Source organism: Perissodus microlepis, chromosome 18 (genome assembly GCF_051167445.1).
Source record: "Perissodus microlepis isolate ML-2025 ecotype Zambia chromosome 18, ASM5116744v1, whole genome shotgun sequence".
NCBI classification, from domain to species: Eukaryota; Metazoa; Chordata; class Actinopteri; order Cichliformes; family Cichlidae; genus Perissodus; species Perissodus microlepis.
The window spans coordinates 19,236,339-19,369,709 of NC_140478.1; the positions used below are offsets into that span (position 1 = coordinate 19,236,339).

Here is a 133,371-nt window from a genome sequence, read left to right on the forward strand (position 1 = left end):
GCTGCCTTTTGTTCTGTTCTCTTTTAAAAATGATCCCACACTGCTTCAATAATGTTGAGGTCAGGGCTCTGGTAAGGCCTGGTAAGGTGTTCCATGGTGTGTTTTTCTATCCAGTTATGCTTTTAGTGCGTTGGCAGTGTGTTTGAGATCAGTGACTTGCTGAAAAATGACCTGTTGCCACTGAGTTTCAGTCCAGTTCTTGTGTATCTTGGCGTAACTCAGCCTTTCCTCTTTGTTTCCTGTCTCTAAGAATGGCTTGTTGAACATTTTTGATGAGGCTTCAGTGGACAATAGATGGATAAGTTAAAAGGCCAGGATCTCTGAGGTCCTATGTCAGATCTTTGCTGGATTTTTTTCCCACCGTATTTCTTAAGCATATCAGATTCTTCTCATCTGCTGTAGATGACTTCTTCTTTTGTCCTCCAGTTGTGCAGTTTCCTCTTTTTAAGGAAACATTGAACACCATGTTGAAATTGCCATATTTTCAGCCAGTACCTCTTTGGGAATCAACAAAGCAGTCATAGGTGACTTAAGACTTTTGCACACAACTGTATATTTCCTTTATGTGTGGAGTTTGGATTAGGGGTGGGTTTTTATAATCGATTTATCGATTAAAATCGATTCTGGCTTGGATAACGTGAAATCGATTCATTAAAATCCTGAATCGATTTTTTAATATAAATTTATTTTTCCCGAAATGCCAGAATCTCAGGTGAAACCTCACAAAATTTCAACAACCACCAAACATTTAAAACAGTAAATGAGAGCAGGAACACGGATTCAGCACAAAGACGTAAACAGAAAGCTTGGACCCACCGACGGATCCGAATCAGTGAGATGTCGCCTTTCTCACCCGACAGCACGGACACGGTCGGGGCCGAAAGCCGACAGCTCGCTGATTCTGATCCGTCGGTGGGTCCGCGCTTTGTGTTTACGCCCTTTTTGCGCTGATTCTAAAGCTGCAGGTTTTTTCTCTCTCCAAACAATATTGACCGAACCAGCAGCAAAAGAAGATCCAAACTACGCTTCACATAAACATCGTCATGAATTCACTCTGACTTTTACTGTTTTGCTTCCACCACAATAAAATCACACTTCATGCACAGCTCTCTCTCTCTCTCTCTCTCTCTCTCTCTCTCTGTACTTCAACAACAGTTTCCCGTCTAAAAATCTGTTTTCTTCATTATTCGCTTGCTTGTTACTCACAAGTCTACCGTTGTTTACAGCGCTGTCGGCCGCTGTTTGTTTCCTTTTACATACTTCCGAAAAGAAAACCTAATTTCTGCCGTTCAATACTGAACAAATTTAAACTTTTTAAAATTATGCAAAATGCAAAACGCTTAGCCGTGTCTCTAATAAAACCGCTGTAACTTCAGAGGTAATGTTCATATGTTGATTAATGGTTTTCTTTCGTTTTTGATGTACTGCAGAATATTTGTATAAAATCCCAGAACAGGAAAATCACCTTCATGTTTTTCTGTGTGTTATCTTCAGCGACTTTGACACAAAGGCATCTGCTGTGATGCTCACACCTTTGATAAAGTCTTGCGTGTGTCAGCTTCCTTTTTATAGATACAAAAATATGTAAATGTACTGATCTGAATTATAATATTTCTGACTGTCAAAATTTCCCAGATTCAAATCGAATCGAATCAAATCGAATCGTGGATCGAATCGATTCGGGACCTTGTGAATCGGAATCGAATCGATTCTAGAAATCAGTGACGATACCCAGCCCTAGTTTGGATGCTCTTCCCATTCCTGTGTGCCTTTCCTCCGGGTTCTTCTGGCTTCTTCCGCAGTCTAAAGATATGTTTGTCTGGTTAACTGGTGATTTTAAATGCTCTGAGGATGTGAGGTATATAAAGTGCTTAAAGTGCATTGAATAAAGCACTTTATAAATGTACGGCTAGTCCAAAGCACTTTGAGTGGTCAGTAAGACTAGAAAAGTGCGATATAAATGTCATTGCATTTCCATTATTCTTATAGCTACACTCATGATTTTCCCCACGCATGATCTGCTTCTGTTGTTCATGTTGTAGAATAAGAAATGCTCGTTTAGGGCATATTTCCTCTTCCTATTGTCCTTGTTGTGCTAATGTAAATGCATATTGACGTGTATGAGTTGTTCTTCAATAGCCAATGCTGCCTAAACCCTGTTAATACTTTGCCTGTGATTTTGTCGCATTGAATGAAAATAAGCAATACAATCCCGCGCTTCAAAGCATCCACTTGTTCCATTATCCAACTTGTTCAATGAAAAGGGAACAAGGACATGGATAAAAAGAGACCGTTCACCTTCAAAGTATACCTTGCATGCTTTTAAGCGTGTTGGCTGCAGTGGCAAATTTTAGGAGAACTAGACTAAATAAATAAAAAGGGAAGGGAAAAAAAGTGGTCCAGTGGGTGACTCTGATACACAAGGCTTCACTCAGTAGAAACTTTTTTTCAGGACAAATCTAAGTGGAATTGATCAAAGCCCACTGATTGGCTTAGCCACATCTTTTTGTCCAAACCCACAACACGAGTCTGCACTCACCTCAGAAATAATGATTTTTTTAAAAATCAATATTAGCGTAATGGGTCATCACGAGCATGGTTACAGATCTGATTCCTCATTATTTATTTCAGGCTTGCTGGATGACTAAGCGTCATTTTGCTCTTTTGATCCCAAATTGAAAGAAACCTGTTTATGTCCACACCTCCTGCCTATAATCACGTCATTTATAATTCTGTTTTAGCTCCTCAGACACTATTTGTGAAAATTACCTCATTTACTTAAATACACATCAGACTACAACTGAGCCAGATCAAGGGAGAAAATTACTTTAAGTATGCTTTTAGGTGATTTTTTTGGTGCTTTTTGTAACATTGGATACTGTTTGTGTTGTAATTGGTTTGAAGACCTGCGGCCGGACAACAGCACCTGGTGATGATGGCAGGTTTTATGTGATCCATGCGGCTTAGGCCCCTTTTATTTATTTATTTTTGCATTTCCTGTTGTGTTTCTGTACAAATCAAGGCACTGGACACTGGGCACAGGCAGCACAGGAATCATTCAATGACACCCTGTGGTGTAGTTCACAGCTTCTCCAGTTGAAGGGGGTTACGCAAGATCTGCAGCATCACACTTAAAGAGGAGAGTCATAAATCAAACAGCGCAGTCACAGCAACGCAGCAACTTTGTGTCTGAGTTGCTCTGAGTGTTCTTCATCTCCTCTGCTTCGTTTCCCCTCTGCTCGCTCTCTTTATCCAATCTGGAGGAGACACAGATAACAAATAAATAAATAACTTCATTGTTCTTTTTCTGAGAGTCTTTCAGTATTTGTGTGGTTAATGACAGCAATTCATGTGAAAATTTTCTTATCCTTTGTCATGTCCCCACCTCTTTCACACTTCTTTACTGCAGTGTCCTTTAGACCTGTAAATTATAGGCACACTTTTTTTTGCCTGAATTGCCACTTTTCTTGTCTCATCAACTTTCCTGAACAAAGAAGGAAGTCTGAGATTGTTTTTTGCTTACTGTTTCAGAACCAAGTTGCAGGATTTTGGCACGAGCATCTCTTGAACGTCTTCCAAAACTCCGAAAAAACAGAAGCTGATGCAACTTTTTTCACCCATAGTTGAATTTAACGTTTTCATTCAGGTAATTCAGTTGCAGTACGAAATTTGCTCTGATATGTTCGTTCTCTCTTGGGGTCTTCTGGGTTTTTTTGCTCTGTTTTTTATTCTACCTTGTACCCTACATTACTTCTTCTCACACACTCTTTTTGAACAGATTTATCTCTATTAAAGCCGTAAGTTTAATTAAGTTTTAGATTTCACTTCTGTTTTAAAATGACCGTCTTCCTCTTTTTTTCTGTCCGATAAATACTGTTTTAGAGGTGGATGCTCATATATAATAAACATGGTCATTCATTTAAAATGAATGAGGTCAGCGTATGTGTAAGAAATCCACATGAAAACAAAGCTCAGGCTTCAGATTGCTGTAAATAGAGATTCCAACAGTTTATTTCTACACCTGGTTTGTGATGAATTCACCAACACTAACATTATTTCTAATGTGGTCATGTCAGGCACACAGCGCAAGGCCTAGTTTGGAATAAGTAAAGGTTATTTTGAACTGTGAATCATACAAAACTACTCTGATGGACTCTATTGAATAAAAATACAGAGGTGCATAAAAGACCGATTTAAAATAAAATCCTAAAGAATCATAAAAAACCAAAAAAAACTGGTTACTACTAGGTATCTTCTGTTTTGGAGAAACACAAGTTTTATGCTCTTTGTGGATAAAAAATTTTGGACCACACCTCTTAATCTTTGTATTCAAATGGCCTCAGTGCTATTCCCACAGGTGTAGCTGTGCAGTCTGCCATACTAAAGAGTTCACTGAATTTGAGTGTCATAGTGTAATAAGATGCCACCACTGCTACAAGTAAGTGCATGGAATTTCTTCCCTCCTAGCTATTCCAACAACTGAATGTGGTATTTTGGCAAAATTTGAGCAAACTGGCAGACCATGTAAAGTTACAGAGCGAGGTCACCTAATGGTATAGTCAACATCCTGCTGACTCAATAACTGCTGAGCTCCAAACTTCCTCTGGCATTAACGTCGGCACAGTAACTGTGGGCCGGGAGCTTCGTGGCTTGGATTTTCATGACTGAGTGACTCCTGTAGGTGTAAGGTGGATGTGGCCCAGTACTTTTGTTCATATACTGTAAGTGAGTGGTGAGTGTAGGCATTATATTTTTAAGTGATTCCACCTGTCATCTATCCCATTATTGTGAACATGATATCTCAGGAACGTTGGAAGGGAATTTCTTCAGATTTGGCACAAATGTTTACTTGGACTGGAGCATGAACATCTAACATGGGAGGTCAAAGATGTCGCAACACATGCTTTCAGGCACAACTTGGAAAATTCATATTAGAAAATTAGTTTTTAATGATAAAGTAATAGTGATGATCTTTAATGTCCATAGGTCAAAGATCAGGTTTGATCAAATATAGCTAAAAAGTGCAATTTGACCAGTTGGCAGAGACAACAACCAGATGATGATTGTAGTTAAACTTTTATGTAAAAAAATATGTGGCCTCTCTAAAGAGCTTGTACTGCTTTGACCTTCCAGCACTCCCATAGAATCACATTATGTTCATAATAAACAGTTTAACACCTCGCTGAAGTACAGAGACCGGGGAGCATCCGGTATCCATGGCCATGGCTGGCATGTGATAGAAGAAGGAGGAGAATGGGACTCAGCCGCCGGATGTGTAGTCAGGAACCAGTCATCACTCTCTTCCTAATCTCCCTGTTCACCCCCCTGTTCACCACCATCTGGAGAGGATGCCAGGGACTGGCCTGGTGGCAGAATTAGACTCACGGGCTCGGAGCGCTGCCAGGCTTGAGAAGAAAATCCTAGAGGGAAAGGGCCTTTTTGCTGTTCACGCTTGTCTGTCCTGCGTCCTTGCTCTGTGGAATTGGACAGCAGCCTGTTGTGCTGACGTAGGCTGCCCGGCATCTCAACAAGACAACATCTAGCTCATCTGGCACCCAAAACATGCTCATAAGAGCAAAACCCTTGATTGTGGATTAGTCATTCTCTGCAAAGAAGCACGAGTTTAAGGTGTATTGAAATCAAGCTGCACACAAGATCACTGTAGCTATCTGTAATCAAAGCCTCTTTTATGCTTTTCCCGAACACTCCTTTTTAGCAACTGTCTAGTTCAAAGCAGTTGCAAGGTTAAATTTGTGGTAGAGGTGCCTATCGTTTCCTGAGCTCTACTCCCCTGGAGATCACCGAACTGTAGAAAGCTGTCTTTTGCCAAATAATGAGAGTTTTAGCAAAAATAATGAGTGCAAAGATGTACTGAGGATGTGTCCAGATGTTTCTGGTGTTTGCTGTACGTTCTATAAATAATGCTTTATTTTCTTTGAAAAATGGGGAGCCCACCAGATATCATCAATTCTGACCCTCTTGTCTTTTGAATCGGTGCAAGTTGGCTAATTGGTGATGTGAGCAGAGATGCAGAGTGAAGTAAACCCCTCTCCATGGTTACCCAGGTTTTATGCTTACAGCAGGCCACAATAAGGAACATTTTGTCTCTGTCAGCATGGTTAGTAAGCCAGATGGAATTCAGGCTGCATGGAGGAATAATTTTAGTTCACTCAGTGGACTGCCACTGCCAAAATGTCTGATTATCTCCTCTTTCTGCACCTCTTCTCCTTCATCGCTACCAGTCAAACTAGCTTTAATAACCTGGTGGTCACTGCTTTGCTTTCACCTTTCATATCCTGACAGCTCAGTGGTCTGCCGAGAGACGAGACGAGGACAGGAAGTTATAATAGGTCGTTTGAGGCAGGGGTACAGCGCCAATGTTTGTGTGTGTTCATAAATGAGCGGCCTTGACTATGAGCCACGAGAGGAGCTCATCCTCGCTGATGAACTGCCTCTGATAGATTCCCTCCCCCTGCAGTAATATGGGTCACAATCATGAGGGATCTTCAAATGATAATACAGATCAAGTCCAACATGATTCCCATTTCACTTAGACTGCTAGGATTTTGATGTAAGCGGTTTGTACTGTTTGTACTGATTTTGGAAATGCTGAAGTTTTGATTGCTGGCAGCAAAGACCCTAAACACTAAAAAAAGCTTAAATAGTTTTCATATCGGGGGATTTTTTTCTAAATGTCATTTTGTATTGAGGTCTTTTGTTACAATTTCTTTTAAACATGAGTGCGAGATCACTCTTTAGCCATCCCTAAAGGCACACTTCACTGTCCGGGGTCGACTGTCTGAGACAAATAAAGATCCACAGCACTACAGTATCACTGAGTCTAGGCAGGATTTGAACTTGAAGGTGTTCAGTCACAATCGTGCGCATGGTAGCTCAGCATTGTTTGCTCCTATCTGACCCGCAGTTCCTACTGTCGTGCATTGGTTAGGACTGGGTTTTAATCCACTACCTGGGTGGGGCCTTTTTGTGTAGTGTTTGTATATTTTGTGAGTTCTGTCATGCTAATTGGTTTAATTGTCGTAGTCCAAAGAAATGCATTTTAGGTTGGTTGGCAAATGAAAATTAATTTACTTGGACTCAATCATGAACCGATTTGCTCACTGTGACCTCACATCTCCAGAATGTATCTGCTAATTTTTAGAAAAATTTCACGCAAATGCTTAATAGTCTAAAATGACAATTTGATGACATTTTATATCTAAAAAGGTCAAAGGTCAAGACTGAACAGGCATGGATGTAAAGTGCAAGCTGACTCGATGGTGGAGGCACACTTTTAGTTTTTGATTAAGGTGATAATCAGCGCATGGCTCCTCCTCTAAACTAGAATGCAGTGTTGGGACTAACGCGTTATTAAGTAACGCGTTACAGTAACTACGTTATTATTGTGGTAACGAGCACGGTAACTAGTTATTATGCCAAAATCAGGAATGCGTTACTCGTTACTGGGATTTAGATAGGCTCGTTATTCGTTACTTCGTGTGGCGGCTATCGCGGAGCTTCCACAGATTCAGTAACATTAGCAAGTGGTGGAAGCCAGCAGGTGGATGAGAGAAAGGGGAGGCAGGAGGAGAGACCCGAAGCGGCCGCCCGTCCGAGTGTCAGGTGAACTGAACTTCAGGTAAGACGTTATGACTTGCAGTCTATCTGGGTCAGATATAAACCAAGTTTAGTTGGAGTTTATTTTCGTTGTGCTGACTTTTTCGTACTGCGTGCTAGCTAGCATGACGGAGTTTCTATACAGCTGGGTGGTGCTATGTTACTGATGTTGAACTTTATTTTGTTCATACGGTTAATTATTAGAGTTGCCAACCGTTCCCTAAAAAACGGAATCGTCTCATATTCAGAGAAAATATTACGCGTTTCGTATTTAGGTGAAAAGGAACAGTTTGTCCCGGACTTCAGCTACAATGAAAAAGACACAAAGCTGGAGTTATTCTGTGTCTTTGCTGCACAGCTGCCTCTTCTTCTCTCATTCTCTCCCCTCCCTCTCCTGTTGCTACTTTAATCATGAAACTGATCAATGATCAGCTGATCGGCTTTTCCCTCTTGTTTATTTATCGTCCGCTTTGCGCCAGAAAGAGGAAACCACCGGATGTCACGTTAAACAACAGCAGCAAGTTTGATCAGCTGTTGTTAGAATTTATTTAATATTACTTTCTAGTATCAGCTGATGTTTGCTGGAGCCACAGCTGTAAAGCTGCTGGTCATGATATCGGTTTGGATATCTGGTGAGAGGGAAACATGAAGATGAAACCAGGAGATGTCCTTACTGAATCATCAGAGCTGAACAGGTGATGGAGAAACAGGTTTACCTTTTAGGTGACATGAATGAGTTGAAGGGAAGTTATGAACTGTTTCTGAGAGACAAATAACATCAGGATCCTTTTCTATGTAGCTGACAGCTGGTAACTGTGCAGGGGCGGATCTAGCAAAGTTTTGCCAGGGGGGCAGGTAGGGCATTAACAGGGAAAGGGGGGCACAAAGAAATACTTTCTTATTCTCATTTCAAATGTCTAGCTTTTAATAAATAATTATCTGAGTCTTACAACAAACGATTGATAGATTGATACATATATACCATCAAGACAGTGTACATCACTGTCACAACAGTGTTTGTTTTCATTCAAAGGCTTTATGATTTTTGCTATAATGGTGGGCCGGTCTATAGTCAAAATGCCCGGGCTGATTTTTTGTCCCAGTCCAGCCCTGTATGCAGCTCATCTGCAGTCTGGTGTTGCCTACATCTTCCTATTCGGAAGGCAGAATTTCTGAGTTCTGAGTACAATCGAAAGCACCACGACTGCAGTTTTTGTGTTGGATGTAAAAAGCGCACATGACGCTGTAACGTAGGCTAGAATCATGCGGCGGTCAACGACGGTCCAGGCGTGGGATTTCTCTCGTGGAAATATGCACATTATTTTTTCCTTTGGTAGGTGGCACAGTGCACTTATGGCAAGTAAGCAAGCTAGAAGACTGGCACTCTTGCTGGGTATCCAGTTAGCAACACATTAACAAGAGAAGTCTGAGTAAAACCAAAGTTACTTTCCGTAGTAACTAGTTACTTTGAAAGTAACGAGTAACTTGAAGTAACTGAGTTACTTTTGATGGAAGTAACTAGTAATGTAACTAAGTTACTAATTTAAAGTAACTTACCCAACACTGCTAGAATGTAACCTTGCTGTTATCATCAGTAGCAGCTACAGTTCATGTCCCCATTTGCACCATCAGTCTAGTTTATGATCTTTTACGATTTTTAATATGGAAAATAAATAGCCTTGCATAACACGACCGCACTTTGTTTCCCCCGTTGCTGCTTCTTAATTATGAAAGCCGTGTTTCACAAACAGATTTCATAATCTTGCTGCAGTATTCTGAGTTTGAATTCTGTCTAGACAGAAAAGCAGCGTTTCTTGAACATTGATACGTTAGAAAAACATGGAAGCTGGAGTTGTTCGCTTTCCCCCCCGTGAAAATCAATGTTGTTCTGACCTGAGGGATAAACAGTACCTGAGTCTGTTGAAGTGGATTTCAAACAAAATGAGTTTCCTTTTTCCTTTAATTTAATTAACCAGAAAATTGCTGAAGTTCAGGAAGGACAAATGTGTTCCCCACTGTATATACATAAAAAAACCAAAAACAAAACATAAACATAACCTATTGGTGAACACATTTAGAGTTTGCGTATTTCCCTTCTGGCTCTATTCAGCCGCTCAAACGGGGCGATAGTAATCAAGGCCTGGCACGCCGCCTTCGATGTGTATAATATGCGAGCGTATTGTTTGTTCGTGTAGTCGTTTGTAAGAAAAACAGCATGGAGCAATATGGTTTGTCCTCCCATAATGTATTGTTAGTGTCTTACTGTGAAAGCAAGGTTTTCTCCTGTACTCCCTCCTACTCTCCCTCCCTCTCTAACTCTCTCTCTCTCGCACTCTGCAAGGTTGAACGTGGGCGGCTGTACAGAGCATGACAGCAGTGCTCTGTTGAATGTAGACTTGAAATGAGGAATAAAGAAATCCAGCACCCATGGAAACACTGAGACAGTCTTGATAATGGTGCTTGTTTGTCTTTAGGGCAGTGGATGTGCAATTGTTGAGCCGATAGTTGCAGCGCCATTTTGTGGTTTTTGTTTTGTAGTATGTCTACGTTTAGGGAAAAAGGTGGATTGCGAGACTTTCCATTCTATTTTATTTTATTTTAAAAAATTTGAATGTGAAGTTTGTTTTTTTTAATCAATGCTGTGTTTGTGTGCCAATTTCTAGTTTGAGTGTGTTCGTGATTTTCTCTGTCATGCTGTATATTTTGTTTGTTCATGCCAGGGGATGTTTGCATCCCATAAAGCCTTTGTTTCTATGTTCGCCTTTATGTAAGCATCCTTTTTCTTCCATCGTCTGCGCTCCTGCTGTGAATTGTTCAGCGAGGGGCTCAGCAACAGTGACACTGATGAGCACAGCATCGGCCTCCAGCAGTGTGTGTGTGTGTGTGTAGTTGGGGTTTTGTGTGTGGTTGTCTGTGCATGTGCCTCATAGTGAGTTTTTCTATTTGTGTCACGCCCCTCTTGACAGTGCGATGGCATTGATGAATGCAATTGCAGCTGGGCTGAGCTGAATGTTGCTTGTGATTGTGTATCTTTTCTGCCTGCTCTTTTGTTCTTTTGGTCTCACCCAAAGTCAAACAGCAGAAAGACGTTTTTCCAATTTCTTGACACACTTTAGTTTCTGATAGAGAGAGGGGAAATGGTGTTGATTAGTTGGATGGCTGCACAGCAGTCAAACTGGGTGTGGAGCAAAGGCTGCAGTGGGGAGCTAGTTGATGGGTGACTGTGCAGAAATCGCAGCAGAGTGGATTAAATGTGAATGGAAATTTAACCTAATACTCTTTTAATGTTCTTAGATTTTAGACATTAGAAGGTCATTTAAATGTAAATAGCTAGCCAGAGAATCTCATTTATCATGTGTACAAGTTTATGGAAAGCATTATACTGTAATTCCCCATTGCATTATGGTAAAACACTGGCAGCTAGATTTTCTGGTGTTAAACTGTTATTTTACTGTGCACCTATCTTAATCCAATACAGTACTGTGCTATTATCTTGGTTTCATACTGTTATTTACTGTTCTTGCTGTAATGTGAAAAAATAACAACAACAAAAAAAACTGTTTATTTTTATTGATGTACTAAAGTAATCTGCAACTATGCAAACACGGTGCCTCGGCTTTGTCCGAGTACCCTGAACTTGTGGGCGATGTAGCCTAAATATTATATCAAGATAGTTCATGTGCATTTTATTGATGCTTGCACCAGCATTTAAAAGTGTCAGTAAATGAAGAGTATTTTCCATCCTTCTTTTCCAGTTAGTTTCTGTCATTGATGATGCATCACATAATTTGAAGTGTGAATCTATTGAAACAAGATGCTAGCACGTGCAGCAGCAGCATTATTGTGTAATAGTAATGACACGGCATTATATTTAGTAGCTCCCATTTTAGGTATTAAATTTTAATGGCAGTGTAACGCAGCTCTTGCTCTCAGACATGCCCGGGCTTGTCTTGTTGTTGGAAGGGGAGTTAAACGTGTGGCATTGCTGTAGCAATGATATCTAGATATTTTTAGTTCATGTTAAAAATTAAGGCCGGTATTGTCACGACAATGAGCTTTTGGCTCCCTTGTTCTTTAACACGTAACCTTATGGGAGTGCTCCTGCATTCAACATGTGAACATTTGTACACCTGAGCCTGACATGATAAATTGGACTCTTTCTTGGTAACTCTTAACACAGTTCTTAGAAATCACGTCACACATCCAGAACAGTCACAGTTTAAATGCAACATTAAGACTGGAACTGAACCATTGTGATACTACTTTATATTTTTAGCTCATCATCTCCATCATCTGTCCATCAACAGTTGACAAGAAGTACTAATTACAAACTTGCACAGATTGTGTCAGGGTCACATTTAAACCAGGACATTCTGCTTCTGTGTGTGACTTAAGTCATTCAAATATGATGCAATGTGATTTTTCCCACATGAATTAGGAGCTGAAAGAATTGAACTGTGTTAACTGGGAATGGTAATGCCCAGAATTCCTTTATTTTATTTTATTTTTTACGGCAAGTTGTTAGAGTGTATAGTCTACAGCAAATTCTTGGTTTGAGTGATTTTATTTCCAATACTTAAGAGCTCAATAAGACGCCCTCTTTCAAAAGAAAAAAAATAAATAATCAGACTCCTGTTATGTAACTGCAATTATGCCAATATCTGCCTGCTTAGTTGTTTTTGTTTGATAATTGATTTTGATCATGACTTTGGCTGTGTTTCACTCCAGCTTCATTTTTGCACATATAATAATTGCTTTGATTGAAACAAGCACATAGTAATTGGAATTCAGATTATACTCATCCATCTGAGCTATTTGAAGATGATCTTAATCATTTTTTTTCGCTGCTCATGGCCTACTTTGTAAAGACTAAAGGCTGGAACTTTTTTTTAGTTCTTATCATCTCATGACTGATATAAGTCAGCATCTAATTGGCTGTTTCAAAACTTCTCTTCACTTTTATCAGGATGCTGTGGGGTTAAAGTCTGAGCACCAGGTTTTGCTTACAAAAAGCGACAGGCAGATGTGGAAATAAAATCATGAATGAACGGATGAATGAAAAATGAAGTGTTGTGCAAGTAAAATGTAAAACAAAATTTGTCTTGACACTTAAACAGGCACGAGGGCTTTGAGGTTGCCTAGGCAACTGGTTGCCTATGCGATGGATGGGCAAGTGGGCGTGGAGTCAATAGGGGTTTGTGGGCCGGCGAGAGCGGAGGCAGCCGATTGGCACACAGCACATGCAGCACGGGGGCTTAAAGCAGAGCTCATCATCTGACAGTGGTGTCTACCCGCATCCATCTGCAGCGAAATGAGGAGGGTCACGGCAGCACGGCATGCTGGGAGTCCACACCTTTGCCTTTGTATCCCACAACAGCTGTTTGTGAAAATGGCACAGTCATGGGGACTCCCTCCCCTCTTGATTTTTTTTTTTTTGATTGCCGCGTTCTCTGGATGCAGCTTTAAAAAGTCACGTACTGCGCCTCTTAACATCAGACTTTTTAGTCATGAGCTTGAGCTAGAAAATACAATAAGAAATGTGTATTTATTTTTTGATTACTGGTCCATATTCCAAACTAATGTCAAGATTATCCTGGCAATATTGAAACCTATTGATCTCCAATGAAGTCCTGTGATCTAAAACCTCTTCAGAGATGACATACAAAAGCATCAGATCATCACCTACTTGCAGCACAGGCAACACATTACACACATTTGGCAAAGCTAATGAGTCTTCTATTGTTTGAAAAGCTATGTAATCAGCTAATATTTGCAGCTCTGGTTTACTGTAAAGTGAGACAATGAAAACAACAAATCCTCACACTGGAGAATAATCAGCCTTGAATTGCCTTGCAGTAGTCTCACCACTTTCAGTGTTGACAACCTAGGCATGCAGCAGTGTTTCCAGCAAAAACCACTGAATAGAAATTCAAAGCTCCCTATTAAAGGTCAGAGGTCTTGTGGTTTGCACATTACTGTGCGCTCTAACTGCAGCGAGGACTCAACTGACCCCCACTCTGGTGTTTATTTACAGTTGTGTTGCAAAATGATACCCTTAGCTATAAGACAGGTAGTGGTTTAGCATGAAATAAACAGCTATTTTCACGGGTATATTTGTTATTCCAGTGCATAAGTGTTGTTTTTGTTTGCAGTAAGAGCCTAATTAGTATTCCCTCCTGATAGCATCTCGTCTGTATAAATACATTTAGCTTATGGGGATGTCAGCAGCCATTTCTCCTCAATCATACAGCCGCCCAGGTCATTTGCATTAAGTAGCCTCTTTTTAGGAGCTAATTATTCACATGAATTTCTAGCCTCTGCACTGTTTTTTCCCCCTCAGGCTGTCACCTCAGCCATTTTGTTCTTACTTTGAGTGAGAGGCTGATCAACAGTGAGAGATTCCACTGAGGATGCATTGTGCGTAGGCCACTACCCCACTGATGAGCTCCTTATGTAATATCCGTCTTCCAACCTCTCAGTGCACACTGGTGGTGGATTGTCCACAGTCAGCGCGACCTGGCAGATTTCACTCTTGTGTGGACACATGTAACATATCTCACCCATGCATGTGTAATATAGTAGCTGAAATATCTGCACAGGAATCTGGAATTTCTTTTAGGTAGATTCAGATGGGTTTACCCTAATACACACATGCAGTAAAAATTATGCCATGTGTGTCAGAGCTCATCTTTGTTTCTTTCTGTATTTCCTGTCACTCTGGGTTAAAAGGGCCTTTAAATATATATATATTTTTTATTATAGTCTGTCTAGTGTATTTGGTTTTTATATAGCAACAGTGGCCCCCTGTGGTGAGGCTCTGTCACCACATACACAACAACTGAGGCAGGTTTTGACCTTTGGTGTGAAAGCTCTCTTTTCACATTTCATCTCACAGAGAAATAAAGGACAAAGTGAAGCCAGACTGCAGCAGAATCACTGCAACAAGCAGTATTACCCACCGGGGGGGGGGGGGTTTGCAGAAAATGAGGGTGTCTGTTGTGTTGCGCCCCGCACTACATGGGCAGAGCTTATGCTGGGATTGACATCAATCTCTTTCGTTTATTGTGTCAAGGCTGCGCTCAGTCGTTGGCTAAAGTCAGATTAGCCATTTATTTACTCTGCAGCTGTCCCTTCTCCAGAGGCAGTGCAAAGGCATTATTGTGTTTGGGTTATTATCTCTGGATCTAGCAGCCGATGGAGTACCCTCCTCAAAAAAAAAAAGAAAAAAGAAGAGTCTGTTACAATAATTCCCTTTATCACTCGTCTGGCTAAATTGCCTTTTTTACCATGTAGGTTTGGTTGGTTGAATGAATGGGAACATCCTTTTCCAACCTTTTAATATTCTGGAATCTGGAATTTTCCGGATCCGGAAGTTTTTCAGCCATTTTCTCTGGTAATTCAGCATTTATGATAGGAGCTTTAAATGACTGTGCTGACTTTGCCTCAAGCCGCCCTGCATTTTGATGGCTGAGATGCTCATTGAGAAGTCAGAAGGCATATAGGCACAGACAGAGTGAAGAAATCAATTAAAACAACATTACATCTTCACAGCATTTCACGGCATTGCACCGCTGATGGTCTTCACAGCAGCTCTGAATCATGTGACCGTCTCCTCTGATGATAAGGCATAAAATAAGTCAGAGTATCCGAATCCTAACATGTATAAAGGCGCCTGACATGCAAGTAAAGTGAGGTTCATGAATACTTTGATAGATGGATAAGCCGTAGATGTGTTCTAGCATGAGTCATTGCCGGACCATTAGGAGATATGGACACACCGATAGGATTACAGTGCACTGAGCAGCTGTTTATATGTAAAGAGGATAATTAGCAGCGCTTCTCCCACATATTTTTATTAATAGAATAGACTTCGGAATAGTCAAGAGAGTTTATTTGCGGTCAGTGCCCCACAGGAAGGCCGGCAAGTACGGCCTCTGTGCAAGTAATGCATTCTCTGTGGTGTTTGTTTCATGCCGAATGTGCGTGTGTCATGACTTTTTCAGTGTGTGCTTTGAAAGCAAAGTCTACTTAGCACAGAGAAAGTGAAAGCCAGCACAAATGAGACTGAATCCCGAGAGCAGCTGCTTATCTGTCAAGTATTTCATGTGCAAACATGTATTTACCTCCTTAGACAGTTTACACAGGATAATGATGATTTGCCATTCGAGCGCCATAGAGATCGACGCCATATACAGTTTCTTGGTTCATGTAAATATTTTCTGTGCTGCTGATTCCCTCACACACAAACACACACACACATATACGCACCATTCTGATTTTCATTTACGTTAATTGCACTGTGTATCTTTGTTTTTTATAATTTCCACGCCGGACACCAAGATAATTCTTTGAATAGATGGAATTTAATTTGTGACTGCAGCGGACTGTGTCAGGGTGATTCATGAGAAAACTCATATCGGCCGCTTTGAACCCACAAGATCATCACTTCTTGAATTTATGCATAACAATAAAATCAATTTTAAATCTCTCTGATCACCCCGTGCCTTGGTGTAGCACATAAAAACGACCATCACTAAAATAATCATTCATTTTGACAGCAGCAGCGTGGAGATAATCACCCGATGGCAGTGCAAGATGAAAGCAGTGATGTCACCTGCATGCATGCATGTAGATGTTCACTGGGAGGTTGGATAATGATGAAATACGCTGAGGGCCGCGTGGTTCCTACCGATCATCAATGAAATGCACATCAGTTAATGGAAACCATCATTCTTCTCATTCACTTGCCACAACTGATATGAAAACGCACACTTTCAGCTTGTTTTCTATTAGAGCGTCAGCAGTTTTATTGGCTTTCAGGTGCTTTAATCATCTGTTTGATGGTGCTCTTTGCATTAGGTAGTCTGCGTCAGCGTGCCTGACTACATACCAACACAAAGGAAGAACATCAAAGGATGTGGACTTGTTTGTTACACACTCCTTGGGAAACCCAGTTTTTTGTGTTGTAGCTTATAATAATTTCAGTGGAGCTCATTTAATTTTGAGTATGTTTTCTTTCCTGTTGCATCATTTCCTCAAATGTCCTAAATTCCAAGACTGCATGCTTTTTAGTTTGCTTATGTCTTCGACAGGAATTTGCCTGAAAGAAAGAAAGAAACAGACTTTTTGCACTCAATTTATCCACAGTGGGTCACAGAATCTGTTACTGACTCAAACAATCAAGGCTTTCTATTCGAAAACTTGTACAAGCATATATCTTATACAAGAATCGTGGCCTAAAATTAAGTTTTTAACTTAATTAAGTTTTTAACTTAATTTTAGGCCACAATTTTAGGCTCAGATGTGATTGGCAGCATGGGGACAAACAGTTGTTGAGCTGGTCACAACTGCTGCACAGCAGCTGGTCACAAGGTTTTGCAATTAGCCATACCTTCTTTTTAAGTGGCCACAAGCCAAAGGGACAGGAAGTCAGTGACAACCCACCCAAAAAAGCATAGCATATGACTGAAGTAATGGTTAGCATTTAACAGTAAACCACACTGTTTTCGATATCTGTCACAATACACATCTACTCAGTAGTTCGCTGCCTTCTCTCCTTTTCTATTGTTATTCCTGACCAGCTTCACCAGCTCTCTGAACGTTACCCGCCCTGTGTCTTTACAACAAAACTGTAGATGAGGCAAAAGCGAGCGATATGCCAGCCATCCTGCAGCTGTCACTCTGAAGAGGCGCAAAACCTGACACTGCGGCAGTGCTCATCTCATTGGCATGCAGCAGCAGTGACCAGGCAGTCAGTTCAGACTCAGTACAGACAAAAGGGCCTATCAGAGAAAAGTGACAGCAGGCTTCACGCGCCTTACCTTTTGATCCCCAAGCACTGACCTTGACTCCCAACTGTTTAAACTGCCTTTGTTGCTGCAGAGGTAAGACAGGAAGGGAATGAGGCTTGGGATCTCTGTTATTTTTTTGCACCATGTGGTAGCTTTCCGTCATCGGCCCTGAAACAGTGGTGTGCTATGGCACCTTTCAGCAGGTTTCTCTCATACCTGATTCTTCCTGCTGGGAGCCCAGAAATAGTGCACTGCAGCAGTGTGCTTCTCTTAGGGGTGGGCCTCCATGTGACCTCAGAAACTACCTATGGAGATGCCTGAGTAAAAATAGCAGAGCCGTCATCTTCTGCTAGTACTGGAGATCAGGCTGTGTGTGTGTGTGGGGTGGTGTGGGGGGGCTTCCCCTGAATTTCATTAATCTCAGAGTGTCTGCAGTTATTTATCACGCAGGATTGCATAACAGAGAATCGCATTAAAGAGCTGCATCTTCCCAGAAGTGCGGATGAGGCTGATGCATCTTGGAGGGTTTGAGGTAGCAGGTATTTGTAATGGTCCAGTTAAAGAACAGGTCTCCCTTCTGCTAGGGACTCTGCTGATGCAGTGTTCAGCAAGCACAAGAGGGGGATGGAGGATTGTGGGCGGATAGGACTGAGTTAAGGATGAAGAGATGCAGAAGGAGAGAGGAGGAGGAGGAGGAGAAGAACCAGAAGGAGATCACATTCTTGTGTCATTTCTGCTGCTGAGGATAGTGTTCCTGTAGCCTAAACCTAAAATTCACAGCTCATTAGCCTGCTTATTTCACTTTGGAATACACAGAGGAAGATGTGGCATGCGTGTGGAGTGTGTATGTGTGGCAGTGTGTTTATCATATCGAAACACATTAAACCTTAGTGGCAAGGAAAAAAAAATCAATTGCTGAAAAGTTAGCATGGATTGGAGGTGTAGGAGGTTATGACACTTCAAATCTCAATGAGGCCATAGTGTTGAATAATAATGCACACTGTACATGCTCTGCATACAAGGTGCTTTCTGTTAAATGGATTCAAGAGGCCTCTGGAAAATGAAATGTTTAAAACGGGGTAGATCGGCATCTCAAGTGCAACATTGTTCACTCTTGCTCATTAAATGGCCATTTATTGCAATTTAGATGCAATTTTCTTGGCTTTTAATAATTTGTTACAGGTGAGAGGGCGCTAAAATTTTCAGCAAATGGCTCAGTTACTGATATTAGGGCAGGCTACGCCTAACGTCAGTAGCAGTCTGGCTCGGCGAAGAACACGACGTTGACGTCTCAGCAGTGAAAGCGGAGAGATGATGACTGCATCATTCCCATGGATGTTTCAAGGTCTCAGCTGTACTTCTGTGGCAGCTGTCTGCCTGGACACTCTCCACAGAACTGCAGAAGTTATTAAATTAATCTGTTTGGTACAGCAGCTACAGTATGTTCCTCCATTAAACTGACTAGATTGTGACACATCCAGAAGAGAGAAGTCCCCCATGTCTAATACAGACCACTTGTCAGCATTTTAAAGAATCCAATCTGTGGTTTGGATGTAAGCCCGAAGAAGTGTGATCAGTTAATATAAATTCCAAGTACATTTTATATTTTGCCCGCAGGTCTGTTCACATGATATCTCACAAGCCTTTTGCCCCTCTTAAAAAAAATCCCCAAAAAAATATCAAAGTAATAAAAAAACTGATCAGTGCTGCTTCTGTGCAGTTTCTGTTTTGCTGATTTGACTGTGATTTTTAAAAGGTCTCTCGTTCGAGCTTTTACGTGTTTTTGTTCCATCTCGTCTGTGTCAATACCCGACAAAGGCGCTGCGGTAAAATATCAGATGGAGGCACAGAAGCTTCGCATCGAGCTCTCTGCGGTCATGAGAATCGTCAGAAGTTGACAAACGGGGGGGAAAGTGCTGAGCTTATGTGTGTGCGACATATTACCGTTGTTTCTGTGATTAAGCAAAGCCGTTGTGCGTGTCCTAGCTAGTCCATTACTCTCCTGCCATTTTCAGATTTGGTTTACGTTGTAACAAAAGCCCTCCAGCAGGCCTCGGTTTTTTGGAGAGCCAAATTGCAGGAAACACTGTTTGGGCACCATTACTCAGTGTCTCCATGTCAAGTCTAATCAGGTCAGGTTTTGTGATTCATTTCGGCCTGCTGCTCGAGCCCACACCATGCTGGACAGAAGCAAATAGCACAGCGAAGTGTTTCCTCCTTCAGTGTACCTGTTGGGGACAGGATGATATGCCATTATGTTAAGGGCACCTAAAAATGTCACAAGGAGATGCACAGCAGCATATTGACTTGCACTAATAGAGCTGTCACGAAACTTCACCAAGTACGATACAGATGTTTTCACTGGTGTCCTCAACTTCTTTGTCATTCAGCCCCTATAGATAGCAGCTGAGCTGGAACTAAGCCTCTGTGTCTGGCTGTCTGGGTGAGGACGCGTTCTCCTCCGGAATACTGAATGTCTGTCATTTCTGATAGAGGTTCAAAACGTTTACTGTAAATGACTTTCAGGTTATTCAATTTCATGCTAAAGTGCCACTTTTGATACCTCGGAGAGACGCCGGGCCTGTGGAAGTTGCAGAATGGGAGTCATTATCTGTCAGTTCGGTGGGTTTTTTTTTTTTAATCTAGATATTGTAAGTGAATGTTTTCTGGAAAACCCTCAATCTGCCTTTGATGGATGTTAGTAAGCATGTTACAATGGCGTTCACTGGACTGAGTGCCATTAAACTGGAGCCGCTGGAGTGGGAATTAATTTTCAGTCACCTGTAGAAGTTTGTCTCCCATGGCTTTTCCACAGGCTGAAGATATGAGATTCTCATCAGTCACAGATATGCTACAACAATTAATCCCACACTGAATGCAGAAATCGACGGTGCGTCAGAATTCTGGAGCCATTATCTGTTGAAAACAAATTGCGTAACTGTATGCTGTAAGCCAGCAGCACCGAATCTATTCACATGCAGCTTTTATTTTGCAAACCTGGGGTTCATGAACTTAATTCAAAACAAATAAATGCCCCTATTAGCTGCTCCACAGGCGTGCATGAGGACGGGTCACTTGTAGGTATGACTGTATCCCTCCTGACTTCTTGGTTGTTGTTGGTTTTTTTTTTTAATTAATTATGTTTTTTAAAGGCGCTGTTGTCAGCTTCATAACGAAGCTCCCAGCTTATTGTTTCAGCATGCATGGGCGGCACAGGAACGGAGACAAAAGGCGTGGGAAATTACATGGGAGCTTGTGCCCGAATGTGTCGCTATTCTTGGCCCTCTTTTTGGAACAGCACAGGAAGAAAAACCTTGAAAAGGAGTGAAAAGACTCGACAGAATCAGACAATATACTGTAGATTCTGTGGTAACGCAGCAGAAAGAAATATGGCCCACTTACGTATTTTGCACAATTACTAGCTTGTGAAGATGGAAAGATAAAGAAAACGGTTATATTGCAATCGGAACTAAAGTAAAAGTCTCCTAATAGTTTCGAGTTGCTTTACTGTGCTTTAGCAAGATGACAGCTGCGATTGGCTGCTCCATTTATTTTTCCAACTGCAGGGTTGCTGCAACAGGATGCCAGTGAGATACAAGAATGAAGCTGAAAGCCAGATGGTGCATGACAAATTACATTTTGCTTCTAGTAGAAAAAGAAAAAAAAAACTGAGGGAAAAGATGATCCAGTGATGATCCAAATATAGTCCAACTCCAAGTTTAAAAAAAAGACCACACAGCTTGATTAAAAGGATTTCTTTCTGTTTAAATTGCTTCTCACAAACCGTGCCCTACCTCTGACCTCTTTTTTATTAAGCAACAGTTAAGCTCACACAGATGTCAGCGAATTATTGCACATCCTAGCAATCGCTGCTCGCTATTTTGAGTAGATTAATTCACTAAAAGCGAGCATATCTCTTATCAGCTTCGCGAAAAAGATCATTGAGGATCGCCTTTATGTAATAACACTCCAAATAATGCTTATATTGCTGCTGCTTGCACATTTCAATAAAGATTACACAAGATGTGCAATAGCACATCAAAGCTATTAGATAAAAGCGAGTTCGAAGGCAAGTATGAAAAGATGATACCAGAAGTAAGCGGGGGTTTGCAAACTAATGTGGAGAGGAGGACTGGGAGCCACCAGCCCACACAGATCTGCCTGTAAAAAAAAAAACAAAACAACAAAAAAACAACAAAAAATGTGCATCTCTCTACAGCTTCCTCCTACGTCCTCTTAGTGGTCATTTTGTCATCTTCTGCAAACCAGTATGTTGCCTCCGTGTTTCCCTGCTCATGCCCAGTTAGTGAATTCCAGGCTGACCTTTCCTGCACGCACTTGTTTCATTCTCTGCTGCCAAGTGTGCAAACCTCATCTTTTCTGCACAGTGAATTACTCCCTGTGGCATCACATGGCCAGTAGTATGTTAGCTGTCAGCGGCGGCTGTGATGATTACATGACACGAAACTCAAAAAGTCAAGTCTCCCGCCTATTCATGCCCCCATGCACATACAGTAGACTTGCAGATACAAAACATAAACACACAGCAAACAAACACTGATCCCTGGTACTGTTTTATTTTCTGTCAAAGGGAACAAGAAAATTAGCAGTGAGCAGCTTGGATGTCAAACATTTTAATTAGGGCTTATACAGCTTAGGTTACGCAACTAATACACACTCTTGTCACTGTCCCTCTCTCTCTCTCCCCCATTCAATCTCGTTGCATTCTCTGTCTCCGTCGTTCTCTCACACACGCGCTATACAAATGCACAAGCGCTCGCTCTCAAAACCTGAATTTTAGAGACAGAAGCGTCTGGAATTTTTTCACAGCCTCCCACAGACGTCCTCGAACCTATCATTTTCTCTGCAGTGGAGCAATGGTGACGTATGCTCGTCGCTAGTGCAGCTGAATTTTAAAAAGCTCTCCACCCACGCTCAATACCACTACTGCAAGCATAATTATCATAAACTTTCCTCGCTGTCTGTAGCCCCTTCTGTGTGTGATTCTTCTGACTTAATTCATTTGCAGATATTAATTCAGCGTCGATGTGGGGAAAAGAGGCGTGGTGGGGTGAAAGTGGTCTGGTAAATTTATGTCTTTTTCAAAATTGGCAGGTCATTGTGTAATTAGCAGCACTGTGTAATCACCTGGGCGAAGCGCTTGTTTGCATATATATATATATGTTTTTTTTCTTGTGCCCGGAGGTTTGTGTGTTTTTACGTGCACAGATCGGCTTATATCCCTCTCAAACTGTTTGTTTACATTGTGTCCGTGGCTGATTCTCGCTTGGGAATAAATACTGTTGCACAATATTTTTTTAGGGAAGGAACACGTTGTTTTAGTCCTCAGCTGTATGCAGTATTCACCTGTGTTTCTGCGTAGGTTTTATTAGATGTTCTGCAGATGTTTGTTGAGGATTTGATCTTATTTGTGGTTTTTGAGGGAAGCCACCGAGTGCTGAATGTGCCACACAGAGACCTGAATATTCACACTCCAGAATAATTCCCCCATCCTACAGACTCTTAAGGCAATAATTAATTCGATTTTTTTCATTAAATTTTTCGGTTTCGCTTACTTGTCCTTGTGCAAGAGTGGCATAATCAGTCAGGAAATACTTGGTTGTTGTGAAACATGAAGATCTGTTGTATTAAAAGAATCTGAGAGCATGCACCGAAGCAATCTTAAAAATAACAGTTACACTATGATTACTGGTTTTCATTTTCACTCATGCTTGAATAAATCCCCCCATACCTTCCCTGGATACTGATTCCTGTGATCTCAAGGCTGTATTATCTCCTGATTGCTTTCCAGATTATTTGATTGCTCTGTAAATCTCATATAGTAGCAGTGTTGGTCAAGTTACTTGAAAAAAGTAATCGGTAACTAATTACTGATTACTTCCCCAAAAAAGTAATCCCGTTACTTTACTGATTACTTATTTTCAAAAGTAATTAATTACTTAGTTACTTAGTTACTTTTTTAAAACACGATTTACAACCTGAATAGGTGATAAAGCGATAGATCTGTCAACCCAATTCTACTTTTTCTGCATAATCCATCATACAAAATGTAATCAAATGGAAAAGTCTCTTTTTTTTTAAACTTGTTTTATCCATTTTAATCTTTTAACTTTATGCATCAAGCAAAAATGAAATTATATGCAACATTCTCTGACTTGAAGAAATTAGTTTAACATTTAAACCTATTTTCTGCACATTCCAGCACATAAAATAAAATATTTTTTGTGTTTACACTCAGTCTTTCAAATAGATGCAAGTAAAACACAGCAGAAAGTAAATAAAATCAAAGACTAGCGGTCCTGTTGCTCTATTTTCACCTGTAAAGCAGGAGTAGGGTAGGCGGAGGTTTACCCTGGTGCAGGTGTGGCGCAGCGGTCAGTGGAAGAATCCGCGAGTTTCTCTGTGAATTTCCCATTATGTCGTTGCGCACTCCGAGCTTGTTTAGGGGGTTTTTTCGGTGTAAAAAGAAGTTTTCTTCCCACGCACAACAGACGCTAATGTTTTTGTCACTTTTTATGGAATCAAACTCAAAGTAAGGTCAGTACTTCCACGCTTTAAACGCTGCACGCTCATACTCTCTCCGCACTCGATATATGATCCATTGTTGATCTGCACACAGCTGTTGTCACGAACGTCGCACTCGCTTACGTCACTGTCATGAGACATTCTCGCAAAAAAATCACGGTTTTAGTAACGCAGTAACGCAGCGTTCCTACGGGAAAGTAACGGTAATCTAATTACCGTTTTTGCAATAGTAATCCCTTACTTTACTCGTTACTTGAAAAAAGTAATCAGATTACAGTGCCCATCTCTGTATAGTAGTGAGTTTTGCATAGCCAGTAAAGGTTATATATATGAGATGTTACTGATATAGTTCCCATTTTCTCCCCCAGTTGCCCTACTGACTCCTGGTCTGTGTAGAGCAAAATTGGGTCTACAGAGGGTTTTTTTAGTGTTAGCACAACTGTTATTATCTCTAGATCTAAATACAGCGTGGAAACAGTAGAAAGAAAGACGTGCAGCTGTGTGAAAACTGACTGCTATGAGTTTGGCATCATTATTTTGCAATATGCAACTGTCTGGAAATCATGCCAGTGATAATTAAAGGAGCTGATAAGCTTGAAAGGACATAATTTTGAAGGATTGGGGAATTTGGAACCTGTTCTCATTTCTCATCTCCACCTAAAGCTCCAGGTTAAAACCAACAAAATTGCTTGTTTTTACTGACACATTCTTGCCAGCTAAAATCTTGTTTTCATGATCACTGAGGTAAAGCCCAGATTTTAAACGCAGACAATTAATGGGTTGGTTTACTTGAGAGTCAGCCAGGGAATTTAAAGACAATTGACTTCAGTCACTATGTACTGCATTTCTGGTTTCTGCTTCTGTAATATTACAGAAGATTCACCTTACAGGCACAGAGTTCAGTTCAGGTTTACATGCTTTGTCTGCCCTGTGTATACGCTTAAGGAGCTACATAGTTTAAAATGCAATCATCCAATTTTATTAAAGATTAAAATTGGTGTTATCAACCTTAAGTTTCCCATGTTTTAATAAATCCTTGTTCAGCCTTATATTTTTTAAAATAAGTGGTCGCTTGGAAACTGTTCCCACCAGTCTTGCCATGTTCAGTCTTTTTTTTCTTTTTTCTGAACCAGGTCAACTGGCAGCACGTTACGTTTAAATGCTAAAGCTTCAGCTACGCTGATTTGAATACAGTTATCACTAAGATCTTGAAGGAAGCCACATGGGTTCCACTTCTGTCAGCAAAGAATAGGAAACAGAGGCAGCAGTTTACATGGGCTCACCAAAATTGGAAAATGACAGATTACAAATTTGTTGTTTGGCCCGATGGATCTCATTGTGTCATTCAGATGGTGGGGTCAGAATTTGGTATAAACAGCATGAAAGCATGGATCCATCCTGCTTTGTATCGATGGTTCAGGCTGGTGGTGTAATGGTGTGGGGATATTTTCCTGGTGCACTTTTGACCCCTTAGTACCAAATGAGCATCTTTTCACCACCACAGTCTACCTGAGTATTGTTGCTGATCATGTCCATCCCTTTATGACCACAGTGTACCCATTTTCTCATGGCTGCTTCTGGTCAGGATAACACGCAGTGTCACAAAACTCGAATAATCTCAAACAAGTTTCTTAAACATAACGATGAGTTCGATGTACTCAAATGGCCTCCACAGACATCCGATCTCAAGCCAATGGAGCATCTTAGGGATGTACAACTGACAAATCTGAAGCAACTGTGGGAAGCTATCATGTTGATATGATCAGAATGTCTGACGAGTGTTTCCAGGATTTATGCCATGAAGAATTAAAGCAGTTCTGAAGGCAAACAGGAGTCCTCCCTATTTGTGAGGTGTACCTAATAAAGTGTCCGGTGATGGCGTTATTCTGACGAGTGCTCTGAGAATTGTTTTTTGTATTAACCCAAACTACACCCGAACCTTCTCCCTTTTCTCTATCAAAAGAGCACAGCACTTTTTCTTGCATTTTTTTGGAAATCCAGAAGATGCCACCAGGATTCCTTTGTTATTAGAGTCTCAGGCAGTCTTGCATGAGGTCAATTAGCAATTCCGAGCTCCTGTGTTTCGTCTGTGATGATGATGATGATGATAATCACAGTACCTGACTCTCTCCAGTGAGGGCAAACATCTCTTCAATCAAGGGGTATTTCTGATAGCTCTGAGTAATTTTCTCCTGTTTCTCCATGCTGCGCTTCCTGAGCAATATATTACATTCACATGTTCACACGAGGCTATATTTAAAGCGTGACATCAACACCTATGAAAAGTCATGAACATTTCTGTTCTCATTAAAGCTTGTTAGTCACTGTGGCAAACTTTGCCACCAATTTGTCACACAGAGCTCACTTTGAAAAGTTCTGAATAAATGTATTTGTGTTTTTTAGAAAGCAAACAACACTGGAGTTTTTTTTTTCTCTCCTTTCTCCCCTCATACGTAATGCTGGAGAATACCGGATGCCTGAGGCTTGAGCTGTGCTGATGTGTGAATGAGGTCAGCAAAAAACCATATTCGAGAAGAGTTGGGCTACAGCCTCCTACCTGCCGAGTGCTAATTATAATAAGTCGGGAGGCCGCCTTCAGTCTCTCTTCCTGTCACCCTGTTTGCCGGAGGAAGCAAACCGTCTCCGCCAAGGAGTTTACATATGTACGCGGCCGTCTTCCTCACACTGACTCATGTTCTAATACTGACGAGGAGTTAGTAAGCTTTACTCATGTGGCTTGAATGCATCATGCAATCTGCTAGACAGCACCAGTGTTTGTCGCACATAGTGTCTGCGTCTTATATAAACACACTAGTTCTGACTGTCTGCTATGTCTGCTGTTGAGAAATTTCCGTTATGTGTGTGTGAGTATGTGTGTGTTTCCAGCTAATGGTTATCCAGACATCATCACAAGCCCCAAAACTGCTTGAGTCTTCCAGATAAGTGATGTTGCTGTAAAAAAAAAAAAAGCCTTCCCAATTCAGCCTCTTAGTTACCCCGGGCTTACAGGAGGGGACCACAGAGACCAGTTTGAGTGAAGCTTCTTAGTTTTGAAAGTTTTCTTTGCGTTATGAAATACTTTGTTATTTTAATGTAACTGATATAATGTTATAATTAGGATGCAATTCCTTAGCGACGTGACTGCCCCCCACTGGAAATGTGGTATATTGTGTCAAATGATCTAATATGAAGAGAAATACTGCTGACTGGCAAAAGCCTTGATTGAATTCGATTAGAAAGTGAAGGCGAAAACCCCAACAGGCAGTCTAATTAGGGATTTGACGAGATTGTCCAGTCAAATTTTATAATGGTGCCTGCTTTGAATTAAATTCTGATGCCGCCATAATAACAAAAATGAAAGTACTGTAGAGATGATGTGCACGCTGTATTTGTGACACATTTAAAATATAATGTCGTCTTATGGGATGCTGGAAAAGTACAAAAGGGGTTTTGGGATGTTAACCTGACAAAGAAAGCAGACGCAGCTTATAGGTGAGATAATAATTGCATGGCGAGAAAATTGTCTTGCAAAAGCACAGAGCGTACCTTTCTGTTGCTGAACGACTAAGGAATGTAGCCTAAGAAAAATTGAAAGAGAAACTCAGGTCGGGGTGTTGGCAAAACAGCTACGCCTGTGTTTGACAAGGTGACGCACAGAAATGAGATAAACGGCCAACACACACAGTATGACCTCCGCTTACGATCAGGCAGATGTGTACACATACACACAGGGAGATACAGACGCAGAGGGTAATTCTGAAACCTCAGAACTTGCCAATCCAGTTTTTCAGAAAAGGTTTTCCCTCCACCTTCCATCAAGATACAGTTTCAAGACGGAGAAATATTTAGCTGCAGGACAGGGTTAAACACAAGAGAGGCTCTGTTACCTGGTCAGCACTTTGAAATCCCAGGATTTACCGCAGCACAGGTTTCCTTTGGACCGGACCACAACAAAGACAACAGGATAGTGGATTAACTTTAATCCTATCAGGACTTCCTATGTAGGACCCTGCTAACCAACACCTGCATTAAGGAAAGGACTCAAAGGGAGCGATACCACATGGCCTTTCTGGGCCGCCTCCTCGGACTGTCCAGTAGCCGGTCCGGCTTCTGCTTGTTACCACAATATCAGGCTGGCATGGAGTGCGTGCCAGAAATGACAAAATAGTTTTTTTTTTGGTTTCTATGCTGGACAGAAAAAAACTGGGGACTAACTGAACTGCAGATGTTAACAGAAATGTCTGAAAGAAGCAAATGAAGATAAAAACCCATCTTTGAATCAAAGATGATCAATAATCTGAACGTGGATTCAGGCACCTAAATATCTTTGTTTCTTTTTGGTTATATCACGGAAAAGTGCCTCTGAGGTTATAGCTAGAATATGTTGATGTGCTTTGGGAGTCGCAAGCAAACTCGAGACCGGCACGAGATCCAGTGGAGTGAAAAGGACCGTTTACTCGACGATGAGACCCACATCCTTTCAAACCCCTGCTTCCTAGACACAGGTAAAGGCCGAAATTACAACCTCTGACAGCCTGATATGGGATTCAACTTTGCTGCTGTACTCGCTCACTTCAGATTTTTCTGACGGTGCACGCGCTTGGTTAGAGTTTCCTGTAACAATATCTAAAATGCTTTTGATTGTTTTCATTCTAACACCGCTGAGTCAGTTGATAAAGAGACATAAGGGAGAAAGAAATGTGCCAAGAAACACTTCAAATATCAGGAATATCACACGTACTGTAGATGGCACACAACGGCAATAGCAATTGGAGGACTTTAGGGAAACGTTACGAAAAAACAAAATCAGTTCAAGTCAAATGCTGTTGAGATTTAGCTTTTGGCACAAACTGCAGCAGTTGGGCTGTAACTTTCTGCCTCCCGGTTATTCTGGTTTCCCCACAGTGATGCACTCAAGGAATGGCCACTTGTTGTTGTTGTTATTCTTCTTTCCTCATAAGCAGTGTTGTTAACTTCTGATTATGCATCTGTTTTAGATATATGTTTTTTGTCCAGGCAAATCACACCAGCTTTGAATGGTTATCCAGCCGATAACAGTACATGCCCAGTGAACATTTTCCCTTCCAGTGTGCTTTCTCTTGTTGACCACAAAGGGGCAGTGTTCCAGTCTTAACCACACTGGGTGCTGCAGAGTTGTGGGGGTAAAATCTGCCTTGATTCTTTGTGGTGCATGGCTGTCTAAATGAGCTCTGCCCATTACGCTGCACTAATGCATGAGAAGATTGAATAGGCCACGTAAGGCTGCTCAGTCTTTTTATTCTCTGCATTTAATCGAATGCCAGCATTCTCAGTAGCTCAATGTGCTAATTTTCTCAATGAAGTTAGATGCAGGACTGCCCACGCAGTGAATGTGTAATTATGTTTAGATTCAGAGAATGCCATTTTACATAATGTCCAATATACTGATTTCTGCCACGGTAACCATTAGTGCTTTGAAAAGAATAAGTTCCTCAACAAAAATAGCTGTCAGCCAATCTTGGAATTAAGCTAAGCTCTCCCACTGAGTGTAGGCTGTATAGTGGGAGCCACTGGAAGGTTGGTGTGTGGTTGTGTGGGTACTCCCATGTTACTCCGTGGCCGTGCTGCATTAGTATTCTCATAGATCCTGGAGCGAGGGAGACATTTTGACTTCTGCGTCCCTGTAAAAGTGTTTAAAACCTAAGCAGCGTATCCCCAAAGCTGATGTGTTTAGGTGAATCAGTCAAGTGTCTAAATAAATACGAGAAAGTTTATAGTTTATTCTTTTCTTCTACCATTGGTCAACCCAAGTAAAATGCCCACTTATGGCTGTTTCTTGTGGCTTGTAGTCTGTATATATCAGTGTGTAATCAGCAGAGTCTTATCTCGATCCTGTGTGTTCACTTTTGTCTGTTTATGCCTCCGGGGGCTGTTAGCAACTCTGGTGAAATCATGAGGGCGTGTTCAGTGTCCTTGGGATCCACTCCTTGTTTTCCATGTGTCCCGGGGGTTGGAAGGCAGCTGAAAGTTCAAACAGAGACACACTCCCTCATGCTCTACATGGCAAGAGCTCAGAGATTAAGGGGTTTCTCTGCACCGCCAACAACAGGGATTGCTCGCAGTTTGCAACTTGCCAAAGAAGAAGGATGATTCAGTTTTTTTGAGCTGTAACTTTTGTGTCAGATATGCCTTTGTTGCAAAATCAGCAGTTAAAGTTTTGTTTTTCTTCTGTGCATCTACTTGCTCGAGACAGGTAGAATAGAGCGGAGCAAAAAGCAGCTACCATCTAAATGCCTGTTTGATTCTGCTGAGGAAAGGAGCCAGAGGATGCAGGTGGCAGCGAGGCTTTGAACTAACTTGTTTGAAGTTGTTTTTTTTTTTTCTTTCCTCATGTCAAAGGTGAAAGATTATACCTGGCAGAGGAATTTAGTCTTCAAATGAAGGACTTCATGAGCTGAATCTCAACTCTCTGGCAGAATGTAACACACTGGTTTCAGTGTGTTGATGAGGATGATTGTGTGAATCGGTCTGAATGAAGTGTGATGCTTTTCCTTAGCAGTGGGAACGTGGATGTGACCCCAAGGAGTACAGCTATAGAACAGCAGCAGCAGGAGATAACTGTATACCAAGTCTCTGTAATCTTGAAAGAAACACATACAGATGCACCGGTGTCAGAGCTGGAAATGGGCCAGGTCACTCACACCCTGGTTGGGAATTGTCAGCCAAATGGAGAAATGACTTGTATAGTCCAAATGGAGAAAAGCCCGAGGTTGGGCAAGGCACAGCACGAGCTCAGCAGGTGGCTCTCCCTCAGTAGCGCCGGGAGGCATAGAGAGGAGGTAGTGGTGGAGGAGGATGAGGAGGAGTTGGAGGAGGTGATTGCGGGAAAAATGAAGACAGACAAGTTTTTTAAACCACCTTCAAAATACACAGGAAACTCCTTACAACAACACAGAGACGTGGTAGAGCTAACAGCTCAACCAGACGCCAAGGAGCAGCTCATTCAGAGCTCAACATCGTGCTCTGCCACCATCCAGGCTAAAGGACTTGTTCATGGGAATCATGACAGTGCACCAGGAAGAAGGTCTCTGCCTTGGGCCCTGCTACGAAGGTCACATCAGGATGAAGCCCTGCTCGGCAGAAGGACGATGAGCATGTATGACGGTCCGGTCAAGGTCCAAAGAGATCGTCAGCCCGAACAAGAACGGCGGCTGCTAAGGCCCAGGAGCGTTTGCATGCTTCCAGGCGCAGTCGCAGTTCTGCCAGAGCCCCAAGCCCAGGAATCCTGCAAATGGACAGGAAGTTTAGACAGCCACCAGCACAGGAGCAGGAAGGATGAGCTAAGAGCAGTGGATGGCCTCAATCCTGTTGTGGCTCAACGGCCATCGGGCCCTGCAGAGGTGAACCTTAGGGTCCGCCAGAGGAGCTGGAAGCCCAGGCCCGTCAGTATGACAGTACTGGAACTAAAAAAGAGGGGCTCTGATGATGAGATAAACAGCGAGAGGAGTGGCAGCCACAGAGGTGGCGAAGGAGAGGGATTTTTTAAAGGAGGCTTACGATGGAAACTGTTTGGCAAAACCTCTCAAGAGAAGAACAAGGAAAAGCAAAATGACAAAGATGCAAAAATTTCCCCCAAAAACAACAAATCTGATACTTCAAGAAGTACACTGAGCTCTTTAAGACGGAGTTTTAGTCTGCGAATCAGGAGGACTCGTCCTAGGGATTTGGGTCCTGGGGTAGAGTCAAAGGAGTACTCTCAGACTAAAAGTACTGCTGAAGAGGCAACGATGCCTCCTCAACCCTTCTCGTACCTCACAGGAAGAAAGATTTCAACTTCCAGTGATCAGACGGAAGAAGGAGGCATGCAGTACATTCAGTATCACAGCAGGGGGAAGGTCAAGGTAATGGAGGTACCCCTCCATCCACCAAAACTGACTTCCAAACCAGTTCAGGAAGAACAAAGTATATGGCAGCTCATAGCAAACCGTTTCAGGAGGAAAGACCAGCCAAGCAGTGGCAAAAGTGAAATTCAGCAGTCCCAAAGCAAAGACAGTGGTCAATATCCCCAGACTGGGAATAATAAGTCACAGCCTGTCACCATAGAGACTCTGGCAGGCATTGACTCCCACAAAGGTCAAGGTAAGACCTGCAAGACTGCTGATTTATTTCTCAGCTCAGTGCTCCATTTTATATACCCCCTCTTGCTCACTGCACAGAAAGTTACAGCTCGAGAGAAATAAGGAAGTGCACTTTTTTTTAGGACAAGCAAATGAAAAACATGTGGGGGAATTGTGAGTTTGGATGGCATTCAAAAAAAGTCCAAAGAGTCCTTTTGGAATTTCTATTTTGGGTATTTTATTTCTCCAGTGTTTTTCATGTGTGAACCTCAGTTCGTGTGCACATGCACAGCAATTACTTTGCCTTTTTTGAGGTTTTTGTAGTTCAGTCAAAAAGTAGGTGAAGTGAAATCACCAGTGACTGAAAAGAACACATGATAACAGTTTGTTTTACAGAGGGGCGGCTGTGGCATAACACAGTCCCCGTGCTATCTCTGTGTTATCCTGACCCAGGCCTGCTTATTGGTCTCTCAGAGACGCAGCTTAAAGAAGTAGCATTAAAGCAGTTAGTGGCTGTAATGGGGATGCATTTGGCAGTCTCGCAATGCTAAATTAAGAGGGCTTACATACTGTAATGATGGGGAGAGGAGCAAACGACTTAAGCGCTGTGTTTAAAGGTTAACTCTGACAGTGAAGTGTGTTTGTCCAGTTGCCTGGAAGAGCAGGCAGGGAGGCAAATATTTGTAACTATCTGAATTAATGGCTGTGATTTGCTGCGTTTTGTGCGTCAAGCTCCAATTTCACACCTTTTCAAAGAGACCTAATTAGTCGTCTGTGACAACCTAATAACTTCCCCCGATGTCAAGTTGCACATGTCATGCATATATTCGCAACTTTTGAACCAGCAAAACATTTCTTTTGTTTTAATTTTCATGTTAATTTGAGACTCATGAAGGGGCTGAGGTCAGACTTGTTAATCTCTTGTCTGTTTGTATTCTCCCATGACACGTTACCAAGGATACCTATTGATTTGTTTTCCAGAGTCAAGTGGTATTCTGTGCATTTCTTCCACTGCAGTCAGTCAGTCAGTCAAGCTTCAGGAATGTAGGTGTGCCGATCAGCTTGAGTTAAGCTGGGTGTTCAATGCCCTGGGCGGGACTCTGCGCTTGTTGCTACCTGCCTAACTGTTGGTCTTAAAGTAAATTAAATCCAGAAAAGCCAAAGCCCAACTCTTCTGTGACTGAACGCTTGCATACACTCAGGCTGTACTTGAGTGTGTGTATGACGTTTGGGTGGAGGAAGGGAGTTTAACAGGGGGACGAGTTTGAGGTGTCCCCACCCCCACCTGTCGAGTAAACAAAGCCATCCTGTTGGATCCAGGAGTGGCCAGTGAACTGTGTGCTGAAATGGGGAGTGGGGGGTGGTCTCTGGGGTCCTTTGAGTCGGAGAAGCAGTGTAGGTGGTCAACGGTGCACATGTGTAGCAGAGGTTGAAATACTGCAGTGGTGCTGCAGATAGAACTCTACAGTAACCTGTACTCTAACCTGTCAATGTAGCTTGCAGACAGGAAAACACTCAGTGATGGGTATTTTTTGGAGTTACCTTTTAGAGAAGAAAATCCCCCCCACGAAGGTGAAATCCAGACTCATTTATCTTAAATCTGACACAAAATATATTCATGAGGATGGAATTCCCTTTGTTTCCCTTTCACTTTGCCTCCTTCGATATTAATTCATGTGGTGCTTCCTGTATGTGCTTTACCTTTCAGATGGAGTGGGCCTTACGTTAAAATCTGCAGAGTGAAAAATAATTAGAAAAAAATGCTTTTGTTTTTGGCGTTCATATCAGCAGGTGTAGTTGAGTCCCCAGCAGGTAGCTATGTTCAAGATAAATACACTTTCAGGGGAAGTTGAATAAACAGTGACACTGCGATAATGCCCTCTCAGCTGCAGCAGGACACATGGGGAGACGGCAAGATATTGAAAAACCACTGAATCGCAGACAGTCTGGTTAGGAGCAGAGGGAAATCTGTTAATAACTGAATGTAACTTGTATATGAGCAGCTGCCACTGCAAATCTCAGCTCCAGTACATTGTGTTTTTCAGAACTGTGGCTCATTTGAAGCAGGATCCTGCTGTTTCACCAAGAGGTCTACCAACCATTTGCCAAAAAAGCTGCAATTTGTGGATCTTCTCTAACTTTGCTTGCAGTTTCATTCATGCATGACTGATTCCTTTGGTTTTTGTTCTTTTTTTATTATTCCTTTTTGTAGCTGCAAAGATAACCTCTGGCACATTCCCTTCTTAATTTGACAAACTGAGTCCGTCAGCCTGGGCATTCCACTGCAAGACTTCTTGAAAACCCAATTTGCAAATCTTGTGTTAAATGTGAATCGGGATGTCCAATTTATTTTAAAGGGAAGTGGGAGCTTTAAGTAGGCCAGACCATCCAGGTTGCATTAGATGAGCTCGGGGTAAAGATTTTCACCTTGTTCTCTGGTGACTGTGTTTGTCACTTACCTAATTTGATGGAAATGACTGGCGTGTGCTTGGGAGCTCAGCAGAAGAGAAGTAAGAGCTCTTATGCTTGTTTTTTTCTGTAATTTCTTTTTCTTTTTTTTTTTTGTAGAGCTACAGAAAAAAGGAAGATGCTGCAGGACCGTTTTTGTCATGACATGCATGATAAAAGTAGCCAGACAGGGAATGTCAGTTGGTGAATCATCAGAGTAGAAACACTAATTGCTAGCTAAATTCTCACTCTGTAATTCATGACGGAAGGAAAGTATGGTTGGAAAGTTGGTCAGAGTAAGAGTGGAAGTTTAGATCTCAAGGTTATCCTCTCTCGTTCCCCAAAAAACCACTTCAGATTCACTGCACATTGGCACGCATGCATGCATGTGCATACGCACACATTCGATTTTCTTTTCTCATGGAATAAGTCGGGGCTTCACTTGTGCTTCGCTACCCTCAGACTGAGTGGTCATTTTTATCTGAGCAGACGTGAGCAGCGAAGTGAAAGACCTGACAAACATGCTGCCAACAGTTTTACCCTCACAGAGACAAAGACACTGGTGTCCTGTGTAGGCATCGCAACTCCCGGGGCTCCCTTGTTTCCATAGGCATTCTGGGACACAGCGATATGGGGATGGTCATATTTAAAGAATGACGTAATGCTGACCACATGGATTCAATTAGGGGTTTTTCTTTTAGTGGGGGAACAGTTCGGTTCCACTTTATCTCTCTCGGGATGGCAAATTTCAGGCATCTTCACCATGATGCTGTTTCTTTGTTGTGTTCTTGATTTCAATATTATTTTAGTGAAAGGCACTCATTTTCTATTGCTTCCTTTTGTTGTTATTATTGTCTGTGAAAGAATAAGTGGTGCTGTTTTCTGGTAGTCAATGCGGTGCTCCAGAGATGAAGCGATTGTCAGTGGCCAACAACACAATTTCTGCATTGACCTGCGATGACCCAAAATTTCCCTTCATGGCTACACGTTAGTTGGGTTGAGTTTAAAATACTCCTTGTTTAAAATCTGAAAATCATGTTTTTGTGGGGGCTTCATTTATCAAATATTATTCTTTATTCATTCTGCTTTATTTCACTAATAACCAGTTCTTCATTAAAGGGACAATCTAGGAACTACTTGCTAATTATATTACTGTACTGATGAAAGCATCTATGTACCCATGATGGCAGGCTTGTGCTAATGATACAGTAACAGGATGCAAACGTTAGATGAGCTGTGATGAGACAGTAGAAAGAAAATAGTTCCTATATGAAAGTGCCGGACCATTCTAGTAACAAGGTCATGATACCACGTTTGGCAAAAACATATTTGTTGGCACTTTAAGTACAACAAAAAAAGCTACATTGAGTTCCATTATATTCAAGAGAAAGCAGATATTACTACAGCCAGTATAAATGACTCACAATCTAGTCAGATAAATAGCAATGCAGCCCAGAGGAACATACAAAAAGTTTGATTTTGGGTGAGCTGTTAACAAAGCCTGAAAGACTGGCACCTTAAGATGGGTTCATGTAATTGCTATTTTTGAGTATTACCGCTGGTTGACCTTTCAATAACAAGAAACAGGAACTGTAATAAAATGGGGCGGCAGCCTTATCGGAGATCGCCTCAGAGAGCCGTGACCTGCATTGAGTTTCCTGCACTTAAAAACTGAGGCAGTTTGGATGTCTCCGCTCATGTTCTGACATGTCAAACCCACACTGAGAGGGCTTAACTGGAGGCATGCTGTTTAAAGACTCCTCTGCTCCAAACAATGGTTGGTGAAAGGCCCCTGTGTTCGGGATGCACTCTCCTCTCCCACAACAAGTGAGACATCCACAGCAGAGTGACGCTCTTTGTAAATGGATTGGAGAAAAAGTCAAGATTTTAACTGATTTTTGTTTTTGTGGGGTTTTTTTAATGGACAAGTCAAGGGGAATTTTTGGCTCATGTCTCCCCGTCTATGAGTCATTTATGCTTTTAGCATACATTTTGGGAAAAAAAAACCTGAAACATGTCCTATAATGACACCGGGGTCCTTACTGTTTATGCTTTGTGTCTTTTCATATTGGCATCGCCTGCAGCAAAAAGAAAAACCGCCATAGCTGTGTAATGATGGTGTATGAGTAGTTTAATTGTTATGGTTTAGAGATGTGGAGGGGGTTACCTGTGCAAGGCGGCATGTAGGCTCCTGTATTAGAGATGGTATCTTATTTGGGAGGTTCAGAAAGCCTTGATCCGAAACAGGAAGGTGGTCTTTGTTCTAATAGATGTTATGACACATAGCTGTACTCCATTTCTGTGGGAAATGGGCACAGCTTGTGGAGCTGTCATTTGTGTTTTTAGTTCTGAGGGTTCGCATTGTCCTTTATAGTGTTCTGCCCTTTTTCAGAGCTTTATTATCTAGTCAATGTCTCCAAATGTCACTGGTAAACCTACCATGCTGAATCAAGCCTGATAATAACTGCCTTTTAAAACAGATTAGCAAAATCCCTTCCTAAGATTGGGCTGTACATTGAAATGGCCTTCACAGACTGCATTAACTACAGGTCCGTTGCAATTACTTCTTCACACTTGTGTTGTAAACAAATAAACAAATCTAGAGAAAACAGAAGAGTCGGACAGATTGAAAATCTGTGGGGATCGATCCATCCATCCATGCATTTTCTTAACCAGTTATTCAAATCAGGATCTGGGGGCTGGAGCCAGCTGACATTAGCTGACAAGCAGGGTAGTCGCTCTTGGGGCTTCGTCTAATATCGCTGTTAGTTTTTGGTTTAAGTTGCTTTAATCAAAGTGCTTCTATCATTGAACTACGCCTGAAAAAATGGCACCTTAAGATTCCTTATACTCTAAATGCAGGGAACAGTTTTTCCAGGTATCCGTTGTAACCAGCAGATACCTGGTCCAAGGTATTTTGTGATGTTTACAAATGCAGATAAACCTTTTAAAAAGTTAATTCGTCTTCAGATGTTAGCTGATGAATTTAAGATTGCATTTCAGTAAACGGGGTTCCACTTTTGAGGGGACCTGCATGCAGCTAAGGCCTGCTTAGATTTGATTGGTCGATTGAATTTGAACTAGGAGCGGACTATAGACTGAAACCAGAAAGCTTCCAGCACTAGAAGGTTCGAATTCAGCTCATTCATATGCAGATATGTTTCTGGAGGATTATAAAAAAAATCCTAGTTATGCAAATTATTATCACAGATGGACTGATTGTAATTTTCTTGGCTGATTTTTATTTCTTATTTATTTATTTATTTTTCGAAGTGAGGTGCTACTGATTTATTCATTTAGTTATTTATTTAATTTTATTTTTGATTATTCCAGTTTTCTAAGCTCTATAAGGGACAGCTTATACAAAAAATCAACTTTTTTTTCAATGCGGGATATTTTTACACTAAAATAAATTATTACGTTTCTTAATTTCCCACAAACTGGACATGATAGACTCTCACTGAAAGAACTGAGAATAAAGCTACAGATAATTAGCTAAAATGGGTTTCTATACATTCGCCTTTACTTGACATATTTTACCCTACCAAACAAAAGCAGGTTTATCAGATTTATATATCAACACAAATGCAAGTTACATAAATAATATAATAATAATGTTTATAACGTCATCAGATAGCTGCACGTGGACCCTTTGCTCTTTTTTTTTACTTCGCTAAACAATTTTTTTTCTGTTCCTGCCTTGAGCCCTTGCTCATACCGAGTCTGGAGATACTGAGCTCTGGATAGCTTTAGCTTTAGCCACTCTTCCTTTATTAGCCTCTTTAAAATGTCCATGTTCAGCTGGGTGAGGGTGATTTAAGTGTCTCATTAGGTTTAAACATTTCATGGCGGTTCCTCCATGGTTTACTTTGGCCAACTTTGTGTCTTCCTCGGAGCTCAGTAATGGCTGTGAGCAACTATTAGCCTGTGCTGCTGTGCACATGTTGCACATGCATAATCAGACATATGTGAGGCTGTCCTATTGGTCACCAGTCAAGAACACAGCATGACTGTATCTTTTTCTTTTTACTTTTTTTTAAAAAAATTCTACGTTTTTAAAGTTGTTTTTTTTTTTTTTTTAACTGTCTTGTCCAACAGCTTTTAATATCAGAATTATGATCCGAATGCACTGTTTGCCAAACAGATTTGGTTTGCCTAAACTCTATAAATAATGTTTTAATAATTCATATATTTTTTATTATTATTCACATAGGATATGTGTAATTTAGCAATGCCAAAGCTGACAAGCAGGGAGGGGTTGAAGTGGTAAAGAGAAGAAGGGGGGGGGAAATTAAAGAAAGATAAAAGAACAATGGGGGGAAAATAGGAGAAAAGGTAAAAATAAAAGGACAAACATTAGAACACGACAGGCCAAATGGCTATATATTCATAACTACACAACTTTTTCACTAAAGTTGGCTCTATCTATCTGCCATAAAACTTTGATTCAGTGGTTCTGGTTAACATGTGTGCAGGAAATCTTTTTTTTAAAAAGGGCAACAACCCCACAATTCCTTTAAAAATGTTTTACTGTAATTGACTGCTGTGTAAGTCGAAATGCTTGATGCGACTGGTGGAGCATTCAGCATAAAACTTATTGCAGACTCTTTAAATTCAGCCGCTAGCAAAAGCTGTCGGTGGCATATTATAGCTGGGGGTCAAATAGAACAGAACGCATATTATCGCTTAGTACTTTTTGTGTTTGTCATTTACGTCTTCATTTGTCTTTTTCTTTTTAGACTCTTTTGTCAACAGCCAGGAATGGACATTGAGTCGATCAGTGCCGGAGCTGAAAGTGGTGAGTAACTTTTTTTTGTTGTTTTTGACAATCCTGGTGTTAATTTGCCCTCAGAGGTTTCATCTTACTAACAGATTTAAATGTCAGTGGGAAAGCATGTTCTCTCCATGTAATACTAGTTTTGCATTTCACATGAGAGGGAACATTTGAGAAATTGGCTGGACTTTTTCCCTGGCACATAGTGGGTGATTTTTAATGAGATGCGTTGGCATGGCGATACAGGGTGGTTTTGCAGCAGGACACAGGATGAGTGACAGTTTTGGGCTAGGCCGGTGACACATCCTGGGTCCGCTCCCACCCGCCAGTGAAGCACACGCACAGCCTCTGCCAAATGCACTACTAACATCCTCACATGATTTAATGCCTTCCCCACATAAAGACTAGCAGCCTTGAAAGGCTCCGCTCTGCCGTTCTCCCAGTGGATATAATATTTTCAGTGTTAGGTGAATTCATTGTTGTGGCACCTCGAAGAAGGGGAAACTTCAATGGGGGGATTCACAGCGAGCACAAAGACAAAGTTCCTTTATTGGCTTCAAACACTTTTAAATGCGTCTGTTGCTTTTTATGTTTCTAAGGTGTTAATTGGCAGCTTCCATGCGGGGGTTTGTTAAATGGACCCGGTAAGACTAAATTAAGTGTCGCAAAAATAGTAATCATTCTTTTCAAAACTTTCACAGAGTTACCGTGCAGCGACAAGGTCGTGCTGAAAGGAAGTTGGTTACAACTCTCAGAAGCTTTTAAAAACGATAGGGGGAAAAAAGCAGGTTTTGCTTTCTTCCTCTTTGATACCACAATAATAGGGGTCAAAACAATTCCTGTAGATGAATTAAAACGATTAAAACCATGTGAGAAAACCTCTAATTTTTTTCTGCCGCAACAGTGAGCTGTACTCTGGTACTGTTGATTTCGTGCTGGTGACTTGACTGTGGTTAAATCCTGTTTTATTGCCATCTTTTGATCATCTCACATCAGAGCTAAACGTCTACAAAGAAGAGTGAAGTTTCTGTAGTAGCATAATGCTGATACAGCATTTCGAGATCATGAATCCTATATACCAGTGGGTCACAAAGCCCAGCAGTTAAACAGCAGGAGAACGCTGGTTCTGTGGCACATTCAAAGCCTTTTTTTTGACTCATAGCTTTTACAGCACCACAACTTTTTGCTAACTTTGAATTTATTCATAGCTTATTCTTCTGGGTACCTCATGATATACATACTTCAGTTATAAAGAAGCTAGGCTAGGAAAAGACCTTGAACACACCTTTTCTCTTGTGCCTCAAACGTCCCTATAATTAGAACCATACCTGCTTTAACACCCACTAATGATCTGTGGAAGGAGAGGGCGATGGTGGGTAGAGGAGGAGCTGGAGAGGGAGGAGATGAGGCATGTTGCAGTCTTTGTTCTTCCCAGACATGCTGGCATCGTCAGCCCACCCTCAGCCATGCATCACCCCGAAGGCACTGCAGTTTGGTCTGGTCTAGACGGCAGGGAGAGGTAGAACAGGACAGACTACAACCAAAGTCAGGTGTAAATCAGAGGCACTTGGACAATATTTCAAACTCGCATGGCCTACGAAAGGGACCTTTACCCCCTTGAACACAAACCATATGGAGTTTCTTTTACTGCCTACTATCTTCTAAAGTTTTTAATTTGATTTTCTTCCACCTAGCCAACACTTGTTTTCACTTCAGGCCAGTGTGTAATAAAAATCTACTTAGCAGAGAAGCTAAAAAATGGAGTCACCTTTAGGTTTAGTGTGAAAGTTTCATTACTTTTTCAAATAATTACACCTTGACCAATTTTAAGAGTAAAAAAAATAATAATAGAAAAATCACACCCACAAAACTACATTTTTCATTTTTTGAATAAGAAACTTGCATACTGGTGAAAAAAAATGAGTTAGTCTTTTCAAAGATGCCTTAAATGCAGCACTTCTTCTTTTTTACTTATCTTCTTAAATGCACACACATTGAAATATATGCACAATAAAAATCCCCAGAACGTCAGTCTTTGATTTTTCAGTTGAGTTCTGATGGTACGTCTCTGTAGAAAGAATAATCTCTAAAACTTCAGTGACTCATGCAGCTAGGATTTAAGACTTAGCAGCATAACTAAAGATTAGGAATTAAATAAGATGTGGAGATGGTTTTATTTCTGATATTATTGACCTTGATGCAGTGTTTTCCTTTTTGCCACACACAATTTGCACACACTGGGCTGAAAACTTGCAAAGCCTTTATGATTGAGGTTGAAGCTTCAGTTTTTTGGAAAGAAAATATAAAAAAATAAAACTCAAAACAGCACGACTTATGCAATTTCAGTGCCTTTGTGGTAGGATTTTTTTTCTTTTTCTCTGTCAGGTCACTTGAACCTGTACATCATCTCATAGCTTTTTGCTCTTGGACTTGCAGGGGATTGTGGGAAACCTGTCCAGCGGGAAGTCTGCCTTGGTTCATCGATATTTGACAGGGACATATGTGCAAGAGGAATCGCCTGAAGGTAAGAGCCTGCTGAAGAAAGCGTGGGTCAGGAGGTGGATTACAAACATGACACCCAGCACAAAGATCAGAGCATTGCAGATTTAATGCAGCATGTTTACCGTGGCTCTTTTGACCTCAGCGCCTCGGCTGCCGCAGCCTGTCATATGTATTACATTGTTGACGATGTGTGAAAAGCTGGTTTTGTCAGCTTTCTGTTAGGATGGGACGGTTGGGTGACCATATTTGGAGGAGTGTAATAGGATATTTAAATAATGAAGAACAGCACTGTTTTTTGGGGGGGTTTTTGCCGCTTCTGTGCGTATTTTTATAATTAACTTCCATTAAACTGTTTTGTTTTGGATTTTGTTAAGCTTCCAAATGGCGAGATTGATAACTGGCTCAGTTCTATTTCTCCCTTCACTGAAAATGGTGGGAAAATGACAAAATGTAACATTTCTAGTAATTTGAAGCTCATTACTAAAACATGCAAGTAAAAGTGGCACTGTAAATGAAGGTTTTTGTCACAATCAGGTGCTTTTTACACATTTAAAGCACTTGATATGAAAGGAATCCTTTTTTATATATATATATATATATATATATATATATATATATATATATATATATATATATATATATACACACACACACACACACACACACATAAACCAAGAATGCCCCCCTCTGGCCTGAAGACTGCGTCCTCTACAAATTCCAGCAAGATGTTGGCAAACCCAGAGTTAACTGATGATCTTTGAGGGGTTTGCAGTGTTTCATTTTAGTGTAATTATAGTGAGGATGAGACATGAAGCGCATAATTAGTTTCTGGCATTTTGCTGCACCATGGGAGAAGGAAAAAAATCCTCATAGCTTAATTAGTCCTTGAGAAATCAATGGTTGAAATGCTGGGGGAGGAAAAAAACCCCAGATCGACCCTTGTTGCTTTAATCAGGGAAATGTATCGGTTCATATATGTCCGTGTCCCTTCACATCGTTGCTCTGATACGACGTACCTGTCTGGCGAACACCGGGCACCTCATTGTTTCTTGCGCTTCAACACTGGCTTCACTCCAGACTGACTATTAACATTGCAGAGAAGCTTCACCCAGCAGAGGGAAGGTTCATCCGTGGCTTTTTCTTCACTGTTTTGTTCCTGGGCTTTTGCTATGATATCTGAAAAAAGGTACTGGGGTGTGTTACTATGGCAACGCCGGATGGAGCTCCGTTGGATTGTGGCTCTGTGTCAAGGTCTAAGCCTCCGTGTAAGCAGAGTATGCTTACTGCGTGTTAACCATGCCTACCAACTCACCGTCTCTCTGTAGGCTGTGTGTGCAACGTTATCACTCGCCTGTTTTTTTTCTCCTTTATGAGACGTTGAGCACAAATTCACATTATTCATAATTAGTCTTCATCACGCCAGGAAGAGAGAGTGAGGTAGTCTGCCTCATTTATTCACAGCATTGGCTTATTCAGGCTCTAAATAGAGACGACGACATTCTGGATGATTATGTAACTGAGATGTTTACTTTGAATTTCCATCCATGTTTTCTCCAGAGCCGTATGCTTTCATTACAGATACTGGTTTCTGAGAGTCTCCTCCATAATCCATTCTGGAGTACGAACATGTTGCCAGCTTCCATGCAAACCCTTTTCTCTGATAAATCTTTGGTTTGCTCTGATGCAATCAGCATTCACACATACAGACGCATAGTTTCTCAGTGCTTTGTCGGAATCTGCAAAGCGCTTTGACTTCAGTAGAAAAATATAAATAAATAAAAAGCTGACTGGTGGTTTATGAATCTCTCTCTCTCTCTCTGCATGTTATGCAACCAGCATCCAGCAGGCTTTGAGAGCCCGTGCAAAAGGAGAATCCCCGATTTGCAGAGCGGGCTAAAATCGACTTAAAAGCGTGGAAGTGTGGCTCAAGTGGATATGTACTGCACGCTGACACAGGAATAGTGTCCGACTATTAAAAAGAAAAAAATCTGGGGCCCCGCCCACTTACAGCTCCTCTGATGTGTGATCTTTAGTTCTGTGGGCTGGTTTAACAACACGATTTCCAACTTGTTCTTACTCAGTCGTTCCAGGGGTGCACACATCTGCTGCCTTCAACATAATTTTCCTTTTTTTGGGGGGGGGGGGGGGGGGGATACATTTCACGATCATTTGTAGACCTTTTTAAATGTGTGCCTTATTCAGTTTTTTGAAATGGCTTTTGGCATATTTTTTTGTATTCATGAGACATCGTTTTCACTCCCAGGGACATCTCTAGCCTCACAACTTTCTCATTTCAATGTTTTTAATCTCCACAGGATCGAGAACCATTCAAATGATATGCAAAATCTAATTTACAGCGTGGTTCTCCCATTGGTGTAGTCTTTATCTGCAGCCAACTTTGCTAACGGCAAGGAAAATCTATTTGGGCTACAAAAGAAATGAAGAAAAGGGGAGAGAAACTCAAGGCAGTATGGGTGCTACGTTCTTAACTTTCCACCAATTTTTCTGGGATGTGACTTAAAGCAGAACAGTTTCGGAGTCACGACACATTTACTGGATTCTGATGTTTATCTCCCATTGCTTCCTTTCCATCCTTTTATCATCTTTTCTAAAATTAAGTCTATTTGTCTTAAGATATCATTTATTACAATTAGCCGGAGAGTGTTTGTGAAGCAAAAGTCGGGCCTTTTCGTGACTCATGGAAGCGCAGTGATAGTGGCGCTGAACTGGTTCCCTCAGCAGCTGTGCATTTGACACGCTAAATGGCAATTTCTCGCCCACATAATTGGCTCCAGAGAGACCTGGTTTCCTGTCAGCATGTGATCCAGGCAACACCGTGTTCAGCAGGTCTAAATTGAGAAGCTGCACTTAAATTCAGATGCATATCAACAAACTTTTAAGAGCCATACATTTCAATTGCTTTCCTCTTCTTCTTCTTCTTCTTTTTTAACTTATCAGTGGGTGTGAAATGTGTCTGCTGTCTTTCCTTTTTTTTGACAACCCCCTGGTGGTTGGTTTACGTTCTAACAGACAATTTACACTTTGATTAATTGACTGGCTGTGGAGTAAACTCTTGGAATAAACATCTCTTCCTTTAGGTGGACGTTTCAAGAAAGAAATTGTGGTGGATGGACAGAGCTACTTACTTCTGATCAGAGATGAAGGGGGGCCTCCAGAATTGCAGGTAGGATCCTTAAAAAGGTCTCTTTAATCAAAAGCTGCTGGGTAGAAACTGTCAAGCTGACAGAGCCTGCTTAGAGACAGACCATTACTTCTCTACAGGACTGTTTGGAGCAGACAGCACTCTGTGGGTGTTCTAACAAAAGCAACAACGGATCGATGCAAAAGCCAAGTCGAGATGATTTTTGTGGTCAAAGAAACAACGCCTAATTATCTTATTAGTATGCGAAATCTGAAGAGTTATGGTTAATTTTTAGGAGAAAATGTGATGTTGTGACACGTGTTATGACAGTGCAGCCATCAAAATCTTATCTTCGATTATTTGTGAATCATGGAGGACCCAATTTTGAGCTACTGCAGGACTTTGTGACATTGGCTGTCTCCAATTTATATACTTTATCCAGTCTAAGAAACTATGAAGCTGAAGCATCAATGTCTTGATCAATCATCCAGGTAAGGAAACCCCAAAAAGTGTATTCTGTTCATCTGGACGTAGCATTTTCGGTGGGAGAAACATTTCATCGCTCATCCGCATGACTTCTTCAGTCTTAGCTGACTGCAGGTTTCCCCAGCCTTCCCCAAGAGTACATTTGCAAAAGGAAACTAGCACCACTGGCAAACAATCATCATGATCAAAATGCTTTCCTTTGTAAAGCACGATGTTAGAAATGTAGTAGAGAAGTAAGAAGAACATTGTCATGCTACTTTATTATTTATACTTGAAGTAGAATAAGTAAATCCACTTAATTATGGGAGTGCCTGTGATCACTGGCACTGTTTGTGTCAGCAAAGCATGATATCTGACAAGTCTCCTTGTTACACCCTGTTTCCACCTTCACTCCTACAAGGCTCTACTCAGACCGATTTCCATAGATGGGAGGATTCAGTTTCCCATAACCAATCATGAGAGACTAATGTGCCCCCCTCCCTCCCCACCCCATGAATGTAACCTAATTTCAAGTCCACCTTGATGCATGCTAATGGCGCCACACTGTTATACAGCTGCATAAACCGTGAGTTTAGCCTGTTCCTTCGTTTATCTGCTGTGCCTCAGGGGTGCCGACAACAAACATGCACTGGCCGTTTAAATTTAATATCGCTGTTGTGGCACAACGCTTGACTACAGCCCATGGCAGTGATTGGCTAATTGGCACTCATGGGACACCTGTTTTTGTAACTGAAAAACTGCTGTTTCATGACGTAATGTCCGGCCAATGAACACGTCCAAAGAGCTTGACTCATTCAAAGCTGGCGGCGCTTTACTTATAAACTTATCTGAACTGATGACTTCCTCATGAGGTCACAGAGGAATGTGACGACATCTACGGTACCTTTTTGTCGCCTAGCGACCGTAAGCTCTCGAGCACATGAAGGAAGGGTTGGGAAAACAAGGGGCAGGGGTCGTCACACTCATTACTGTACAAAGTCGGGCTTCCAGCAACACAAGCTTGAAACATAGTGTTTGATGACATGGACAAAGAACAAATATAGATTCCTTAAATTTTAGTGAGATAAGGAAAAAAGTAAAGTTAACCCTTATTTATGTTTTTTTTCCATTTGACAGCAGTAAAAATACCATAAAGGCCATTTTTTTAGCTTGAAATTTGATGACTTTCTTAAAGTGCCCTGATATGCCACATTTGCACACAGAGATGGCCAACTTCTGGCTAACCCATCTAACTAATTTTTAAATAATAATAATACAACAGAATAATAAAAAGTCCAAACTTTATGTCCTCCTTAACATTTGTACTTCATATGTACTTAACATCTTCCAAAAGTCATCTAATGGACGGGATTGAAGTGTTCACTGGGCTGATTCTGGCCCCCGGATTTCTGTTTGACACTCCTATCTTAAACCAATAACAACATATAAAAGGGGTTAGGGTTAGAAAAAAATCACACTGATGTAAAGGTCTAAAAAACACGTGTCAGATGTAGAGATGGCACAATACCACTTTTTTTATGTCCGATACCGATATCATAAATTTGGATATCTGCCGATACCGATATGAATCCGATATAGTGATTTTTAATCAACAAAACTGTTTTTTTAAATATCTTGCTGCATTTTGTATAAGTTCATACTCAAGTTTAAAACAACAACTACACTAAAGCTATTCTGTTATACCTGTATGCAAAAAAAAAAAATATTTCATAGTTCAGCAATACTGATCAATCTAGTAAACTTAAACCTACTCCATCCTCCCTTTTCTGGTATTTTAAAGAGTACTTAGCGTAAATATTAAGCAACCTAACTAATAGGGTTCCAACTCCCAGCAACAACAAAAATAAATAAATAAAAAATAGGGAACCACCCCTCACGCTCCACCTCATGATGCTTAATTGACATAATCAACCTTAATTTGATGCAGTGTGAAAAAAAATGCACAGAAATCAATTATTTTTCAAGAAATATTAAATAGATTCAACATCTTTCTTCAACAAAATTGCAGACTGCACAGATGGTACCTTCCCAAAGGAAAAAGTACTATAGCTTACTAGGGTATATATATTAGACTTAATAGTTACTATATACAGTAATGGACTTCTATTCATTTTACATCAAATTAAAACTTTGGGTGTCAGATAATTATTTATTAAAAGCTATACATTTTAAATGAGAATAAGAAAGAAAAGTATGTCTTTGTGCCCCCTTTTCCCTGTTCATGCCCTATCGGCCCCCCTGGCTAAACTTTGCTAGATCCGCCCCTGCACAGTTACCAGCGTCAGCTATGTAGAAAAAGATCCTGGTGTAGAAAGTAATATTAAATAAATTCTAACAACAGCTTATCAAGCTTAAACGTGCTGCTGTTGTTTATCCACTGGTTTCCTCTTTCTGGTGCAAAGTGGGCCAAAAACAAACAAGAGAGACGGACTCGCGACAGAAAAGCCGATCAGCTGATCATTAAGCAGTTTCATGATTGAAGTAGCAGCAAGAAGAGGCAGTCGCTCCATATATCGTTTGTTAAGCTTAACGCAGGAATGCTTTACAAACATTCAGAGATGGACTTACACACTTGCTTTACTTCTCTCGGGGATAACTTTGTCGGCGATGAAATGCCGGGTTGCTAGCGAAGCTCCAAATGCTATCCAGACCACCGACAGGTCCCGCATGCCACAGCCGCTCTATCACGTGATGCATACTGCTCAGACGTGCTAACGTTCTGAGGCGAGTTATGGTTGCAAGTTTTGTGAGGTGCTTTCGTGATATTTAATGGATCGGATTACATTTTTTATTTTTCTCCGATATCCGATCCAGTAATTTAGGTCAGTATCGGACTGATACCGATACGTAATATCGGATCGGTCCATCTCTAGTCAGATGTGATACACTTGGTGTTACAAAGTTAATACATGCTTTGTGGTCACCCATAATTACAAACTCACAGATTTAACGTTGGTTCTACTGCCCACTTCTTAGACATTAGGATTCACTCTTCCCATTCTCACCAGCATGGTTTCCAGCTGCAGCAGGCAGCTGTTTTAAGCATAATCTGTGATAAGCCCAGTGTATACTAAACAGCCCAGCACTAAACAGCAGTTGAGCAGTGTTAGCAACAAACACACAGGGGCACATTTAGCAGGTAGAAGGCTTTATATGAAACAGGACCCATTTGCCTGGTGATCAGAAACAAATTAATTGACTTTTTATGTTCACAGGTCATACTTATTGGCCCCAAGTTGTCTAGTCACAACATCTTTTTATACACTGAGTAATATGTACTCAGTTACTTTGCACCCTTAAAGTAAATAAACTCTCTCACGTGAGTCTTTCTTCTAACTGCAATGTTATTGATATTTTCTGTTGCTAAGCTTACATAGATTTGATGAGGGATTTAAAAAGATTCAAATGTAATAATCGGATTCAATTAAAGGCCCAAGTATCAAAACCACCAGCCCCGGAGAATATAGACAAACTTGCTTGTGGCTTCATTCACGGGGTTCAGTGTTTCCGGTGTATTTACCCTGCAGTTGTTTTAGCGGCTAGTGATGCCTGGCTTGGCAAAGCTCCGATTTACACTCGCATTACGCTCGCATTACGCTCGGCGAGATTAGGGAATAGAAATGAGTGCAGCTCAGTTGTCAGCTGCCTGTATAATTACTGGCATAATTAAAGGCCTCCATTATGTTCCCACTCGCAGGAGGCTGAGCACAGTTGTGGTTTGGAAGCTCGATTTGCCATTCAGTCCCTGTGGGGGTCTGGGCAAACGTAAAAGCTGAATAAAGAAGAGGGCATTACAGGAGAATAGTTTGTCACTTGATTGTCACCGTTACTAGTACTGTGGAGTCAGCTTAGCCTATTTCCTGCTGTGGATGTTGAATCAGATTGATTCGCTCTGCTCCCTGTTGGATCATAAACTATCCAGAAATTCTGACATATATAGAGATGACACAGAAAATACACATTTCCCTGTATTATGGTAGCTGTGGGGATAAAGAAAGCAGATACGGATTCAGTAGTAATCATTATTCATTCAGTCTGTTCACCTTGGTCTGGTATCTTGCCTAAAAACATGTTTCAGTGTCCTAAGATTGTTGCTACACTGCCCCCTTGTGTAGATATACATGAAGTACAATAACAGTAAAAGTGCTGCAACCTATTATAAGGTAAAATGTATTCATAAAAGCTAAAACAAATAATGGTTTCCATCCCTGTCTCCCATTATCCCTTTTAAAATAAAAAAAATTAGTATATTTTTGTGGTCAGTGCATCAGCGATAATAATGCAAACGTTAATTTGTGCAAATGTTCTTGTGGTAGCTTTATTTCTTTAACACATTACCTCTGCTCTGCCCTCAGTTTGCTGCCTGGGTGGATGCAGTGGTTTTCGTTTTCAGCCTGGAGGATGAGATCAGTTTCCAGACGGTCTACAATTACTTCTTGCGCCTTTCCAGCTACAGGAACACAGCAGAGGTCCCCATGGTCCTCGTTGGAACACAAGGTGCTTGCCCTGCATCTGATATGTATATACAAATGTTCTTTATTGCCTCTTACATAATGAAACTATAGCTGTTATATACTATTCTTTAATAAGTGAGGTATATTGAATTTATATCTTAATGTCAACAAAAGTCAGGAAAAGACCAAAACTGTTTTTGTGGTTTGAGTGCCAATTTGTTTTTGTGCAAAGCGGACTTCTGTTGCTGTCCACAGATCATTAAAACACACCAGCAAAGCACACTGTTGCACATCAGTACCCATCAGTTTTGGAAATATGGAAGTATGTAGGCGTCTTTCAGATTCCGAGTATATATTCGGGACTTCTCCGTGGGGTTTATTTTTCGGTGAAAGCTGTTGACACTGGGTATTGCCAGCTTCATTCATGGAATTAAATGTTTGATCCACATCTTTTTTTCTTATTGCTCTCTTCTGCTAGATGCAATCAGTGCTGCCAACCCCAGAGTGATTGATGACTCACGGGCCAGAAAGTTGTCAAATGACCTGAAGCGCTGCACGTACTACGAGACCTGCTCCACCTACGGCCTGAATGTGGAGAGAGTCTTCCAGGACGGTGAGAGGGGGTGTTTTAAAAGTGCAGATAGGTTAAACAGGAAGGTGTAAAGCGTAGCTTGAATGTAATGACGTTTTATTTTACAGCCCGCTTTTAGTTCGATATACTTAGTAGGTTGTTTATCCTGCAACGCTTCAGTCAGTCGAAAGAGCAAACACTTGTCAGCATTTGCTAATTTTAGAATAAACTAGTTCTTCAAATGTAAGGATATATGCTTAGGAACAATGTTGCAAACTTTGGATAGGCATTTTACATTTTTGCTGTTTGTAATGACCTTCATCTAAATTGCCTTATTCCCAGGTTCCATTGCAGGCAAAACATTTAAATTAGCCTCATTTCAATTCCACTCTCAGACTTCCACTTAGGATTTCTTGACAGTTTCTTGAAGAAACATTTAAATTGCAGTTTTTCAAATACCGGATTTTGTGTGAATCCGACTAAGATATGCAATCTTGTCACCTCCTTCCAATTTTAGGAAACACGGTCCAATTTGGTCTAACTTGTATTTGCAAAACTATGAGCCTAGTAATTAGTGTAACCCTCATATTACACCCTCTGGAACTGGCTCAAACTGGCAGGGAGGGCATTCACAGAAGAGTTTTTCTCAAAACAAATGTAACTTAATAAAGCTGAAACTCACAAGTCGGCATTATTAGTGTTAGTTATTAGTGTCCTGTTTGCTGTCGAGGTGCTGAAAGGTGCAAAAAAAAAAATGAAGGGAACAGTAGGTTTGAGGGAATAAGCACATTTTTATAGCCTGGAAGGTCCAGCTGCCAGCCTACCAATGTCAGCCAGTTTCCCCCTGATGCACAGCCTCCACGGTGTGATGCCCCTCCCTTACATGGGAAAATGTTGGATCAACTCAATAAACTTGGATCAACATTTTCCTTGCTTTCCCATGTAACTTTGTAAAGACGAGAAGAATTTGTGTCGAAATTTCCATAATGACAGTTGTTTCTCTGTTTCTCTTTACCTCAGGCTACATGCAAAGTACTATAATATTTCACATTCAGTAACATATGATTGTCAGTACTGCAATTAGTCACTGTGGAAGTTAGATTCATGATCAAGGCTCGCATGTAAATGTGGACTTCATTCAGTTCGGCATAAATGGCGGAAAATCACCATCTCGTATATTGTCTCTTTTTCAAGTTTCTGGAAACTCTTGAGTTTTTCTCTGAATCCATAATTGAAGTCATGAAACTGTTATTTGGAAACTCGGCTGCTTCAACTCTGGCACATTTTCCCCTCGGGCGGCAGCTCCTTTGAAAGGCTGTCATCCCTTCAGAAAACATCTGAATATGTAACGCTGTGTTCACTTTGCATTTAACTGACTGTTGATGCGCAGGCACGTTGTCTTCCCCCCCTGCCTTAATTGCTTCCTGAAGCTCAATTTGAAATAATTAAAAGAGATGAAGGGAGCGCTGGCTGTCTGGAGAAGTCGCCCAGTATCACTCGCACCCTCTTTCTGTATTTGCCATGCTGCAGCAGGCAGCCGGGCGTTATGGTCCCAGCTGTCAGCACGACTTCAGATCATCTCCCCTTCCCTCAATGCTAATTCACATCACGCAGCCCCAAACATCACCTCCCTCCTTCGACGCCTCGCGCTCCACCCAGTCGCGTGTGCAGCAAATTAACGGTTTACGCCACCACCAGCATAGCCAATCAGGCTGTGACAATAGTTCCATTTGGCTAACATCACACTATAGAGCTCCATGAATGACAGAAAAAAATAAAAGCAAGTGTCATTTTGTATGATTACTTTTCTTGGTAACAGAGGCACCTTATTGTCCCAGGAGACATGCACAAGTATGTATGTATGTTCCTTATTGCCTGCCTGGAAAACAAATGGCCCGAGGAGGTCTAGATAATGTGCGTAGTTGGGAGTGCTAGTTTTCTTTCATTGCTTTTAGCACTCTACAAAGACTTTTTCTGGCATTTGAATTGCATTAAGACTGAATGTTGTGATGCTGTAGTCCAAATCTACAGCAGTCACAAGGTGAGATGCCTGATGTAGTTTTTCTACTTCTACATCTCTTGCTCTAATGCTGTTGAGCAATGACTTTATTGTGTTATGCTGTAAAAGATACCCATTGTGCCCATATGAGGACATACTCTTTTTTTTGTTTAATAACAAGAGGATCTATAATGAAGTAACAGCTTCCTGTTCAAAGAGGAAGTTGGTTTTTGTACTTATCAGGTCCAACTACTTAAATAACTGGGAGAAATTTAAAAAAGCATCTCAGACAAGAGCTCGAGTCTCAGGAGATTCATAGTGAGTGAACTGAGCTAAAACCCCAAAGTGTTCTTCAATTTTAATAAATATAATATTTTTGTGTTTGATTTGATGTCTGAATCGAAATAAAAACAGTCAGTTTTATTTGTCAGTTTTTGTCTGTAAAACACAAGGATGCCGCTGACGTGTGCTGATTGGTTGTAAATATTGTAACCAACCTATCAGCCGACGCATTCCCTCGATGGCACTCAGTTTCGTTCAGTGACCTTAACAGACATCTGAACTAAAACCACTGAATTAAAACAAAACCTTTTGTGTCAGAAACAGCTGACACAAAAGCTGAAAAGGGAGCGCTATGGGTCCAGAAAGAGGCTTTTGGTTCTGTTATGTCCCTAAAACTTAAAGTATTTTACTAAAACCTAAACTCCATAAATGTTAAACATAATAAAAATTCATTTTATTTCTGTTTTTACTCCCATGAACATTATATTTTATGGCTTAAATGGCATATTTATTCTGGACTGTCGCAGAGACCACCTGTTAAACCTGACGTTGAAGAACGGGAATTCTCTGTCTAAGAATTCGTTGAGGTTTCCCACTGTTGCTCAGCAACTGAGCTAGTCTACATCATCACACGTGATCCTGGGTTTCACATTCTCACAGTGTAACCCACTAAATACCTAAAAACTCTCCCAAGGTTGGCTGACCGGACTAGTTGACCGTATATTGCTGTGTGTTTGCCTGCAGTTGCCCAGAAGGTTGTGGCCATGAGGAAAAAGCAGCAGCTCTCTATTGGTCCATGCAAATCACTCCCGAACTCTCCCAGCCACTCATCAGTCCCCGCTGCATCGATCCCCTCTGTTCACATTAACCAGGTAAGATCCAGATATTCACAGCCCACACTTAAATCCTCCACGTGAATATGTAAAAAATCTCCAGTTTATGTAATTCTTCTCATGGTGATTGGTTGTATTGTTAGTGAGTGGGTAATTTTGTCCACATTATATTTTTCCTAAATTGACCTGGTTCTGTCTCCCCTGTTGTTGTTTTTTCTTTTCCTTTTTTCTTTGTACTATCCTCTCTCCTCCTCTTTCCTCTTGCTTTTCCTCTGATTCTGTCGGTTCGTGTTAATCCCTCTCGCTCCCCAGGCGGCCAATGGTGGGGGTGCATTCAGCGACTACTCCTCCTCCGTTCCCTCCACCCCCAGCATAAGTCAGCGGGAGATGCGCATTGAGACCATCGCTGCCTCCAACACGCCCACGCCCATCCGCAAGCAGTCAAAGCGCCGCTCCAACATTTTCACAGTAAGTATGCGACAGCTGATGCAAAGCAACACCCACTCACACTACTAGGAGGCATGTTGCCGAGCGCACTTTTTCCACCAGAGGGAGACAGGTAGCTCAAAATGCATAAAAAAAGCCACCTCTCCTGCCTCCGATGCAGGCAAAGACAGTGTCTTGTTCACACAGCACAATGGGCAAAGGAGAAAAAGACAAAATAAATCTCATTAAATCCCTGAAATGCACCAAAAAATAAAAAAAAATAAAGAAATAAAATGAAACCTTAAAGCAAATATCAAAGATAAACACTGTGGAAGAAAAACATTAACTCTTTTCATGTCCTTTTTCTTTTCTAATTGGATGTAGTGAGTGCACATGAATTAAGTTCCTCATCTCACCCATAACAAACTGGGCCCTCTGCGCTGTCTAAATCTTTGACCTCCCTCCCCCTACCCCTCTTATTTTTGCTAGATCCTTTCTTTGCAGTGACTTCCCTTTTGGGGGAGAGACGGCAGCGACAAAACCGCCAATGCCACTTCTCCTGCCCCGATCAAGCTAAACTTTAAAATCCCAGCCAACCTGTGGCCCGTTTACACGCTGCTAATAATGCATGCTGGCACCCTTAGCACCCCTGCTTCAGACAGAAAGTGCTCTAACTGGCCACTAATCAACTTGCTGAGTCCCCATTTTACATTTGATTTCAATCGCTAAGATTAACTACCACACCAGTATCCCGACACCCCTGTCTGCCTGCTCTTTACCCCATGTCCTGTCACATTTGCCCTTTGCCCTAACCGATAGCGTATGTGTGCACTAACCACTCTAATTTCCTTAGCTGTCCTAAGCTTGTCTTTTACTTGTAGCCTCTGCCATGTTTTTCTACCCAGCCTGTTCCCCTTCTCCCCCTTTTTCTCTTCCTAGCCTTCTTCTTTGCTGCTAAGCCTTTCCTAAACTTGCGTAGCCGGACCTGGGCCTCCTTAAGCTCAGGGAGGTCTGTAAAAAAGTACAAATCAGCAAGCTTTAAAATCAGTAAAAAACAATTCTCTAAAGTTCCCTGGTTGGGGAAAAACAAATTCCCCTGCAAAACCAGTGTCTCATTCACATGCCATCTTTGTATTCAAGTTTTCAATTTTTTCACTGCAGAACTTTTTGAGCTTTATGAGACAGAGATCAGGCTATGTGAGATTACCCCTTTCCCTCTCCCTCCCAGTCATATCCCCTTTCTTTCACCAATCTACCTCCCTCTCACCTCTTGCTGTCACCTGTTTCCCATCTCATTCCTATTTCCTCTCTCCTCTCTTTCTAACCAACTCCTTCTCTAACCCTCCCCGATCTATCCCTTCCCCTCCTCTATTTGTCCTACCGCCTTCATCTTGTTGCCCCAGCTGCTGGGGAGCCGCAGGTTTTGTGGCCACCGAGCAGTACAGGCTGTGTGCTAGCTCCCCTTGTTGTCTCCCTTCCCCCCCGCTAGGTAGTGACTAACCATGTCCACCAGAGAAATGAGCCTCTCCCAGTCCGCGTCATGGAGATGCCGAAGCACGCCACCTACCCAGTGTGGGTGCCAGAGTGGCAAGCCGAGCGGGAGTTTCAGCTCATGACCTTCTGAGGAGCAGCGAGCCGAGGGAGGGAGGAGGGAGGGGGAGGGAGGAGGAGGAGGAGGAGGAGGAGGAAGGGACGGAAAGTTGACGGGGCGATGTCGACATTTCTTCAGTGACACTCGAAGAGAGCAATGGGCTCAGGAGAGGAAGACTTGCTTTGCAAAAACCTCCTTGCCATTTTACGAAAAACAGCAGAAAGAGAAAATATTTCATCAACACAACAATGCCGAGGATGTTCCTTTCCTAGCTTTGCACGTCTTAAAAAAGAAATTGGTATCTGTGTTACAAGTTCACAAAAAGTTCTGCCGGTAGATCGCAGGTTGCCAGGCACAATCTCGAAAGTAGGTGAGTAGATTGTAAAGCAAATCTCAGAAGGCCTCAAGAGAAGCTCTCCAGAAAAATGCCTTAATGTCATCGGTAGACGAGCTCTGGCAGATCAACAATAGACTCTCTTTAGTCACTACATACGAGATCCGGTCCTGTTATAAATCTGAGATAATAGTAACACATGTCACAATCATGGCACTGGCATTGGGACTCTTAAAAATGAAGAAAAATCCTTTGCATTGTGCAGTTTACTTAGATAATACTGCTCCAAATATACCAGATATGGTTTACTTAAAAAGAAAAAGCCCCTTGAAATAGATCAGTGCTTTGCATTAATACATTTAGATTTTTTTTAAAGTAAGTAACTAAAACTCAAAGCTTTACATCAGAAGATCTTATCACTCTGTCTTTTCACCACCCTCACAAATCACCAAACCACAATCATTTCAAGCCAGTTTCCACCATAACTGTCATTGGCCACTAGGTGTCAGCACAGTACACGTTATTCTTTCCTAGTGCTTCCATAGTCAATAACTAAACAATGTGTTTTGTAGTCTGTCTGTGGTTTCCTGAGGTCTTCAGGCCGTCTGTCCCCTTTTTGTGTTGAAAAGCACACTATTGAGGAATATAAATGAATATTACAGCATTTTTATACTTAATTCCATCATTCATTCGACCCATTTATTAATGTCCGCCATTCAGTGTTTCTCCATTCTGTATTTCAGTCCCTGAACTTGTTTCTCGTGTGAAACAAAACTCCAACAACAACACAAACAATATTCATTTGACACTGTTTTTTAATATTTGCAGATTTGTGCTTCTGTTTCCAACCTTTCTTCAACAAAAAGGGCTTTCCAACTCCTTCCGAATTAGAAGAGCATGATGGTTAAAAAAAAAAAAAGAAAAAAAAAGAGTCCCCCTGCTTTGCCAGTCCTGATAGAGAGGAGATTATTGGTTGAGGACTTTCAGCTTGTTGCTGCTTTACCCTCAGTGCCCTATTGCATTTCGGGTAATGCGTAGAACGTGTGGAAAACGTAGGACTTTGCGTCCAATGCAACCTAAAGTCGAGTCCACTCAAGTGTTTGAGTGCACTCAGAGTAGACCGTCTAATATCACAGCACGAGACAAACTGTAGGGACTCTTGTGGAAATGCCCCATCCACCCCCTTTTTTGCCCTGCCCCACCCTCTACTCACTCCCCCGTGCTCTCATTCAGACACGCCACACAAAAAAACAAAAATCATGCTGTACAGTCGAGTCACTTTTGGAACTGTTACCCAGCCACCTAAAGGACACAACCTTTTCCTTACATGACATCACGCTGCCTTTTGCCATAAATGAGGACTCAAGGACTAGAGGTGCCAAGTTGTTGTTCTTTTTTTGTTTGTTTGTTGTTGTTGTTTTTTTCCTTTTAGATTTTCCCTCGATTCATTTGGTCTGTTTTTATTTGACTCGCTCTCCTTTTCCAGGACGTTTTGAAGTACTGAATGGATGTTGAAAATGTGATCTAAAGGTATTAGCGCAGAGGTATTTTAGATTAAAGCAGTTTGGGGTAAATTTTATGAAGGCCTTCATAAAAACTAGTGTAGATCGTCAGGGTGTTGAGGTAATACAGAGGCATAATATACGAAAAACAAATGAAACTGGGTTGCACCGACTTGTATGAATGTAGTTAAACTTAACAGTTATTTTCCTTTTATTTATTTTTAATTTATTGGGTTGGGTTTTTTTTTTTTTTTGTTTGCAGATTCAGTTTTAATTTATTTTTTAATTTCTTTTCATTTTCCTCGGTTTAGGTTTGGTACAGAGATTATGAACTCTTGCATAATCGCTTTTCTATCATGAATGGATTGACAAAAATATAGACTGCTGTATATCTTGTATTGTATTTTATTTACAATGGTACTCTATAAAAAGTACATACATATAAGGAATATATGAAATAACTGTCCATCCTATATTTTGTGGGAACTGCAATGTTTGGCTCAATCTGTTGAATATTTTGAAGTGACTTTGTGACTTGCTTTGTATGGTGTCTGTATAGAAGCTAAACAAGTCATCATAAAAAAAAATAAAATGTTGGAAAAAAATATAAACGCCAGAGTTGGTTTACTTGAACTCAGACTACCTCTTTTCCATTGGTGACTGGACATCTCTCATGTTCTGAGTGAGACCATACACACTCATGTCTGTCCCTACCTGTACCTCATCTCTTTATTTGTGTTGGGGTGGGAAGGTTATGATTAAACTGTTTCATGCCAAGTTTCAGTCGCTGTACCACTGGGTTTTTTCCCCCCTCTCCACAGGCATTCCCGGGAGTTTTAATGCTGATGTATTTTAACTTCTCTGACACTTAAATTGTCTGACTTTGGCAGATTGATTTTGTGTCCTTCTAGGTTTTGCAGGCTGGAGGCTGGAGGAAGAAATACTACCAAAGCCTTTTTTTTTAAAGAAAAAAAGAGAGAAAGAAAAATAACCACTCTCCTTTCTTTCCTTTCTAACCTGTTATGACGTTTAACATATTGATCGTGCTATACAAGCACTTATTATTTGACTATGTGAAAGGCACAGCTGATGCTGCAGTGGGTACAGCAGCAGGTGGTCTGCAGGTCCACTAAGGGCCCGCTCTGGGTCTCAGACAGAGGGAAGGATCTACCAAAGGGTTTCAGGGCTGAGTCATGACTCAATGTGTGGTCGTCTCTGGTCTCCTCTGTGTTGAGATGTGTCCAGTGTGGTCTTGGTTTGGTCTCTATTTTTCTTTAAATTTCTTATTTTCATTTTTTTTGACTTGCACGTCGGTGTTAATGCTGTTTGTTCCGCTGGTCTGCTTGTCTGTTCATTTGAAGCTTCTTTTGAGACTATTTTTTATTTTGCAACGCTTAGTTTACAGCAAATGTTCCAAACACCCTCTGACCCCCAGTCTCTTGCCCTCACGCACACACGCCCCAACACGCACGACCCCACCCAAATTCTCCTCATACCCCCACGGCTTCCATCTCGTGCTCTGTGCGTCGCTTCGGTGTCTGACTGACTTTCTTGTTTCCTTGCAGTCACGGAAAGCCAGTGAACAAGCAAAGAGCGTTGACAGTAAAACAGACAGCATAGGCAGTGGAAGGGCCATACCTATCAAACAGGTAAGCAGTCTTACTAACCTATTTTTTTAACTACATTTCCCACAGTTCCTGTGGTAAGTATGGCTTCTTTGGTCTGAGTAGAGGTTTAAAGTAATTTTATATTCAGTGATTTTGGAGAAAAGCCGTATGCTACAAAATCCACTAGATGGCAGCACAACCCAATGTTACAAATGCTTTACAAGCAGGCACCACTACCACTACGATATGGAAGTAACACACACACACACACCTATCAAAGTGTACACTTCCAAAAATCTAAGGCAGAAATTTTAAACCCTGGAGAACTGATGAGTTTGGTTACCTTTGACCATTGTTGAGTCATTTTGTTCTCAGCAAATGACACGATCTGTCAGGAAAAAAAGAAATCAACATTTCATTCATTAATATTTGATGTGGGATTTTTCTGAGCAGCAACTATAAATTTATAGATTATATTTAAAGCACCATCGTTTAAAAAAACATCCAACTTTGTGTACTGCAATTTTCCAGTCACAGTTTAAGGCTTATTAGTGGATAATAAAGATTTTTGTGTTTTTCCTCAGCTGTTCCTTAAAGGATATATCTTGTTTTGACTGTGGCTACTAAACAAATATTAGAACATTATTTAGGGTCAGTCTCATTTTTTTACATGTCTGTCAGCTGTAGATGACTCCAATCCAGTGAGCAATAATCCTGTAGTTGAACCACTGACTCCACCTGATTGTGCTGAACTAATATTTAGGTCATTCATTCATATCTATATATTGTCCCAATAGGCATTTTTTTATGGCGGCATTTTATTTGATTTTTTTGGGCCATGGTAAAAATGCTACAGCTTTAATGGTAATGATTATTACACAAACACTGCTGGAATATTAGTCTAAGATTGGTTTGTTTTAAAAAACAATTATTTATTGATTTTTTTTGTGCCTGTGTTTCTTTATTGTTTCCCTATATTATATTTGTTTTAGTCACACGGTGCAGTGAATGGAACAGATTCACAGCAGCAAACCACCGAATAAAGCGTTTTCTAAATCCTTTCTAAAGGTCCGACTGTAAGGAGGAGTAAATGGTACATTCATTAGTAATCACTCCTGATTATATGAGGGCTTTTGAAAATAGGTCAGCATTCCTGTATTATCATCTTTACCTGCAGCTGATACAGGACACTGTCCTTTCTTTTGAAAATGTTTTGCCAGACCTCCTCGTTCCCTGTGGGAGAAAATTGCCAAGGCTTTGGGTCTAGCTGAAATAATGGCAGGGTGATGCTTTCTTAATCAAAAACGTTCCTTTGTGTTTAAAGTAGAAATAGTTGGCTATGAGGTGATCACTCCGTGGGCAACGATAGATGATAGATAAGGCTTTTTTTTTTTTTTTTTATTCAGCAATACGAGTTCAAATTATGAGTCTGAGAACAGCAGCTTGAGAACAGCTAAAAACACCTTTAAAAATGTTTAATACTTCATGATGGCTGTTCTACAAAGATGTAATTTAGGTCTCGGCGAAGTGGCTGCGTTTTTGTAGATCTGTGTAATTCCCTGCAGACGCTCATTAGTCCACAGGTGATCAGGAGTTTGATTTTCACAGATTAAACGAAATCCCCCTCAGAGCAATCTTTAGTGTAAACTCTTTCAGTCTTAGCCCGTGCATTAGTGGGACCTCCTTTCTAAAGTGCGCAGCCAATTTCCCTGAGTATCACAGCCACTTTTGGCAAGATCGGAACCGATGCTTTATCTAAAGAAAAAAACCCACTCCTTCTTTTGGATGGGTAGGGATGCAGTTCAGATACAGATGTGGAGGGACGGATGGAGTGTTTGTGTGTGTGTGTGTATGTGTGTGTGTGTGTGTGTGTGTGTGTGTGTGTGGTGGTGGTGGTGGTGGTGGGGGAGGCATGTGGAGGGGGACTGACTAGCTGATCTCCAGGCCAGTGAAATGCACAATCAAGGAGATCAAAGTATCAATGTGAGCTTAATTACCACTACTCCCCGCGCCCTCACCCTCACACCATCAGGCCAAATTACACATTGCATGCCCCCCCCCCCCCCCCACACACACACACACACACACTTTCTATCTATAAAAATAGTGAGTGAGGATAACAATGCACTCACTGCTGAGGAGCCGTCAGCAGCTCTTCACCCCCCACACACCAGCACACACACTTTTTTCCCTTCTCCTGGTGTGTCACAAAGGGCCGGCCTATCAGTCAGCCACAGTGGCAGTTTGCAGCTTTCCTCCTGGTAATCTGACAAAAGGAGAGAAAGACACTATCTCCTCTGTGTAGATATCACAATTGTGTGGACACAGAGAGCGCGTCTGACGACTGGCCCGTTTCCTTGTGTCGCACAAGCTTGACACACTCATCCTTTTGTGTGCGCGCGCGCACCCTCATGTGTACGTCAGTGTCGAGGGGAAGCGCTGGACTCCGCACCTCTCCTCGTGATGTCACACTATCCCATTTTCTAATCTGAGACAGAGCCCCGATGATTAATTCAATTAAATCGTATGTCAGGCTTCCAGTTATTGAAAGTGACCTGATCTATGATGATATTTATCACAGTCGTAATGGGCAACTGTTCACATAAAATAACAGGAGAATTAGTGTGCAAGTGTAGATTTTCGCATAATTGCCTTAGCATCTTTATCGATCTGCTTCACGGCTCTGATGAATAATTTGAAGCTCCACACTGATTGCGTGTATAGATTTGTGTATGGTTCAGTAAGACCACAAGATGAGGAACATATTTGCTTGTAAAACATGCATTATAAAGTTGCTAGAGGCCCTCTGACTGCATCATTTACTGTGTATGATTAAAGACACATTTAAAAAGTGTTTACAGTTCTTTTATTGACCATATTGAGAGAGAGCCCGGGCAGTCAGCAACTAATCGATTAAAAGGACACAAGTTTCTTCCTGGACAAAAAATCCTCTTCAAGTATGAATAGTTACAAAAGGGTTAACAGTGGCTTTTGAATATTAAAAAATATATATAGTTTAAATTCTAATTTAATGGCCTGTGTTTTCCCTGTCCTCATTTTCCATCAAAACTTTAAATGGTTTCAAAATATTGTTCTCATTTTTGATTCATCTTCTCTGAAAGCTTATGGGTTCTTAAATGTATTCCAGTACAAGTAATTCAGCAATACTTCATCTTAATAAACAACAGGCTTCGGCAACACGATCTGACAGAGCCGGCCTGCTCCCTCATTTTTCAAAGCTTACATTTGGATTTTCTTTTTTTCATTATAAAAATGTTATTTCTACTCTGTAAAGTAAAATTCAATTATTTCAGATGCAGATTTGTTGATAGGATATGAAGCCTGTACTTATGAGCACCAGCGTACAGCCCAGTTGTCAGGACAGTCAGGATTCATTTGTGGGGGGTGGAGGGTCGTGGCAGATGAATCAGGGTCTGGATTAAGATGATTGTCAGCAAACAGCCTGGTGCCCAGGTCACCGAGGGTCAGCTCTTCCTGATGTGTTAATCAGGATTAAAGCCTGCAGGATGGTCCTTACTAGCAAAACACTACCCCTTTGACCCCCCTTTTTTCAGCTCACACACACACACACACACACACACACACACACACACACACACACACACAGGGCCGGGCTGTAAAAGCACAAACATTGCCCCGACTTAATCCCCTAATTAAGCAGGCCCCTCCTCACTATTTAACCTCAGAGAGAGCCTCCTGGCCCTTGCACTCAGCAGCCTTTGGTCACCTCCAGCAGTGGAACTCCATTGTTTACTAGTGGATTTACTAAACAGATAAGGAAACCTTGTGAGGCCCTAAAAGGCCCCAGAAGATAAAGTTGAATAGAATAAGAGATGAGTGGGCTTTGAAGAGGGTAGATCACACTCTCTAATCCCGGGATTGAGGGGTCTTCCAGAGTTCAGCATGTTATGTGCATGAATGCAGGGAGGAGGTCTGGCAAATTGGATTGTCTCTGTTTCTGAATGGTCCCTATAGCAGAGGAACTTGTCCAGCTTTGTAGGTTCAAAAGGGCACAGAAGCAAAAGCAGCATTTCATTAAACCTGTCAGCCGCCGAGCTATAACAGAAAGAGATTAATTGCAATTGTTAGGTAATTGCCAAACTGTTTTTAATGTAATTACTTCCATACTGTTTCATAATTGTCATTTAATATGATGTTTGTTTGCTTTATGGTGTACCTCCAAGAAAATTCTCCATGAAAGCGCAATAACAAATCTGTAATAACAATAACAGCACTGTTTTATGGTATTTAACATCCATAATGGCTCATATCATCGACCGTGCTGCTCTGAGAGGAGCATATGCTCACCGTGATGGCTTGTCTCTTACAGGGAATCCTTCTGAAGCGAAGTGGCAAATCCCTCAACAAGGAGTGGAAAAAGAAATATGTCACACTGTGTGATAATGGCGTCCTCACTTACCACCCCAGTTTACATGTGAGTCCCCCCCCACCTCCACACACAGACTTTTGCTCCTTCCTTTGCTATTTCTTTTCCACTCGGCTTTATGGGTTTGTTACACCACTGTTTGTACTCGAGGGTGCTGCTGGAGGTTTTTAATGCAGGACTTTTGTAACCGCTGAGCACGATTCTCTTGATGCGATTACATTTGCCACCATTGCTGTAGGAAACTGGATTGCAACCACATATGCACACGATGTCAACAGAGACTTATTGCTGTGTGTAAGGTAACGGCCATATTAGCAAACCCTGGGACTTTGAGCTTAGTATTAAAAAACGGGGTGTCCTAGTGGTCATCTCTGCCCACCCTGTGGTGCCAATCCACGGTGTCTGCTAATGGAGACATGGCTGTGCTGCTGCTTGCCTGCCGCGCCCAGGCCTCACGCTGGCTTGTATTTATAATGGTTCTCACCGCATGGCAGCAGAGCCTGACCAGCCTCCCACATCCATCTTTGTCAGAGTCCCGCTGGGCTGCTAATACCTCTTAAACACTCGGCTGGCTGGCAGCAGACAGCTGAAGAGCCCGGTGCTCCACTCACAAATGCCCGTCTCTGCCCTCGGATTCCCTCCATCACTCTCTGATTCTTCCAGCCTTTGCGTTCGGCATGTCTAGATCATTCGGCCACATGAAATGAGCGATATTTTCAGCATCTTGTCTCTAATGAGACAACTCAAACTTTGAAAATGGGCCCAGTGGTTAGACATGAACCCTGTGTGTGGTCTTTTTTACTCTGACATTGTGTTAGTGGTTTAATTTACAAGCAGTTATTAGTAGAACGGTGCCAGGCTAAAGTGATGTATGTAATTGACTGAACAGGCTATCTCTTGATCATTACAGCTATTACAGGTCATCGGGGCAATCTATGAATCTATGAATCTGTTGACTTACAGAGGGAGGTGAAATAAGGCTGACAGTTACATTAGCTCAAGCTCATTTTGAGCAGTGGAGCAGAGAAGGAGTAAGAAAAGGAGGAAAAAAAAGGGGGGAAGAGAGAGATTGAGGAAAGGCGCGAGGGAGGGAGGCAGCCTGAGAGTGAAAGAGGGGAACCTTTAATTTCGCAGTCAGCCAAGCCATCCACACAATCACCTTCTGTTAATTCTATCTGCTACATCAATTAAATTGTTTGTAGAAACTAATTGAATGTGGCTTAATCACACATCTTAATAGCTTTGCACGCTTCGATCTGGCTGTTAATTCCAGCAATAAAATGAAATGAGAGCGCTCACTGGGTAATTAGCGAGGAGGCTTGGGAAAGAAATGAGTGCTTTATGACACGGTAATAAAGCAGAGGAGCCGGTGGGGGGACGGCAAAGGCCGAGCTCGCCTCTATCTGGATCTTTTTCTGCTGAGCCCAATGATTTTCACCTTGGCTTCCCACATTTGGGCGGCAGTCGCTTTAAACCAAATCAAATGGCCAAATTGAAAGAGAATGAGACAGTTTGCATTCATTAAGCCTACCATCTCGCTATTTGGAGAGACGGCGTGGGCACAGGTGATGTATAATGGCTTTACAATAATTTTCCCACTATCACGCAGCCGTAGTGGAAGATCTAAGATGGGTTGTGACTAATGGGGATGGAAATTGAATTGTCTTTTAATTTGTTTTTCTTCTATAATTCCTGGATTCTTGTTGGTCCACAGTCTGTAATCAAGTAGGTAAATTGTGGGATATATCTGGAAATACGAGACTTGTGTAGGGTGAAGGCTGCTTGATACAATTGTCATGCTCTTATTTATTACTTCCTGTAGGACTACATGCAGAACGTGCACGGAAAAGAGATTGACCTGCTGAGGACAACAGTTAAGGTGCCTGGGAAGCGACCGCCCAGAGCAGTGGCCACCGTCGCCCCCACTGCTAGTCCCAAAACCAACGGGCTGACCAAGGACCGCAGCACTTTGCAGCTGGGCATAGGAAACACAGGTCAGAATCCCCGCTACATTATTTGTCCAAGGGGCAGAATTTCTGCTCTTTTTTCACATAAACAGTTATGATACGATAGGATTAATAATTTTAGGGTGCCGTGTCACAACATGAATGACAGTATTACCCTCTTCCTCCCTGCTCTGTATCCACTACACTTACATTACACTGCACTTTTGTACAAAGAGCACAAATGTGAGCAAAGTCTAATTATTTGAGGAGCTCATAGTTTGCTCAGCTTTGCAGATTTCAGATTTAATATTTTATGTTTAAAAACTTTATACAGCTTAGTAATGTTAATGTTGATGTATCAAGAGAGGCACACTTTGCAGTTTTGGTATAGTTAGCTGGCACACCTGATGCATACTGCTCATCTAGATCTAAACCTGCACCGTTCTCTCAGCTTTGGGCTCAAATAAACTAGAGCAAAGTGCAGGACTGCACATGTGAAAACACAATTAGATAAACTACAAATATGGTGGTGCAAGCTTTTTTCATTTTTTTTTTAATATGACTTTTTTACATCATTGTGGTTTTGGACAAATCTCAAAAAACATGTTCTAGTCATTAAGTATTTTTATTTTGTTGTAGCCATAGTACAACCATCACTTCATCCTTAGTCTATTGGGAAATGATTTGTATATTTATATAATCTACTGATCCAGCTTAATCATAAAAGTTGCAATTTTAGCCGTGGTATTGAGGCTAGTGCCACATTTATAACGCTCACTTATGCTGGTAAATTTAAAAGCATGGACACTTTTAAGTTAAGAGAGATCATATATGTACATTTCAGGCTCTTAGAAGAAATAAATCATACCTTGAATATGTAATGGTTACTCAATTAGGCTTTTATTACATTACTAATTTTATATTGCCCTCTGTTTGCGATTAATCACAAAAATGGCTCCCAACAGGTTAATTATCTTTCTGTATGTTTCATATATGCAAATTAGCTGCCGTGTAGTATACACACTGATGACTTAATGAGCGTCTATGACAAATCTATTACTTCTCTATATTACTGAACAGGGAATCGCAAGTTGTGTTCAAATAAATGCTGCAACCATGTTTAAGAAACAGTTGTTTATCGTTGTCTTTTAAGTCACTGACCTACTTATTCTCCATCCTCTGTGGTACTGTAGTGGTCACAGAAACAGCAAGCAGTTTGGTCCTGAGCATCGTGCCAGGATTTTTCCACCTTCAGGCTTAAAAATAGAGCTCTTCTCTCAGCAAGCAGTACCACTGGAGGCTGCTGAGAGTCTGGCAGCTGTATAGAGAGGAAGCCCGTGATTGGATTTAGGGGTTAGGATTAAGAGTAATTAATACTAATTAGCAGAGTGATCCCCGGAGGGAGGTGGGGTCCTTCGTCAGCTGTGAAATGGGCACAGTGTTTCCATCATTCAGGCTAAAGCTAACTGGCTGAGAGTGGGTTCAGTGCCAAAGATGGGCCACCAGGGACCGTTAGGACTGTCCGGGCAGGTTACTTTCAAATGTGGCCAAGGTGCTGCCACAGCTGAATGAGTTAATCAGTCACAAGCAGAAAGATGTAGGAGTTTACAGAGCGCAGGACAGGAGATCAAGGTTGTGTCATCCTGCAAAGTGTTGACCTTGAGTGCAGGGTTGAGGGGAGTCGTCTGAGTGGACGAAGGGCGGTGAAAATCAGGCCAGATAAGGTTTTGGGGAGAATAAAACCCACCACCAACTGGGTTGTTTTCTTTCTTGTTGTTAACGCAAAAGTGTTGTTTTCACCTGATGATCATTTCTTGGAAAAGACTCATCAATGATGAATTCCCAACATTTTCAGTTTTCATCTATGTCTGCATCAGGGAACAATGTGAGAGAGATTTGCCTTAATCTCCACTTAGGAAAAGAAAGGTTACAAATCACATCAGGTCTCTCTCCGGGTGGAGGACCCTCTTCTGATTATGCGATCGGGATTTTGATTTCATTAGACATGCAATTGATGAAGGGAACAAAGGGGTAATTTTTCATTCACAGCGTCCAAATCACAAGCCTTGTCTTTGCCTTTGGTAATTCATTCATTCCTTAGATCTAAAGGCCTTTATAATCACTGGGAGAAGAGGGATAGCAACCGGGAGAAGGAGGGGCAGAGTGGATGGGGGGAGATAGGAAGATGAAGAGGAGAGGTTGAGAAGACAGAGAGTAAATGTGGGAACGCACGCGCCCGCGAGTTTGCCAAGCGGCCAGGTTTAATTCCTTTGCTGGGTGCTGAGCGGAACCATTTTAAATATGATCCTCCCTGTTAACATGCGTCCTGCCGTGTCACCAGCGACAGATACATTGTATCAAAGTATTAATGGGCCCAGTCACTTTTAATCAATCCTCTGGGAGGGAGAGATGCGCTCACCACAAGGGAGGAAAAGGAGAAAAGTGTTTCGCCCATTCCCTCCCAGCTCTGCGCCATGATTTGTCTCCAGCTTATATAGTGCTACAGAACTAAGAGCCACACACTCCCTAACTAACAGGCCAGTAACAACTTCGGCAAGTTGAAATATTTCCCAATCTCTTCAGTCTGAATCCCTCAACCCTGTTGGGTAAGCAAAAACCATCTCCCATATTCCAAATGTGGTTAGCTTAATTATCTAAAAGTGAATGTTGTTTCTCTAAAGTTGCTTTATTGCAACACGGAAGTGCTGCTGGGGATCCCTCTGAGATCCACTGTGAGAGTTAATTGTTCGTATCGAGATCTGTTTTGTCAATAGAAATAGACGTCATCAGATGGAATCTGAAAAGGAGCTGAAATGGAGAAGAAAGCATCCGTAAAAATGTCTATTTCCAAACATAATACAGGCTGTACTTTCATACACAAGGGCTAAAATCAATATTTTAATGTTCATTTGTTGCGTACAGTTTATGAAATCATTGTATAAAATGCATAAGTCTGAATGCAAATGCTGGAGTGACTTGTGATTGGACTAGGAGCCGCAGTATGAGAGGCGAAGGGGGACGTCTGGGCGTTGGTCATGATGATGATGGTGGTGGTGGTGGATTACACAGCCGCAGATGATATGTTGCTCGGCCCACATTAGCATGAATGCTTCATTATCTCACTACTTGTACATAATGGGAACAACTCCACGGAGGGGTCAGGCCTCGTCACGGCTCATCAGCCCACTGACGGCCCGGCCTAAAGAGAAATGAGAAGCAAGGCAGAGCTGCTCCCCGCTAATCCATCGCCTGTACTTAACACCCGAGCCTTGGATCGCCTGCAGTAGAAACTATATGGCTTTTGTTATCTCTTTTTACACATGACAATAAAGTCCACAGTGGGTTTTTTTCTGTGAAGAGTTTAAGCAGGAAATGAACAAAAGTTAAATGTTTAGCGTGCTTTCTTTATAAGAGAATCAGTGTCAGAATATGTTGAAGAAAAGTAGCAATTTGTTTTGTTTTTTGGTGATATTTTTTTAATAAGTAGATGCAGTGGTAAAAGAATTATAGTCTAACAGATAGCAATATTCCAGTATAATAATGCCCCATTACAAATTAAATTATAATGTAATAATATAAGTAGATCATTATGATACATAGCACAGTATTTTTCTTATTATTGTAGCTTTTTAAACAATTTTTAATGACTGTGCAGAAGGGTGGTTTAATCTATAGAAATGCTATTATTCTAAGCTTAATGAGGAAAGCTGTCAAACAAATAGAGCTGGGCAAAAAATGTAACATCCCAGTAGTCTAATATTTAGAACTAAGCAGTCTTTGTTCATCTAGGTTTGCTTATTTTACTGTTTATATTTCATGTAATGTCAACATAAATGGCTGCAATGGTTTTTCATAGAGACTTAAACAGAGACTGGACAGAATGAGGCCTCAAACTGGGGTTTTGGTTCATCCACAATTCAAAATAAATCCAGTTATATTGTCAATAATCATTAATTACTAATATTTTGTATTGTCTATGACACCAAAATCCGTGTGAGAGATTTCCAATTGAGTATTAATCCCTTGAATCTCAGTTTGAGTCATAATGTTTCGTCATTGTCAGTCCACCGTAGTGCCACTGTTAAATCTATAAAATGTAAAGGAGTCGGGCCTGGCTGGAGCTTTGAGTACAGTGTTCTTTTAATGCCACAAGCTGATTATTTCTCCACTGTAATTACATTATCCTCCCCTTTATGCAGGAGTGGTCTCTGGGGACTAATGGATACAGCCATGTATAATTCATTAATCATTAGCATCCAATTTGACAATTAGACATGATTGTTGAATTTTAAATATCAATCGAAGTTGCCTTGGAGTTATCTAATCCTTCCCCCCCCCCCCCCCCCCTCCTCTCTATTTTAAGGTATCACAGAGTGAAACTTTGCACTCTGTGAATTAAAACACATTTTGAATAGTGGAAAAATGGATTTTCTGTTACGAATGCCTCTAACTTTAAACAGTAACACTAACGTTGGCTCTGGGAAATAACATGCAGTGGTGCACTGTTGTCCAAAATCACATAATAATAAAAAAAACACTTACCAAGAGCAAATGTATAGAAGTCAGAGCTTTTTAAAAAAAACTATATAATTTATGCGTCACAAAGTTTCACATTTTCTTTTCAATTCTCCTACTCCAAGGCTCTCCCCCTCCCCTCCCCCCCCCTCCCTCCCTCCTCCGCTCTGATTTCAGCATGCTAATTTAGTCGGTGCTCCTCAGCATGATTCCCTCGCTCTCTCTCCCATTCTTGCTGCGATTCTGCTCCCTCCCCTCTGGGACCTGAAGATTAATATTCCTGGGCCCAACAAGATAATTACTGATACTAATTAGACATGATTATGTGAATTTGATACACTTATTACTCTAGATAATGAGTAGGACATATTATCCTAACAAGCACCCGTGCCGCTTAGTTTACTTTACACACGAGCCACACACTATATTTTCTGTTATTGTCACCTCAATCAGAAACTGATATTCTCTTGTAATTATTAAATAAAGGGCCTTGATGTGTGTTACCTGTAAGATGAGGAAGCTTTGTCAAGAAAATCAGAAAATTGTGTTGATTTCCATAACAAAACCTCTGATGTTTTAACCTTCTAAGTGCCAGTGTGATATCTATTGGCCTTATTAAACTGAATTGTTTTTACAATGTCATGCAGCATGTGTGTGTGTGTGGTTTTTTTTTTTTATGGCAAAAACGCTGTGAAAAGGATCTTGTTTTTAGACGCCCACGCTACTTTTAAGTAGCACTTACTTTCCGTTACTTTTATTTATTATTTATTTTTTAGAACATATTTTCATGTCACATGAGAGATTCCCATTCATCAGATTAACTGTCGGAGCTGTATTTTCCACCTCTGACAGTTAATCTGATTCCGCTCACATGACTGGAAGCATATCGATGAGTTTTTCGGAGTAGTTAGGACGTGTTGTAGGAGCTACTCACGAGCAGGAGGGAAGGACCCCACATGGTTCAGCCTAGCCCATGAATTAGTAAAGAGAGCCAGGCGTCCGTGGCTTGCCTGATTGGAAGTTAGGGGGAGAACGCCTGCTGACGCCAGTGGAGATCGATGTGGCAGTCAGAGGGATGAGGCGAGATAATTAGCGTTCAGAGTGTATCTTGTTAATTAAGGGCTAATTAGAGGCAGAGGCGGAGGGAGAAGGGTTTTGTGTGTGTGCGTGTGTGTGCGTGTGTGTGCGTGGGGGGTTGGTTGACAGAGATATGTGCACAAATAGGGTGGCAGCAGTGTTGCAGTGCAGTAGAAACTACCTAAAACTGTTAACTCAATTACATCATTATCCTCTGAGCTTGAAGAAAACAATCCTGCAAGTAAAGAATTCAAACAGCTGTACGCAAAATAAGAAACGAGCATTAATTTTTAATTTTTTTTTATTTTCCAGGCGCTTCTCACTCCAACAGCAGCACATCCCTCCAAACGGGCGGGTCGGCGTTTGGCGGCAGCAAAGATGGCATGCACCAGCGCTCCTTCTCTGTGTCCAGCGCCGACCAGTGGAATGAAGCCATCAACACCAGTACAAGCAGCGGAGCCCGTAAGCCCTCCACCTACGCTTTCTACACCCTCACTCGCCTCCCGAGTTCTTATAATTCGCATATAATTCATTATTGCCACAAAGAACAGAATGTATTAAAATAAACTTAAGGGGACCTGATCCTGAGTTGTGGAGTGATGGAGCTGCCATTTGCCGAGCTTCTTCGGCAGGTGAAACAAGCCTCATTTTCATAATTAGCTGATTAGAGCTGTGATCGCTGTGACCTTTTTGGCTGCTGCTCTTTGATAGAAGCAGCATGTTCAGAGGAGAGGAACGGTGAAGGTTAACTTTCCGCCATCGATGCATCTCCACTTGCTGCCTCCTTGTCACATTTCGCCCTGTCACTGTACTTGAGTGAAGTAAGAAAATATATTCACCATGTCTGCTGCCCCCCCCCCCCAAAATCCCATCCTGTCTTTACCTTCCATCTTACTCTCTGCCCCCCCTTCTGTTTTCCTCTCTTTTTCTTCCGAAGAGGAAAATGAATGCTTTTCGGGGGTACCATTCATCACCAGTTATTTCCCTCTCTTTGTGGTTGGCAGTAAAAAAGCACTTAAATGCACATCAACAGAATAACAGTCATTTCCATGCATGTTTGCACTCTGGTAGTTCTCATTAGCACGGCGGCGGCTCCCCCCCTCCCCATGGGCTCCCAGGGGCCCCGGCAGTTTAAAGAGCGCACTTTACGAGCGCTGCTGGAGTCCAACTGCACGGCCCTCGTGGTTCCGCAGACAAGCCTGTCTCTCATTTGGAGCTGCCAAACGATCAATTCTGCCTGGACGCAGGCACTTCCATCACCCCCTACCCCTGTCTCCCATCAGCAGCATGCCCAAAGCAGAATTACTTAGATTCGTGGGGTCCTCAAATAAATGAGCATGAGTGTGTGTTCGTGTGTTTGCATGTGTGTGTGTGTGTATATATATTCTGTATGTGTTCTTGCAGAATTTTTGTGAGTGGCTGTTTGTATGTGATTTTGTTTTCCACAGAGCGTGTTTGCATTATAATGTGTGTGTGTGTGCGTCTGTGGGGATGTTTGTGAATGCGGGTTGGGCGACCGAACTGCAGAGAACAAATAGGACTTCCTAAACATTGTGCTATTGGAAACAAGGAGGCTAGAATTTCCTATTTTCATGTTTGGTAAACTGTAAAGCCTTTAATATTAACATAGCTCATTAACCAGCATCCAGTCTTCAACTAAATCAGATACAATTTGCTCCATTATTTTATTTTCTTCAATTATTTTCATGCTACTTTTAAGGTAACCACAAATGAGCTTGAATGAGGCAAATGAGCTGAAAATAATAGTAGAAGCGATGTGTCAAATGATAGATTATGTTAGAGGAAGAGAAGTGTCTCTGTAATCAGTGCATAGTCAGTGCAGACAGTTAAAGGCTTACGCTGAACGCAGCATCAGAAACTTTGCTGAATATCTTGCCGTTAATGTCTCCTTACAGTTTAAGGACGTGAATTAAAGTAGCGGAGCAGATCTGCAATGTAAAGTGATGCCGGGCTGTCACAACACAAACTTGATTGAAACGCAACCCTCTTATCTTCCTTGCTAATGTGTCTTCAATAATCAATAGAGGGTGTTCCGCAGTAACGGCTGCTCATGTTTTGCCATGTGAATTGACTCCAACCATGCCCAATCACTCCATTATCCTTGGTGAAGGTTGCAGGTTAACATAAAATGTGATTCTGAGATGCAAAAACAGCAGATTGATGATTCACTGGAGAATGAATGCATCTTAGCCAGGTAACCATTTCCATATTATTTAAAGAATGTCCTCATTTGTAAACCTATTGAACGAAGGCAGAAGCAGAGGTAGTAGCATCTCTTGAATATTGAGCGCAGATTTTTGATTAAATCCCGGCCCAATTTTTCTATTGCTTGCATTCATAAAGACACCCATTCTTAATGCACCGGATGCTTGTTTAGATCCTGGTCTCCTTCACGCACCTCAATCTTTGAGCCTGAATTAAAAGCAAGAGGCTCAAACAGTCAATTGATAGGCTGGCTGATGACAGTAACTTAAGTCTTTTTCAATGCGTGAGTGAAAGTCAAAGTCAAAAGACTTCTGCATTTCAGTGTCACCGATGCCTTGAGCCAGGTCTTAAAACAGGTGAAATTGATTAAGTAAAACTTTACATCATTCAAAGGTTATCTTTTCATGTTTTCTGATATATTTTTGGTTGATAATAATATTTCTAGTTATATTTTATCACATTTTATTTACGTTAAATGTATAAAATTGTTTTGTCAGAAATAAGTGATGCTTACGTGGAACAAAGAGTTGATTAATTAAGAAGTATTTATCAGGTTAACCTGTAATAATTGAAATAATTGTTAATTGCAGGAGGGCTTGTGAGCCGTGTCAGTTTTCATGCCAATATGAAAATATAAATCTTTTGACAATGCTGTGCTGATTACCAAAACCTTAGTCCATGCAAAGTTTGCGTCGCTTCCCTTTTTTTAATCCCCTGTGCTCCAATTTATTTTTGCACCGTTGCTAATTTATTTATATAAGAGTGTTTTTTTTCCTCTTCTGAGTTTGCACATCAGCACACAGGTACTTAATGCACAGATAGCCTTTTCCTGTGGCACTGTGTTTTACACCTTGGCCTCCCAATGCGAGGGTGATGGCATGTGGGGCGTTTGATTTCTACGCCAGGCCGTAATGAAGTTTGACATTTAGTTTGGAGAGAGCAGCAGAGCGCGATCAGGCCTTGATTAGTACGCTCTAATTGAGGATAATAAGGGGGAGGCGGTGATTGTTTCTAATTTTTGCCATTAATTGCAGCCGTTGGCTTTGATTGAGGACAGGCAGGGCTGCCATGTCAAGGGGCCTGGCAGAATCATAGTGCTCCTTACCCGGAGCCTCTTGAATAACAATGAAATGACTCCCCCCCCCCCCCCCAATTCTCTTCACCCTTTCCCCCCTGCTGCTCACTCTCTCACCATTTTTCATTCTTATTCATTTTGAGCCTAGCGTTGGTAAAGATGTTAGCAGCGCCCTCTGTCTCACCCATGGCCTCCGTTCTGGAGCTGTCATCTCAGTGCTGGGAGTGCAATACACTGTAATCACAGGTTAGCCTCGTACCTACTCTGCTGCCCAGGTGATCTTGGCTGAGTGGGTAAAGAGACTTCTGGTCCCCAGCGTGCTTCATTACCCAGCTTGGTCCTGATGGCCCTCATGCACGCTAACAGCCAGCTAATAATGCCACGGTGAATTCCTCGCTTGCAGTTTGCTTTCAACTTCATAATTGTCAACTTAACAAATTTTAATTAACCTGCCATGCATCATTTAGAGCTGAGAACCACTCAGGGGCTTTATGTAAAACTATTATATCTCACACGCTTTGCTATTGTTGCTTAGTGATGTGTGCTGTAGTTTTAAATGTCCTGCTCCTACACCTGAATATCACAAACTTCTTAAAGCCCAGTGGATGCAAACAAAGGGGTGTGTATACCTTTTTACATATATATATGTTTCAGGTGCAGAGCGAGCTGGGCCGGGGTCATTTTCCACAACATTAAGGGCAGAAATTGATAATTAGAGGTGTTTATGACACGGTTGGGCCCCCCTGAGGGGCAGCCCTCCCCTTTAACCTCAAGCGACATTAAACAAATGCTGGCTGTCACTTTGGAGGCAGGTTGGAGCTCGAGTCTTCCACCCGCCATACGGAGCTGTGCTGGCGGGACAGACGCTGGTATGGAGAGGGAGGAGGAAACAGAGGGTGGGGGGTGGGGGGCACATTGGAGGACCCCTGTGCCCCCAGCTGTCTGAGCCAGCTAATGACTCGTCTCAGGGGGGCTGTTGTAAGAGAGCAGGAAAATTGAAACAGACGCCTCGACTAGGAGCTGCTACATGTGTGGCTGCGCGCTGCCATTCAGAACACCAGAGAGCCTAATATATGGGCTCCAGCTCATGCACTAATGTTATGTTTATTAATGTGATGGCATATAATCAATACATTGCTATTTATGCTGAAATATTAAGATTACCTTTAAAGACACATCTCCTGTTTTCAAACAAATTAGAGATCGTTTTAATGAATTTGTTAATTTTTCCCAGTAATGACTTTACGGTTTGTATACATTAACTCTCATCAAGAATAATTTGGAGGGCAGGCATAATGATGTTCGTCTCAGGTGTCGTTTCCTATATTTTGCCCACACTCGAGCAGTGTATCCCCGATCCTCTGAGCTCCCCCCACCCCGCTCAGGCATCTTCAGTCCCCCGCTGAGCCCATCTTACTCCTCCAAGACAGCCCCATCTCCCCAAAGGTAATGACCGAATTAGGCCTAATGTTGTACACTGGCTAATGGCACAGTGCCGCACATTATAGCATGTGCAACTGGTAACGACAACAGCAATAATCCCTGAGCCCCTTGTCCTCCTGCACTCCACCCCTGGGGCTGGGACGGTGCACAGGGAAATGAATGGAGTTTGCCACACTACAATGAGCTTTTGATGGGAGACAATGGAGGAGGCTGCCAGCACCACACAGGGTGGTAAGATGAGAGCAATATGGGGCCCATCTACTGGCCCTCCCTCCCTGCTTCCCCCAGGCCCCTGGCCCCCGCTCCCAGACTCATAATGGCATCCGGAGGGGGAAAGAAGGGAAAGTGATGTCAAATGTCAGGAAATCAGAAAGATGGCAAGCTGACATCCCCCTCCTATCGTCCCATCCCTCCTATCCCTTTGCCCAACGGTAGCACAGGTTAATATCACATTTATAAAATCACTTACAAGAAACAAAGCCGACTCTTAGCCCCCTGTCACTCTCAGACAGTCATATAAAGAGCTTTGCCGCAGGCCAACTTAGGTAACCATTTGTTCAGTGATAGCCCCATACCTGTCCTTCAGACCATCTAAAGCTGGAGTTGTTACACAGTTACTTTTAGAGCACTCATAGCCATTTTGAACTCCTCCTACTGTAGATGCAATACTGGATTGTGACAAGTCTACATTTACTTTTCATGATACTTTCAATATTGTAAACACTCAACTGTCATTTCACAGGAATTAACATGGTGCAAACATACTTTTACACCCTTTTTAGGACATGTGATAAAATTATTATTTTTTTAGCTTCAATCTCCGTTTTTGTAACTCATTGCGTTAACGCTTGCTGTGCCACTAACGTAAGAGTTTTGAGACAAGTGTATATCCGCAAAGTATTAAGCCTACATTGTCCACACAAAGTCACCTTGATGATATTGATCTACAGGGGAAAAGTCATTTATAGATACATATGAAGTCATTTAAAATTTTTTAACCCAGCATTCCCTTTTCATCCATATTCTGCATCTCTTTTTCTAAATGCATCATGCATCATCATAGCAAAAGACAGAAAATCCTGCATGACCTTGTTTTTCTTCACCGTCTCCGTCAAATTTTTCCTTCAGTAGTCGTTTAGTCATTACTCTGTGTATTCGTTGCCTGCAGAAGCTCCAGAAGAAAATCATAATGTAAATTTTTTTCCCAACATGTCAAATCTAAAACAAAATTCATCCTCAGAGTTCTTGAATAAATCATGATGTTTTTTTCTATTGTTTGGAAATATTATCTTGACTAGAATTGATTCTCTCTAAAAAAAACAGAAGCTTATTCTACACATTTCTATGAGTGATCCACCAATGGGACAGCTGCATTTAATCAGGTTTAAAACTAGCTAAAATTAATAAACATACCTGTCATACTTTATTTGTTTGGTGAGGTTTGATGCCAGTTAGTAGTCAGAACTACAATCATCAAGCTGATGATCATATAGTGAAAATTAAACTTAAAGATAAGGCTGAAAATCCAGAGTGTCTTTCTTTCGCTGTTCAAAAACAGTAACTGTTTCCCCTTTTATGCTTTTTTTCCCCCACAGCTAACGGGACGAGTGATCCGACCGGTTCGAGTGTGGGCAGTGCAACGAGTCCTAAACTTGAGCCACCTCCCTCGCCACACGCAAACCGCAAGAAACACAGACGGAAAAAGAGCACAGGCATCACAAAGCCAGATGGCTTATCCGCAGGCAATGAAGGTATGAAAAGTTACAATGCTACATTAGCTAGATGATAAAAGTTGCAGAATGAACAAAAATATATAAATCTTTCAAGTGCTGCACAGGGGACTGACTGGCAAAATACTCACCTACTATTATAGAGACTCAGTTTCATTTTGTGGAGCAAACACACAAAAAAATTGCAATTGTACATGTACAGTTTGTGCTTCTATGTTTAACACATAGCACCAAATTTACCAGATATGCCATCTAATTCTTTCTCCTTCAAAGTTTTGGTTATTGTTTGCTCTGCACACACACAGATACATAAAGTTGCACAGATCTAAACAGTAGCCCTAACTGGTAGGCATGTATGTATACAGACAAAAACTATAGAAACTTCTTTGCATCCTTTTACTGTTTTTATTAACATATGTGCTATTCAGTGATCAGATTTAAAATGACTCCTTATAGTCGCCATGGAATAAGTGCATGTAATCTTCTTTATTTTGGCTGAATGTGGCCTATGATACACATAAAGGTGTGTAGTTTTGTATCTCCCTGTGGCCCCCTGCACAGTTCACCCTCAAAGCCTCCATTTATTTTACTGTTGCGTGAATAGCGAATGTGGCCCTCCTCAGCAGGGGAGTGGCAGTCGACTCTCCACCCAATTAATAATGATTCTTCAGTCCAATGATGAATGGACTAGTCTAATTGGATGGCATTGTGAAAACACTGTGGCGCATTTCAGAGGCCATAAAACTGATGTCACCAGAACGGGATGATCAATCAACAAGATTGATACGCTGGATAACAACAACAATGGCATTGACGCCTCCTAAATGGGGCTTAGCATTTATAATCATTATACTTTTTTATCATGGTCTCTGACAGCTTCTCTTTAAAGTCTGAATGGGTCTGCTGACCACATTGTTATATAGAGGGAACATCATCAGCATCACATAGATAAGTGGTATGAGATAAGTGGTGCCCTTTTTATTGCTGGGGTAGTGTGTGGTGACATCAGCTTCTGTAGGGGTAGTCCTACTGAGCAAAGCACTGGCAATCTTAAAATATTCTGAGTTAGCCTTCAGGACAGACATCGCTGTTTCCAAAATAGTTGGGACGTTGTATCAAATTGATTGACAGTCATTTGAAGATTTGTTAAATTCAGAATAGAAATGTTGAAATTGAGACATTTTGCTTTAGTTTTTTGAAATAATATATCGAAATAATATATTTTCATTTTAATTTGATTTTGTAATACATTTATATATAATTTTTTTATAATGGTCACTATATTTTCAGTGTGTCTGCCGCGCTGTCTTAACACGTGGCATTGTCTTGTTGTCTGGATGGCAGCCATTCTGCTCTAAAACCTGTATTTATCATTAAGCATTATGGTGCCTTCACAGATATATAAGTTATCAGTGCTATCACTGAGGTTAGCTTTATTATATCGATAATGCCACATCCACGATTTGCTAAATAAATTACAAACTGTGTACCATGGTGATGAAATCCCACCTTCCTTGCATTTTTATGCTCTTAGTTTATTGAACTATATGCCCACGAAGTCTTTCCGTCTCGTCTCTTGGAGATGTATATTCAATAACGTTCCCAATTAACCTAATTATCTGTGAGCAGATTGTCTTCCATGACGCATGCCCCAATTTTTTTGAACCATGTACTTGGGATCAAATTCAAAATGATTATATACTTTTCAAAAGCAGTAAAATGTAGCAGTTTCAACAAACTATTTTCAGCCTTAAAGTGATTTCCAAAGCAGTGCATTCTGTTTTTATTTACATTCTAAACAGCGATCCAGCTTCCAAGAAATGGGATGAGCTGCTGTGTATCTAATCAAGCATCCTTTTTTTTTTCCAAGGCACCCGTTACTTCAGTTTTATTTGACATTACTGAGATCTTAATGTATATCTCCTGACAGAATTACACAGTCACATTAAAGTCTTCACTTAGCGATGGCTGGTATTATCGAACCCCTTTATATCTCGGCAATAAGTGTACCACACGGTGCAAGGTTTACTTCAGAGACCGAAGTATAAGAGTAATCAGACAGGAGGAGGCAGATTCTCAATGTTTCTCACATCATCAAACATGCGCATTGTTTTCTGTCTCTCTCATTGTTCTCTGCAAGCTTTTCTATTAGCATCAGCTTGTCTGTTCTGCTGAATGCTCTGGAATACAGACGTATCGCTTAAATATTGGATTCACCCAAGTCTGGGATGTGAGTTGTGTCTCCTGTTAAAAGAACAGGAAAGAGAGAGAGGAGAGATGAGGTGGGATCCTTGAATAAATTGCTATCAGTTTATCTCATTTACGGGGCAAATCAGAAGCATGCAATGCAGGCTGAAATTGAATTTTAGTAGTTGTGAAGCATCATAAATCAAAACAGCGTGAGCGTCTTAAGGTGAGAAATCATTTTGGTCAACATGGGACGTGTGGGATGTACATGGGAGCCTGCAGAGACAGTCGCTGCAACATAATTTCCAAATATGGCACTACAGTAGTTAGCGAGGCTTCTCCAAATCACTGCTAAAGTGGAGAGAAATTTAGACTTATGTTAAAACTAAGTTCATTAGTATGAAGATTACAGGCTAAACACTCGGCAGATGGGCTCATACTTTCAAATGGGTTTGAGTCATCCGTTGTACTCTCTTGTAATTGAGCTTTTATTGTGCTTCAAAATGATTTTATTTCAAATTAATGCAAGGCCATATTTCCACAATCAATTTGAAGCCATATTTGGATAAAGTCAAAATTCTCTGTTACGTCTAATGTGCTGCGCTTGCACCAAGAATAGGCACAAGGGACACAGTCCCTAATATCCTATGCACTGTCAGAGCTGTGCGGTGTAATGAACTTCTCATGTGCTTAAAGAATGATGCAGGATGCATGGCGAGACAACTGACAGCCCCGTAATGTGTTTCCCAGCAGCCGCCCGGCGACGAGCTCTCTCGATGTGTCGCTCGCCATAAACCCACTGGAAAATCGATGGCCGATAAAGAGTTGTGTTCAAGGGGAGCCCCCTCTGATTAATGCAGACTGTCAGGGAGCATCATTAATGTATTTCTCTTTTAAAGAAAGTGTATCAAATGCTCATTGTTTTGGGGAGTTTAGCTTGCCCAATGTGAGCTGGGGTGGGGGGTGTCGGGACGGAGGTAAACTGTGACGAGACCTTCCTTGCTGATGCTTCCAGTTTTATAGATGAAGATATTTATTCTTGCTAAAGTGGCAGAAATTAAAAGAAAATAAGAACGTGTTTGATGTGCAGACGGTAACGAGATTTGCAGAGATTTCCAGAGATTTCCAGTCAAACAAAGGCCGTCAAACTGCACGTCCATTTTTGAAGACTTAGGGAACTTGCTTCAGACACTAGAACATTTTTATTATTTAAAACTTATATAAGTCAAATTTAAGACGTATATCTGCCTCTCATTAGATTTAGAAAAGATTAGGGTATGAGATCATCAACTAACGTGCCATTTTGACAACTTTTTTGTTCTATAAGTGGGAGTTTAACGTTTAATTTGAGTCATTGTTTTTGTCATTTTTGAGACTTCAGTGCATCTGCTTACCCATAAAACACAGAGAAAAAACACAAACCGTAACAGATCAAAAACTCGGGCGATGAAGTCAAAGGAGTGTCTGAATGTAGGTCTTGCAAGAGTGATTAAAGGTTAGTTGCAGCGTCAAAATCAAACACTTCCACGAAAGCGATGCATATTATAAATATAATTTTAGATTTGATGTGACTTACACTCCTAATATTTATGAATAAATGCTTAGCTGCCTGATTAGAAATCGTAGTAATAGATGCAATGAATTTGAATTTGTGTTTTATTGTCTATCAAAGTAACTGTCAGTAACAAAAAGACGTAAAAATTCCAGAAAAAATGAATATGATGACATTCTAGGTGTAAATGTAATGTAATATAAATCTGCATCTAAACATCAACAAATAGGAGACCCTCAGTATAACCTACTGAATCTAAAATTATTAAAGCACTCAGACATGATAATAGTTAAAAACCATTCACATTAATATGACATATTAAGTCATAATATATGATAAGAAGACATAAATGCAAGATAACATCTTCCTTTTTTTCTCAGTTGGAGGCATTCAGAATAAAGCATTTGTTTGTGACAGAGCAGAATTGGATTCAGTGTACTCTGTTTCACAAATTCAATTTTGAATTAAAAAAAGTGCAGAAATGGGATAATCACTTAGTAGTTTCATTTAAAATTTGAGCTGATTGAGTTTAAAGTGGTTGAAAGCACTTGATGTAATTTTATCAGCAGTTAAAGGAGAATCGGGGAAATTATTTCTGTGTTTGTAAAAGTGTGGACTCTCTGAATCATAATGGTAACCGCCCTTGTTAAATTACTGGAAAGGTTAAATTGAATCGGTTTGAAGATCGTGGCCAGAATGCTGATGCTGATGGGAACTTCACTTTGGTTGAAAACTGTAGATCATCTTACATTTAAAAACCATTTAAACTAAATTTGATGTTGTCAGTCTGCCACAGTCGACCCAGTGGAATCATTTTACTTTATATATGAACATGAAGAACGCAAACGGACTTAAATAAGCAAACACTGAAAACTAAATGGGCTTTAATACCAATGTAGCACATTTCAGATCATCTTTACTGTGGCTAAGGAAGAGGTATAAATGGACTGAAGAAGCTTACCACTGGATGCGGATTAGGAGTGTGATAAGTGTAATAATCTGGAATTAATGACATATTTACCTGCTAGCAACTGGACAAAGAAACAAAACCAATTTGCAGCGATGTTAAATGAGAACGCCTAGCATACAGTGCACCAACCCAACTAGTAACACAATACAGGGAGTGCAGAATTATTAGGCAAGTTGTATTTTTGAGGAATAATTTTATTATTGAACAACAACAATGTTCTCAATGAACCCAAAAAACTCATTAATAGCAAAGCTGAATGTTTTTGGAAGTAGTTTTTAGTTTGTTTTTAGTTTTAGCTATTTTAGGGGGATATCTGTGTGTGCAGGTGACTATTACTGTGCATAATTATTAGGCAACTTAACAAAAAACAAATATATACCCATTTCAATTATTTATTTTTACCAGTGAAACCAATATAACATCTCCACATTCACAAATATACATTTCTGACATTCCAAAACAAAATCAAATCAGCGACCAATATAGCCACCTTTCTTTGCAAGGACACTCAAAAGCCTGCCATCCATGGATTCTGTCAGTGTTTTGATCTGTTCACCATCAACATTGCGTGCAGCAGCAACCACAGCCTCCCAGACACTGTTCAGAGAGGTGTACTGTTTTCCCTCCTTGTAAATCTCACATTTGATGATGGACCACAGGTTCTCAATGGGGTTCAGATCAGGTGAACAAGGAGGCCATGTCATTAGTTTTTCTTCTTTTATACCCTTTCTCGCCAGCCACGCTGTGGAGTACTTGGACGCGTGTGATGGAGCATTGTCCTGCATGAAAATCATGTTTTTCTTGAAGGATGCAGACTTCTTCCTGTACCACTGCTTGAAGAAGGAGTCTTCCAGAAACTGGCAGTAGGACTGGGAGTTGAGCTTGACTCCATCCTCAACCCGAAAAGGCCCCACAAGCTCATCTTTGATGATACCAGCCCAAACCAGTACTCCACCTCCACCTTGCTGGCGTCTGAGTCGGACTGGAGCTCTCTGCCCTTTACCAATCCAGCCACGGGCCCATCCATCTGGCCCATCAAGACTCACTCTCATTTCATCAGTCCATAAAACCTTAGAAAAATCAGTCTTGAGATATTTCTTGGCCCAGTCTTGACGTTTCAGCTTGTGTGTCTTGTTCAGTGGTGGTCGTCTTTCAGCCTTTCTTACCTTGGCCATGTCTCTGAGTATTGCACACCTTGTGCTTTTGGGCACTCCAGTGATGTTGCAGCTCTGAAATATGGCCAAACTGGTGGCAAGTGGCATCTTGGCAGCTGCACGCTTGACTTTTCTCAGTTCATGGGCAGTTATTTTGCACCTTGGTTTTTCCACACGCTTCTTGCGACCCTGTTGACTATTTTGAATGAAACGCTTGATTGTTCGATGATCACGCTTCAGAAGCTTTGCAATTTTGAGACTGCTGCATCCCTCTGCAAGATATCTCACTATTTTTGACTTTTCTGAGCCTGTCAAGTCCTTCTTTTGACCCATTTTGCCAAAGGAAAGGACGTTGCCTAATAATTATGCACACCTGATATAGGGTGTTGATGTCATTAGACCACACCCCTTCTCATTACAGAGATGCACATCACCTAATATGCTTAATTGGTAGTAGGCTTTCGAGCCTATACAGCTTGGAGTAAGACAACATGCATGGAGAGGATGATGTGGACAAAATACTCATTTGCCTAATAATTCTGCACTCCCTGTATATTTAAGTGCCTGCTGCAAAATGTTTAACTGCTTTTATAACATTTATAATATTCATTCATCAAAACTTTTTTGGACTCTGTTCCCTAACCCAGGCCAGTCGATAGTAAGCTAAAGTTTTGCTTATATTGAGAGTCCGGCTGTAATCCAATATTCTGTTGTCCTGCACCTTAGTAAAGTAAGGGTTAATATCCTCTGGAGTCCAGCTGGGGATTAGGAAATGGAGGTTTAACTGCCTGTGCTAATGGTGGGTGTTTATCTCAATACTTTGTTTTGTCACTCCCTGACTCGCTCTCATTTCCGAAAGCTGTCCCTGGAGCCTCCACTCTTGTAATGGCTTAGCTTTCTGAGCGCCACAGTACAGAGGGAAAGGAATAACAAGATTCTCATTTGGGCTCTATACACACTGCCCACAGATACATGTATAATTGGCCCTGTTTTCATTCTGCTCTGTTGTTAAATGCACTAGCTATTAGGGTAGTGGTATTGGTGCTGATTTCATGTGTTTGTTTATTGTTGGAAGGTGTGCTCCTCGTTTGTTTGAGCACGAGTGTGTGCGTGTAAAAGTGTGCAGAATTGTGTGTGTCAGATAGATAAAGAGTGTGCTCTATCTCTCTCTTCCTCTCTGCTTTTTTCTTTCGGAGTTTGGTCGTGGTTCCCCTGGGGCCCCTGTCGCAGTAATGGCCTGCTCCTGATTGCTCTGATACAGGTTAGGAATATTGGCTTTAATGATGTGTAAAATGAGCAAGCAGTGCCTGTGACATTTACAGATGGCACCGCCTTGGCCTGTTCTTCCCAACTGCTCGTTAATTCACGGGAACGGCAAGCACTTCTTTAAGTGACTGCCTGATGCATGCATACGACACAAAACAGCACATCCTACACACCAAAACAATAGCTCACCTTATGTACCTCTGCACCTTGTCATTTCAGTGAAGCGCTCACGCAAATAGATGAAATAAAGAGTCCTCAAGGTGAAGAGCTGTTTGCTAAGTCCTCTCAAAGGGTTTGTGACACCGGTCTCCAGAGGTCTTTGAAGGGCTTAGACAGATAGATCCTGGGTTGCAGACTGCGTTTTAGACAGCACAGCTGGGCTCAGCACCAAACCCCCTGAGGTGCTAATCTGGTCCACAGGTTCTCGATGGTACATCTGCTGCACATGCACAGCTATAGAGGAAGCACCATCCTCGAGTCACTGTCTTGTCTGTGAGGTTTCAATTTGATTTTTGCACGTCAAGTAAATATTTTTAATGGCAGCCAGTCAATAATAAAGGAAGTACTCAATAACATCGGTACAATAACACAAATAGACAGCTATCCGCTAAATGCACTTAAAGCATTAAGTAATTATATGTGTGAATAGTGGATTCAGGTCTAGAAACTCCTGCGTACAAAGTGTAGAAGACAGTATACTAAAATAAATAATAAAGCAAACAAAATAGATATCTTAACATAACACAGAGCTCCACTTAGAATTTGTAGTAGATCACTATCCTATTTAATGTTTAACATAGAGAGCAGGACTCGAAGCCCTGCTGAAAACAGGCAAAGCACAAACATATTAAAACATGAAAAAGAAACTCACTTTTATATTAAAGTTTCTGTTATATAGAGATATAAAACTGTAAAGAAAGGAACAGAGAGAAATGGAGGGGCGAATAGACTTCCATATGACTCTCAGTGCAACTACATAATGAATATTTCCCTCCACCATTGTGAAATCGTTGGACAGAGTAACGCCTGAATTATGCTCCTGCGCTGAATCTATGCAGAGCCTATGACGCAGCCTGCGCTAGTGGCCGACTCCATTGGCAGCATTTATATCTGTGCGCGTTGCAGTTACACGTCACGAGACACATGTCACGTCACAGCAAAGCACACTTTTTATATGAGTGACAGAAACACAATTTTCTGACTGAAACCCTAAATTTGTCTTATTCTACACTTGTATTCCCAAGATGTAATGCTGATTAAATGATCATATGCCTCAGTGACTCTAGATGTGGCTATTATTATTTAGCAATTCTAGTGTCAGATTGAAGAGGTGTGTCTTTAAAAGTATAACGCAGCGAGCCGTACTGGTTGCTTTTCTACAATTTAAAATTAGAACGTAGCAAGTTGAAGCTTGGGCGGGAACTGACAATAACTGCTGTATCCCTAATTAATTTGTCTCTGTGAGGAATAATGCATGTCTGACAGTTTGGTATTGAACAGTTTGGCACATAAAGCGACTGGCATCAGTGTAACTTGGTCATTTCAGGCTGAATGTGAGAAGCAGTGTACTTCTGAGAAAACTGGCATCATGTGCTTTCCATCATTAAATGTGATTAATAACCTTGTAGCAGCGGTATGGAAAAGCTGCAGCCTGCCTCTAATGTTTTTGGAAGAATATTTACTGGACTACATTACTGCGGTAGTCGAGCCTGCCACAGATGAATGCCTGAACACGTTTTTCAGGATCATAACAAGTCAGAAAAACAGCCGTCTCTCTAAGATGAACGATGGTTGCTCACAGTCTGTCTTATAACTTCACTTGTTCATATTAACATATAACTTAAATATGAAATCAAAAAGGGGGAGGGGGTACAGTATCTTCCTTTGTAATTACATTGTAATTACACAATGTAACTACTTAAGCAGAGGTACTTAAAAAATCTGAACTCATGATAAGTCCAGTGTAGTTAGTATGTAAAAAAACAACAACTATTTGCCATCTATTTTTGTATCTTGAAGAAACGTTTTGCTAATTAAAGTGCTTTTGTGTTGCTGCGAGGAGCCATCAAGTTGCGAATGAACCTGTGACTGAACAGTTTTATGATGCATTTAATGTCGGACGAAGATGTGTATCTTTATCTGTTCCTTCCTCTTTAGCTTTATGGCCATCACACTATAATTTATTTTTTATTATGCCATGCTAATTGAGGGAAATCATAGTTTGGTCATTCCTCACAGTTTGTGCCTCCATTGGCTTTAAATTGTGTTCTTCCTCGTCCGCCCACTCGCAGAGCTGTGGTAATTTACTTCTAATTGGCAAGAACTTGTTGACCTTAGGCTCCCAGATTGATATGGTCAGGAGGTTAATGCTTATGTTAATGTGAGAAGGTGATGGTTCCTCTGTTAGCCGTGTGCTAACCGCAACAATTGAGTAATAACAGAAGCGCTAATGGTGCTTGTACAAGCTCATCATTGCAGGTGCCTGCGAGATAGCAGCGATACCTTTGACACTCGGTTCACGCTCAGATTTACTGAAACACTCTGACCTCGGCTCACGTGGAGCTGAATTGCTGCACTGTGTAGTGGAGCTGCACGTAATGACCGTACCTGGGTCACACATAAAGATTCCTGCTGCATACAATCGTGTGCTACCTCCGTGGTTACACCATGTTTCATGTGTGTGCATTACTATGCATGGAGAATTGGATTTGTTTTGCCTTGTATACTCATCAGTTTAAGAAACCAGCCATCCGTCGCTTTTTTAATCTCCATAATGAAAGTGTTTTAATGCCTCCAATTTATTGCCTGGGCAGCCAACAGAATAATTAGCTTTGTTCAGGTTTTTAAAAAGATGAAAACACAAGTACAACAACATTTGAGTCTGAAAATCACAAATTATAATCAAATGCATTAGTTATTGTACCTGAAGGTATATTTGACAAGAAAAATGGATTTCTACTGTGGGTATTGCAATTATTCTTTTTTCTAAATGTAATTTTCTTTTGTTTTCTTTCACCTATTTGCTTCTTTAACTTTAATGGTAGGCTTCTATCTTTTTAAAAAATATTGTAATCCCATCAGTGTTTTTTTTATGTCACACCAACATAAAGACTTTTTCCACTATAAGTCTAAATAAAGAGGCTTCCAAGTCTTTATTGATTCTCTGTGACCTGAAGTCGATTCCACAAACTAAATCAGATAATTGAAGTCGGCGTCGAGCTAATTGGATTATTGCTTTCCCCCTGAAGAGATGGCCCTCCGCCGCGGCACAGGGATCGCTACATTAGTGGCGTCCATCAGACATCTGTCATTTAACAGCACAGGCTCGTGTCTCACAGCAAGGAGGGTGAATTGATTATGAATGGGGGAAAAAGTAGTAATTTCTTTGATTAGATGATTTGCCTGACAATCTTATCGCCATGTGATAGCCGTTATTTTATAACTCATACAGAAGCCGTTTATTGTTAAGCATCTCCTTGTGTTCAGATTTCGGAATGGATTGCAGTAAAAGCATCAATGCATCTGTGCAATTAAAAAACTTTTAAACTTATTTAATGGTAAATTATGTCAACACGTTTGGCAGTAAACAGCAGCACAGATAGCTTATCGGTAGAACTATTTCCATTGGATAAAAGCTACATAGGAGGAGAAGAAGAAAAAACCCTTCCTCTTGTGTCTATTTGCCTCCAGTCCTCCAAGCATGGTTTATGCAAATGAGATGACTATTTGCATAGACATAATTAGGTAATTACAAATCATTTGGCTATGAGCTCAAGCATGTGCAGAGACCAGAGACGTTACACGGGTACAGTACAGAGTTAATGAATTGCTGCTGAACAGCAGAATCATTACAGCATGTGTTGGAGCATATGTTGTGTCAGACCTCTTCTTTGCAAACGACAGGTGACATTTTCATAAATCTTAGTTAAACACAGTGAATGGATGGAAAAATGGATTCAAAGCAGCTTGGTTTAAAAATGTATCTGTGTGTTATGACGAGGAGGAAAAATTGGGGGATAAAGGATTAAAATTTTGGTAGTAGATTTTAGCATTCAGTCGATTCATAAAATAATTTTTAAGGATATATGACACAAATATTTATAAGCACCTGCTTAGCTTGGACTAATAACTGTTGCTGGAGATGTAGCAGTTAATTTACAAACAATACAAAACATCTACAAAAACTCTTTGAAAGCTAGTAATGGTATACTCTGTATGAAACCCAAATCTGGCCTTATTTGGTGTTCCGACAGTCTAAATCTTCAATTCTAGACACATTTTTAAGCTGCCTAAGATTTAATTTAAGTCCTGCTATAATACTGTGCAAAATCACTCTAATGAATGGCAGGTGTGTCACAGGAATTAAATGTAAGTGGTGCTCCCACACATTATTGCTTATTGACTAGTGGTTCCCTCTGTGACTGGGGCTAAAGTGACAGATCTGAGGCAGTCCCTTTCAGTTTCTGTTTATAAAAACTTACCAAAATGGTGTGTTAATTAAAATAATATTTATACACACACACACACACACACACACAAACAATTAGATTAACATTTCCAAAAAAGAACTGGGCAAAGTTGCGTGTGCCATTAAAGTTGTAGTGCGATTAGTCAAAGTAAGTATCAAATTCCTATGGTGAGAACCAAGATAGTCTCTTCTATGAGTTGAGCAAGTCAAGTCACTGCTTAAGTTATTCAAATCAAAGCCATGAAATGCAAAATTCTGATTGTGTCCACGAGTTAGATGTCGCATTTGGTTTGGAGCGGCTGCTTACTCCACATCCATAAATATATCTGACATTTGTTGACAATTAATAAGCCTCCTGAAAGAACACACGTGGAAAGCAGTACCACATTAGCTTTAAAATACTCAAAAGGAAAAACAAATATAGCACAAAAAACTTGCAACAAAATGTTAAGCATCACATCTGATATTGCCACTGTTTGTCTGCTTCATTGTTTACAGTCATATAGTGCAGCGGTCCCCAACCTTTTTTGCGCCACGGACCGGTTTATGCCCGACAATATTTTCACGGACCGGCCTTTAAGGTGTCGCGGATAAATACAACAAAATAAAACTAGTACCGGTACCGAAAAAAAAGAAGATTTATTCATAACACACGTGAAAAGACCCAGGAAAACAGAGTTAACGATAAAAACGATAACAAAAAACACTGAAAACCGATAAAAACCCTGAAAACCATACATTTTACACCTGAGCCTCAACTCTCGCGGCCCGGTACCAAACGACTCACGGACCGGTACCGGTCCGAGGCCCGGGGGTTGGGGACCGCTGATATAGTGAATCATAGCTAAATAATATAATTAAAGTGAATCCACAGATGATTATAGATATATTTTATATTATCATGGGAAGCATTTTTTAAAGTTTTAAGTTTAGAACACATAAATTTAAAAAAGGAACAGGATTGATATTTTTCCTCCTGTACTTTTTGTTTTGATCCAGAGGATGCTTAATAAAGATCGAGAGCTAATCTTGGACTATCATATTCAAGTGAGAGCTGTACAAACATCATTTTATCAAATGCACATTGTCAACTTTAAGCAATGAACTCTGTAACTGTCAACAAAGCAGTCTCTGCTTTAAGAAGTAAGAACATGAGCTGTAATGCCATTCTTCTGGTGCTCTGCTCTAACTAACCTGACCGGTGCCAGAGCCTCATATCAAAAACTGTAGATGACAATTGCCTCCCAGACTAGTCTTTCTGGTAAGACATAGGCAAGAGTTGACCAATCCCAGAGTTTTAAGAGAACATATGTGTCTGCTGGTGAGATTGCCTCTGATAAAGCATCATTTAGTTGCATCTTTGATTACAGAAGGGTTGACGACTCAAAGAATAAGCAATGTCTATCGATGTGTTTGCACAGATAGCTTCTGTAGAGCCCAAATAGTGATCTCTCAGATATCCACTTCCAGTGTGCTGGCAAAAGGGGAGGTGAAAGTTGGTGACCTTGACTTCAGCAACCTCAAGCAGATAATGCTCGAGACTCTACAGGTTATAAAGCTAACTTTGCAGTGACTATGACCCTGATGCGGTATAAGTATTTTTTCTGAGTCTCCAGTGGTTTCCTTTTCTTTGTTTTCTTTTTCCTTTTTTTTGGCACATCTGTATCAACACCAGCAAAGCTAAAAGTAGAAAAGCAATTCAGATAAAGTCATGAGAAGACTAACTCTGATTGTCTTTTAGCAATGTGTTTCAAGTTGAACCACCAACACAAATTTTCTGTTTAACGTTGGATGTGTCACCGATTTCTGAGCTGAACTTCAAATCATCTGTTTTAGGTCTAATTCATGACTATCAGTGTCAAGTCAAGCTAATATATTAGCTGGTCAACTTTGCAGCACGTCACTCTCATACAATGATTCTTGTCTATCTGTACTATTTATTGTTAAAAGAGGCTAAAATGACCAAAAGATGTTTTATACACATTCTTGCCAAGCATCCCCTTAGTTCAAGATTTTGAGGTGATCAAACAAAACGCCTGTGCCAGGCAGCATTGTGTTCAGTGTGTTCACAGTGTGTTCACATCTAACTAAATGCTAATTTATTGTGTGTCTTTTTTGTTTTGTTTTCCAGAGCAAGAGGATTCCTTTGAGTTCGTGATTGTGTCGTTGACGGGTCAGACATGGAACTTTGAAGCGTCCACGTACGAGGAGAGGGAACTGTGGGTCCAAGCTATCGAGAGCCAGATTTTTGCCAGCCTGCAGTCTTGTGAAAGCATAAAGAACAAGGTACAGTTTGTCATGAAGGATAAAGAATATCAGAGGAACTGGACAGGGTTGGCGATTATCATCTAATCAAAACATCGTCATGATCGTCATCATCGTGCTACATTTCTCCCACTTAATTTACATTCCTCTTTTTCTCCTTCTTTCCAACCTTTATCACGCCTTCACCCTCCTCTCTTCCCCCACTTCAAGCTGTCACATGTGGGAGGTTGTCAGACAGGTGCACCGCAGTGTGGGGGATCTCTTATTAGAAGTGACAGACATCAGAGATAGAACACGGCTTGTGTCAGCATACTGGGGAGACACATCCTAATTTTCATATTCATATTTTCTCTGCCTCTGTCTTTTCCCGAGACTTTGAAAAACCTCTTCTCTCTCCCTTTGCTTGTTGTCTATAATTTGAGTCCAGCTATAATTGTTTGCTTTCTCGTGATCTCCAGTGAAATAATTAGTTCCCGTCGATTTATTCTCACCTTCATTTTTCACAGTCTCGGTTGGGCAGCCAAAGTGATGCAATGGCCATTCAGTCCATACGAAACGTGAGGGGGAATAGCTTCTGTGTGGACTGTGATGCACCAAGTGAGTATAACCCTCTACGGTTAAAACACATCTGAACACATTGTCTATTACATATGAAATACAGATATTAAAGGAACAGATTAAACACAAAAACCCCAACATTCTTCCCCTCTTTTGGTGACATAACAAAAGGTAGTAGAGGTCAAGATTTTGAGAGGGTTTTTTATTCTTTAATTTGTCACGTCGTGCGTAAAAGCAAACAAACAAAAAAAAAACTTCGGTTTTCATACTCCTGTAACCAGATTCCTTAGTTTTGTCAAAAAAATACATTAAAAACTTTCCATACAACACACTTACAGTGCAACAGGACACAAAAAACTCCACTTAGAACATTAAACACTTTGTAGGAGAGCTGGTAATGCTATATGAAAATTATAAAGTCATATTATTAGATAATAAAAGTGGGTTGGGTTTGCATTTGGAGGTGCTGCTACATTTGGGAAGCTGCAAAAAACTACATTTTGGGGACCAAACAGCAGCTGCAAAGGTTTTATTTGATATCGAGTCATTTCTACCAGCTTTCCTCAAGTTAGAACTAGTATTCAGCACTGTTAGAAGCACTGCATCTTGCAGTTTTGGCAGATACTGATTATTCTTGTCTGACTAATATAATTGTACTGGGTGTTTTTCCCTGAAGAGGTTACCAACATTAAACCATACTCAAAATAGGCTCATCACAAATTTCCTGGTCAGACTTTTAAAGCATCTCTTGTTACTACTTTTATTTTTTTTTATTAATTCCTATCTTCTGTCACGCAGACCCCGACTGGGCCAGTTTGAACTTGGGTGCCTTGATGTGCATCGAATGCTCAGGCATCCACAGGAACCTGGGCACCCACCTGTCTCGCGTGCGCTCTCTTGACTTGGACGACTGGCCGGTGGAGCTCAGCATGGTGATGACTGCCATCGGTAACGCAATGGCCAACAGTGTGTGGGAAGGCGCTTTGGAGGGGTACACCAAGCCAGGGAGCGACAGCACCAGGTTAGCATACTTCTACAAATAAAGGTGCTGCTTAATGAAGCGTGCAGAGATTATAGAATGAGAAGGCAGCGCTGTCTTCTCTCCATTAGCTGCCATTTATTAGCCACCCACATTTGAACAGAGGCAATTCACATCGCAAAATGCTCCATAAGAAGCACCAGGGGTCCATAAATGTCAGCCTATTGAGCCAAAAACACAGTATTTTATGTCTGAGCGTCAGTCCATCCTGTACACACTGATCGCTGTGCTTCTCTTGTATCAGTCACTGCTTTGTTGTTATCAACAGTCTCTGTTATGCTTCTGACCCTCTGTCCACTGGAAAACCATATTTCACCAGAGGAATGTGACATAATTTTGCACTTGCCTGATAAATGCACTGACTAGCTTCATATCCATCATGTTTGTCATTTGATATGTAAGTACTAATCAAGAGAAAATTAGCAAACCCAAACCACATCTGAGATCCAGCATGTGCCGATAAGTCTGGGACTTTCTCAGCTCTGTTTGCAAAGCCAGTGTGTTTTACTTTAGATCCTGGCGAGCGGCTCTTGTTAATAAGTTTTTCTTAAATGACACTTTTCCATTCACCTTGTGAACGCCTGTCCTAACCTAACCCACCCCGACAAATACCTTTTCCCTTTCTTCTGAGATCTGGTAGGAGGATTGTTTATCTCTTGGTGACAGGTGAGGCCTAGCGTTCCCGCCTGACTAATGATCTGCTGTGTGGCTGTGCAGGTAATTAAGCACACCATTAGGGCTAAACCCCACCCTGAGAGACAAGCCCTCAGGTCCCAAGCTGCCCTGTCACATATCCATCATACAGGCCTGGGTCATCACTCTGTCTGTCACACAGAGACTGTCTGTAGGGTCTCCCTGGTGGCATTAGACTGTTTAACATCACAGCTTTGTAACTTTAAGAAAGCAGGACGTCTGGTTACTTTCTTTGTTAGTACCTTTGTTTTTACATTTCAGAGACAAAAATCTTTCCAAATTTTAATTAAATATATAATAAAATTAAAACAATATGGCGTTACAGGGACCCTTTTTATTGCAAACTAATTAGAAAACATTTTTCATGCCAACTTGATAACGTAGATGTATTTTGATAGTATCCAATCAATGTGGCCAACCTGTCTTATAATGTTTGTTTGTCCTCGAGAAACATAAATAGTGGTTAGGTTTAAAATTTTAATGTAACAGACTTTAACATGGTAGAGGTGTAACATCTTTGTTTTGTCATTTTAAGCCAATGCTGAAATGTTTAGTAGATTAAGACAGTATAATATGTTAAATAGCAAGAATGTGTTAAACATAAATGAACCGCTCACACTCCGTAATGGTCCTACTTTGTAATATGAAAGGACTATTGCACTGGGGCAGCTGTTGCTCAGGAGATAGACCGGGTCTTTTGCTGGTTGGAAGGTCAGAGGTTCGATTCCACAGCTCCTACAATCCATGTGTCGACGTATACTCAGGCAAAACTGAACCCTGAGTCTGAGTGTGTAAATGTTACATAAAAGCACTGAGAGGGTGACTTGCAGTAGAAAGTGGTTTGAGTGCTCAACTAAAGCATGATATAAGTACCTGAACCATTAAGTGAAATTCAAACTGTTGGTGTGGAAGAGAATGTATTAGGAAGATGTCACGTTGGGCTATGAAAGCTTGATGAGCTGGTCATTTATTTTTGTAGTATTTTGGCCTACAAATAGGTTAATCGGTTGAAACCTCTAACTCTAATAAGCACTTGAATGATTATGAGTGGAAACGGTCATCAGTTCCCGGCCTAATTCCAACCTTCGGGTGATACTATGGCTTGATTGATACGGGCATTTTAGGCCAGTGCACACTTTGTTTACAGTGGCGCTATTTACAAGCCAAAAGTGGCATATAAACAGTTAATAATACACTTATAACATATTGTTGCTACATGCCAAAAATTACTGTTGGAGTTTCATTAATTATGAGTGTAACCTCCAATATTGCTGCTAATTCATAGTCTTTTTTTTCCCGTGAGTTTAACCTTTGAAATCACTTATTATAGCTTAGATCTCTTAATAAGAAAGCAGCAAAAGGCTGTAAAACTGCAAATTGTATCCTTTATAAACTACTTTCTTTAGGAAATGCATATTTTTCTGCTCACAATTGGCCCACATAAAATGATCTGTGCAACATTGAGCAAGTTTTCAGTTATTTTTCCTCTTGGATTCATTCTCTGACTCTCCGGCCAGTTCAGACCTGAATGATGGCCTACAGTTGTTTATTGAATGGTATCTGTGTGAAAGTGCTCCACTGTGGACTTGATGAAAGATTATTGATGTTGATTTCTCTCCCTACCGCTGTCAGTCGCACGTCGCCTCGAGCAGGAAGGTTCTTCATTGTCTAAAAAATCCGATCTTATCCCGGAGCAGCATCTCCATTAGTTTTCACTGTCAAACAATAAATCTCATTTGCAGGATAACTAATCTTTAGCCAAAAAACAGAACTTGGAAATATCATATATGAACACCGGTCATTTAGATGCTCTGGACTTTCTGCTCTGCTTTGCATCGGACTATTTTGCTTTATCGTGAAGGATGAATTCAAACCAATTTAAAGGGATGCGGTTTCTTTTATTATTTTTATTGAATTCTGACGCCGCTTCTGTGGGTGCTTCTCTTAAATTGAGCACCGCACATAAGGGAGAATTTTAATTGTGTCACACCGGTGACATGCAGCAGCTTTGTGATGGCACCCAGGCAGGCGGTGTATGGCTCCTGACTTCTACTAAACATTAGTGACACCTAATCTAAACGATTCAGTAACTACCTGAATATCAAGTCGGCGTCTGATAGAATGTCTCCTGCAAGACTAGTTTTACCCCTTTTGCATTTTTGAGATTTAACTTAAAAGCACTCATCCACAAGATTGTTTTAGCTTATGATATTCGGGTGCGAAAGAACACAATATATAGCTTTGTCGTACGCGGATCTGCACAGCAGTGCAATTGCTGGCGTAGAACAGAATGATTACAGACCTCATAATAGAAAGCGTGTTAATATGCATGCATATGTACGTAGGATTACCTGCTTTTGCAGAAGAATGCAAGGTACCAATAAAGCATCATTTACAATGGTAGTAATTTATTTGCTGTAGTTTTGTTTTTTTAAGCATGAGCTATTAACTAGAACTTGTTTGGGATTTTTGTTTTTGTTTTTTGTCCGTGTGAGAATAATGCAATTAATGTAATTCACAAATAAATACCCACGCACCAGTATGCGTGCGTTTAAAGGATTTTTGTTATCATTAGATAAATATTTCTCAATGTTTTCTAAGTTGGTGTTAAATTTGAATATTTTTGGAATAGGCATGTTAAACAAAGTCTCTTTGACTTGTTATAATGCAGTTATAACTGCTATTGATCCACCAATAAATGCTCAGGGCTTTCAGGTTCTAATGAGCCACCAAGTCTGCTGGTTTTCGTGTTCTCTTCAGTTTTTTAGTCCTCGTCTTATAGGATCTCTTCCCAGATCGAAACAAGGAAAGCAGTTCGATTAACTAAACTGCTCTTGTGCTAACGCCTTACAGCCAGCAGATTTATAAATAATTATTTATTGGTAGAGCGGTAAAGCTTCTTCAGTATCAAGTAGTGCCAACATGCTAACAGCAGAAGTCAGATCTGGCCAGGATACAGTTAAATGTGTGATAATAAATCTGCGGGAGCTGTGCATTGTGGCTGATCTCTGCAGTCAGCATATTGCAGGGGAGTTGTTCTTTTAATTAGCACCTGGGAGTCGTTGTGTTTTGCATGTCACCTCTAATTGCTTGGCATGTTTGTGATAGAAAAACACTACAGATTATTTTTACGGAAACTGTGGGAGAGGTCTCGCGGTTAACTTTACCCCTATCCTTTGCCGCGTACACACACACAAAAAAATGAAACACATACACAAGACACCAAGACTCATTTGGGGGAGATGTCCTGGAGCGTGGACGGATGTGGACGGCTATCCCTCACTGACGTGGGCCTCTCACTGTCACCCTCTGTAGGCTCCGCGCTGCCCTCGGCCACAGGCAGGTAATAGCTCTGATGAGAGCCCTCCACTTTGTTTCAGAAATAATTTGCCACTCCTGCCGCCTGCAGGGGCTGCGTGGTAATAAAAATGAATCACACCGCTAACCTCTCCAAACCTGGCCCCGTTGCCTTTTTTAACCCCTTCTGCTCCAGCAGTGCCACCTTGGCGTGCCCTGCCAAGTTCTTTATTGCTGCTTTAAAAAACAAAATAATATCAGCCATAACCTTCTGTTTTAGGATCTCACCAGATTGGCCTCTGTGCTGCATATTAGTTCCCAAAACATGGAGCAAAGCTTCCAGGCTACTCACAGGTTACGAGTGCGGGAACACCAACTCTCCAGAGAGATTTTAGAATAGTTGGCCTTGCCAGGAGCCCCGGTGGAGGAAGAGTAATTAATTAAGACAAATGAATGACTGGGCCTTACCATGTCCTCTGCCTCTCTTTCTCTCTAAATGAAACCCACAGGTCAGTAATTAGCCCTGTGTGGGAGAAGTGGTACTGTAGTCACTAATTGCCCACATGCCACCGGGTTTCAGGGCCAGGTGGACATAGAGGAAGGACTGCTTCATTGAAGAAGGGGCCTAAGCCATGAAATTAAGATTCAATATTGTTAGCATTAAAAAATAAAGACTAATAAAGAAAAAGAATCCAACCCAACTGCTTTATGTGATCGAGATTTTTTTTTAAAACCTGCGTGTACTGGGACGCACACTTAAGGGGGGCATGTGCTCGTCGTCCCCTCAGCTTTGTATGTGAGGCGAGGGTTCAGCAGGGGTTAACAGCATGAGCATTTAAGGGTGTTAGTCTTGCTGGCACAAAAACACAGCCACTCCATCATGAGGAGGCTGACAACCTCATTAATGTCACAATATATTCAACTCATCCCTCTGCCTGCCTACAGCAGCCAGATGCTTTTCCACTGGCCTTTCTTTAGAGCCCAACACAACAACCTTTTGAATTCTGGTCATCTGTTCAGACCGCACTCTTGAAGCGAGAAAAGCAGCATCAATTCCACTTGTAAAATATTTGTCTTAATTCTTTTGTGTTGTTATTCTCAGAGCAGAGCACACCGTGTCTACAGTGTAACCCGTTGGACCATAGGAGGCCTTATTTAGCACTCTTGCTGTGGCGTTTACTGTGTTGCTCCTTCATTTCTTGCCCTTAGCAACCTTTGATGCTTTGGGGCCCAGCTTTCTTTCCCTGTTGTGTGCTCTTTTTTTTTTTTGTTCATCTCAGTAGTTTCCCTCTGAGCCCCCTCTCTGTCTTTCTGCTGCTGCCCCTCTTCCTCACTCTCCCCTCACACACACACACACATCCACCCCTCGGTTTGTGGAAGTGAAGCTGCTGGCTGCATGGGAATTGGTCCCATACAAGTCGCCCACCCCCACTGTGAAGTCTGTTCAGGCTGGTCAAACCCAAAGACCCTTCCCTCTGCCATTTCCACCCTTCAGTGCGTCTGTTTGATGTATCCACAGTGACTCTGGATGATCATGGACGAGTGGGAGGAGCTTAGACGCTTTGATAGTTTAGGAGGACTCGGCATGTGAAAGATGTGCGATGGCCATCCTCCTGTTCCTCCAGGCCAAGGCACCACTATTGCAGGCACTCAGATTGGTCATTCCTGTGGCTCCTCCACCGTTGGCTCCACCCGCTTTGTCTCAGTTTCCCTTCCCTTCCTATAAATTCCTGCTTGCCTTTGTCTTTCAGGCTTGACTAATTATCCTTGTTTGTTCCTCTTTATTTGAATTCAGTCATGTGTTCTTGACTCCGTGGGCTGGATTTAGGAGAATCATTCTGCCATTTGCCACTTAATTAAGTCAGGGTCAGAATCCATTGCTCAACGGAGAGCTGGAGGGACGGAGTTCTAATAGAATTATAAAAGAGGCCTTTCTCCACTGTTAAGGCTGCCTTTATCTAGGTGGGCTTCGCATAGGAAAATGAAAGGGGACACCAGCTCTAAGCAGGAATCCCATTTCCACTTTAGAGTCAGTAAGTGTTTTGATGTTTGCCCAAAGATTACATTGGAATCAAAGCCAGCGAAAGAAAGTTAAACAGCAGTGATCGGCCGTGAGATAACTCTGGATGACGGAGGAAGTTTGCGGCGAAGCAAACACCTCTTCTTTTTTTGGTTGGAGGCGCAGGCATTTTTATTGGGAACCTTAAGATCCCCTCTAATCCCTAAGCGACAGAGAAATTTAGAACAACTATGTGCTCGAGCCTGGGTGGGGAAATTAGTGTCTGTGTGCTTAGATGTCTGCTCGTATATAGAGAACTAACCATCAGTTCAATTTTCAAAATTTCCCCCCCATGCTGTGAAACTCACTCTCCTTTCCCTCTCTACCTCCCCTGCTACTCTGTCCTGGCACTTTGACATGCGAAATCTGCTGATTTTATTTTTCTTCCTCCTGCGGTGAGGAAGTGTCCTTTTCAAGGGTCTCAGTATCCCCCCCCCCCCCCCCCCCCCCCCCGTCTAAACCCTGCCTGTGTTTGGATTGTTTTTCAATTTCAAACAAAAGACAGAGGCGGGATTACCATTTCACTTCCTTTCACACTCTTTCAAGTGGCAGCAGCTGAGTTTTTTTGTTTTTTTTTTAAACCACTGCCTGGCTGTTTTAGCTTTTTTTTCTGGTCTGTCTATTCTTGCTGAATTTAAAGCAAAGCATCAGCAGTGAGCGAGGCCTTTTTCTGCAGGTCTCCAGGGCTGATTTCGTAGTGAGGGCTAACAAAGTGCCCTCAGGGCTCCTTTCTGAGTTGTTGACGTCTTCCTAATGGCTCTCCTCAGCCTTTTTGTTTTCACATCTTGGTGCTAACTTTCTGCCTCATTTAGCTCATATCAATTCACTGGGCTTTACGGATTCAGCATCTCATTCAGCGTCCAGTTCTCTGAAGCAAACTTTGGACAACAGGTTGTTTTTAACCCTGCTCAGATTTTTGTTAAAGGTTGTAGAGTTTGCCTTCGGGATTACAGCCAGTCAGTCAGATTTCTGACAAACTTAAATGTCTTTGGCTGTAAAGAAGGGAAATAATGGTGGACGGCAGGACGGCCCCTTCCTGTTCTGAGCAGACCACCGATTCTAAGGCCAATTGATTTGCTAACCGGCTTGTCCCCACATAATGACTGAGTAGGGATTGATGGAGGTCTTACACCATAAAACTGAGCCACAGCAATTGCCTGCTATTAGGGCTGTATTGTTGTTCACAGAATACCCTCCGCCTAAAGAAAAGATTTGCTTATGCTGTAGCGGGGGGGGGGGGACTTTCTCCGTCATTGCTGCGTTACATTACATTACCACATTCCCTTTGAGGTCATAATGAAAAAAAAATGTACCCATGTGTCTATAGGAGCAATTACTTTAAGGCTGTTTTGAGACGCGGGCTAAGTAGCTTTATGAGCTGCTGGTTTTTTTTTTGCAGTTAATCAATCTCTGCTTGGGTGCTGATAGAAGAAGACTTGCCCCTTTTTCATCACATCCTTAACTCCTGTAGTTAGGCCGGGTGCCAGGCTGCTCTGTGCAAGACTGACTGCTTTGTGAAGTAAGCCTGGCAGCTGACATATGAGTCTGAAAACGGTTGCTGTCTGCGGTAAGTCGGCAGCCTCGACACCTGGCTGCTAAGGCAATAAAAAGTAGTGGCGGAGTTTGGTTGCTGTTTTTAAAATGGTTGTTTCTGATTGAGATTTCGCTAACAGGATCTGTTGCTAAAATACTGTGAATAGATTAAAAACAACAGTGAAATGATCCTTTTAATTATCTGCGTAGCCAAAAATTTGACCATACCATAGAGCTGCACTGTTGATGGAAAACACTTTGGATAAACGTTCCTTTCCTATGATGAACACAGGGAATGCACTTCTGCTGATATAAATTAGTGTGTGCTTCAAAAGTTTATTATTTGCTTTAACTGACTACTGAAAACTCATTTTTATTGGTTAGCGCTCCCTTAAACTTTTCCCCTTTTATTTTCGGCCATTTTTTTGCAACTATTTTCATGTATGTGTGTCTGACCGTAAGTCTGTTTACGTGTCTGTATGCTTCAATATATGTACTTATCTTCACTGCGTAAGTTTTATTAATACTGTGAAGCACCCTATTTTTTGAAAAGTGCTATACGAATAAAATTATTATTATTATTAACCCATAGATTTTTAATCTGTCCAAGAAATATCCAGCTGTTCGGGAAAGAAAAAAAAATATTTGTGAGCTATGTTTGGGGATTTCAGTTTGTGGGGAAATTGGCGAGGGGAAGGAAAGGGAGGAAAATATTAACAGATAAACTAACAAAACTCACAAATGTAATCTTACATGATGGATAGCTTAAACCAGAGCATGTAGAACTGTCTTACTTCATTTGTGTAAACCAGGTCTTTATAGTAAGCTGATACATACACAATATTATTCACTGTGTAGAGATAGATTCTTCCACTTCTCATCCAAAAGGTAATTTTTTAATAAATGATGATGAAAGCTGGCCATTATTTGATGATGAAATACAGTTGAATTGAGTTAGAGTGTCCGTTTGTACTTGCTGCCATGCCTCGACCCGCTGATAGAGAGTCCCATGAGAGCCTTGTCACTCTAGCCAGCGTTGCTGCTTTAACTTATCCTTACAAACCTTCCCCGTTCTGTCACTCACCCACAAATCCAAACAACAGCCTCTTTTTGCTCCTCTTATCACACCGACTGACAGGGTCACCGGGTTAGTACCACACTGGGCATGCTCAGTCATTCGCGTATTGATATTGATTTTTTTTTTCTCCCCCTTTCCTATTTGTACAGTTTGTATGTGGGCACAGAATGAAATGGGGGGTCAAGATGGAGAGCAATAGATAGAATTCTGCCTGGTGATAGAGGATGGAGCCTTCCCTCATCCTCTATTCTCTGCTGCGGGCTGGAGTGAAGGAGCCCCACATCCCACTGTCCCTTTCTGGCTGCCATTCAGCCCCATCGATCTGACTCAGGGCCCAGCCACCCCAAGGGAGCCTGGGGCTCTGAGACACACTGCCTCTTTTGTGGAGGGGATCCACCAGTTCAGACTGACAGCCGACAGCGCTGATAAAAATACGTCCCCCGCCTTCCCATATTGTCCACAGCAGACATGCTGTTCAGGATGTGTAACCTTTAGAAAGCTGGCCAGGCTTTAACGGTCATGCTGACGACCATAATCACTAGAAACTGGAATATTGCCCAAAGCGTCACACCCTTTGGCATTCTCTCATCTTTCCAGCACATCTTGCTGTATTATTTCCCACTGTGATAGTGAAGGCTAGTCACTTTCCTGTGCTCTAATAATTTAGAAATGTCACTGCACTCCGGTGAGTCTCTTAGGCCAATTACTCTAATATTTCCCCTGTGTGTCTGCATTTCTCCTTTTGTACATGTCTTTGCCTTTACGTCAAGGCCTCTGAATTATGAGATCCGTTTCGAGAAAGTTCTTTAACTTGGGTGCGAAATTGCTCATAGCGTGTTCGTCATGTTTCACCCTGCCTGACCTGCGTTGCCCCTGTCATTTCCTTCCCTCCAGGGAAGAGAAGGAGCGCTGGATCCGAGCCAAGTACGAGCAGAAGCTGTTCCTGGTGGGACTGCCCCAGTCAGATGTGCCTCTGGGGCAGCAGCTGCTTCGGGCGGTGGTGGAGGATGACCTGAGGTTGGTGGTGCTGCTGCTGGCCCATGGCACCAAGGAGGAGGTTAATGAGACCTACGGGGATGGAGATGGACGCACCGCTCTGCACCTCTCGTGCGCTATGGCCAATGTAGTCATCACACAGCTGCTCATCTGGGTGAGTGGACTCCACTGAGCGTTGTTGGGAGCATTGTTAAAGGTGGATGACCATTGGAATCAGTGAATTCTGCTTTCACAGGAGAGCATTTGCAACTGTCAGTCATGGAAAAATTATTTTTAAATTTACTTATTAAATGATTTTAAAGTAATTCAAAAGTGATTTTAGGGGAAATTATCTGGAAATCTGCACAAACTACTGTTTCATTGTATGTTTTGGTATAAATAGTAGCCAAATAAGTACTTAAGTACTTAGAATTAGGTGGCATTTTGAATTGGATGGACAACAGAGGTATTTCAGTGAGTAACTGGGCATAATTTCACAACATGGATGAATTCATTTGGCAATGTGAAAAAAAAGAGGAGAACCTTGGGGGAAGGCAAATGTAGGAATATTATATATATTATTATAGAATATTAGTATTTTCACACAAAATTTCAATATACCTCCGATTAGCCAGCACAATGACTCAATGCAGTGCTGAGCAAAAGTCTTGAATCACCCCTCATTTGTTTCAAAGATCCAGGCTTTCTTGTAATGTTTTTAAAGTGGTCTTGAGCAATAGTTCTCCAGGCTTTCTGAAGATCTTCAAGGGTTTTCTTTGGACACTGGCTGCTGTGGATTAGTCACGTGCCTGACCATTTTCAGAGGAGAGTTTTTCCTAAGCTGCTTAACGCTGACTTACGAATCATTCAAGTATAAAAACGGCACTCACATCTTAGCAAAGAACCATTTTTTAATTAGTCATCATCACTATGTACAGAGGAGATAAGGAGAAAACAGTGTATACAAGAACTGGACTGAAAATCAGCCCTAACAGGTCTCAGTACATAAGGAGGTCATCACAATGTACAAAGCTTGCCTAATAGAGGCTGTGTCATACATACAGGTGTTCATACCAAATGTTGGCTTTTGTGCTTGTTCAGATGTAACAACGTCTTTCTTATATGCTGTATTTCCAACTTTCCTAGCAAAATACAAAGAAATGGGGGGTGGAGGATGGCTCAAGACTGCACAGTACTGTACCACCGCACCAAAAAAGGGCTTTTCACAGAGTGCTTTCAGGGAAATCAAAAACGTATCACATTATTACTAAATCTAATCAATGAACCTAAATCATAAGCATTAATTCCAGAGGACGTGCCAAAAATAACGTGTAGTTACTTGTACTTTATGCTTATGTCCTAAATTTGGCCTTTGTTCTTTTCTTGCCAACCATTCTCTCCCACAGTACGGTGTGGATGTGAAAAGCCGAGATGCCCGCGGCCAAACGCCGCTGTCCTACGCTCGGCGGGCTGTGAGCCAGGAGTGCGCAGACATATTACTCCAACACGGTTGCCCCAACGACACCAGCAGCCTGACCTCCGTGCCCACGCCCAACATGAGCCGCCGCAACCCCAACATCAACAACAACAACGCCCAGTGTGAGCTCAACCGCAGTATCAGCATCATGTAGGAGCCAGAAAGCAGCTGCAGACGAGCACCCACCTAAACCCACCCGTGTCTCCTCCCAGTACTTCCTCCTCTGTTTCTCACACTGTGTAACCCAAAACCAGTACACACGGATAGGTATCAGGAGTGACGGACCTACTGCAGATATTCCACCGCGCTGACAGAAGTGGGAGCGTTTGGGGTTTCGGACATTGTACATTGTTTATTTTATATTATTATTTTTTATTCCTGTTGTTTGTTAAATTTATTCAATCTCGGTCTGAAGTGATCACGATGAGCTTTAAGCTTTTTTGTTTTTTAAGCGTCAACCAAACAAATGACTTACTTTGGCATTCATACCTACTCTACGAAAAGCATTTCCTTAATGCTTGAACATTTCCTTTTTATGTCTTCCCCTTCTGCGATGTGAACTGATTATACAGTGTGAATGAGAAACTTCCTTCAAATTTCCAATCCTAAGTGTAATAACATAAAACTGTAAAGAATAGTTTTAGAAGTGACAAAACACTGATGTGGGAAAGAAACTAAATCTCTCTTGATATCAGTGGCTGTTGCAGGCTTTCGTAATGATGCATGTCTTCAACACAGCTATCAAACTCTTGACATACTATTCATATACAAAGGAAAAGCAATTATAGTTAAAGAGTCCAAATGATTTAGATACTTAATTTACAGGGAAATGGATTCAGATCATCATAAAGGAGTTGATTGCACAATTCCTATCGGGTGAAATTGAGTCATTTCCTTCGCCACCCTTATCGTGATGCTCGGGTAAAAGTGTCCGTGACTACAAAGGAATTAAGGGGCATAATGTTTTATGACCATTGAGCCACATGGCTTTGTACGCGTTCCTCTTCAATCAGAATTCATTCAGATTCAAAGGTTTGATTAAAGCAGTGAAATTGTGCCATTACAATCTTTTTGTTGGAGTAATTTCCCAAATGACAAGATTGTGTTGATAATTGACACAGATACGCGCAATTTCATCCCGTCAGCGTCCTGGAATATCCACTCGCCTCCTGTGGCCGAAGGCTGTCGTATTTGGTACTCTAAAGAAGACTTCCTCTGTTGTTGCTGTGAAATGCATATACTGGTACTGTGTGTGTGTGTGTGCGCGCGCGTGTGCGTCCATACATAACGCTACGATACGTTTGTGCTCGCGTGTTCGTGGGCATTTCTGTTGTTGAAAGGACGCCGGAGAGGAGACAGAAACGGTCAGTGACGATTTGGGATCATAACTGTGTAACAATGTACAGACCACTGTAAAAAGTAGTTCTTCTTCCTTTGCCTTATTCCTTATAAGAAGTTTGAACTTAGTCGATGAGAAGCAGCCTTTTACCTTCTCCTTAAACCTCTGTGCTCTCCCCCTGAGAACCTGTCAGCCCGAAAGCAGGGAGCTAACAACGCGCATTCACGTGACTGACGTGAGACATTTAGGGATTCAAATGAGCAAAGATGTTCATATATATAGAGAGACGAGTATAATTAGTTTGCATTATTACAAATGTACAGTATTCCACAGACGTGATAAGCCAACTCATTTAGAGTAAGTGGGACTCGGACGTAAAAATGACTTTAGATGGAGTCGGCACAATGTGGGTGTATTTCTCCTTTTATTAAACTGCCATTTGTGAGGTTTTAAAACATCTTGATTTTACGTGTTTACATAGGCAGAATGTTTGTTTACAGAGCAAGTTATGAACTTGGTACCTTATCTACATGGTTTCGTTGTTGCGTTACAGTATTCCTGTTTTCAGAGCCTACTGAAAATGACCATGGGGTCAAAAGAGGGTTTTGTTCATCCAGGCGATGGAGATACTGTAAAGGAAAGTTTTGACATTTAAAAAAAAATTATATGCTTATTTGCTTTCTTGATGGGAAGATTGTGTACAGATGTTTTTCCAGAGCAGCCATATGAAGTAGTTATCAACCACATTTGGTAAAGGTTCTACTTAGGTACATTGCACCTTGTTTACAGAGCCGTTACCACGATGGAACTAGGCTTAATAAAGAAGTTACTCCATAAGTCCCTATATTTCTGGGGTTTCTTGCTCTGGAGTTTATGCACACCTAACAGTCGTATCGATCTTCCTGTCTTCCTCCCAGCAAGAGGCGCATAAGCATATTTAATAAAATGTCAAATTAATCTTTGAAGACATCCCCAAAAGAAATCAAACTGACTTCTTTGAATTTACTAGTACTGTAATGTAATACTGGCCTTATTTCTGATCTTTACTTGACCAACCTGTTTCATTGAGTGCATTTTGTTGTCCAAGGGGATCAGTAAGAGGAGTTAAGCGTGTACAGTGATTACCCTTATTTACATACTGTAGATGATTTAAAAAAAACAACACTAGAAATCTGCCTGTTTTTCCCCCTGAAAACAAGATGAAGTGTAAATATTAGCTTAATGCTTTTATCTGAAGACAAACTCCTGAACTGAAATGGTTTTCGGTCTTCCTGACCAACAAACCGTATTTTGATATGTTTTGTTTTGTTTGTTTGTTTCTTCTTTGGCATATTTTTTAAGGTACTTCTGTTTGGTCTTGCCGTTAACCGACCATCTTTGGTACTTGTGTATAATGATGTACATTTAACATATTTATAATGCAGTATGTAAATATATTTTCTTGTTTTTGTTTTGTTTTTTGCTCATTTTCCTATTGTAATTCCTTTACATTCAGAACGTGAATCAAAAGCTAAAGAATAACTTGTTGTATGCTTGGATGCTTGGCTGACAGTTGACCTATTAATAAACACTCAAATAAAAACGATGTAGCCTTCCCTGGATTTAGGGAAATCAACGCATTTGTCTTGTGTATGTGTGTGTGTGTCGCTCACTCATTATCCATCACACTCCTGTCTCTCCCATCTCTTGTCTTGCTGTGCCTTAACGGTGAAGGTGAGGCTTTCTTTCAAATTAGAAGTCGCGTTTCCTCTTTTGCGTGTCCCTTCATCAAACTTCGTGTCCGAAACAACTCAGCCAGGCCTGCCTCGAGGTAAGTGAACCACCCTCTTCACTTCCTGCTCGAGGGACCCCCAACAGTTGCTGAAAGAGGATTAAGATAAAGAGCTGGGCTTAGTGTCAGGCAGCACAACACTGTGGGGAAAACTGAAAGATCTGTGTTCAGAGGAGTCAAGCCCTCACTAATCCACTTCTTATTTCCTGCTAATCTTGTCTCAGCATATCTTCATCCCCTTCCTCTTTCTGTTGGCCAGCATTGTTTGCTCTTTATCACCTGGTTTCTCTTTAGTTTCTCCTCTTCCTCCCTCAGCGCTGCCTTGAAATGGAGACCGACTCCCCCAGGTCACGCTTTAAAGCTCTTAAAAACAAATTTTCTCAACCAACTTCCTTATTAGTAATTAGGGTAGTATTGTCTTTGCTTACTTCACCTTGCGGATTAGTGACCTTCCTCTGTAGTCTCCTCAGAGGGAGGAAATTAATAGGGCTAATTTAGAATAACATTATCACCAGCTATCCTTTAGCAGCATTAGATGGGAGGTGTTCGGTTGCTGTCATGAAAAATCAAATCCTTCTCACATTCCTTTGAACTTATTTTCGTTTATACTCCTTCTCTTTTTGGCCTCTATGCACTAATCATGAGATGTACACCTAACGATTCCTCCTGTTTGGCTTTCGATAGCAATGAGCAACTATTTGGAGGAAAAGTTCAGCTTACAAAGAGCTGAGAGTTAACTCAGATTAAGGTAGCAGGCCATGAAACCCAGGGAATGTAAAAAAAATGATATCAAATGAACCTTTAAAGGTAGTCTGTGGGACTATTGCAAAATCAGGTAACACTCTTGTGTTTTGTTTAATAATAATAATTGTAGATTTAAGATTTATAAACCTTCAAGGTTACCTTAAGGGGTTTGCTCGCACATACCTAAACTAGTGCTTGTCTGTTCTTACCTAGGGAGAAAAAAAACGGTCTTGTAATTTATTACCATGCCTCGTGTCTTGGCAGACCCCGGCCACTTGTGTTTGTTGTGGTGAGACTGGAGCGCTTGTTTGCACCGCCGTGTGTTTTGATATTTCATCAGGGCTTGCTAAACAGTGAGGAGGGCTCTCTGCCGCCCACCTCTTCTCAGACAAATTGCCTCCGAGATTGCAGAGGTGGGTCTGAGGCTGATGGATGGGCACACAAAGACCTGACGAGACCATATTTGCAAACATTAAATCCATACTTCCCTTATGCAGAAGCTGCTTGGCCGCAGGTCACCGGCCATGAGTGATGCACCCAGTCCTGATATGAATGCTGCATCAAGGTGGCACTGAACAAATGTTTATCTTACATGTTCCTTGCTGCCTGTCCTGATGTGGATGTGTTCTGTTGCTCCCTGTTTTTCCTCCTCTTTTCAATCTTGCAGTCTCTTTAACCAGTAATTATGTCCTCTCTTGCCCTGACCCTCTCTCCTCTCCTGAATCCCCCACAGACTTAAACATCCATTATCAATTCCAGCTCCATCATGTCTGAGCAGTACATCCATGTTGCACCCTGTCCTTCCTGACCGCCCCACATCTCCATACTCATTTCCCCATCCTCTCAGTGATCGACCTCTCTTTCCCTACTTGCTGCCCAACCTGGCTGCTTCATACCCACCGTGCCATCTTCCTCTTCACCCTCCTCTCACTCCTTTGTCTTATATAAACGCTCTGTTCCCATCACTCTCTCCCTTTCCCTCCTTCCTCCCTTACTTTCTCTCCCCTTCCCCGTTGGCTTTTGCCTGCATTTTGCTGTTAATTTGCCTGAGAATGCATTAGCTGTAATGAAGGCTGAGGGCCGAGGGAATCCTCCAGGGTTCCATTAATCATCCCCCCTCAGACAGGCAACCTTGATTACAAGTGGCAAGAAATTCATTAGAGCCGGGCCTCTGACAACTCTTATCTCCGCCACTAGATCTGACTCATTAGGCAGCCAAATTAAAGCTATGATGGCCCTGATGAAACTCATCGCTTGTTTATCTTGTGCGATTTGATGCATCTGCCCATACATCACTGTAGCCACGACCGTCCGGACCCTCCCAAGAAGTCAGGCCTCCAGTCGGCGCTGAGCAGCCTGCACACTCACACAACCAAGCCAGTAATGAGCTCCCTCGCTTTCCTCCCTCCCTTTCTCTCTCTCTCTCTGCAGGTGGGAATGAGGGAATAGTTACACGTCTTTGCTGGAAAGAACTTCTGATATTTCAATTTGTGATTCAAGTAGCACAATGGCAGAATATGGAGTCTCGAGATTGAAGTGTTTACTGAATGTGCGGCTTAAAAAGAACAGACTGTTAGAAACTTTGAATGGATTAACACAGTAACCCGAGAAACTCAAGTCTGCTACACATTACTCTCCCCCAGAAAGCTTCTGCACGTTAATAATTCATTAATAATAACAGCAATATTATTTCTTTCCACACTAATAGCTCTAAACCTGCAGGATCTCAGTGATAACAGCCAGTGCCTATCATGAGTTTTGTCATGGCTCCTCATCGTCAGCCCCTCCATGCAGCATGGGGTCTGAAATAGCTGTGGCACTCTGGCACAGTGACGTGGAAATAACCATCTATGTTAGTCAGCTCTTGGACCATAATCAAACTTCCACTGCACCTTCACACGATCATCACTCCTTGAATCCCCATGTGAGTGTCACAATCTTAATGCATGAGGTGGACGGTGAAATAAAGTTTACTACTCATGGGTGCCCGGGTCATGAAGTGTCTGTTTATGCTCTGAGGTCAAGCCTGTATTCAACAGAGGCGTGAGGAAAATTAAATGTAAAGATGATTATAGATGTCTGTTGCTATTTGAGATTAGTGTTTTTAAAAACCCAAACCCACCTTATTGTGGCAAAAGTTTAATTTCATGAAATATTAATTATCTGAGGAATCCTGCCTCATTATCATATTTCAAATGATAAATAAATAAACGTGATCTGACGTCTACTGAATCTTTCTGGAATCACGAAGACCATCTGATATAAAGTTTAAAAAAATCCAACATAAGATTTTGTGCAAGCAGTTCAGAGACAGCGTGTAAACCGAGGACCGTGATGCACATGAAAGTTTTCACAAAAACACCAAGCCTTCCTCCTGTAATAGGGTAGCTGTTTCTGGTTAGAGATTATGTTAATATTGCTGGCCTGTAGAGTACAATTTCCGATTTGATTTCATTTAGCGCCGCTTTTATTCGCTCAGGTCTGTTTCTGTAAGTACAAGACGAGTAATTGCATTTACTAGCTTCAGGTCTGTGTATGTATCCTGAAGAAAATCCGCGTTTTAGGAGCAATATAGCTTCTTACAATCATAACATTCATTAAAAATCAAACTTATAAATATCGTCTACTTCGGCCATTGAAACAAAAGATGAAATACTTCATATTTTAGTAAATCTCGAAAGATGTCGACATTTCTGAGGGATATTAGTTGTATTAAAATGATGCATCTCGTATCTATTAGGTGACATAGCACCAATAAATTATGCCTTCAAAGCGGACTTTAATGCGTCCTATTAAATGACTTCTTGTTCATATTTAGTTCTTTTTGGATCGATTTACAAAAAAACATTTTAGCGCCACGAGATTAAAGAGCTGATGTCTGTTTGTGTCGGTGCAGTGACTGATAGAGAAGTTCATTACAGAGTGTTGAATGTGCTCAGCCTAATGAGGATCCATCAGTTCAGTTGAGACAACATGGCCTCCTAAAGAGAAATCAATCACTGCTGCTGCTACCTTAAAAAAGACTGTTCCACCTCTCAGGTCCTTGATGTATCTAAAATAAAATAAAATAAAAAATAAATAAAATAAAAAAATAATTAATAGATTCTAAAAGAATTTGCAACTTCAGGAAATTAAGACTAACAGATGTGCAGCAGAAGCTATGAAATTACACAAAAACAGACATTAATGTGCTTCTAACGCTTTACTGATACTCTCTAAAAAAATTCTTTAAAAAAGGTCTTCTAAGTCCAAAAAAATGAACAGAAATATTTTTTATGATAAAATTTCAACGTTTCATCAGGATATATTTTTAGTCAAAACAGCCGCCTGACCGTAGTTTTTTTTTTAAATGAACTTGTTCAATAATCTTTCGTGATGTTTAAACAGTAAAGGCCACCTTTGTTTTAATTTTAGCGTAATCAAATGATTTCAACAGCTGTTGCTCTACATTTTAATAACAATGATTCAACCTGGATTCCAGCTTTCGTATAAAGCGATTTATTAGGTCAATATACTTTACAGTTGTCTCTTGTTTGGTCGTTAATTCCTTCACATTTTTTTTTGTTCTTCCACAAATAGCTTTAAAAGGTGGTTTCTACACTTGCCAAACAAAAAACGCCTTAAATTACATGCAAATGTCTCCAACAAATTGTACGAAACACAAAACAAACAAACAAAAAAATAAATCCAGAATAGCTTCATCAAATGAGGACATGCACATAACCAACAAAACAGTTTGGCCCTACATATAAATACTTAAAAAAAATCTTTACAGTCGCATCTCATAGTGCTCATTTGTACCAGTTTTTACCCATTTATATTTACATATTAACAGAAACAATAAATAAAAATGAGAGCATATTGCCAAATAATTGGTCTGTCTGTGAGTAAATCCTCTTCTCCCTCAGACAAAATAATTGGAACATCCTTTTTGTGCTTCATGCGTTCAACAAATCAGTGGAACCTAGAGTCAAGTGTTTCTAATAATATTCTTTTTTTGATTTTCATCTCAGTTCATGGCCTGGTCCCTTGCTCTATTTGTTGATGCTGACTCCTCACAGCGAACCTGTTGACGTGCACCGGGATGGGGACCACAATTTTGGGATTTCTCACCGGTTCTCCCGACCGGTTGTTGACGTTGCCCGCTTTGATCCGTTTCCACTTGGCCCTACGGTTCTGAAACCAGATCTTCACCTGCACCTCGCTCAGTTTGAGTGCGTGTGCGATCTGGGAGCGTTCAGTCAGAGAAAGGTATTTTTTACAGTGAAACTCCTTTTCGAGTTCGAGCAGCTGCTCGCTGGTAAAAGCTGTTCGTCTCCTCCGGCTCTTCCCTGCTGAGCTGCCGGTCGGTAGCGCCTCCTGCGAGCCCGTTTTTAGTTTGCTCTTCTGAGACAGGGCGCCGCAGTTGTTGCCGTCCGAGAAACTTTCGTTCTCGCTGTCCGCGGAGCTGTCCTCTCGGTCGCTGCAAACTGTGTCTGCTGATTTTAAGTCCAGCTTCTCGTCGTCTGAACTGTAGAGTTTGGTCTCGCCTAAAATGCGAAGATAAACAAAGAACACACGCAAACATACGCATTTAGTGATTTTATAGTTTATGAGCCCGCAAATCAGCGGTGACAGCTGCAGATGTCTCACAACGTTGGACGACACTTGGTGTGTTTTGGGGGAAAAAAAGGCTGGCAGAGATCATGCGAAAGAACTTTTTTTTTCTTTTTTTTTAAATTTCAGAAAAAAAATCAGATCAGTCATGTTGAATCATCAGCGGTTTGTTTGTGGTCACTCAGTTGTTCCATAAGTTTCCACTGCAACTGAGAAACTTAGAAAATGCTGCATCCACATATAGACTGGAGTTATTCTTGGCATTTAGCTCTGTTTTGTGCTATAATAAAGACTGGTTCAGAAATCATTTCAAATACGGCCTTTTAAAATAGCAAATGTGCCTGAAACGGCAGTTCCCTCATAAAGCTTCGCTTTATGCTGCATACTCGGGATTTAGTAAAATACATTTTAATCAAGAGCTCTAAATGTGAAAAGATGAGATTAACTAGAACTATACACTATACCTGCTAATTCATCTTAACCCAAGAGGCCACTAATCTCCACTTTATCGCATTTTACGCACAGTGGTCACTTTTACGCGGCAGCCCCGAGGCTTAAATATAATGAAAGAGAATGACTTGTAGAAGTGGTTGAGCCTACCTGATATTGTCTGAAAAGTTTCCGAGAAGTTGAGCATCTCAGAGCTCTTGTCCCGGCTGTGCAGCTCCTCGGAGTGTGGGCTTTCTTGCCTTCTCGCTCCCGGGTCGGCAGCGCTTAAACGTGGACCAGGCAGCTCTTGTGGTGGATAGAAACTGTCCGGGGGATCCGAGAAACTTGGCATCGTTGTTGTGAGCGCAACCATGGACGGCACCCCCTGTCCCAAACTGGCACAGAACGTGTTGGTGAGTCGTCCCGCAAAAGAAGCCAATGGCGCGAGTGGAGGTATACCAGACGATAAAGGAGAATGGGATAAAGCTTGTGGGATAACCAAAGGTCTGTACGGCATGAACATAGGATAGCCCGTGTAGAGCAGGTGTCCCGGTCTGGGCTGAGGGGTCCCTATCAGGGAATCGATTGAAAACGCCGTCCCTTGCCCGCCTGGTCGCTGCATTTTGCAGGCAAACACTTTTGTTCGGTGAAAACTTGAAAGCAAATGTCCTTCCGTCGACGACGAGCAAAACTTTCAGTTTAAAGAGAGCGTGAATTGAAAGTAGATCCTCTGCTGTGTTGTCATCCCTGGAAGTAGACCTCTTCTTCGGATATCTGCGCTCTAAATGCTTCAGTCAGTCGGACGCTTTGTTGTGTGCACCAGCGCTACCCTTTCCCTCTTATTTGTCACACACTGAGACATAAACACACGCTCCCTCTTTCTATCTGTCCCCTCTTTCCAACTCCTCCCTTCACCCCTCTCTGATGCACAGTGTGTGTGTGCGCGAGGAAAGAGAGGGCGAGAGCGCATTGGTTATCATCTGCAATACAAGAAGAATGAAAAGGGGGTGTTTCCCTGGGGGCTCATCCATCTTCCTCAAATTACGCTTCATTTCCTTATTCAGCCTCTGACTTTTTGGCCGTCTTGAGAGGCGGTAGTTTCCCAGTGGAGACCAAATAGACGAGTAACCCCCCTCATCCACCCCTCCTCAAGCCCTCCTCCCCTTTTGCCAGGTTCACCATTGACTGCAAAACGGTGTGAGAGACTGTTCCAGCCCTTCCCCTTCTATAATCGTTGACCACACCAACCCAATCAGCTATTATTAATTTTGATTGATGATAAGTAATTACTCTGGATTCAAGGGACAGCATAAAACAACGGTGGCTTTTGTTGAAATATTGGGACCGATGGGCATTAGAGTCGGGAGGGAGGAGAGGCAGATGTTTCTCCCATTCTCCGCGGCTAAAAACAATGCGTTTGGCTTCAGAAAGAAGAAGTGCCACGACAATCGCTCCCCGGAGAGAGAGCAAGCGAGGTAGAGAGAGAGAGCGAGAGAGAGATGCTGCGTGCGAAATTAGATTCAGATAAAAGCCGTTTGTGAGGTCAACTTCAGTGTGGACACAGACTCACAGTGGCTAAAGTTACTAATCCCCAAATCTAAATCTATAAACTTTAATCTCTTTTGCTGGCCATATGCCAATTAAAACAACGTGTGCTTTTTCTTTCTTCCTTTTTTTTAGAAACTAAATAAAGCACTAATTTTACTGTGCGCTTTTGGAAAAGTAATTTGTCCCTGATCAAAGTCGCATAGGGTGGGAAGAAAAAAAAAATCCCTTTTCTTAAGCACTGGTTTAATCGCAGATCATCTCACCTTTTAAATGGCAATGGGAACTGATGATGATTAGCCCTATTGAGTCCTGGGTGCCCGGGCTCTCCAACTGGTCGTCTGATTGCATGAGGACATAAACATATCACCACCGACTCTGATTAGCAGTGGAGGGCCAGGGCAGGCTAATTCTTATAATTGCAAGTGACTTCAGCAGCACCTCGCTTTGATCCACTGAAACCATTTGCCGAGCTCGTCTTCCTTTCTTTTTCGGGTTATTCTGAGTTTACGTTGCTGCTCTTTGCGCGCTTTGTGAACGAAATTCTGTGATTGCCTGTTTCATTTCTTAAAAACCAATCAAAACTGTGTTAAAATAGGGCCTGTGTTCTCAACCTCTTTATGACTAAAAAAAGTTTTATACGGCAGGGATATAAAAATGATACCGAACCTCTATCTGCTGTCTGTAAATTCACATTAAAGCTGTTTTTCCCCCCGTGTAATAATTTTAAAAAGGTCCAGATCGTCTCCATCTGAACTTTTCCACCCAGTAAGTAATGGAACAGAAGAAGCGCTCTTTTTTTCGCCTGTGTCGTTCTAACCTCAAAAACCAAATCTAAAAATAATTTCACAACACAGATTCAAATATCTCTAAAAGTTATTCAACATATTTCTGCTTAATTTGATTTCAATTTTTAATTTTTGAGGGGATACTGGATTGGATACCGGTGCTTCCTAAAATATTTTTATGTTATAAATTACTAATTTCCAGAAAAACGCGGCAATGACAAAACAGCCAGTAAACACACACAGAGAAAAATGACTACAAGCAAAAACATGACAGAAAAATATAAAAACACAAAACATGAAAAGAACAATGACCAGATCATGCAGCAGTAGAGGAAAACTTTATTTTCATTTAAAGCCTGTTTTAATCATATATATATATAATTACAGGCATCTCAGTGGCTCAAACGATTAATGCAAATATTTTGATGGCAATACTCGATGTGCAAAACATAATTACTATGCTCCCTAGCGCTGACCTATGATAATAACTATGTATACAATTTAAAGCAAGTCGTCCTTTTTTAAATTAAAGTGTAAAAGTAAGAAAAAAAGAAAAGAAAAAGTGATCAAAAAAGTAAAGAAAATATAAACCAATACAGCTGCAGCCCCACTGCATATTTGAATAATTCTAGTCTGTAGCGCCCTCTTGTGGTGCAACATCAAACGTGTTTCTGCGCTGAGACATGGATCAAAACATGACAGGAAACGACTCTGCGTCTGCCTCCTGAAAATCTTATGTATGGCAGCACGCACCCTAAAAAATCTGTGTATTGATTCACATTGTTGGACTTTTATCACCATCGATATTTGGTACAAATATTCACACTCAGATTGGACTTTTAGTGAATGTATCCTCTGAAATCCAGGAGAAGATAGTTCTTGATGAACTTGGGCAGATCGAGCTTTGGGACCACTTTGTGTACCCGGCCTTCCAGGAATCTCCTGAGACTGCAGCGAGCCAAGTGTTGCAACGAGCGAGGAGTCATTTCCAGGGAGAAGACTGACTCATAAAATTCTTTGTGTTCCTTTTTTGGACGGAAACACACAAAAATAGATTTAACTGATGAACAGATACTAGATTGATGGCTCTATATTGATGCTTTGATATTCTGAGTTTAGTTTTGCAATCAGCTTATATTAAAAAATATCTTTCTGAATATAAAATAATGATAAATTACTTAATGTTCTTTTCATTTTTAAAAGCCCTCATATTTATAAGAAACTACAATATTTTTCTCTACCTAAATGGCTGAGATAGGTCACTTTAAAGTATTAATTTAAAGACAACGAAGACTAAAACATTTAACTAAACATAATAATAATAATTAAAAAAATGGTAAACCTAATTCATAATTTCACATTTAAAAAGCTTGCCTTAAACACCTCTTCTGACACGGACTCAACCCAGGTGTCCGTGACTTTGAGGTGACTGTAGGCATTCAGGAGAACCTCAACAGTGCGTGGCGATTTGGAGCAGTGCATCAAAACCTGCAAGGTGCATCACAACTCAGAGCAAAGCAGTACGATTTAAACAATCAACATTTAAGTTCATGAGCAAGCATGTGACTCCATAGAACTGAAGAAATAAAGTAATTAAACACTTGTGAAATGAACAGATTGGTCTTCCCTCCAGGGGTTTAACTGGAAATTATGCAATTAGTGCTAATTAATCTCCTATTAACACTTGCCTAATTAGGAACCAGGCATTTTGTGTAGTGCACGTGGGTTCACTGATAGTTGTAGTCTGTTTCCCGCTGAGAGTGCAACACTTCATGTTGTGCCATGAGATGGTAATGATTTGAATGTGAAGTTGTGAAGTCTGGAATATCGCAAGGAACAGTGTAGTGTTTCAAAGAAATCTTAGTCAAGGTGTTACATGTGCAGTACTTGCTAATTATGCAAAATGAGCCACCTTGATGAATAATTGGTTGTAGCCGTGATAGCATGCTTCTCCACACGTTTTATTCTGATTCCATGTAATATTCAAGCATTTGGGTCCCTACCTTCGGAAGAGCACCGGGCCACACCCGAATGGAGCCGTGGTTGAGCAGAGAGCGGACAATCCTCTCAGGACTATGGGAAATCTTGTAGGCCACCACCTTCAGGATGTTGTGCATCGGAGCTTCACCTCCATAGTCCATGTTGTTAACACAGGCCCCATTTTCCAGCAGCAGATCCACTATGTCTGGGTTCGCATTCTTACAGGCCATGTGCAAAGGAGTGCGTTTGTCCTGTTCCTCAGTGTGGATGTTGGCCCCTGCGTTTATCAGTATCTGACACACCTTGAAATAATTACGGAGATCCTGTGCCTCCTGGGGCTGTGAGCAAGCAGAATTGAGGGAGGTGAGACCCTCATAGTTCTGTTTGTCCACAGCAGCTCCATGACGCAGGTACAGCTCAGTGTGGTCTGGGAGGCCATTCCTGGCAGCCACATGGAGAGGAGTGTCATATTCATCTACAGTGCAGCCGTTGATTGCAGCTCCATACTGAAGGAGATACTTGGCACATCTGCAGACAGGATTAATAGAATCAGGTAGATCAGTTGTTCCTACACTTTAGATTTTTTTCCCCTTTCAGATTCAAAGGCATTTTAATGCATTATGCTTTTTGTCAGCTGTTTATATTACAGCAAAATTTACAACTAGGGGCAGCAGCAGTCCCAAATTTAATATATTTTACTGTCACTTGTAGCTTCACCTCCTGCTCCTGGAATATGTAACTCCTGAAGGAGGAAATGACAGAAACAACAGAATGTTTACTCTGCAATAAATACACCTTTTGCTCAGGTAAATATACTCAGGGGTTTTGTTTGCTCTTATATAACCTTGCAGCTACAAGGATACAAGTTCAAGTACTGGTGGTTAAGACTGACTGCACTAGATGAGGAATGAAAATACCCTTACATAGTTTTACTGGATTTTACTTACTCAAGGGATTCAGGGCTTGTACAAACATGCAAAGGCAGAAGGCCGTCCTCTGAGACAGCATTGGCATTGGCACCGTGCATCAGCAAGAGTTTGGCACACTCTGGTTGGCAGTTTTCACAAGCCTCGTGCAGCGCAGTGGTGCCGCCAGGTGCTAGGTCAACATCTGCTCCGCGCTGCAGCAGGAGCCTCAGGCAGTCCGCGAAGCCTCGACCAGCTGTGATGTGAAGCGGTGTCGTCAGCTCCTGCTCATAAGTCAGTGACCACAGTCCTGCCAACAGGGAGCAAAAGTGTCATGAAGACAACATTGAACTCAAGCCATAGGACCACTGTCAAAGTATACATGTCACATATATGCTTCAGCAGATATAGTATACAGCAGGGGTGACAAAAATAAGGCATGGGGGCCAGAATAGGTATGGCAAGGCTCAATCCAGCCCAGGGGATGGCTTTTGGAAAATATTAGATAGGGAATACATTTTTGGATTTTCAACTGTATTTTTATATGTTTTACAGCTTTTCCTGCTATAAACTAATAGACATAGTTAAGTAATAGATAAAGAATGAAATGACAGAGAAGTACCTGTTTTTCTTGGTTAAAACATAAAACTTTCAGTGGAACAAAAACTTTAGGTTTTTAAATACATGATAGTCTGAGCTACCAGGCATTTTTTTTGTACTTTTACACATTTATCATACAGGAAAAACTGAGATGTCATGTTGAAACTACACTTCTTTATCTTATATTAAGGTAGCTCTGGGATCAGATGTTTGGTTAAACATCCTTACACTGACAAGGATGAGTTTCACCCGTCTCGCCCACTTAAAATCAAAGTAGACTGTATGTAACCCTCAATGTAATTTGACATCCCTGGTATACAGTGTAACATTTTAATGTACTCATAACATGTTTCATCAAAATCTAGTTTAACCTTGCTGATGCAAGAATAAACATAAAAATCAAGGACCTACTCAGGCCTCTGTAGTTAAATCTAAAGTTCTTCCACTCCTCCAAGTTGCTGGTGTCATAAATTGCATCAATAAGGTAGCCATACTCATCATCATCCACGATACCGAGGATAGTCAGCTCATCGCCCACGAGCAAAGAGTTCCAGAACTGCAGGATACAACCTGTAGCCTTGGCTGTGGCGATCACATCTTCTCTGTATTTCTTTTGTTTGCGCCACTTCACTCTAGGTGCTACGTAAGCCATATTACAGCGAACTAGTTTGTTTTTAAAATGTATTAGTTGTGAGGTTTCTCCTGAAGCACCACTTATGCAGGTTGTTTGTGCAGACAGGGCTATTTCAGGGAGGTGTTATGTGATATTGTGCTTGACCCTTTGAACCAGTGGCATGAGAGCCAATGACTGCATTGCATGCAACCTGCCTAATTATCCAGCTAATACAGGTTTGCAGTCTAAGAAATTAGAAGTGACACATTATTTAGCAACAACAAAAAAGTCCTTCATGATGTTTTTCCAGTGACGAAACAAGTTATTGAAAGCGGACACTGACTCAGTCTTTAATGGAAGGGTCACAACTGAATCTAATGGATTGTCCTGTTGCACAGAACAAACAGATGACTCTCAGGTCTGATTATGTGGTGGGCATATGATGGTTTCTATAAATAGCTCTTCAGGTTCTGTGGCTATAAATATTGCATTGATTTATCGAGCGAGAGGCGCCAGATGCACGTTGCTCAGCAATGCACAGCAGTGATTTCTTTATATGTTTTTGCCTTTATTTTTTTTGTGAAATCACAGGAAATATCGGTTGTGTTCAAACCATACTGATTTTGGATGCCAATCTCGAGAAAAACGGTCCGATTCATGTGACTTCTTAGATCACTGATGAAGACAGATGTTGTCTCTTACCTTCCCCTCTGGCAGCCCAGCGCATTTCCCCTCCCTGTGGCTCAATGATGAGGTTTGCTGTGGATCCTCTAGGAAAAAAGTGCTGCATAGCCTCCAGGTCTCCTGTATACAAAGCATTGTGGATGACCACATCGTGGCAGACAGCTGGTGGCAGGGACTTCAGCAGTGCTCTGTTGTTGGCCTCCTTCTTCAGCATATAGCTACTCAGATTATGAGAGGCAAGTTGCCTGCTGTACTTGTATCTCTCTAGCGTGTCCTTGTCAAGTTCAAGAGAACGCAAGGCCATGGACGTGAAGACAAAGCTGCCTCTCGACATGCTTGTTGTGCGATATGTGTATGATTATGTCTAACAAGTCCCTTCTCTCTGTTTCTGTTGTTATTTCACTCTCTCTGGCTGATGTCCACTTTGTACCCGCCGGCTGTTCACAGGGTTGATTCACCGAGTTGTTTTGATATTCGGCATGAGACCCTCCCTGCAGCGTGACAAGTAAATGCTATTTTTATGTCTCACACGCAGCCACTCAAACCTCTCCGGTTTGCCTCCAGCAAAGTTATAAAGTCTCTCTGTTAGGCTGCTAGTATCAAACCCAGTGCATGCTGTTTTAAAAGTAATACAATGTTTACTAAAATTACATGTAATTTAGCAAAACTTTACCAAAAGGAGGCTTAAAAACTACTGATTTTCAGTGTGGTTCTTTCAACTTTCCCTACTTTAAATTTATTGAGCATAATAAGTCTGAAAAGTCAGTGGATGTGAACCTTTTTGTCCACTGTTCACCTTCACTGTTTTAACAAAAAACAAAACAAAAAACATGTTAAAAAAGAAATTCTCCAGACCTATAAGGTCAGATTTTGCCATGACATTTTTCTTAGAGGAAGAGCAAATAAGAATGCCCTATTTGTAAGCCCCTGAGTAGCTAGCAGAATGCCTTTTTCAGCTCAGTATTTTTTTTCCAAGAGCTTTAATGGATTTTATGTATCCACATGGCTCCCTGCATTAGAACATTAGTCTGAATGACTGGCAACCGCTGTGTCACTCTGCCCCACGTGTAGTGTTCTGATGGCGGAGGGACGGCACATAATTAAGCCTCTTAAGCCTACTCGCTAGGCATCTGACAAACATCTCTTTTGACTGATGAACAACCATTTTCCAGTGGTAGAAATTCTACCCAGCAGAAAAAAACTAAACAAAACCCCCCAAAACAAAACAGATCTCACAGCTCTGTAGACACCAAGGATGGAAGGATGACCGTCAATTTGACACCATCACCATCTAATTTTAGCAGTATTTGATACATTGCGTATCAAAAACACACTTTTTAAGGTGTACTTATCCGCCTTCGTGTTGGAGTCTATTAAGATGCCTGCAAGCTCTGCGGAAAACAAAGTTTGCGCCACAGGTGGAGGAATACACGATATTGGCGAAGAGGTTTTACCTTCTTTTCTACTCGAAAACACAGAGGCAGAGCTGCATCTCATCTATACCTTAACGACTGTTCTGGTATGGAAATCAAGGTCATTTATTTTATGTTACAGTTGGTAATAGATGCCACATTAAACTGAAGGCGAGTAAGAGTTTCAACTTTGAAAACACACATTACCAGAGAGAGACTAGGAATATTGTTTTTGCGGCTGGAGTACATCCTTTTAAATGATATACATAATGAGTTTATAATATGCATCTGGGCTACCTCCTCTCTACTTTGATGTCTTCCAAATGGCCCGGGTGTCATCAGCAAAACATGTAGGCACTTTCCCGCCTCATTGACTCCCAAATGTATTTTAAATATCATTCCTGGTAACGCAATTATTTAAAACGCTGAACTAAACACTTACTAATGGGGAAAAAGACAGCCACTTCGATAAATTCATTTCTCAAATGGTGGGCATTCGTGTTTCCTTTTTTCCCCCTTTTTCTCTCTCTCTGTGAAGCGGAGGCAACTCTGATGATAACAAAAAAACATCAGCAGCAGTAACACCCCCTGCCCTCACAGCCCCCTGTGGACATATTAAATCTATGGTTTCCTCACATTACCCACCAGTAGCTGCCTCTCCAAGGCTTTCTGCATTGTGGTCAACCACCTTCCTATCCCAAGGCAGTCAGTAAGAGGCTGGACATCAGCAACGGCCCTGATGAGCGCGAGGCACTTCATTTATGCAATCATAGGCAATTAGTTCCCTCTGATTATGAGGCTCTTAATGCTATTTTGAGTACTGTGTGCCACAGTACTACAGAAAGAAATTTAACTATAGCCCTCCCTCCACACTGAGCAGTCATTTAATATACTGGGAACATAATGAAATGTACACAGTAATTACAGTAATATTAAATGCTAATGTGTTTGCAATTGGCTCTGCTGTTAGCTTAAGAGAGTCAGAAAGACAGTCCAAGTATAGACTTGGATCAATTATCCATCAGGTGTTTCTTATCTTAGTGGTTTATGTGTTATTTCATGTTATTCCTATCAGAAAAAGCGAGATCAGTGCCTGAGCAACTCTGTGCTGGTTAATACGCTAGATACACATTTCAGCACATGTCTCTGCCATGAAGTTTGCATTCAGGTCGTGGAACAACTGATAAAACATGATAGGCAAGTTTAATTGGCTATTGACATTATCTAAAGACAAGCTAGCTGTTGCATTTACTGTATGTATTTTCCGATTTTAATCCGGGCTCACTTGTTCTAATTTTCCTTGTATCATACTATAGTCCATCCAGTCGTATTAAGCTAGGCACACACAATCTGCTTTGCATATTTCATGCCATTAAACATCTTGGATAACTAATCAGCAATGCTTTGCTTCTATACATGTGACACATAAAAGTCTACAACTGGGCTTAGGTGAGGTTTCCTGTTTGCAAATTTTCCTCAAATCTCATCACAATGCTTGAGATGTTGGTGAAGAACCTAAATGAATTTATAGAGCCTTGAATTGAACAGTAGCCCCAGACCATTCAGTGGAAGCATGATTACTTTTTCTGTATTCTTTCAGCCCTTAGCCCACTACCTATAATGTATTGTATGGGTCTTTGCAGATTCCAATTGTCTCTCAATGCACTGATCACCACGCAAATAGCCCTCTGTTTCATCATGACAATTGAGAGGTTCATATTTCAACCTAATAGTCCTGTATAACTTTAACCATCTATCACAACCTCATTTCATTGCGGTTGCAGTTAATACGCGCTTCCCTGCCAAGTGGAACATTTTCTAATGATGCACTCTCACATGAAAACAAGGCAAGTCATCCCAGGCTCTGCATCACTCACTAATGCACCCATCCATAATGTGTTCATAGCAGTCTGCCTAAAGGAGACAGCGATGACTACTACTAGGCATGGGCATAAGAGGGGATATGGGGAAGAGTGCAAGACACAAAATCTAAATGGCCACGATTATTATGAACAAAGTCACTGCCATTAAAGGCCGTATCACCCTCATAACAACATCTCTAGATTTCATATCATTACCAAGAATACTAGGAAATATCTGAGATGGTATCTCAACAATAACAGTCAGTGGCAACCTGCATTATCACAGTAAGTCTGGCTTTGTGGGACATTGATAAGTGCAGTCTAATAGGTGTATGTAAAGCCCGATGTAAACACCATCCTAATTAGAGAGACCTTTATCAGTTCCTCCGCTTTATGCAGATTGAACTGGTGCAAACGCTAGTGTCATTATCCTGTAATCAAGTAGCATTCAGCTGATGGTGCCGTCTCTTAAAAACCTGATTATAATGCATAACAAGGACACAGTGTTGCTTTATCTCCTCTGTTAGTTTATAAATATTTCAATTTTAAGGATGACCTAGCCAGATAAAGATCTTGCAGGGGTTTGCATGAACTCCATCATAAGTGAAAAGATTGCTGTATTTTAAAATATAAGTAAACGCAGTAGTGTGTATTTAGTCAAAAACAGCAAAAAACAAATGTTGACAACATACCAAACTTCGAAACTTATAAACACCACTAAGTTTTCCTTCAATTAAGTAATTGCTCTCTATATATATTATTTTATAAAATTATCATCTCATTTTTTCCATTATCATGATGGACAAAATTTCAGAAATAACTTTTAAAAATTATTTCTTTTACTTTGTTTTTTTTTCTTCTATTTTCTCGTAGCTGGACAGACAATCCGGAAATGAGTTCAAATGATTAGTGACCAAAACCAAAGACACTTTTTTTGTTTCAGTACCTGGCATAAGTCAGCATACACTCACACATGTTGAATAAACCTTCCTTCATTCTTTCATCGTCGTCAGGGTTAGCAGGATGACTTGCTAGCTAGCTAAGCTATAGTTTAGCTAATTTTCTAACGTCACTTTTCATAGTTACAACCGCCCAGGTGCTTCTGATAATATCAAAACTGTTATGACGATGATGATGACGATGTCTGAAGTGAAAAAGAGACTATTATTTGTGGTCGTACAGACTATGAGGTCTCGAATCATTAAAGAAAGTATACGTTAAAAAAAATCAAGGCGATATTACCTGGCAGTGATCAGGTTCAAGTTTACATGGTGACGCTGGAGACACCTGTTTAAGTGCCCACCTGTGCGTGCTGCTGCTGTAATCTGCATCTGTAATCAGAAAGAAAGTGTGGTGTCATGTTTTAATCAGAACCATGTTTTCAATAGGTTTGTTATGGACAGCATCCAGCAGACATATACATCCATACATCATCCAGACTGTACTGGTGAAATATGGCAGACCTCTACCACACCATGTTTGCTTATCGTGAATTAATAAAGCATTACGGTAAGAGAAAATTCGCTAATGGAGCTTGATTGGGAGCATCTTAATTTGGACATTCTTGATATAGAGAAATATTCAAGCTCCCCGACAAAACATGATAGCATTCAGTGCACTAAAGGGTTGCTAAGGGAGAACTTCTAAAGGGTTATTGTTGCTGTATTGACTTTTATAAAAGTTATCAAGCCGGTGAAAGTTATGTTAATGTTTAAATGCGGAGTGCTACTGGCTTCCAAATGAGTAATTTCTGTAGTTTCTAGTTTGCCATCACACTGCGGTGTACAACTTATGCAAGGATGAAATGCACAAAAGTCCCCTTTGAAGGTGCATCTGAACGAGATAGATGCAATTACCCCATCTAGTGGCGACACCAGCCACGATGGCTTTACTTTATTGGGGGAGGGGAAAAAAACGAAAAGAGAAAATCATGGCTTTGTGAATTATTTTAATGACCAGCTTACAAAACTGCCAACTCTCAAGTTTAAATTCCTCAACATAACGCAGTGGAAGTTTTCACTTGGAGCTGGTGTACTTGGTGACGGCCTTGGTTCCCTCAGACACGGCGTGTTTAGCCAGCTCCCCGGGCAGCAGCAGCCTCACCGCAGTTTGCACCTCTCTGCTGGTGATGGTGGAGCGCTTGTTGTACTGAGCCAGGCGGGACGCTTCTGTGGCAATCCTCTCGAACAGGTCATTGACGAAGGAGTTCATGATGCTCATGGCTCTGCTCGAAATCCCCGTGTCCGGATGAACCTGAGGGCAGGAAGAAGGGTTGCCATGCAACTTAATTAGAGGACAAAGAAAACCGAGGCAGCTGTAAGGTTCGTTGCGCCTTTCTTCTTCTTCACCCACCTGTTTCAAAACTTTATAGATGTACATCGCGTAAGTCTCTCTTCTTTTGGCTTTTCTTTTGGCTTTTTTCTCAGTTGAACTCTTCCCCTTCTTTTTGGATACGTCGTTAGTCATGTTAACTAGTCAAAACTGCTATATCCACTTATTCAGGAGCGGTTATCCCAATCTTGGCTGACGGGCAGCTGCTTATGTAGCGTGCCTTAATTAGTCATTAATTTACTTCACCTGGTTTGCTTCTCTAGGCTAGACTGATAGACATCAATGTATAGCCAAATACTGACCATGAGAACGGTTATTTATCACAATAGTGTTATTCCTTTTTTCCTTCGTATTCTGTGTTTTAGTGGCTTTATTTATTTATTTTTAAATTTTTTATTGCAAGTGGAAGTAGATTTCTATATTTAGGTTGTTGCACCTAACAATGGTGTCCACTGGGTGGCGGACTTGCATTAGTTTTAAAGACTCGACATGCGCTTGAAAGCGGATTTCTATACTTGCTTTTGATTTAATTGCAATCCACTTTAATCTTCCTTCTGCCTCGTGGGTCATTAAATGTACCAAACATGTGGATGCCATTAAGCATCATAACATTTATCAACAACACCTTTGAGTTCCATTTGCAGTCATATCCAGTGTTTAGGTGACAATCAGCCAGACATGTAAGGTTATACGGTTTTCCGATAGATTAATGCGCACTGAGGCTGTGTTTATTAAAAATGCATGCCATTATGCGCAAGGTTGAATTAAAGCTTTAACCCCAGCCCCAAAGCCCAGAGTTCATTTTGTTCACAGTAGTATTTTTTAGTGTGACAAAATTAATTCTGCACTCCTAATGGGGCACAGTGGTGCAGAGGATTGGACTGCTGCAAGAAGGCTCGGTAACCCCAGGTGGCCAGCTGGCAGTCTTTTTGCCATCTCCTTGTACCTGTGAAGGTTTCCCCTAAACGCACCACTCTCCTCCCACAGTCCAAAATATGCAAGTTAGGTTTACTGGTGACTCTTAGTTGCCCAGTCTCTTTGTGGCTGTACTCCACCAGTGCTTTAAAGATAATAGAGCAGAGTGAATGGATAGATTGAAAAAAAAAATTCAGTGTGATGCTAATGATTGTTTCCTGCCACATCCATCCACCCATCCATCCTTTCGACCTCTCCGGACATGTCCCCTTTCACATGACAGAATCAGAATTTATACTTTATGCTTCAGCTGAACTTTTACAAATGCAAAACTTACATTATTTATGATGATTTTCATGATTACTGCTCTCATTAGCAAACAGAAATCACGTGTTTAAATATAGACTGCTGTACTAACTGTTGAAATTTCCTTTTTCTTTGTGTTTATTTTGAAAAACTTGAAATGGAAAACTTTTCATTTGAGGAGTAATACGACTATTACCGCCAGAAGTAAGGACAAATTAATGGTAGCAGGTAATAGAAGTGAGCCCATAGTAGGTTTTTCACTCTTCTCTTTTGATGTTAAATACTGAATATATTTCAGTCTGGGCTGGTGTAAATGTGTGATTGTGGCTATTTGGTTAGTAGTGCCGTGTTTACATCTCTAAGCTTGTGTTTGATCCTGGGCTCTTTCCATCCCCGATACATGTAAGCTTTTCATGCTGATGATTAAGATTAAATGTTTATGCTCCAGGCCTGTATTTATTCTAGGTATTGTTGTTGTTTTATCTGGAATGAAAAGTTTACCGTCCAAATTGGCCTTCAGCATGTGATCTATTCATTAAATAGGATATTCAAGGACGAGTTAGAGCCAACGTGATTATAAAAACATATCAGCATTTGACTTTGTCTTTAAAGCAGTGCGGTTACTTTTTTATTCTTTGAAATTCTCAGCATTGTTGCATCTTTATGATTTTAGTTGGAAAATATTTTCTCCATATAGCAATAAGATATTTCCTAGCACTGGCACGCTAGTGAACGTGTTAGACAAAATTGCAGTCGAAAGCTTTATCAGTCTTGTCTGATCCGTTTGTGCATACTGGAGGTCTTAGCTTCTGTATCAACAGCAGTTTATCTGTTTGATCGATGAGCTCCAAGGTACAGGAAGTAAACTGAATACAAATGATTCACATACAAATCTCTCTAAACGGCGTAGCACCGTGTTATGCTCATTCATTTCCATCATAACAAAGCTTTCTACAGCCTTAAACATGTTTGAGGTGATGTTTGAAATACATACAATTTATTTCCTTATAGGTGTCTACGAAATGTAGGTAAATTTGCTTTTTCTGAAATAGGCACTTTAGGTTGCTTAAGGCAACTGAATTCTCTAATGCTTGAAAACTCTGGACTACTTTTTAAAAAACTTGAATCTGCAGTTCTGTCAAGTGGTATCTGCTCATCAAAAAGCATACATAATTTATATATAGCGTTCAGCTAAAACATTAAAGTCACCGATAGATGATGTAACATTGCATTGCATTGTCTGCTAGAAAACAATGAGCATTTGTGTGGATGCGACTGACTACCCACCTAAATATTGCTGCAGACCAAGCATGCCTCTATGGCAAAAGCGCTCCCAGGTTGCAGCAGCCTCCCCCTGCACGATACTGGGTTTGCACCTCACAGCAAAAGCTGCAAAGCATCCAGCTCCAAAAGATCCAACTTGATTGAGCTTCCATACGATGCTCTAATGATGATGATGATGATAATGATGACAGGTTTCACAGAGGGCCCACTTCACAGCCACACTACAGGAGACGCCCAGAGGTCTAGTGCCCTGTGCCCAAGCTGTTCTGGTGGAAAGTAGACAGTATTATGCAATATGAAAAAAAAGTGTATTGCAGAAAAAAACACATCCATACTATTTAACTTCACCCCCAACTGGGTGTGGCAGGTAGCTGCCCCTCCCTGTATCTGGTCCTACCAGATGTTTCTTCCTGTTAAAAGGAAGTTTTTTTTCCCCACTGTCGCCAAATGCTTGCTCATAGGGGGTCAGCCGATTGTTGAGGTTTTCTCTGTATTATTTTAGATCTTTACCTTACTATATAAAACAACTTGAGGTAACTGTTGTGATTTGATCGTGCTACAAATAAAACTGAAGTGAACTGAATTAAAATTGAATTGAACTGAGCTTAAGGATTTACTCTTTATCACGGAACAGATGTCGTAGATTTAAAATTGTCTGTCTTTCTTTTTCTGTTTGAAATTTGCACATTTGTGTTAATCAGTGAATTCTCAGTGTTAACACAAAGTGTTTGAACAGGGCCAAATCTCTTCATAGTGCTGCATTATGCCAGTACTTATTCCAGAGTCCAGGAATTTGTCTTTTCCTGTCGCAAGCACAGTAGCTTACATATGAATCGGCTTTTATCTCAGAAAAGCATTTATGCAATGTCATTTGCAGCAACTGTCACAGATTAAGTAGCAGCCATTGGATGAGAAGGCCATCTTTTTGTTTCTGTTGTTTGACAGATTTTTGCTGCTGAATTTTTGCAACTCAGAAGAGAAGATGAGAAAAAAAAGGTGAATCTGTCTGACTGTCACATACAAAAAGTGAGATGTTGGCTGTTGTTTTTTTTTCTTCTTCTTCTTCACAGTTTAATGTTGCTTAAGGCTTTGAAACATATTTGTTTTATTGTATTCTTTTCTATAGAGTTTGTAGAATGAAACTCGGCTCGATATCTGCAGTTATTTCAGCTCAGGTTGTGTCTCAATGATGTATACAAATACATCTGTTTGTGTTTCTGTGAACATGCCCACACTTTCATTTTGCAGTCATTGAATGAGCAGTCCAAAGCCTTGATAACAACACAGAAAAAGGCAAGACTAAAAAAAAGTTCAAACATTTTGACATAATTTGTCTTATCTAATGGGTAACTTCTGGGTAACATGTGGAGGTGTGTGGGTGTGTGTTGTGGTGGGTGGGTGAGGGAGGGGGGGGGGGGTGTTTTACACAAACAAAGTGCGAATAGTTTTAGGTTTAGTGCTATTAAAGGAACTGTGCCAAGCTTATTAAATTATTGAGAAAAAGAATCTGAATGGAGACCCAGTAAATACTGAATCTTACAGTGCCTACTTATTTAAGCTATTTTTATAGGTTTGTTGTGTTTAACTTATTTGTTTTTTCAACTTTAACTTTTTTAACTTTTATTTGCTGTAACAAGAAATGTCCTAGCTTTGAATAAATCTTCTCTTATCTTGTCTTAATGAAGAGTACATAGCCTGAAGTATAAGGATAATTTCCAACATTACTCATGTGTCTACTCTGCAGTGGGCTATTTATCATTAGATGGTTACAGTAACACCATATTTCTGCTGCATTTATGAAATTATACAACAACAATAACTAAAATTGTGTACTTTTTATTACGTAAAGATGAGAACTGTTGTGAAGTGGAGGAAAAATGTCCTGTTTAGAGTGACTTTGCCAAAGCTCTAGAGCTACTTTGTAGTTAATCAAATGAAAAGGAGGCTGGTTTGATATCCAGTAGAGCGATTAGCAGTACGATACCTCTGAAGATACTAAAAGTAAACAAACAATATGAAAGTTTCAGTTTCATTTTCCAACTGCAGATCAAGCAGACCAGCAGCCAGTGTGAGCAAATAAATGTGTCCAAACACTGTGAAATCCTCTGTTTTCCTCCATTACTTTTTTGTAAAATTCATAGTTAGAGGGACTAAAGAGTATTTTATGTGCCTGCATCCATACTGCCTGCTGTAATTGAGGTTCAGCAAAATTAAGAGGGTGTTTTTCATAATCATGTGATTCTGTTTTTTGTAAAAGCTACAGGGAGGGATGGACAAGAGAGCCTTAGATTCTTTTTGACCTCTTAGTGTGTTGATCTGAGGCAATGGTTCACCAGCCGAGTATCAGTTCCACCACAAGCTGATTTCCAATCCTTTGCAGAGATTTCAGTTTCCAAATCTTGGTTCCATGCATTCAGCTTAGATTGTGAACTCTGGCATGAAAGAGCAGATTATAAAATTGTGATGCGATTCCTTCTTTTAAACAGCCCTCTGTTGTGACATTTTCAGCAGGTGTTAGTGGAGATCCAGTATGTGAATTATGTTGAAGCTCTATAAAGCTTTGCAGCTGTAGAAAGGGAAAAATGCTTTCTATTCAGACTAAAAATGCGTCTCGGTTATTGAAAAGACATGATAACATCAGAGTTTGGATGATAGAGATCTTAAATCTTTCCAAGCCCTTAAGAAGCCCAACATTTAAATGTAGCATCTGTTCCTGCGGGGATGAAAAAGCGGTTACTCCATATTCTGCAGTGTTGTGACAAAGAGTTTGGCTCTTTAACATATTAGGTTTCAATCACATGTTTTAACAACCGAAGCACCAATCTGCTTTTGCACTTTTTGGCTGTTTAACTATTTTTAGACTATAAATAGTTACGCACATTGAAACTATAACCTTGAGATTTATATTTAAAAAATAAACCAAAAAGACTAACTCTGTTACATTTATTGACTTTGTTCTTATAGTCACAGTAACACTGTTACGAATGTGCTTGTGCCAACTTTCGAAAACTGTATATTGGAAAACAAAGTGCTTAGAGGCTGGGATCACACTTTTAATCTAATCAATAGTTCAGGGTCTGTTATTGTGTCTTCATCCTGGCATTGCCCCCTCCAGTGCAGTGTTGCATCTTTGCTTCTCATTCTTTACTTAATGATATATGCGCTCTTAAATGTCATCTGCTTTAATACCGTGTCCAGTTGTTAACAGGGTAATCTGTTCTCAGAGGTGCTTGCCAAATCTCCATAACTTGGGCACTGCATAGAAGGACTTGCTGTAATTGCTCTTTTTAGCTCTGCATCATATCAGGGCGGTTTGCTTGTCATGGGAATTTTTTGCTAAACTGTCGTAATTATAGCTCATTACTTAATGTCCAGCACCGTTTAGAGTCACATAAAGTGGCAGCTGTAATCACGTGCTGTTTTCACATTTATTGTCAGACCAGGTAAAGCTGTGTTAAGAGTACTCTGAAGATTGCCAAAGGTTTCGCAGCCTTGTTCTCATGAATGAGAATGAATCAGTGTTTGTGACTGTGTATACATTTTAATCTAAACTCTTACAATCATCCCAGTGATCTGTTACAGTCAGAGCACAAATAATAGAAACTATTTTCAGTAAGTCTTCCAGGCGGCTGCATTTGGTCACATTTCTGGCAATGCTGCAAGCTTTTATGGACGAATATACAACACATTCGGTTTGAGTCCACAAAAACAAAAAACAATATACGGAACTGTAAACCAGATATCTACCATTTGAATAAAGTATTCTACCGTATATAGAAAAATGGAGGAATATAGATTATGACTTAAAGCTTAATTGTATCACACATTACTTCATCATTGTTTGTATATGATGAGAAAACAGGGTCTCGTGATCACTAGTAAGCAGTGTTTATGACACAGACACATTATATTGTGTCCCTTATGGCACATAGTCCAAAGCCCAGAGGTGCTTGGGGCCTGGAAATTTTACAGAACATTAGTTAATAGTTTAAAGTCAAATTCAAAGGCTCCTTCAAAGAGAGTACAGTGCTTAGTAGTGCCTTAAATATTACTCCTCCTAATTAATATTCACTGCATTATGCTGTGCATTCTACCATCCACTTGAAAGCCAATTACTGCTGAAAAGTCTCCCACTTTCATGCTGCAACTGCAACAACAGGCTTACCTGCTAGTGTGAATTTAGGTTTGTTAATGTTACCACAGGATGATGTTATCAAAATATAGAAAATGGAAATAAATACAGTGTGAAAAGCATTTGCATTTTCTGAGTGAGAAGAGAATGCAGATGTATGCAAAAGTGATGATGAAAATCACTATAAGATAAATACTGAATATTTATCGAGGTGTGTACGAATGTTTCTATCTTTATTCCATTAAGGGTGATTCATTCTACTTTAAATTCTAATCAAGGGGATTTAAATCTATTGAGGTTTTAAATGATTGTTTGGTTATAGTGAAAATATGTCAGTACTGTTGCTGTTGGTGTCACAAAAGTTTCACTTTAATGTTTTCTGTTTTTCTAATACAAGTGAGTGAAGGTAGTAGTGGTGCAGATCTTCAACAATCTAATGATCTGATTTGATTTGTTAGTGCCGTGATTTCATTCAGAGTCACATCTCGATTCAAAAGGATACTTCATGTCATGTAGAGCATAGGACCCTATGCTCTACATGACAGTACATTTAGAAAAAAATGTATTGCTTCTGTGAAAGGATGGCTAGGAGAAAGCCTTTTCTCTCTAAAAAGATCATGACAGCAGGGCTTAAGTTTGCAAAGTTGCATCTGAACAAACGATAAGACTTCTGGAACAATGTCCTTTGGGGAGACAAGACCAAAATGAAGATGTTTGAGATGTATGCACAGTGCCACATTTGGTGAAAACCAAACGCAGCATATCAGCACAAAAACCTCCTACCAGCTGTCGAGCACAATGACGGACGGGTGATGATTTTGTGATGATTTGATTTGCAGCCACAGGACCTGGGCACCTTGCAGACACTGACTCCTCTGTATACCAAAGTATTCTAGAGTCAAACATGAAGCTGTCTCTCTGACAGCTGAAACTTGTCCTGGGTTTGGGTACATGAAGAATCAGGGGAAAAAAGTGGATGCTGTTCTATTAATGTTCTCTCTCTGCTAGTGGACAACAGCTTCTCTTCTTCTGCATAGGTACTTTGGGAAAGCATCATTATCCAAAAGGCGTGCAGATGCAGGGCTTTTGAAGCAAAACACAATATATAGACAGTTTTTGTTTTGTTTTGTTTTTTGCTTCTCA

At 41.0% G+C, this 133,371-nt stretch overlaps 4 protein-coding genes across 4 annotated transcripts; 1 reads left to right on the forward strand and 3 right to left on the reverse strand.

The window, feature by feature from the left end:
• The first annotated feature begins 30,308 nt into the window (after window positions 1-30,308).
• Window positions 30,309-106,946, forward strand: agap3 (ArfGAP with GTPase domain, ankyrin repeat and PH domain 3). Its single transcript, XM_084911999.1, has 18 exons — window positions 30,309-32,072; window positions 39,238-39,296; window positions 41,709-41,796; window positions 44,873-44,958; window positions 49,758-49,899; window positions 50,335-50,469; window positions 53,453-53,580; window positions 53,854-54,009; window positions 58,960-59,043; window positions 63,353-63,457; window positions 65,232-65,403; window positions 71,260-71,409; window positions 77,287-77,442; window positions 91,150-91,304; window positions 91,790-91,880; window positions 92,640-92,862; window positions 102,435-102,690; window positions 103,922-106,946. The coding sequence occupies exons 1-18, from the start codon at window positions 30,476-30,478 to the stop codon at window positions 104,144-104,146; spliced, it is 4,008 nt and encodes a 1,335-aa protein (XP_084768125.1). The 5' UTR covers window positions 30,309-30,475; the 3' UTR covers window positions 104,147-106,946.
• Window positions 106,947-111,321: 4,375 nt separating this feature from the next.
• Window positions 111,322-113,906, reverse strand: gbx1 (gastrulation brain homeobox 1). Its single transcript, XM_084913551.1, has 2 exons — window positions 113,043-113,906; window positions 111,322-112,375 (listed from the first exon to the last, which is right to left on the reverse strand). The coding sequence occupies exons 1-2, from the start codon at window positions 113,491-113,493 to the stop codon at window positions 111,861-111,863; spliced, it is 966 nt and encodes a 321-aa protein (XP_084769677.1). The 5' UTR covers window positions 113,494-113,906; the 3' UTR covers window positions 111,322-111,860.
• A 1,570-nt stretch (window positions 113,907-115,476) lies between these two features.
• Window positions 115,477-120,631, reverse strand: asb10 (ankyrin repeat and SOCS box containing 10). Its single transcript, XM_084913758.1, has 5 exons — window positions 120,005-120,631; window positions 118,132-118,399; window positions 117,208-117,712; window positions 116,579-116,692; window positions 115,477-116,229 (listed from the first exon to the last, which is right to left on the reverse strand). Exons 1-5 carry the CDS (start codon window positions 120,318-120,320, stop codon window positions 116,044-116,046), a joined length of 1,389 nt encoding a protein of 462 aa, XP_084769884.1. The 5' UTR covers window positions 120,321-120,631; the 3' UTR covers window positions 115,477-116,043.
• Window positions 120,632-125,146: 4,515 nt separating this feature from the next.
• h2bk1 (H2B.K variant histone 1) lies at window positions 125,147-125,799 on the reverse strand. The gene is made up of 2 exons (XM_084913465.1): window positions 125,613-125,799; window positions 125,147-125,513 (listed from the first exon to the last, which is right to left on the reverse strand). The coding sequence occupies exons 1-2, from the start codon at window positions 125,724-125,726 to the stop codon at window positions 125,277-125,279; spliced, it is 351 nt and encodes a 116-aa protein (XP_084769591.1). The 5' UTR covers window positions 125,727-125,799; the 3' UTR covers window positions 125,147-125,276.
• Between the last annotated feature and the right edge of the window lie 7,572 nt (window positions 125,800-133,371).

Excerpts from the sequence above, each read along its gene's own strand:
- agap3 (XM_084911999.1), top strand. The coding sequence starts at position 30,476 with ATGCTTTTCCTTAGCAGTGGGAACGTGGATGTGACCCCAAGGAGTACA. Across the intron at positions 54,010-58,959 it reads GCCGCTCCAACATTTTCACA|TCACGGAAAGCCAGTGAACA; the intron begins GTAAGTATGCGA and ends GTTTCCTTGCAG. Across the intron at positions 65,404-71,259 it reads GCTGGGCATAGGAAACACAG|GCGCTTCTCACTCCAACAGC; the intron begins GTCAGAATCCCC and ends TTTATTTTCCAG.
- gbx1 (XM_084913551.1), bottom strand. The coding sequence starts at position 113,493 with ATGCAGCGACCAGGCGGGCAAGGGACGGCGTTTTCAATCGATTCCCTG. Across the intron at positions 112,376-113,042 it reads AACTTTTCAGACAATATCAG|GCGAGACCAAACTCTACAGT; the intron begins GTAGGCTCAACC and ends TTCGCATTTTAG.
- asb10 (XM_084913758.1), bottom strand. The coding sequence starts at position 120,320 with ATGTCGAGAGGCAGCTTTGTCTTCACGTCCATGGCCTTGCGTTCTCTT. Across the intron at positions 116,693-117,207 it reads GGCCCGGTGCTCTTCCGAAG|GTTTTGATGCACTGCTCCAA; the intron begins GTAGGGACCCAA and ends TGCACCTTGCAG. Across the intron at positions 116,230-116,578 it reads TGTCAGAAGAGGTGTTTAAG|GAACACAAAGAATTTTATGA; the intron begins GCAAGCTTTTTA and ends CGTCCAAAAAAG.
- h2bk1 (XM_084913465.1), bottom strand. The coding sequence starts at position 125,726 with ATGACTAACGACGTATCCAAAAAGAAGGGGAAGAGTTCAACTGAGAAA. Across the intron at positions 125,514-125,612 it reads TCTATAAAGTTTTGAAACAG|GTTCATCCGGACACGGGGAT; the intron begins GTGGGTGAAGAA and ends TCCTGCCCTCAG.